Source organism: Solanum dulcamara, chromosome 7 (genome assembly GCF_947179165.1).
Source record: "Solanum dulcamara chromosome 7, daSolDulc1.2, whole genome shotgun sequence".
Lineage (NCBI taxonomy): Eukaryota > Viridiplantae > Streptophyta > Magnoliopsida > Solanales > Solanaceae > Solanum > Solanum dulcamara.
Genome location: NC_077243.1, coordinates 1678300 through 1797332, shown reverse-complemented (window position 1 = coordinate 1797332; position 119033 = coordinate 1678300). Strand labels below are relative to the sequence as shown.

Here is a 119033-nt window from a genome sequence, read left to right as displayed (position 1 = left end):
CTATTAAATAGTAAAAGTGTATATAAATCAAAATTAATAGTCAATAAAAATTTGTTTTAAAATATATGTTTGACCATAAAATTAAATTAAATTTAAAAATTTTGATTTTCAAATATTTTCAAATCTATTTTTAGAAGATATTTTACTGACAAATTCAAAAAAAAAATCAAATAAAAAGCATATTCAAACATAACTTCAAACTCTAAAATCATGTCTTTAAAATTTTAATTTTTTCAAATATATAACTAAACAGGAGCTTACATTCGAGAAAAGTATTTTCAGACTAACGACATAAATGTTATAAATTAACTTACTTGACAATTTTGTAAAGGAAGAAGAACAAGAGAGTAATATAGAAAGTATTAATAGAGAGAGTAGTAATATAGAGAGAGTAATATTAATTCTCTTCTTTTATATGTTTTGTGTATTTTTACATTGAAGTTTAAGGCTATATTTATAGCCATATTTACAAGTGGAGGAAAATATTAGTGGCAATTTACCCACTTAAAAAGTAAATGGACTATCCACCATTTTAAGTGGACAACCATTTTACTTGGTTGATAATACTCCCCCTTGGATGTCCACGAGAAATGTGCCTCGTTAAAACCTTATTAGGAAAAACCCAGTGGGAAAAAGCCTAATGAAGGAAAAAGAGTACACATATATGATAATACGCCTTGAGTGTTGCCTCATTAAAAACCTTATCAGGAAAACCCAGTGGGACAAAACCTTGACTAAGGGGAAAAGAGTATAGCGCGTATTTTGCTCCCCCTGATGAAAATATCACTTAATATCTCGAAGACGACGCATTCCAATTTTGTATCTCATTTTCTCAAAGGTTGAAGTTGGCAATGCTTTGGTGAACATATCCGCCAAATTGTCACTTGAACGAATTTGTTGGACATCTATTTCACCCTTCTTTTGAAGATCATGAGTGAAAAAGAATTTTGGTGAAATATGTTTTGTTCTGTCTCCTTTGATGTATCCTCCCTTCAGTTGAGCTATACATGCAGCATTGTCTTTATACAATATTGTTGGAGCGTCTTTTGTCAAAGAAAGACCACATGTTTCTTGAATGTGTTCAGTTATTGATCTTAACCAAACACATTCTCGACTTGCTTCATGAATGGCTATTATCTCTGCATGATTTGAGGAAGTGGCAACCATAGTTTGCTTTGTTGAACGCCATGATATAGCTGTACCACCACATGTAAATAAATAGCCTGTTTGCGATCGACCTTTATGGGGATCAGATAAATATCCCGCATCTGCATAACCGATCAATTGTGACATGGAATCATTTGAGTAAAACAATCCCATATCAATGGTACCTCGAAGGTATCTGAATATATGCTTAATTCCATTCCAGTGTCTGCGTGTTGGTGAAGAACTAAATCTTGCTAACAAGTTTACTGAGAAAGCTATATCTGGTCTAGAATTGTTGGCAAGATACATTAATGCACCAATTGCACTAAGGTATGGTATTTCAGCACCAATAAGTTCTTCATCATTTTCATAAGGTCGAAACGGATCTGTATTAATATCAAGAGATCTCACAACCATTGGAGTACTCAATGGGTGTGCTTTATCCATATAAAATCTCTTTAAAATATTTTCAGTATATGTTGACTGATGGACAAATATCCCATTTGTAAAATGTTCAATTTGTAGACCAAGACAAAATTTTGTCTTTCCAAGGTCTTTCATTTCAAACTCCTTTTTCAGGCATTTTACTGCCTTTGAAAGTTCTTCCGGAGTTCCAATAATATTCAAATCATCAACATATACTGCTATTATGACAAATTCAGATTTAGACCTTCTCATAAAGACACAAGGGCAAATTGGATCATTTTTATATCCTTCTTTTAGCAAATATTCGCTAAGACGATTGTACCACATTCGCCCTGATTGTTTCAACCCGTACAAGAATTTCTGAAGCTTTATTGAACAATTTTCTCGAGAATCCTTGTATGCTTCAGGCACTTTGAACCCTTCGGGAATTTTCATAAAAATGTCGTGGTCCAATGAGCCATATAAATAGGCAGTGACCACGTCCATTAAGTGCATTTCAAGCTTTTCATGAACTGCCAAATTCATTAGATACCTGAAAGTAATTGCATCCACCACAGGAGAATATGTTTCCATATAGTCAATGCCAGGTCTTTGCGAAAAACCTTGGGCTACAAGTCGTGCTTTATATCTTACGACTTCACCCTTTTCATTTCGTTTACGCACAAAAACCCATTTGTGCCCTACTGGCTTGACACCTTCAGGTGTTCGAACTATTGATCCGAAAACTTCACGTTTTTCAAGTGAAGTTAACTCTGCTTGAATTGCATCCTTCCATCTTGGCCAATCATTTCTCTGTCTGCATTCATCGACAGATTTTGGTTCAAGATCCTTATCTTGTTGCATTATTTCAATGGCAACATTATAAGCAAAAATATTATCGACCACAATATCATTTCGATTCCACCATTTTCCTGTCGAGACATAACTTATTGAGATTTCTTCATTCTCATTATTTTCAGGTACTTGGACCTCCTCGGCGGTATCACCATTTGTTGTGTCTCTGGGCTCTTCTTGAGCACTCGCCTCCAAATTATGATCATCTTGATCATTTATTTCTTTTTTTTTTCGAGGATTTTTATCTTTGGAATCAAATGGTCTTCCACGTTTTAAGCGTGGTCTAGACTCATTTGCCTGAATAAGTTGTCCTACCGGGACATCAACTCGAACTTGAGCATTAGCAGCTGGGATATGGGATTTAGTAACCCGTGGAAGGTTAGTAAATGCATCCGGCAGTTGATTTGCAATATTCTGCAAATAAATCATCTTTTGAACTTCTTGCTCACATTGATTTGTTCGAGAATCTAAATGAGATAGTGACAATGAATTCCAATCTATCTCATTTTTCAACTGTTTATGTTCTCCCCCTAATGTTGGGTATACTGATTCATCAAAATGACAATCAGCGAATCTTGCCGTAAATAAATCTCCAGTCATAAGTTCCAGATAGTTTATAATAGAAGGAGATTCATACCCAACATATATTCCCAACCTTCTTTGGGGACCCATTTTTGTGCGGTACGGTGGAGCAATTGGGACATATACCGCACACCCAAATATTCTAAGATGGGATATATTTGGCTCTCTTCCAAATGCCAACTGTAATGGGGAAAATTCATGATAATTTGTTGGCCTTACGCGCACAAGTGCTGCTGCATGCAAAATAGCATGCCCCCATACTGAAATAGGAAGTTTTATCCTCATTAGTAATGGTCTAGCTATCCATTGGAGGCGTTTAATCAATGATTCTGCTAGACCATTTTGAGTATGTACATGAGCGACCGGATGCTCAACTTTTATTCCAATCGACATACAATAATCATTAAATGATTGAGATGTGAATTCACCAGCATTATCAAGACGAATTGTCTTTATTGCATAATCTGGAAATTGTGCTCTTAACCTTATAATTTGAGCTAACAATCTCGCAAAAGCCATGTTGCGAGTTGATAATAAGCACACATGTGACCATCTTGTAGATGCATCTATCAATACCATATAATATTTAAATGGTCCACATGAAGGGTGAATTGGCCCACATATATCACCCTGTATACGTTCCAGAAACGCAGGGGATTCAATTCCAACCTTAGTTGCTGATGGTTTGATAATCAGTTTTCCTTGGGAACAAGCAACACAAGAGAATTCCTTAGATTGAAGAATTTTCTGATTCTTCAAAGTGTGTCCATGTGAATTCTCAATAATTCTGCGCATCATATTATAACCGGGATGGCCCAACCGGTCATGCCAAATGATAAAATCATTAGAATCAGTAAACCTTTTGTTTACAATGGCATGTGATTCAACAGTACCAATATTTGTATGGTACAACCCAGAAGAAAGTGCAGGTAATTTTTCGTGCACAATTTTCTTCTCCATATTTATTGTAGTAATATAAATGTATTCAACCTTTCCTTCATTTGCAGTCTCAATATGATAGCCATTTTGGCGAATAACCTTGAAACTTAACAAGTTTCTTTGAGACTTACTACAATATAATGCATTATCAATTACCAATATCGTTCCTCCAGATAGTAATAAGGCTGCTTTTCCACAGCCTTCAATTAATTTTGTACTACCAGATATTGTATTGACATAGGCCTTTTTCATAATCAAATGACAAAAATATTTCTTTTCTTTTAATATCGTATGAGTTGTGGCACTATCCAAAATGCACATATCTCCATTATTCATCTTGAATCCAATTGAAGACTGATAAATTTATTTATCTTCATAAAATAAAAATGCACTGTAAGAAATAAAATAAGTAACAATTTTGCTAGAAAAACATAAGTCCCTTTTTTAAAAAAAAGTTAAATTATGGTATTTTAGAATTTAAAAAAATTATATGATTCAATTATGATGAATGTTATAATAATTTAGTTTATGGAATTATATACTTATTAACCTTAAATAAATATTATACACAAGTATTAAAAACAAATATAAAATATTATAAAACATTAATATAATATTATTCATCATGTATAGATAATTTGTTTATTGACCAAATAATACAATCATTATATATTATTAATGTCTAAAACATTAACAAGAATAAACAATTAGTATAATGACATTAAATAAGGTGAATATTATTTTTAGTAACAATATGATATTAAGATTAAATAATAGCACACTAATAGTAATTAATTAAAACATTGTGAAATAGCACAATGTAATAAACAATATACAATTATCATAAAAATGTGACCTTGATTATTTTTTTTTTCTTCAAATACATAAACGTAAAAACACAATAATTCGAAGTACATGATAACATATTGAAAAACATGAAATTAAACATCAATTAAGATCCTTAAAAAAATCTTCAACCTCCAAATGAGTAATATCATTGAGGTCATTAAAATCATCATCCCTTAAGGCCAGATTTGTTTCAATATTATCATTATTCAAAGGCCTTGCCTCAACATTATTTTCGAACGTCAAGTGTGACTCTATCCGAGCATTAGAAGAAGAGGCACCACCTCTATTTGCCTTTCTTTTAAAAGAATTTTGATAAAGTCTTACAAAATGCTCAGGCGTCCGACATTCATTTTTCCAGTGGCCTTTCATGCCACAACGATGACAGTTACTTTTTGAAGGGCCATTTTGAGAACTGATATTGTTCTCCCTTTTATGTTGACCACCACCACGACGATTATTATATCGTCCTCTGCCATTGCCACGCCCACGCACATTATTGTGACCTTGATATTTATTATGTCTTCTTTCAGACTGGCCATGTGCTTTTACCATATTTGCCTCCGGTAACGGAGCAGTTCCAGTGGGACGGGCTTCATGATTTTTCATTAATAGGGCATTATGTTGTTCAGCCACCAGAAGGCATGATATCAATTCAGAGTATTTTTTAAAACCCTTTTCACGGTATTGCTGCTGTAATATTACATTAGAGGCATGAAAAGTAGTTAGTGTCTTTTCTAACATGTCCTCATCATTTATATTTTCCCCACATAATTTTAATTGGGAAGTTATTCTAAATACAGCAGAATTATACTCAATTACGTTTTTAAAATCTTGAAACCGTAAGTGCATCCACTCATAACGAGCCCTTGCCAATACCGTTGCCCTGAGGTGGTCATACCTCCCTTTTAAGTCTTTCCACAATTCAAGTGGATCTTTCACTGTCAAGTATTCCATTTTTAGGCTTTCATCTAGATGATGACGAAGGAAAATCATAGCCTTTGCTTTATCCTGACTTGATGCTGTATTTCCTTCAATTATAGCATCACCAAGACCCTTAGCGGTAAGGTGAATTTCAGCATCAAGTACCCATGACAAATAATTTTTACCAGAAATATCAAGTGCCACAAATTCCAATTTTGACAAGTTTGACATGATGAAAATTAATTTGAAAGTAACAAAGATAACTTAAAAATTAAATTTCTTTAGTAGATATACCTGATATAGAAGTTAGTTTTCTGAAAAATTAGAGCTTCGTGCTGATAACGTGTTATAAATTAACTTACTTGACAATTTTGTAAAGGAAGAAGAACAAGAGAGTAATATAGAAAGTATTAATAGAGAGAGTAATAGTAATTCTCTTCTTTTATATGTTTTGTGTATTTTTACATTGAAGTTTAAGGCTATATTTATAGCCATATTTACAAGTGGAGGAAAATATTAGTGGCAATTTACCCACTTAAAAAGTAAATGGACTATCCACCATTTTAAGTGGACAACCATTTTACTTGGTTGATAATAATAAACTCATTTATCCCTCTTTAATTAATAAAGTTACTAATTAATTGCAGATTTAAGATCTGCATGAGTGTCTCACTTTTTTTTCTAAACATAAAATCATTATAGTCACATAGAATAAGTGCAAAAACTATTTGAACACAACTATAAACAAAATTATTAGAAAACTATGTTTAACATTACCATCAAAAAAAAAAAATTGAGTCACAAATTATAATTGTACTCAATGATTTTTTTAAAAAAAATTAAAATGAATAATAATAACATCGTTTACACTTATGAATGTCTTATGCTTTACATAGCGGATTAAACAACTTTATAAATGTGCAAAAAACAATTGTTATGTAGTTTCATAAATGAAAAATTTTGTGATTCCATGGAGAGAAGATAGAGTATGTAGTTCAAAAAATTAAAGCATACCGCTATAAACTACAGTGTCGAAATATCATTTTTATGTATTTGACTGAATTTTTTTAATGTTAGAATATATATATGTGTGTGAGAGAGATCAAGAAAATCTTCACGATAAGATAATTTTGATAATGGTGATATTTTTAATGCATCATTTTTGTGTGATCGATCGAAAAGTTAATTTGCGTCTAACTCTAATTTGATAATTATATAGTGCAGTGATTATAATGTTTGTTAAATTTTAAGAAATAATAATTTTGAATTGTTAATACATTCAATTTTTATTTTGCAGATGTATTGTATAGTTTAGATTTGTTTCTTCTTTTTGATAGAAATATTTTTGAATTGCACTAGAAATATTATAAATTAAATATCATACATAGCGTAGTATCATATTAACAATTGTGCATAATTCTCTTATGTTTTATGTTATTATCATGTAATAATTTATTTTATTTATTCATAGTTATGATTTTAAGTAGTGGCATATGATGGGGACTTTGACATAATTTTAGGAAGTGGAACATGGTGATGGATCTACTTGTAAAGAAGACGTAGAAGAAATTTTTTTGAATCATAATTAGAAATTATTTTGGCTAGAGATTTTTTTACTTTTGGTTTGTAATAGTAATTTAGCTACACTTATTGACAATACTATTCATTTAGAGCTTGTTTGGATGAACTTATTTTAACTAACTTATAAGTTGAAAACTACTTATAAGTTTAAAACAAAACAGGTGCAGTCCAATTTATTTTTTTGACTTATAAGCTGCTTAAAATAAGTCCATCCAAACAAACCCAATTATTTATTAGGACTTATTTTAAGCATAAAATTACTTTAAGTTGGTCAACCAAACACTCAAAAAAACTGAAAACAACTTATAAATAACTCATAGACCAATCCAAACGGGCTCTAAGTCTTCTACGATCCTATTTTTATTATGAAACATAATTTATAGATTCGCATGGATTAATGCAAACTCACATTTTCATAATTTATAGTCTTCTACGATCCTATCAGTTCATAATTTATAGAAAACATGGATTAATGCAAACTCACATTTTCAATTTTTCACTCAAAAATGAAATAATGAACTGATTTTTAATTAGCTTTTATTTTGTTTAAACTCGCATAGATTCGCAATCAATTCCGTTCTTTCCTATCAATTTTTAAAAGAAGGGAAAATTATGCGAATAATTAAATATATGCTAGTTAATCAATTAATATATTTATAATTTAGCTAATTTACAATTTACCACTAATATTTAGTGTTAAATACAGTTCGAATTTGTATAATTTAAAATTTATATAATATAATTTTATGTTCAAGCCTTGGAAATAGCCTAGGCTGCGTATAATAGACCCTTGTGGTCAGACCCTTCCCCGGACCCCGCACATAGCGGGAGCTTTAGTGCATCGGACTGCCCTTTTATTATATAATTTGTATAACTATTTAAAGTTCAAATATTTGTATTTGTATACATTTGTTATTTCGAGTTTATATAAAAATAACTCAATTATTTATGAATTATACAAATTTTCAAATTATACAAACTTGCGAATTATACAAACGAAACAGCTTAAATTATATCTACAATCTGTAAATATATAAATTATAAATAAGTAGCCTAATTAAATTTATTATATTAATTATTTGCGAAATTTCTCCAATTATCTCAATCCGTCCTGTGGCCTCGCTCCGCATAACCGATCCACCCCTGCTCCGCCCTCTTGGCATCCCTATATGAATTTTTTGACTGTGAAAAGATTTCCAATCAACACAGTTCGTCTTCCCAAATTCCAAGTATCTGCAGCCACCACAGGTAATTTCCCATTTTTCTTTTGATTTTCTCTGAGATTATCTATACAAAAGCGGTACGATCAAATTGTTACTGGCATTTAGGGTTTCAGGCTTGTTAAGATGGTTATGATTAGGTTTCTTTGCGTTCTGTTTTTAATCTTGTTAAATATATAGGGTTAGGAGAAGGGAAAATTGGGGAGGGGATTAGAAGGTGTATAAACGAACTCTCGTCAATAAGTTGAACTGACAATCAACTGAGCGTCTACGATTCTCTGTTACTTGTCATTATATGACGTTTATGCATACATTATTTAGGGTTTTTGTTTTTAACAACCTGCTGATACAGGTTAAAATTGATTGATATCTTTCCTTATTTTTTCTTCTATTGGTTTCCGATTGTTTTGTTTCCCTTTTAGGTCTATTTGGGGTTTTTGTTTCGTCGTTATACCCTAAAACTGCAGATTTAGTCTTCTCATTGTCATTGACCTCAAGTGATGAGAAATGGAGGCTTTTACAAAATCGAGTTCTCTTTTCGAATGTGAACAAGAATTTCTGGTAACAGTGTGATGTCTAAAGCTCTACACTTATTGTTTGCCAAACCAAGAGTCTCTAGATTTTGCCAAACGGTACAATCAAGTTGTTACCCAATTTAGCATTTAGGGTTTCAGGCTGATTAAGATGGTTATGCTTAGGTTGCTTTGCATTCTACAATAGAATGTTATTTTGGCACAAATATCACTAAAATCATTTGGTTTTTTTGTTTTAATAACCTGGTGAAACAGGTTAAAAATTGATTGATACCTTCCTTATTTTTTTCCTTCTATTGATCTCGGATTGTCTTGTTTTCCTTTTGGATCTCTTTGGGGATTTAGCTTGCGCTGGAACTACAGATTTAGTCTTCTCATTGTGCTCAAGTGATGAGAAATGGAGTTTACTTACGTAGTTTTTAATAAAATGGACTTTTCTTTCTCGAATGATCTTTTGGCAACAGTATGATGTCTAAAATTCTACACTTATTGTTTGCCATACGAAGGGTCTCTAGATTTTGCAAAGACAGGACGCTAATGAAGAAAAGGAAACGAAAAGGCAAGACACAGAGAAAGGTAAATAGAAAAAAGGGAAAGATGACGGAGATCACCAACACAGACGAAAGAGCACTTAATGCGGACAGGATCTCTGAGTTGCCTGAACACATTTTACATCACATCCTTTGTCTTCTCCGCTGGCCAGCGGATTTAGCAAGAGCTAGCATTTTGTCTAAGAAGTGGAAAGTCATTTGGGAATCTTTCACATCCTTTTATTTTGATCAGAGGCACTTCCAATGTGTAAACGCTGCAGATAAATGGGATCATCTCCAACCTCTACCAGTGGAGAAACAGAGCTCAATTTTCAAACAGGTGTTTGAGGAATCCCTGGGGGGTGTAGAGCTTCCATTAATACAGAAGTTCATTCTGTTTGTCGAGAATACCTTAGCAACCAGACTTGACCAGTTGCCAAGTATACAAAAATTCAGGCTGCATGTCTTCTTTTCTGTTCATCTTTTGGTTCCATTTATGAATCACTGGATAAGTGTTGCCACTGACAAGAATGTTAATGAGCTTGATATCCATGCAAAAATGGATGGCAAATTTTACTCTCTGCCTGAGGTTGTCTTTACTTCCAGGACAATAACTTCATTGAAGCTCTACGGATGTGGAGTGGGTGATTCTACTGCCATAATTCTCCCAAACCTGCGGGAGTTATCCATGAAAGCAATGCGTATCAATGAGAATATTGTTCATAATTTTGTCCAGGGCTGCCCTTTGATCGAGGATATGCGACTGATCAATTGCTATGGTTTTAAATTCTTGCATGTTTCATCTCTGCCTAAACTAAATAAGTTTGAGGTACATGAGCGATCCAGCCTCAGGTCGGTCAAACTTGAGGCACCCAATCTTGAGACGTTTTTGTTCCATGGGAAGAAATCTTCAAGGTGCAAATTAATCTTAGCAGGGTGCGGAAATCTTAAGAATTTGACTTTGAAGCATGGACATATGGCAGATAAGTCCTTTCATGAACATATCTCCCACTTCCCATTACTTGAAAAATTGTTCCTGTTGGAATGCCATACATTGCACAGAATTACAATATTGAGTGACAAGCTGAAGAAACTCTCTCTGGTAAGGTGCCACAAACTAAAGGAAGCCAACATTGATGCACCAAATCTACTTTCATTTGAATATACTGGTGCTGAGTTGCCGTTTTCTTCCATGAATGCTTCACGGTTGCAAGAAGTGAAGCTTCACTTGAAATCCCAAAAACAGAAGTTAGTGCATAAATTCATTGAAGGGTTTGATGGCAAAGGTTTCAAGTTGTTTCTTGCCTCCAAACAGGTTTCAAACTCGTCAAACTGCTTATCAACACTGATTGTTTATGGATTTCTCATATTTTTTTATTATTTGCTTATTTATTCATGTGGCATTTATAGGATGTGAATATCTATGAGGAATTGAGAGGACTTCATCTTCCTCATTTCGGAGCATACAAGATACAATTGACTAAGTCAGCAAGTATGGTGGAAAATCTTCTCAACAGTCACTTGCGAGATTTTCACCCAAAAACTCTTACCTTAAAGACATCTCTCACAAGTGACCTCCTCGTGGTAAGATGACCCGTCTTAATTGGATCCTTGAGTCATACTTTCTGGTTCTTCAATGCTTCTTCCACTTCAGTGGATAGGACTCATTGTTATTTTTTTTTGTGGAATACAGTTCATACAGGAGAAGATATTGAACAAAGAGAAGACTCCTCCTAGCTGTTGTAAATATTACTCAAAGAAATGCTGGCAACATTATTTAGAAGGCGTTAAAATGTCTCTGTTTCCAAATGCTTCCTCTGCGGAGAATCCTAGTATGTTCTTGGAACTAAAATGGAGCGAGCCCTCACCTCTGCCGGAAGATGTAGAGATAACAGAGCTAACGGATATTGATGAGTAATTCATAGGATATATGCATTGCCTGTACTTATTAATTCATATTTGAACTAGTTTTCATTTTTTTTAGATTATGTTACTATCTGACAAGCTTATCGGATTTTTGGTTGATACTTTATATGGGAGTATCTAAATAATTCGTCAACTACATTTTGTGATGGTTGGTTTTTGCATGTTATTTGGACAATAGTTCTGTCTCGTAAATTTTATCAGCTCCCTTCCATATCAGAGGGGAACTATCTTGAGACTTTTCGTTGTACATATTTCAGCCTTCTTAGTGCTGGTTTCAAGTGAAGGAATCTTTCCTTTACTGATAAAAAGAAGGTGCATTAGTTATTATTGGAATAAACACTGCTACTCTCCGTCTATGTTGCCTTAGACATACGCATCTGATTCTTTCCCCAAAACCTCAACCATGATAAGATTTGCACAGTTTCCACTACTGCATTTAGGAAAGATGTAAAGCTAAGGTTCTGAAGAATGGTAAAAATCGGAATCAGATACGTCCTGCTACAACAGTGGCTTCTCCCACTATATAAACACAACAACAATGGGTTGGCTTCTGCCACTAGATAAAACCGGTCCTTTCTTGAAATCACATTGATCAGGTTTTGGAGTCTTGTCTTTGCATTTACGGGATGGACAGGGTAAGTTATCAAATTTAAAGTTTTGATCCGTCTATGAATGTGGCTAGTTTCATTTGTTTGGGCTATGCTATTGTAAGATTGATGGACTAATATTGCGCGGATAAAATGCGTGTAGAGGGTGGAGAAGGACGAAGGAAGAGAAATAAAGAAGAGGATCGTCATTGGATCATGGGGTGGTCATGGTGGAGCCCCTTTGGATGATGGTAGTTTCAATGGAGTGAGAGAAATTACCCTTGTCTATTCTCTTTGTATAGACTCCATCACTGTGATCTATGACCAAAATGGCCAGCCTTATTCATCAGAGAAGCATGGAGGAGTTGGAGGCAGTAAAACTGCGCAGGTAACACATTTTTAGTACATGAAAATTTGATACTAGTGTAGTTTCACTCATTATAGCATGTTAGTTACCATTTATCAGGTTACCAATTAATTTAACACATTTTTTTATATAAAAATCAAATGGACATTAGGCAGTTGATGAGAATGAGATAGCCCAAAACCATATCGGTGATAACAATCCACTCTCTTAACTATTACGAGTGGGTCAAGTTCTTTATTGGATAAACCAACAATAGGATTGCATTTGACTCTGATATCATGTTGAAGAAATGGGTCTTAGGTGTAACTTAACCATAAAAATTATTTCATAAATTGAATATGTTCTAAGAACTGGTAAGGAGACAACTACCCCTTGTCTAATGTAGGACACTTTACAATTTGCATATATAATTACCTTGAACTCCTCTCTTTTTTGGCCTTTTGCCGTCAAATCATGTTATCACTACGAATCTTAATGCCTATAAGGAATCTCAATTCTAGATTAAGCTGCAATTTCCAGAAGAATATCTGACGAGTGTTAGTGGCTATTATTCTCCGGTGGTGCATGGTGGCAGTCCTGTTATAAGATCCCTCACTTTTAGCAGCAACAAACGAAAATTTGGACCATTTGGTGTTGAAGGAGGAACACCATTTTCAATGCCAATGGAAGGTGGCCAGATTGTAGGGTTTAAGGGGAGAAGTGGATGGTATTTAGATGCTATTGGCTCCAATATAGCTAAAGTAAAGACAACTACAGTCTTACAGAAGGCTCAACAAAGTCTCCTGAAACTTGCATCTTCTGTGTCTATGAACTACAGATATGGAGATGAACCAAAAAAGTACTCTTATTTCTTCAAACCAAGTATTCCAAAAACTGAGACATAAGGAACTTCACCTCGAATCAGTCAACTTGGATCTGATTCGAGCAATCCAAAGAAGAGTGTTTACAAGGGAAAGATCTCCCTAAGAAGACTTGTGTTCATTCATAATCTGTAACTTATCTGTACTAAAAAGATAAAGTACTATGATTTAACAATCCATTTCCAGTTAAAGTTTATGCTTTAGCTTTATATACTGTTTTTTTTTACCTCGTCTTAATTGATTCGCTTACATCTGCAACCTCTCATCAACACAGATGCAAAATGCAAACCCCTCTGGTATAATTTCCACAATAGATTGTAAATCCCTCTTATATCATTTGAGGATCTCAAATAAGAGTGTATTGGATACCAAATCACTTGAAACAAAAAAACAAACAAACAATATTTCAATTGAAGGTGTGGAGACCCAAAAATGATTATGTGCAAGTACTTCGAAAATGCGTAGATATCGCAATTAACCAGCCTTAAGTGGTAGTGTTGAAACATGAAAAATTATATTTTGTTAATTCACACACAACAAAAACACCTGAACCACCTAGAGCATTCTAGGCTTCTAGCTTTCGTGGTAAGACAGGCGTAGTGTTGCTGCTTCCATTATTGGTCTGTATTAGTAAATCTTCTCCCTCAACTCTTCAACAGAGAAAGAGAGTTTTGAACATATCTAAAACCCAGAGGAGGCAGATGAGCAACTTTTAAATTGAAATACACAAGCATCATCAATTCTTTTATCGATAAAAAAGTGTATTTATCTCTTAGTAAACATATGGTCAGCACTCGTGCTGTCTGATCTAGGGCCAAAACTGGCACAGGTATAACCTGTAAATACCTCATTACAACAATTGAGGAATGAGCGAAATAATACTTCCGCATTCGGCATAAAACACAAGTTATCTTAACTGGCTTTTCTTCAAGGATGAGATGATGAATCTGTTTTCTCGGCCAAATAGTGCTCAAGCATATCTTCTTCTTCATCATCTGATCACACACACAAAAAAATTACAGAGAAAAATAATCACGTCATTTTGATCCACAAACAAATAAACAGAAGTAAAACACGAACAAGAACAAGAAAATTGACCTTCAAAATCATCATCATCAAAATCAATATCATCCACATCTTCATCAGATTCTTCAGCAATAGCTGCTGCAGCTTTCTGTTGACAGAAAGAAAAAATTTAGCAACAAGCACACATAGCCATATCATGAACCCACAACCTTGCCTAAGCAGCAACAGCACCTCACACCCAATCCAAATGAGCTACCACTACATACTACAAACACTTGTGACTTACAATCATTCACCAATACAGTTGAATGCAGTATACTATTTTAACCGTTCAAATTAATGTATGGCCAGGGAACATTACTAGCAGCTGGACTAATCAGAAGGAAAAGGAACAGGGCCCAGAGCAACACTTCTATCATATAGGTATTCTTTTCTCTGAGCCCCTTAACCCTTGTCTCACTAACATCAAAAGTTCTGACAACACAAAAGTAAAAGATAATAGGGAAAATACTGAGATAATATTTAAAGAGTTTCATAAAAATCAGGTCAGAAGGTTTTTATTGCTTGCATCTTACATTTTCAATCCAGCTGAATGCAGAAAAACATCAATACATTGTTATCATGTCTTAGGACTAATGTTAGTATATTTTAGCAAAGAGAATTGGACTTTTGTCTTAATATAACATTGCCTTCACATCTATTAAACACAAAAAATGGAGACAGACTTCCCATAATGGGATAGTCTTATGGAATTCTGGTCAGTATCTGCAAAGTTGAAACTATAGCTCGGTGTCCTCTTTAACACAAATCATTTTGATGGCCACTATAAAATTTCAATTCAGCAACGCAGGCATTGATGAGATTAATATAGTATGATTTCATAATTAACTTGGAAACAGCAACTACACAATATAATACATTACCCCACTGGCTCTTCCACTTTCAAACCATTGCCTCCCTGTCAGTTTCTTTTCCTTTGAAACAGAAAGTGCTGCATCTGGCATTAACCTGAACATTGATATATGGTTTGCACATCAGGAACAAAATAGCCAAATTTAGAGAAAAGGAAATGCAGAAAAGTAGTTGACCAGCCACAAGTTTCTAGGGAAAAAATGTTGAAAGCAAAGGATTTTAAGAGGTAACATAATATGGCAATACTCAACACATTCTGTCTATATATTCGTCGATTCAACAATTCCTAATATCTGACACACAAACCTGTTTAAAAGTCCCTGCACTCCACAAATAAGAAAAAGAATAAACAGTTCACCCTGGCAACAAAGTGCCCCTAAAGTTGCCCAAGATTTTAAGATCTTCACAGATTAAGAGTTGATGATTTGTTTTTACTGTATGCAGCTGCACTGGCATTTCAGTAAGTACAATGCTTCTAGTTTAGTGGATGAAGAACTACTTCAGTGCTACAACCTTGACCGAGAAGCGAATGCAAGAAACTTACTTGGCTCTTTCCAGAGCTAGTTCCGCTTCAAATCTTTCCCTCCATGCCAAGAATGTTTCAACAGTAACTGCTTCTCCATGTGGTACAATTACCTGAAGTAAAATGAACAATAACAATTAAGTGATCAAGATTCAAGGCCAATCAATCAAAACAATAAGTGACTTGATGATTGTCCAGTAGGTAGTTCAAAAGAGCACCACAGAATTGCTTATAAATATGTAGATGCAAGCTAGATCTGCAAGGTTTCCTGAAGAGGCTAACTAACAAAAGTGAAGAATTGAAGTGTTGGTCATCTCTGACTACCTTGACTGAGAGACAGATATAGCCGTCTTATCACTTTCATGCTCAAACTAGCAAACATCACTACACTCACACTGTTGACAACTTCGGGTAGATTTCAAGTACGTCCCAATATCTTGGCCTGGCTGCCCCTTCTTAAGCCAAAACACAAACTATATTTTTAGCTCAATTTATAAAGTGACATTAGAAAAATATATGTTGGAGCCTGATTCCAAGTACCACCAGAATAGAACATGGCTTTTCTTCCTTTTATATCCCCCCCCCCCCCTCCTTCTTCTCCCTTTCTTATTGAGTGGATAGTTATAAAAATCATATACTAAAGCAACCAGGTCTTGTCCAGTGTTATCAAAGGCGTGCTTAATCCCTGAAGCAAGGCACAAAACATGTTGAGCACTTTGCCTCACTTCATGGGCACTTCAATGTCTTCATCAAGGCTATAAGACATACTTTTCCTTGCCAATGAGCGTAATTGTAAAAAGGCAACACTAAATAATTGATATTTCACTTTAGCATAATTCTTTTCTTTGTTCATATATTTGTTATTTTTTTATTATAATTCTTAGTCTTGGACTACATATACATGTTTTTTTCTCCAATTTGCGCCTTCATTAAACCCACATTTTATTCGCGCTTTGTGCTTAAATCCCCAATTGACCTTAGAGCTTTTTTGCGCTTTTCGCCTTTGATAACACTGGTTTTGTCTACTCAATAGAAGTTGGGAATTCATGATTCATGTGTCAAAATCACTGGAATCCTCGATTTATGACTTCTCGAGTTTGCAGTTAATGTAAGCTCATTTCGCATGCAACAACTCAATAAGGACAACAAAAAACATACTTCCTCTTTTTTGGCTTCATCATCTTCAACACCTTCGTCTTTCTCTTGAGCAAATCTTTCAGATAGCCAGTCTTTAGCTGATGAGACCAATGTGTAGATCATGGCCATGCCAAGATTCTCTTTAGCCTGTGAATGCAAGCATTCATAGAAGAAGCTAAGACATAAAAAACAAGTGCATGAAATTACAAAAGAACAACACTCGTCAATCCTGTAAATTATTCCACATCAGTAGCTAAATATTAAAGATAGGAAAGATAGAGAGAATAAGGCTTCTTTTTGAGGCCTTCAGGGTGGGGTCAGTCACTGCCACAATAATCAGCCAAATTTTAACTAGCAGAAGAAACAATATTTACTCAGGAGCGTATTGCATATGATCAGAGCTTGAAACATACCTCTTGTTCAAGCTTCTCTTTCAGTATTTTAAGATCTCCAGAATGAATTCCTTTTAAACTAAAAAAAACAAGAGAGAGATCTTAGATGTATTAGTTGAACAAAATTGCTTGTATCACATCATAATAGTAAAGCAAAACTAAGATAGCTACTATGCACCTCCTGTTATGTCGACATAAAAATGAGTTCTACTAACATCTGCTGTTAAGAATATTAGCGAAGCTTGTAATCCGTTTTTAAGTACACAATAATGGATCACTCACTTATGGATTAAAGCATGCTGGACCACATTAAAATTTGAGTTTGTTATTTATTTAGTCTCCCCACAGCTTGTCATCTTTGCAAGAAACTACATAAGAGGACATGCCATTTACGATATGTTGAACTATGGGTAAAAGGTAAGAGTCCAATTCAAATTACAGGCAACAAAAGAATTTAAGGATGATTCTCTTTGTAATGTAGTATTGAAAGAACAATGTATGCAAATAAAGAAAATACTACAGGTTCCTGGGATGACACATCCTAGTGCAAAGTTAAATTACCTTGAGACATTCAAAAGTGGAGGTTCATCCGGATATTTTTCTGTGTGAGAGAATATTAAAGCCAGTCTAACTGCACCAACAATTTGGTACCAATCATTGTTAGCGGGAGTTCATTACTTGATGAAAAATAAGTAAAGAAGAGAGCTCCAGAGGAAATAACTGCGAGACAAATAGCAAAACCTGATAATTGTGTAATTTCTTCATCATCCTCCTGTACAAAAAGCAAAGTTGTAAGAAGTATGATAATAGTAATCAAAACAGCATAAATACCACCAGTGAAGGAACCAATAAGATGTAAAGTTCCTTTTCGCTAGCGCAACAATAGACAGGGCCAAACAGAAGCTCAACTACTAATAGAATAATTCCGTCCCTAGGCACTACTATGTTGGTCATATCATCAATCTTGAATAGCCAAGTAGTAAATAATACCTAAATTACTACGTACCTGAGGAGAAATAGTAATTTGGAAGCATCGATTTGAAGTGTTGAGCCCACTTTCACTGGAGTGAATTTCTAACAGAACCACCACAATAAAGTTATCAGATAAGATTTGACAACATAGAGCAAAAAGAAACTACAACTTATAAATGATGGTTGTGAACCTTTAAATTCATCCATAAGAATTGCTTCCAATGCTTCGATTTCCATCTCTTGTTCCTGCACATAGTCTAGTCCAAAGTTCTAATAAGAGGGATATAGTGGTTGCAATCAATGAATTCAATTGTATGCGCACCAATATATTCAAATTCTGTATAACATATGCCTAGCACATATTTTCAGGGTTTGTCACAAACTTAAATGTGTAGCTTAAGTATTAAAATTAATTTTTGTTACTTTATATATAAGAAAATGGTTCAGTTTTGTTACTTTATGATTTCGTCCAATTACATAAAAAAAAGTTGTAAAAATACTAAGCAAACAGCTCATATACTAAAAATCTTCCACCTATAAAGCAACAGCTCAAACATCGAACGAAAAATCAAGAAAAAGTATCAAATAAGCTCAATTTTGTGGGAAAAATCAAATCTTTAAGGGAAATTACCTGTCATTGTTGTTCTTTGGAGGAGTTTCTTCCTTGCTCTTGCTTCGCGATCATACAAATAGCAGACAGACTCGATAGAGAGCTGTAGAAAAAAAAAACCTAAAGAGAAGAGAACCAATGAAGAAGGCTACGACGTCGTATTTGAGTTTCACTTCCATGAATCTAGGGTAAAGAAAACACACTGAATTCACAGTGATAGTGAGAAATCAGAGCCGTTGATCTCAAACACACTTAAAAATCAATTCTTTGTAATGATCAAAAAGCGTCCTTGTGATTTCTTTTTGTGACATTTGAGTTCATAAGGTTTGCTATATTTATAGTATCTCACCAAAATTACATCAATTTCCTTTTACCTTAAATTATTTCCCAAATTTGTACGATTACTAAATAATGGTACAAACTCTATTTCTTCTTTCTTTCAAGAAAAATAAAAAGAAGGGAATGTTAATCATCCCCGTCTAAAAGTGTAATTTATTGATGGTTTGGAAATTAAATTGAGAGAATGTCTTTTTTCCCTTAAAATAGCTAACTAGTAATCAACGTTTATGAATATAATAAATAATGGTACAAACTCTATTTCTTCTTTCTTTCAAGAAAAAAAAAAAGAAGGGAATGTTAATCATCCCCGTCTAAAAGTGTAATTTATTGATGGTTTGGAAATTAAATTGAGAGAATGTCTTTTTTTTCTTAAAATAGCTAACTAGTAATCAACGTTTATGAATATAATAAATAATGGTACAAACTCTATTTCTTCTTTCTTTCAAGAAAAAAAAAAGAGAAGGGAATGTTAATCATCCCCGTCTAAAAGTGTAATTTATTGATGGTTTGGAAATTAAATTAAGAGAATGTCTTTTTTTTCTTAAAATAGCTAACTAGTAATCAACGTTTATGAATATAATAAAATAAATATATTCTTACAAAGTTAGAAGAATAAAATTCGTAAGAAAATATATTAATTTTTTAAAAAAAATTTTAGGCTTTTTTTTCAATTTTTGCTTTAAGCCTTTAATGTGCTTGAATGAAAAAAAATCATTTTATTGCTTATACGTTATGCTATCTCTGGTGAGAAGATTAATCCCTCAAAAATTAGCGTTCAACCACTTAATCAATGCTTTGGTTAAGGGTCAAAGCAACAATTTACTTATTTCACGTGAGAGAAGTTATTGCAATTATGACAAAATTGAGGGACACGTTTTCTTCGATCAAAAGTAAAGCCAGGCCCCACAATAGAGGTGTAGATATCTTATTGTACTACCTGTCGTGCTGAATCACAACACTTTTTTTTCCAAAAATAAAATTTATATTATTTTACAGAAGAAAACACATACACACCCTCTCTCCCTCTCTCCCTCAGTGTGAGCGTGCGAGCGAAGACGGTTCTCTCTCTCTCTCTCCTCTGTTTTGGAAGAGAAAAAAAAAATACTAAAAAGGGTACATTCGATCCATTTTTATTTGTTCGTACAGAGAAGACACTCTTTTCTACTTCATTTGTTCATCAAGTTTTCTCATTCTATGCGGCGGCCACTTCACTCTCTCTGTTTATTTCTTGTATATATATGTAGTGTTTTTCTCTGAAACTAAAATCTCAATGTCCTCCAAAGTGAAATAAGAAGAAAAAATGGAGGTGGGTTTTTTCTTTTTCATAAAAAATAAGGAACGAATCATATTCATAACCGAAGATTTTTTCCAGCTAGATCTATCTATCTATGGCAAAAGCCCTTCAATCGATTTCGTTCTGTTTTTTTTTTGGCCTGGTTTATTTGTTTTTTTGCGGTGGTGTTTAATGTTTTAGATACCTGGGTTTTTGTGTTGCATGTGAGGGTTCAATTCTTTCTGAAAAAATTCTGTTAATTCAAGTTTTTTTTGGTTATGTGGTTTAAAGGGTTATGTGCATTTTTTTGATGATAGATAAAGAGGTGATTTATGTGGGGCTTTGGGATGCGTAGGAATGCTGTGGATTGACTGAATTTGGGGATTTTTTCAATTGGTTTTTTTACCCTGCATTCTCGGGTGACTTTGAAAGAGATGGGAAGTTCTGGTGAGTCTGTTGTCAAAGCCATTGATACGTCGGTTGGGGGCCTGGTGTGGGTCCGCAGGCGAAATGGGTCGTGGTGGCCTGGTCGGATTTTGGGCTCAGATGAGTTACCTCAGAGTTGCTCTGTTTCACCAAGATTAGGAACTCCCGTTAAACTCCTTGGAAGAGAGGATGCAAGTGTGTAAGTTTTTGTTTTCTTTCATTGTTGTGGGTTTCCTTTTGTTTGTACTACTATCTCTTAGCTGACTTTGCCTTTTCTATTTATTTATTGTTTTTTATAAGGGCAGCCTTTGTTTAGCACTTCTTCTTGCTGTTTGTTTGAACTGGAGATGATTGGTGGTTTCTGGAGGTGTGGACATATTTATTCCTTCTAATGGTTTCTTTTCAAGGGTTAAACCATGGTCCTTTCTCCTCCAGTTTTTGTTTTCTCTTGCTTTAATCCAAATTATAGTTTCCACTCCTAAACTTGTCAAAGATGGATGAAAAAGAGAATAGATTCCTCTGTGCAACAAGTTGATGTTATGTATGCTTAGAATTTGGATAGGATTTGATAAATTAGCTTAGAAGTGGCAGCTAGACAAAATGAACATTGAATTCGTTTTGTAGACTGTAGAGTCCGGTGAAGGAAAGGAGTTGACCGAGTGTATCGTTCAATCTTTTGGCTGGCTAGGTTCTCCTGCACACAAGTCACTATATGGCTATAGGCTATAGTGTCTATTTGGAACAGAAATGTTAAGACATAGTGTGTGTCAATTCACTTTCCACCTATAATAGATTATAGAACTGAGAAAGGAATCTCATTGCCATGTTGTGAAACAAGAAGTTGTGGGAGCTACTTCTGACTATGAAAATATAAAAAACGTACAGAAATAACTTCTTGTCAAGTCTTAACTCTTCATCTATTATTATGGAGGGGGCATTCAGCATTTTGGAATATTAGGCAACTGGAGTTTTAGGACTGTATGATTTGTCTTGATGAATGGGTCCAGCAATCTATTCCATCTGCTTCTATTAGTCAAGGTTTTAGTATCTTAATTAAGCTTTCTTATAGTACTTTATTTGTCGTGAAAGGTCTATACTGCTTCTGCCATTTATGCAGTACGCTCAGCAGTTTCTGGCTTTGAAAAGTTTAATGTAGACAGTGAGATCACATTTTTAGGTGTTTATTGGCATTTGTTAAGTAACAATGCTGATTTTTGACTTTTTCTAGTGTTGTAAGCATTTCGTCATATCTGGATGTGACGTGCAGGATTTTATTTTGGCAACATGGGGTATCCTCCTTCTATTGGTAAAAGTTGATTTATCAAGCTAGCTAAGCTTACTATGTTCGATTCTTGCTCAGTGGTTTGGAACCCTTTTTCATCTATTCCCATTGTGGAATCCAGTTTTACATGTTCCTGGCAAATTAATGCCAGTTCAAGTGGCTTAAAGTTCTTGCAGGGACTAAAAGCATCTTAGTCTTTTATCTGTAGTTGCACTAGCTTATCCCAGTTTTGGAGATATTACATTTTTGCTTAACTTTTGGTCTGCAAAATAAAGAAAAAGGAGACATCAGTTACCTTGCTATCATTTAGCCTGCTAATGCTTCCACAATTCGACTTATGGTGTTCCTTTTTCACAATCCTATGTCTTCTACTTTGTCTAATCCAGTATTTGTCTTTTATCTTTTACATGGACTTGGTTTTTCCTTGCTCATCCCACTTTAAAGAGTACCAACTGTTGAAGTGAATATTTTCCTTTTCCTTTTAGCTCCACTCTTGATATAGTGTGTAATAGTTGCTGCTGTTTCAGTGATTGGTACAATCTTGAAAAATCTAAGCGGGTGAAAGCTTTTCGTTGTGGGGAATATGATGAATGTATTGAGAAAGCTAAGGCTGCTGCTGCTAACACCTCAAAAAAGGCTGTCAAATATGCTCGAAGAGAGGATGCCATTATTCATGCTCTAGAGATTGAAAGTGCTCGTCTTGGGAAAGACCATCCAGATTTTTTCTCAAGAATAGATAAAGAAGGTGGAGAACAACATACCATGGAAGAATCACATACTTCATCTAATCCTCTTGAAGATGGTAAAGAGTTAGATGAGGAGCTGACTAGTTCCGAGAATAATTCAAATTCTGCTCAAGAATTGTCTCAATCTGGTGTATCATTCGAGGCGCCAAATCTTACAATTGCATCTGAGGAGCAACCTGTTTGTGGGACACGGAGGAGAACCCCAAACGACTCAGAGGATGATGGAACTGAGGGAAGTAAACGTATGAAAGGACTTGATGACCTGGGGATGGGGGCTGTGTCATCTCTGAAAAGGAAGCGATCTCAGGTGGCACATGTTCATGATTTCTTAAAGAGGAAGAACCGTCGCCGTCCGTTGACAAAGGTTTTGGAGAGTACAACAATGGTGTCTGTTCCTATCATGTGTGAACAAGTTTCCAGTCCAACTGGCTCTACTCTTGCAGGGGCATCTGAAAGCAAAGTTTTTGCTATACAATCTAATGAGTCTGGGAAAAGTTTTCCTGCAGTACTAAATAATGACACAGATAGTATCTCAGTTACACATGGGAATGGAAAACCATTGGATGCATTTGGCCACACTCATGATTCTTCCCTTGTTAAACATGAACTGAAAGAGAATGGAATTTCCAGTATTTTGGGGTTGTCTGAGAATGGTTTTGCTGACAGGTTGTTTGATGTGCCCTTAGTTGCAGAAGAGAAGCAATCTGCAGGTATTATGTGCATTAGCAGAGATTTCTTTGCATTCACTGTTTGTAATCTTCATAGTAGTAGTAGTGTTATTAAAGGCTCGTTTGAGGTGTGTTTAAGCACTCAGCGAAAGCCAGGTTGTGCGTTTGATCTCACTTAGGTGGTCCTATAGTGTAGGCTCTAAGGATTTAAGGCCTGCACCTCAATACCGATGGGTCTATCTATAAGTGGACGGTACTAAACTATAAATATATTTGACAACTGATTACATCGACTGTTAAAAAACATTATGAATAAATTTTTAGTGATTAGGAATAAGGAATGAAGTGTTTAGTTTAAGAAAACTTTCTTAAGAAACGTAAAACTACATCTTTTCATCTATGTCAGATTATTTAAAATAAATTTTTAACTTGAACGTCATGTTTTTTACACCATATATTTTGCTAGTTATAATTGTTTCTGATCTTTTATCCAAATATTATTGTTATCTTTGTAGTTATTTTTCCTTGCATTATATATGCATATGTACACACACACACACATTCTTCACTAGTACCTTTCTCCATTTAAGCCCACACTTCAATTCCCTTTGGGCTAAAAGCCCCCATCAGACGATTGAACTTCTCTGCCCTTTTTGCTTACTATACTGCATTGTAAGAAGACTGGCTCATTCTTACAGAAAGGGATATTTAGGAATCATATGACAATTCATGAGACCCCAATGCTCTGGAGCGAACACAATACATGTTGTCCTTGTAGTTCTTGTTGCACATGTCCCACTAGTGCAGGCACTGAAAATGGTAGCAAAAGCGGGCCTTGGATGACTTTTTCGTTGATCTGTTAGTCGGAGATCCACATTGCTTTTCCTTGGAATCTTCTGGTGGATAACCTCTGCATAATATGGTGTAAAAGAGCATACATGCAACAGGATTTCCTTTCCCTTCAGTTATGGAGGACCTAAACTAATGTGTTCCATGTCTCATGGAAGCCTCACATATTGGTCTTAGGCATCAGACACAACTTAGTTAACTAAGTGAATTGGTAGTTTTGGGAATCTTTCCTCTTAAGTTTGCAGTTGGTTTTGCATTATAGAAGTATTGCTTAGAGTGGGTCATTCTTCATACTTCAATTTTTCTTCTCTACTCGATGTTGGGGTTTGTGGCTGAGTTTGGCAGATTAATTAGTAGAGGCACCCATTTTAATCTCATGTTCCACATGAGTGACGCTGTCATTTTTATACACAAACTTTAAACACCAGCCGTCTATTCATCTTGGACTTCTTAGCATTCACTCTAGAAAAACTTCTCAACCCTGATTGTTTCAATTAAGAACTTATTTTCTGTGGAACTGTAAAAAATATGTTCCTGTGGATTTGTGTTGAGACTACACTTTTCTGTGTGTGAACTTGTCATGGCACTTCCCTTTCTACATGGATTTGTCTTCAATTTCTTTTCTTATCAATGTTATGAGTTTCTATAGCTTTTTTGCCAATGATTTCTGAAGCAATTTTATTAAAAAAGCTTCTCTTCCCCTGTTTATTGTTCCTCTTCTGATTTTATATTTCTGAATTTCACATGGTTGCAGTTCTTCTGTCTGATTTATGTTGATGTCTTTTATTTCTCCAAACAGGCTCGTCTCCTATAGTATCTTGCACATCTCAGAAAGCTCAATGTGGTGTGGGGGCACAGTCTAGCCAGGGAAGCCAAGTTGAAGCTAAGTCGTTTGGGAGTGAGGAGCTTAATGACTCAGGCTCCACTAGTTCTGATAGTGATGATTTCCATTGTTTCAGCCAGAGGATGGCAAAAGGAACTTCAAAATGGCAGTTGAAAGGAAAGAGGAATTCGAGGCACACACGTAAGATTAAAAAGAAAGCTTCTGGAAATTACAGTGATTTGAAAGATGAATTAAATGTATATTTGGCTGTTATAGATCATGATTCATTCCCTCTTTCTCCAGGTCGGAAAGTAGACAACTATCGTTTGAAGTCAAGACCAGTTACGGAAATTCAAGTGGATGAGTTGCGAGGTTGGAGCAGGAATGTTTCTCTTAGAGAAGCTCATATGAAGGGGCCAACAGCAGACCAGCTTACTCCCCAGAGGTTGCTACCCTATCGTCAGTCTCGGTTTACAGTTAACCCCAAATATGAGTCATCAGATTTCTCTCTTAGGCACCACATTGCTGATTCTTCACTGTATGATGTTAATCTTGAGGTCAAAGCCAGCTATCATCCACAGCATGTTCCATATATCTCTCTAATGAGCAAATTGAATGGTCAGCCTATCATAGGTCACCCCCTCACAGTTGAAGTCTTGGATGATGGCTTTTGTGATAATCTGCTAGTCAGTGGATCTGAGTGCTATAGCAGCAGCTATGACTTGGATGAGGATCGCGGTGAGAACAGCTCAGCTTTGCAAGGTGTGGATATTGTTTATGAATCTAAGCTGAGTTCTGCGGGCAGGATTTCTACTAAGCATCACATGGTGAAACGTCGTAGTTCACCAACAAAGTCGCCCAAGACACGGAAAAATGGCCTCCTTTCAAAGAAGATTAGAAAGTTGTCTTCCTTAACTGGTTCTCACCAGCAAAATAGAGAGAAGAAACCTGTGGTAGAGAAGCTTAAAGGACCTGCGGTAGCTTGTGTCCCCTTGAAAATAGTGTTCAGTAGGATAAATGAAGCATTAAATAACTCAATACGACCTGCCCACCGTTCTCTTGTACCAAGCATTGGTTGAATAATGTTCCATTGATCAGAATGATCAGAGTTAGTGGACTATGAGAGAATTCGTTTAGGTATTCTGATTTGAAGCAGCCCAGTCTGGATTCCGGAGTTGAATCATTTCTGTATAATAACAGGGTGTGATCACTGTTGCGGATAATGTGGCGTTGAGGAACTCTGCTGATTGGCTGCTTTGTTGGTGTATATAATGTAACATTAGCAGAGGTGTAAAGTTGGTATCCTGATTTTAGGATTGGTTCAATTCTTCAACTTTGATTTTAGAGGGTTAATAACTTGCAAGTTTTTAAATATTTATGATATGGATTGCACGACTAGTCAGTGCATTTTACAATTTTCCCTTCCTTTTTTTCTGTATTTTGAGACGTTGAAGACTGAAAGACGAAATTTGAAAATGAAAAGGCGCGGAGCTTTCTGCATAATGAGTTTCACTCACCTCTATGAGGTGAAGATTGAAGATGGTCTTGTTATGTAAGTCTGATCAGAATTTTGAAGGGTTTCTGTCTATGTTACAGCAACTGGAACTAGTCAAAATTTATGAGTCCAGTAGATATAGTTATGTCACTACTCATTACTTGCATGTGATTATGATTCAAAAACACTTTTACTTCGTAAGTTTATCATTAAAGTACTTTTTGCATTAAAAAAGGGTACCTATAGCAAAATCATTGAGTATAGATCACCGTTTATCCCGCTAGCAAGTAAGAGCCCAAACGAAAATAAAAGTTCACCGAATGTTGTCAATTCGAAGAAAGTGTTCATGGAAAAGGCATAAAATTTGTTTGGTTGGGCGAAAAAAGAATGGTTATTTCTTGTGTATGAAGAAACAAAAGAAGGGGACCGAATATTTTAAATTTAAATATTTAAAAATTATATAAAATATTATAAATTATAATTTTTTGATATGTTAATATAATGAAAAAATACATTATAAAATATTAATCAAAATTTAGAATAACTTCAATCTCAGAAAAAAAACAACTAAATAAATTGGTGGGGAGTATACAAAAGAAATTGAACTTATTAAGTTTGGACTAAAATATTTTCTTTCTCAAGCATATATATACGAAAGAAAAAAAAAAAAAAAAGATGGGCAATTCGGTAAATTAATAGGCCCAATTCGCCACATTCCTTGCCTAGGGTTTTAGATACCAATATATATAAGAAATGTAGCACACTTTTGCGATCTTAAGCTCTCAGCGTCCTCCTCTTTCCGCCGTCGAAGAAAAACCCTAGGAATCCATTTGCAATGACAACAGTTCCAGGGCAACTAGTATGGGAGATCGTGAAGAAGAACAACTCCTTTTTGGTGAAGGAGTTCGGTAATGGTACCGCCGGCGTCGTCTTCAGCAAAGAACCTAACAATCTCTACAACCTTCACTCTTACAAGCACTCTGGTTAGTCTCTATGCAATGGACATTTTTTTTGCTCTTAGAACTCTTAGATCGAGATGCTGTTCCATTGATATCATCAGTTGAAGTTGTCATTTGCTTATCGTGATTAGATTGTATTTATGTTTAATTTTTATTGCGTAAATGTAATTGTCATTTTTCTTTACGTGATTAGATTTTTACTATTTGATTGTGAAGTTTAACGTGCAATTTTCATGTCGTTTGAGATTTTTTAAGTGTATACATACGATTTTGCTATTGAAGTTGAGTTTTGTTATGTTTGATGAGGTGATATATTGAATTGTAGAAGGTTTGCCCAACGTAGATTACTGGTTTGGGTTTTTTGTTTGAGAAACTTTAATTTGGCATTGATTAAATGACGGTGAATCCAATTCGTTTTATGCTTTTATGATTTTTAGGCCTAGCAAACAAGAAAACTGTGACTATCCAGCCCGAGGGCAAAGATAAATCTGTTTTGCTTGCTACTTCGAAGACCAAGAAGCAAAACAAGCCTTCAAGTTTGCTGAACAAATCTGTGATGAAGAAGGAATTCCGCAGAATGGCCAAGGCTGTAACAAACCAGGTTGAGTTTCAATTCACCTATGTTCGCAGCTTTACTAGATTATATTCTATGCAGTTGTTTGTCTCAACTAAATCATGCTGACTTGGCATCTTGGCAATGTTTGGCTTATGAAATCTTATGTGTGTAGCTTCTCTGTTATTGTGGCCTACTCAGGATTGTTTTATACTTCTACTAACAAATATTGCTCTATGCCTGGTGATAAAGCCATCAATAATAAAATTCTGCTGATAGAATTTTTCAAGATTGTTATAGATTGATTGAGTTTTGTAATATCAAGTTTAAAACATATTGTTTTCTTAGAATCTGCTGTTGCCCTTCCCCATTCATGCTAGGCTTTTTTAGTTAGACTTTTGTTGCAGTGGTGGTTGGTTTTTAGCTTGGAGAATTAGTTCTTTTTGTAGTCCTAAAATTTCTATTTTTGTTAATAATTGAATTGATTAGTTGAGTTGTCCAAGCCAACTTTAACGATCCATATGCGGAATAATGAGATATTACTTGATTCGTAAAATCACACAGGAATCAGTTTGACTTATTTGCTATTGTTCTTTACCATTTGCCTTTCTTTTTTTCTTTGGAGATGTTTTAAAAGTTTGATGTGTTTGTGCTTTTCTCAATATTAGATCTCTTGCTGATTGTCTTTTCGAATTTGCTAGTTGGTACTAAGCTTTTCTGGAGATTTACTTCTGAACACTTGTAATACTGTCTTGGCTAAATAGAAACTTCTATTTACTCAATTTGTAATACTGTCCTGGCCAAATTAATAACTTCTATTTACTCAACTTTGTATTGTCACATTTTTGTATGAATATATTTTAACTACTCTGTACAGGTCGGAGACAACTATTACAGGCCAGATCTGAAGAAGGCAGCTCTTGCAAGGTTGAGTGCTGTGAACAGGAGTCTCAAGGTCACCAAGTCAGGTGCCAAGAAGAGGAACAGACAAGCTTAAGAGTTCATGCTAGGAAATGTTACTATGTATGACTTGTACTGCATGGGTTTTTTCCAGTACCAGAGTTTTGCGTTTGATTTTATCTATGTTTCTTTCTTAAGTAGCTATTGGCAAGAGCAATCTCTCTAGTTTTGAGCTAAAATTGACATCCTTTATCAGAGTTTTAAAAGACTGTCTACATTAATTTATGATGTCTAGATTGGGGTTTTATTTGTTTCCATTTTAGATTTTTTACATGTGCTTAAAAATTGCTAAGTTGCAGGCCTATATTTCTATGTTTTAATAGTATGTGGAGAAAATTCCAATTGCGAATATGAGGTTGTTCATTGGGCTTGATTTGCGTTGAAGAGTGACTTCTGGTGCCCTTGATAAAGTGAGTTTACTTGGCTAACTGTCATGATCTTGTTTGGGGTAAAGGCCCAAATTGTTAAAACTAATTTTGGCTTAGCTTTCCATTTAAAATAACTTTTTGGTTAATGGATTTACAAGAGAAGTACTGTACTTTTGGATAGTAATAATTTGTGTCCGGTCAAATTGTTTGAGCCAAATCATTTCATGGTTGTTTCTCTCCCTATTGGTTTTCATTGCGGCCGAGGAAGGAGTATATAGTATTCAAAGAGAAAAGTACTGGTCCTATTAATAATTTCTTGGCTCCAAACTTCCTCTTGCAAGGAAACTGTAAGATTAGCCATTAGGACATCTGAACATATCGTATGTATTAACACAGTTTCTGTTGCATCCTCATTGGCTCAAGCTACATATTACTCTTCCAAAACAGCTCAGAGTTGGTGGGGTCTAGTTTTATATGGCTATTTTTCCTCACATGATTGGTGGATTATCGAAGAAAGTTTCCTAACAAATAATGTCCAAACGTGCAGAGAACTTGGTATTAGTTATAGAGTTTAATAAGTTCCGTGAATTCAAGGTTGGTAACAACTATTCCTCGTAGAAAGAAGAGAAAAAAACAATACAAGAAGCTTATAGTAATTTTTGGCCTTCCATTTGAGAATAAGGAACACCAATTTAACACGCTTTAATTGTAACTGGACGTTTGACTAGTAGCACAAACTCCCTGCAAGAGATTTTGAAAAGTCTATTGTAGAGAACTATTCCTTGCTACACACGCTTGGAAACCTCTGGTTTCATTTCCCTTGGGTATAAAAGTGGCTCTAAATCGCATAACCTTCAATAACAAACAAACGATTTGATTCTGGGGATCAGTTGATGGAAAAGGATTCCATTCCCATAGAAGCAGCTGCTTCATGCAGCAAAGGGACGCAAATTATGAAGAACGATGAAGCTGCAGCAAAGCGTGGACGCTTCAACAGCTGCTTCTCCTTCATGGAAATCTCAATTGATCCTGGAATGAAATCGTTGAAACATCTCGATTCTAAGAAGTTCAAGGAAGAAATCAAGAAATGGGCTAAAAGTGTCGTTTCTTATGCCCGTCAAGTCAGTGACCGTTTTGGGAGCTCTCGTCGTTGATTCAACAGTAAGATATCAACAAGACAGCATCTGATTTTAGCAAATCGGCAGAGTACTGTTTGAGACGACTAACAAAATAGAAGCGCACACAATTACAAGAGAAAACAGTTCTGCATATATGCAAAAAAGAGAAGAGCACTACTGATAAACAAAGAACGGACTGCTACATACAATCATGAACTCAATTCTATTTTCAGTTTTTGATAGTTGGGATCATCCATTTCGCTGTACATAATTTGCTCAATACAAACATGGACTCAATTCTGTAGCATTCTTTTTCGATTTCTGAAATGTCACAGGGATTATATCCTCTAGACGTGTTTGGGAGGTTGCTTCTGTTTCTATTTCTGTTTGTTCATTTTTATTTTATTTCTTTTTGCAATTTGGGAGCCTAACCAATCAGAATGATTATAAGAAAACATACATTCTGTTTAGCAGTGGACTGATTTTGTCTCCGCATGATTGAGTGTGAATTAGCATTACTTAAGCCGAGGGTCTTTTGTAAATAGTATCTCTACCTTCACGAGATAGGATAAAGTCTATACACTCTACCCTCACCAGTTTCTTGTGGGGATAATGAGTATGTTGTTATAGTATATCATTGAGCATGAATTATCCATGTACCCTTATAAATAAAATTCGTGCTTGGCATGGAAATGGTACCTAAATTAACTGCTCAATAAAAAAACAAAACTTATTTACTTTCAAGGAAGAAAATCGCACTTTACACTGGCTTGCTAAACAAGCACACTGGCACCTAAGGGTCCACTAAGATGAAATTCATTCGTTGCACAGTTACACAGCTCAAAATCTCATATATGCTCCGACATCTACCTTCAAATTTCGCTTGAAGAATGAAGGTTAAACTGTAGTGTGGATAGGAGGAACATGTCATAAGTCCTTCAACATAGCACTACTCACCTTTTTTTAATTCAGCATGCATCTTTTCACCAGAAATGCTCCTTAAAAGCTGTCTGGAGCACATATCATGTACATGAGTTGCGTTCTTCATCCTATTAGCTCTTATCCAGGCCGGCTCCTATTCAAGATGTGGGAAATGAGCAATGCTCGTTAGTCACAATGGTACATGTATTCTCTGAGATTGGTATAGCTACTAGAAATCGTACCTCGGGAACAATGCGCGAGAACACAAATTTTAAGAGCAGAAGTACATGTTCCATAATGAGAATTGCAGCAATTCCAGGTGATATTTTCCATTTCCCCTCATGATCATATAGGCATACGAGGAGAATGCAGTTCGTACATATTGACATGACAATCAGAAACTGAATTCCAAGAGATTAAGACATTGCAAGAACAAGTTGTTACCGAGCAAGAGTTGGTATAATTGGGTTCGCCAAAAGAAAAGGGAAGCACATACCTGAAATATGTTTAGCCAAGCTCCAATCGTTGCATCAGGACGTGGAATGGGCCTTCTTAACATAGCAAGCAATTTCAGTGCATCTGTTCGTATCTCTGTGATATTGTTCTGCAAAAGCAAAATTGAATACAGCTCCTTATTACTCATTAAAAACAAAATAGTAAACTATATCAAAAGAGGGAGGCCAGGGGTATTATGTACCAAAGTAGCAAAGGCAAAACCAAGTGGAAATGCACAAGCAAACATCATGATCATGCCAAATTGCAATGCCAATTCCAGAAAATCTGCAATTATTAAGAGATTCACTTAGCTATGGGTATGTTAAAATAGTTGCAGTTGTAATAATTCAAACAGGGACTGTTATTAAAGGTGTTCAATAAGATTATAATTCTCGTAGGATCTTTAACAAGAATAGGAAGCATGGATTACCATCGAAAAGTCCGTCTTCAAGCTCCTCTCCAATACTAGCAGAATAATCAGGTTTAAGGTACTCCTTTTCTACTCTAGACATGTATTGGGTCTTTTCAGAGGACGTTCCTTTCTCACGTTTTCTCTTGTTTCTTCATAAAAAGGGATATTTCAGAAGGACCAGAAAGTAGAAAACAAATAATAAACCAGAGTAAATTAGCTCTCCAGTTAAATCCTGTGCAGACCAGCCAAAATGAAGAAAGTGCCTTACCCCACTGCTCTATATTTCTTAAAGCTGTATTTTAAGTAAGGTAGAGAGTTCTCCAACATATTCTCCAGCACCTGGGAAACAGTAAAAACATACATTAGTAAAGACTAAGATGGCATATGTGAAAGAAATCAGAAACAATCCCATCTACCTCTGATATAATTAGACGTTGAATGAGAACTTGGCGAAGTGTCATAATATTGCGGTGTAATAAAGCATGATAGAAGATTCCAATGTAGGATTGCATGAAGTAAAGGCCAAAGACCTGCACAAGACAGCAAATTCTCAATGAGGGGCTTAAAGTATGGACAAATGAGAAAGAAACAAAGCTTCTCATAACCACCTTGTAAACCCAACTGTCAGCTCTCCGTTCTATGTTTTTGTTGTTCTCATATTTTACAAGCTTCACTGATATCTTTCCACCAATTTTGTTGAAGTACTGAATAATAAAGAGGTATACAGCTGTCAGACAAAACCTGAAAGAAGCAGAAAGCATATTATTTTTGTATGTGGCAGACTGCTAATTTAAGAGCAGAAAAGGCTATGTTGATATAAACTGTGAAGTCTGCAAAGATTTTGCACTGGATAAGCAAGAAAATTGGAACTATTTGTTACACAACTACTTTCTTGGGGTTAAGATAAACATTTTGAGAATGCAATCTGAATACCAGGATATCAAAACCCCGAGGGTGAACATAATAGAAAAGTAAAAACAAAATGTTGGCTGGTTATTTTATGAAATAAAACTGCATGTTAGCATCACAGAAGAATTTCAATGTCAAAGAAAGAGTACTTCTAGACATCCAAAGCCGGTAGAGTTCTCAGCACTAATAGAACATGAAGTGAAGTAGGACATCAAATAGATGAAATAAACAGTAACAATCAAAAGATATTTTAGCAATATTGGCATCATCTCTTCAGTAGTATCAAAAACTAGGTAATACATCAATTAACATGATGTGAATTTTTTTGCTGAACTGGGATATTTAAAAGCATGCATCCTGGCTTATTTACATTAAGTTGAACGCCAAACAGAGGATCTCAACATGGAATCTTAACTATCAACTTGAAGATGTTTCAGAAACCGGGATGATATTGGGACTTCAGACATAAGATGGTATGTTTTTCTTTTCTTATTTAATAAGTAAAAAATGACACAAGTTGGTAAATATAGATAAAACGTGTAGTTATGGACAAAGTACTCTAAAGTCATGGGTAGAAGAATATGAAGTTGCTTACTTTGATACGTCAGACCTCAAAACCTCATAGACATGAGCAAAAGCCAATTCAAAAGGCAACTGGAGGCATATGATGCTCAGTATAATCATGGCATCATTTCTGAATCTCATGAAATGACCGAGCCATTCCTCTCTTTGGAATGCTTCTTTTCCTCTTGGTTTATCTATTTTGTCAGCTCCCTGTTTCTTCATGAGCTCCACAGGGGACTGAAACTGATACCATTCACCTTCCAAGAATTTAGATCCATTGTCTACACCAGCCGGATAATTCATCTGCCACCTACACTCCAGACAGTGACATACAAACGAAAGACGCCAATCCAAATAGCATCAATAGCAGATAGAAAAGATGTGACAGAAACGAATGGAATAATCATGTTGAATGTGTCACCTGACAAGAAGCGCCGAGTTTTTACGTTTCCAGAATTGGATAAATAACACAGCCCAAGAAATTATGCTTATGAAGAAAGCAGAAAGGACAAACAACTGCAATGACCTGGGGAATATATAAGAGCTTGTTCAGAATCAAAATTAAAACTAAAACAAACTTTGACAGTAAAAAGGAACAGAAAGTGTGATTGACCTACCCAAAATCCACTAACTGCACTGTAAGTCCAAATGCAGCTGGGAAGAGCATCCATCTTGTGTACATCCCAAGAAACGCGAAATAGGAAGCTATCTATTGTTGACATTATGTATTGGGTGTTAAGCAAGTAGAAAATGTGCATCATAGAGAACATGGACACAGATAGCAGTGGATATAACAAGATTACAGAATGGCAAAAGACTCCTCCAAAAACTTCACCTTCGTTCCATAATAGTTACAAATATCATCTATAGGTTGCACAGTGAAGTCCCACCAGTTCAATGCCCAACTTCTTAGAAGCTGCTTCCTCTTTTTTTCATCTGCAAAGTAATTTTTTAATCATCTTTGGATGTTTCGAGACCACTGTTAACTTGAACATATCAGAGAAAACATACCATGCACAGGGAACACTTCTTTAACGATGCCCATAGACTCCAATGTTGACAAAAGAGGCTTTCCTGGCTCCCAGTGCACCTCATTTCCATCAGACTTTAATATAACTGTTGAGGTGCTTGTGTTCACCTGCAATTTTGGACTCAGCAAACATGAACTTGAAATATGGGGAGGAATATATTGAGAGATATTACATAACAAAAGAATTTTCATATACCAGTTTAGATTGCAATTAAGACACAGATGACTCTTTTTTTGGAATAAATTAAGACACATAAGATTTATTTGTGATGAAGGGAAAGAAAGTAATAGTTGCAAAGATGGGACAAGTAAAGAGCACTGGGAAAGACTGGATTTAGACTTGCCTAATCTTGATATACACAATCAAAGGCGTGAATAAACTTATACATCCATTAGGACAAGTAACCACAAGATTTAGAGCAGGCTAGGATTCCAGTTAACTCACAATCCCATATATTATGTGACGGTAGCAACAGTAGCGCTCAAACCAACTAAACAAAGAACCATCTGGCTGCCTTTCATATGCTTCAACCTCATCCCAGTGAAATTGCAAATCCACACCTGAAACCAAAATTGTGTGCTCAGAAATAAGCAAAAGCCTGCAATTTTTTGGATAGGTGAATCAGCCAGTAATTACGCAGATCATACATAAAATGAGAAACTAGAGAGAAATCTAATGAGGAAACTGAAGATAATTTAACGATTATCACCGATGTGAGTCCGTTTCTTCAACTGCAACTCTGCTGCAGCCTGGCCAAGAGTTTTTAATGGCGCTCCCAACTGGAAAGAAAGAGCTTAAGATCATATAATTTCATATGCAGAATTCAGAAAAAAACAGCAAGAAGGAGATACCATTTGAGTGACCAGACCTTTGTTACATGAACCAAATATATATTAAAGAAAATTATAATCATAACAAAAGGGAAGGCCCACATAGAATATGTGCATACATACATAAACATTGGCAACTTATTTGCTTCCACGTGTGACTCTCTTTTTTTTTGTTAATCGTGGTGTCAGTAATAGCATGCGCTCACATCAAATAATTCTACGGGACACCTATCTTGCCTCCTTCCACGAGATACAATAGGTACTAGATAACTCTGTCCACCAAGTTAGGACAAATGAGAAGAAATCACCTAGTGTTGTTTGTCCGTCTCCGCTGAAATTTGAAACTGAGACCTCATGGTTCTTACCCACTTTATTGACCATTAAGTCACTTTTTGGGGTGCCCATGTGTGACTCTTCAAGCATTGCATATCTTGCTATTTTTTTTTAAGGTAAAAGAACCTAATGTGTTATATGCTGTCGTTCAAACTCTTTAAAGTACACATATACTAATTCTTAGCTTGTAACAACTAAGAGTGCTTTTTTTCAGCCTCAAGGATCCAAAATTCAGTTCTAAAGTTTTAGGGTCCTTTATATCCCACAAAGAAAGACATAATGCCTACCACCCTAATTTATGTCATGAGTCAAAAGATCTAATACTATGGTCTTTGCTGTTCTTACAAGCTTGCTTATCACTTCTGTTCCGACTAAGAAGACGAGTACACTGCAAAATTCCTACAAAAATTGGAGTAGCAACTGCAATCTACTGCAGTTCTCGCCCATGAATCCTCCATCCATTCGGGGATATCCCATATAACTGTTTATTGTTACACACAACAACATGCCCAGTAATAATCCCACAAGTGCACCTTACCTCTGCCTTTATAGGGATAGGGAGGCTGTTTCCCTCAGACCCTTGGCTCAAAAGAAAGAAAAATGAAGCATGTTTGCAACATAATATAACAGTACCCTAGCAAGATACAAAGCAACTAAAACGGAAAACCAAGACAGACTAGAAAGGAAAAAATAAAAAATAATGGCAGCAAAGTGGCAAGATGGAAACAGCCAAAACAACATGTAACAATGGACGAAGTAGAAGATATACGCAAGTACACAACAGGAACACTGCCAGTAAGGAGAGAAAGGGAAGAGATTATTGTTACACACAATAGAAATATTAAATAATCCGTGATGAAGTAAGTCGAAAGATTCATTTGGGGTTTACACGTCAGGTTAGCCAGAATTATGAAACTAAAACAAATGTAAATTAAACAAAGGTGATTTCTCTAGCAGTACTATTCAAACAAAAACAAAAATTAAAGTAGTAATTTACTAATGGAGATCGATCTCCTGTAAAGGAGCAACCGCAACGTCAACCATAGTATATGACAGCTGAATTTAGAAGAAGAAAGTCGTAACGGACCCTGATGAATTCATTCTGAAGGCCAACAATTCTGTCAACAATTAATCCCGCTTTTCGAAATTCCTCAACGAGAACCTCAACACAATCAATAGTTTCATCTTCATCCTTGTTATTTCCTGAACTCTTCGGAACCACCACGCCTATTTCAAAGGGGGCAGTTTCTAATTCCTCCGCCCCATTATTCCCATTCATTTCCCCCAAAAACTCCAACGAGGGAAAACGTGAATCCCCGCTGAAGCTAATGGAACATGCAATGATGGAATAACGTTATCAAATTAGGGCGTAAAAATTGTGATGAAGATGGCTAGATAAGCGTTATGTAGCAGAGAGAAAATGGCGGAGAAATACATGAGAGCAGAAGCAGGGGCGATAGGTGACACATAAGCTGAAAGGGTGAAGAGTAGTGGCAGAACACGTGGATTGGGCGTTTTGTTGTTTTGTGTAACCGTTTTTAGGTCCCTTTCAGCATGAAACAAGTCGATTTTCAGGCACAATACCCAATGTTTCATCGATCACGGTGACCCTTTTTTCGTCTTTTTGTATTCCGGAACAAAGATGAGCATTTTAAACCCCTTTCCTTAATTAATGACTCAATTGATTTCGGGAAAAAATGACCTTTTGATTAATTAGTTTTTGGACCTAATTAAGTAGAGTATGTTGATTCCTTCTTTTTAAATCTTAGATTTAAAACTAGATTAATACTAACAGTAAAACTCACTTGTCTAACAAGACAAAGAAATACTATGCTCGGCCTCAAACAAAATGCTTGATTGTTGATTAGAAAGTGAATTATTGTACTTGTTCTTATTCTTTGTAGTGAACGGAGGAAGTATTAAACTAATATCATATACTAATTCTGTTTCATATTAGATGGACACTTCATATTTTACACAGTAATTAAGAAATCATTAATAGATTATTTAATTTTATTATTTTGCCCTTTGCTCATATTAATTAGCCTCTTAAAAAAGAAGTTTTTGAATCTTCAAAATTTGTTTAAACTTTCAAATCATATTAATTGTAGGGGTAAAATGAAAAAAAAAACAATTAATTCTATCTTAATTTAGTAAGTGATCAAGTAATATAGGATAAATATTTTTAATAAGATACCCATCTAATATGGGCGGAGTTAGTGTCTAATAGAGTATTGAATGAGATTTATCCAAAATAATATTCGCATACTAAAATTATTTCACATCTTTTTTTAAAAGTGTGCAAAAATTATTTTTTATTCATATATTAGAAGGTCTATTTTTGAGAGCAACACTCTTAATAAGATTTTTGTTGCACACTTAAAATTTGAATTCGAAACTTTTAATTAAGAATATAGAAATTTCAATTATTCTATCACAACTTATCTGATTATCATTTTTGTTTGACCGAAAGGATGTAATTATAATTCTTCTCTTTTTGAGATGGTAACAAAATTGGTGAAGTTGAAAGTATATAATGTATGTAAAATAATTAGAGTGATATAATAGCAACTGGTGACCTCCATGCTTTCTCTCTTATCTTGGCCAGCAGGCTTCAGAACAAGTTGCTTCTGGAGTAGTGATGCAGAGAAATTATTAGCATCGAATATTTTTACAGTTTGGCAGAAAGAATATATATGTCTTTGGGACTTGGATTTGGCAAAAGCTGTTGCGCCTAAAATTTCTTTACTTAAAAGGATAGCATATGCCATATAGTACTCGTATTAATTTCATTTGCAGAGGATTTTTCGAATTTAATGCAAATGGAGTTCATGCCAGTATATGAGTCTTACTTCTCCTCATTTATAGAAGAGTTTTTTCTTTTGGTATTGGAAGCTTTTGTCGTGTATAACCCATATTATATAGTCTATAGAACAATGGTTGATCAAACTCCTAATCATAATTTTTGATCATCAATAGTCACTATTTATATTTGTAATCATCAACACATGTTATTGCCCATCAGCCACTAGTCATATAACATAAATCACAGTTATTCATGGCCAAGGGAAAGATGTCTGAGTAACAGTAATTAATGTATTAGTTGTAGTCGAAATCGTATTGATAAGATATCAAAAGTTATTTCTATCACTAATTATTAGCGTGAGTCAATACTACAATTACTATCAACTATCATATAATTTATTCTTTAATATTTTTAGTGATATATTATTAGAATATTTAGTACTTTTTTTACAGTTTCATAATTATTTGTTTTAAAGTAACATAAACTTTATATATTCAAAGTGTTCAAAGAAATACACGGCTTCAGTTATTTTGCATTCAACTTTAATATTACATCTTAAGATTTAGGTATGTATTAAATTTTAATATTTCAATATTATTGTAATATCTTCATATTAAACATATATACAGGGTTAGAACCATGTGATGTCAGCAGAAATAAAGAAAGAGGAGCATACTCTTTATACTTGATTAACTAATCAAAAGTTGAATGACTAACTTCTTTTGAGCGGAATCAATTGAATCATCGATTATTCAAAATCTAATAGAGATAAATTTCAAATCACTCATTAAAAAGATTATTATTTAAAATAGAATAAAATAACTCAAATTTTAAGAGCCAATCTAAAATTACCACCTCAATTGATAAACATAACTTTTGTAATTGTTTTATCTACTTGAAGACTTATGATTCAAAATTGTTGGTATAAATTTTGTATAAAGAGAATATTGTGAGCCGTTTGGAGACAACTAAAGAAAAAACAATCATTTTAATGTCGTTTACAACATGAGGAAACAATGTTCTTTTTTTCGAAAGACTATTTCTTTTAGCTTTGTATTAATTTTAATATAAATAAAAAAACTTCTATTTACAAAAAATAGGAAGGAGGACGTAAATAAACGCGTCGAAGAAAATTTCTTCAAGAAATACAAACGTCACTTATATAAGAGTAAATAAAATAAAAATAAATATCAACATCAATTTAGGAAAAAATAAAAGTAAAATTTGTACAACGGTCGACTCATCTCATGGGCCCACCATTGCGTGTTTCTATGATCCAACGGCTATTATTGAAAGAGAAAACTATAATTGTTTCTGACCGTAGATGGTCATTACTCGTAAAGCTTGCATATACAAATTCGGGTATCAAAGTAAGTTCCAGGAAAATATCTGTTTTCATTCAAACCCTAATAAATTACCAAGTAGAGAAGAAAGTGATCACCAAATTGCATCGATAATTCACAAATTCGAAAGAGTTTATCGCCAGATCTAGATCAATGGGAAACACAGAGAAATTAATGAACCAGATCATGGAGCTCAAGTTCACATCGAAGAGTCTTCAACGCCAAGCCCGAAAATGTGAGAAAGACGAAAAATCCGAGAAGCTTAAGGTGAAAAAGGCGATCGAGAAAGGGAATATGGACGGCGCTAGAATTTACGCAGAGAACGCAATCCGCAAGCGTAGCGAGCAGATGAATTATCTCCGTTTATCTTCTCGTCTCGACGCCGTTGTGGCTCGGCTCGATACTCAGGCGAAAATGAGCACAATCAGCAAGTCTATGGGAAATATCGTCAAATCACTCGAGTCCTCTCTTAATACCGGTAATCTCCAGAAGATGTCCGAGACGATGGACCAGTTCGAGCGCCAGTTTGTTAATATGGAAGTTCAAGCTGAATTTATGGAGAGTTCTATGGCTGGAAGTACCTCGCTGTCGACTCCGGAGGACCAGGTTAACAGTCTCATGCACCAGGTGGCCGATGACTATGGCCTTGAAGTCTCTGTAGGGCTTCCACAAGCAGCGGGTCATGCGATTCCTACTAAGGACAGTGAGAAAGTCGACGAGGACGATCTAACCAGGCGCCTTGCCGAGCTGAAGGCGCGTGGGTAATTGAGAAACTAAAGATTTTCATGTTACTCATGAGGCTGCGCAATTGATATATTGTGACGTAGTATGTGGAATTCTCTCTATTTCATTCTGAAAACTGAACGTCTTTAATGTACATTTTAACTCTCTTGTGTTGGTGGAGTTCTTTTGCTTTTCTTAATGGTTTACAAAATTTGTGTGTTTATACTTTAATGTGGATGTTGGTAATGTATGCATTGTCTGGTTGTATTGTTCTGTGACTTGTTAATATATCTGTTCATAACCTTTGGGCTTTGACCTCATGGTGTTGGATTGCATGGTTGTTGCGACAAATCTGTACGGTTGGTATGGTTGATCTGTATAGAACAGAGGATTGAAATTAGTATAGATTCATGCTCAGTTAAAAGAAAGTAAATATGGAGACCCTTCTTATTGGAGGGGGGAGGGTACAGGTCTATAGGAGCTTAGAAGCCAGCTTTGTTCTATACAAGCTTGATATTTGTTGTGTCAAGCTAATCCTGAAACATTTGTAATTGGTTATAGCATCCTTTTAGTATTTCTTCGCGCATGAAGAGTCGGGGAGGTTTGGGTACCCATATGTCCTGTTCATAGACTTCAACTTTCTGCCATGCTCGTCTTTGTGATGGCAAGGAATAGACAAAACAATGAGTATTGTGGAACTGGATGTCTTAACTGATACTGAAGTTAAATGGATTGACTTCACTTTTTTTAGCCAGAGGAAAGCATCATTATTGGTAAGAATCTGCACGAGTGTTAATGATCAACTACGTTTTTGTTGTTTAAGTTTAGTTTTCGCAGCTAGGAAAACATCTATGAATTTTGCACGACTCACATGTCATAATTTTTGCAACTTGATATTGACAGCAGGTTTTAAAATGTTGATGATCTGAGTGGGGTGGGGGGTTGGATATTGTATTCACAATTTTGTACGCAGCTAAAATTCCCGGTTAAGTTCAACCACACACCAATTCGATTGAACTTTGCAGATCAGTTTTTGTTAATTTTACCATTAGATTGTGCATGCGGGAGAGGAGAAGAGCATCTGTAAGCTGTTCCCCATGTATGACTAGTGTCGTCTTGGAAAATAGCCTTTGAGTGATAATATAATTGCTGCAGGAGTTGCTGTCTTGGTGGGGAAAGCATCTTCCAAGCTACTGGTTTGCCATGCTCAGTGAGCTTTCAACAATTAAACTCAATATGTTTCAAGTGTTAAAAGGCAGAAAATTGTTCCATTCTGCATAGACTGCACCAGGTGAAACTTTTGGTGCAGTTAGTTCCACTGTAAGGTGAGCAAGGCTTAGTAATGACTTAATAGAAGTTCTACTTGTCAGTGTGCATTTTATGTGCTTGTGATAGGAGAAATGATTTTTATGTGTTTGTGTATTTGTGTAAAATAGAGGCTGATGATGTGAACTCCAATTCATGTTGTTATCCTCACTCTAGAAATCTTTATATAATTAGGACACTAGAGCCATATGAGCTACTTTAATTGATCAGGAAAAAAAAGACAAAACAAAAGGAAGACTAGAGTCATATGTACTGGGTGGAGTCTAGCCTTCTTTGGGTTGTTTTATCCTTGAACCACAAAATTAGAATGACTTCATCTTGAGCAACAAAAAACAGAAAACGACATCGTGCTAAGCTAATTTTGTTGATAGTTTTTACAATCTTGAGTTTTTCGTGTGAAGCTAATTTTTGAATAGGTTTTGATATGTATAGAATTGTGTTTTCGGCACTTGTATCTGTGTGAATAGTTAACAATTTCCTGTTAGATGACTTCAATCATCTGTATGCTTGTGGCTATGATGATAAAGGAATAAACAAAGCATAAGCATTATGAATGGTCAGTTTAAGTTTTCCTTGAGTAACTTACTGCAGACATAAATTTTCATTTGGGAAGTTCGTAGTGAGGAAAAAATTCTGGTTGACTTAATAATAACTTCATGTCCTCTTGACTTATATTGTATGGAGCTACCTGTATTTGATCATTCATAATTGGAGAATTGTACTTTTGCAATTCATATAGTTAGTTACTAGTTGAGTTGTATTATGCTGATGAGTGCTAATAACAACAGGTGGAGGTGTTGTCTAGGTGCGGAAAGCACCTTCACAAGCTCATGTTTCGCCCTGCTCAGTTAAGTTCAGTAATTAATCTCTATGTTTAAGGTAGAAAGTCGTTGACATGCTATTCTGTGAGCTAAGAGACAGAATGAAACACTGCAACTTTCATCCATGTGCACTTCATGGACACACAAGAAGAGAAATGAAGTTGTGTACTTTTGTTTTTTGTTGTTGTGATTTAATCTGTGGTAGTTTATAGCAGTTAAATGGTTATTTGTTGCACTCAAGGGTGTGGTGTGCAATGAAGTGGTTGAAAATCACAAGGTCTCAACTTCAAATTTCTATGGAGGCAAAATTATTAGTTGATTTCTTCTCATGTGTCCAAGCTTTGGTGGACAAAGTTACCGGTATATCTGTGCTGGTTGGAGTTAGCAGATACTTCATGAAATTAGTCGAGATGTGAACAGGTTGACCTAGACACCATGATAAACTTACATGGCTTTCTGCTATTCATAAAGCAGAGGTATCCAAAGCCAGATTCGAATATTTCTTTTAGTAGGGGTGGAGTGGAGCTTGAACACCTGGTAATGGAGTGAATTCGTAGCAGAACCTAAAAGAAAGTGAAGCCTCCATTTAAAATAGTTTTCGAGGGTACGTGCTATTGATTTTGACTCCATCTGAAATTTTAGGAATTTTTTTAGGTCAAGTTGCATCGGTTCATTAGCTTGTTATATTCAGGGTAGTTTGGAATTGCATTATTGGATGTCTGATATTCAAATTAACTGGCTAATCTTGGAGGCTATATATTAGGCTGAGATTATATCAAAAAAAAATCGCTATATCATTTTGAATTTCCCCCTCCATACCTGATTTAACATGTGTCACTTGAGCTGATTTTATCAGAAATAACCTCTCTACTTACCTTCGCATGGTAATATTGCTTACACTCCACCCTTTTCAGACTCCATCGTATAATTACACTACACTGGGTATGCTAGTAAATCTTTCTGGGTTTTACGCCTCCAGATGCAGGTTTTAGATCACAAACATTTCTCCTCCAACGTTCTCATCATACATACATCAATATCTAACACACTACGCCCATGATAAACAATCTGATCACCAAGAAACATGAAATCACGCTTCTTCATATGAAAATTTAGATAGCAGGCATTAAATATTTTTGATGTTTTAACCATGACGGCTGTTATGATCTCATAGATTTTGAGCACAGAAACATTTTGACTCAAAAGTCCCCAAACCAAAATATCATTGATAGCTCAGAAGTATAGCTAAAGACAAGCAAATAGAGAAATTTAATAGGAAATCTCATGTTTTTTATTCCCTATTGGCCATAGAAAGAACAATCTACTTTCATTTAGGGCCTTTGGAAAGGCAAGGCTGCTTTGTACGTTTGCTACTTCCTTCTCAGTGGGCAAATCACAATGTACAAAACAGATGACATGCCAACTTTGAATCGTGTCTGAAGTTGTTCAATAAAAGTAGCCAAGAACTTGTCCCCCCACATTTTGCCGCTGAGCTTCTTCATGATCCAAAACTCCATTTGGTGTTGTAATTACAACATATCCCCACTGCAAGAAAAGGAATAGGTCAATACCCTCTATAGGAAATAAAAAAATTAGTCATAGTTTCTTGGTCATAAGTAAGAAAAGGTGGTGAAAAGAACCTGACTTGAATAGTTGGATGTTAAAGCAAATGATTATTTAAGGTTTTAACGCAAAGGATAAAAGATAACAGGTACTAACAGGTATACATGTGTCTCACAAAATTCAAAGATCAATCAAACATGTAATTGTGGCAGCAATGGATGACTTCTCAAAGCGTATGCTTCATTATCTTCAAATAAAATTATGTTTTATCAGAAGGAAAATAAATCTAAATGGGACTTCGAAAAAAGAATTATGTTGACGGACAAGAAGAATGGAAGGAAGATAAAGAAGAAAGAACTGAAAATGTACCCCATGCCTATAACCTGCGAGAAAAGCAAAGAACTAAAAACATAATCTCTGCCAGTGCAACTTAAATTTGGCTCCACACTCAACTACAGCATGCAACTTAAAGATATGGCAAATGGTGCCTTTTTCTATTTTTTGGTGCATCTGGAATGAGAGAAATCATAGATGTTTTAATGGGATTCAACTCCAATTCATGTTCTCAAATCAAAATGCTAACTTACTATTTAGTTGGCTAGATCAGGCAACTGCAACTAGTTGTGATTATTTTTAGAATGAACATCTCCTTGGTGTTAGTTTAGAAAAGTTTTTGTCTTCTTGAGCAATCACATTTACTCACTCTTTGGTAACTTTTGATGCATTTGCTTGATGCCTTTTAATAAAATTGTCTTCATAAAAATAAAATGCAAATATGAACTTCTAGAAGCATCCTCAAAGATAATTAATAGTAAACTATTGTAACTTGAGGACTCCTTGTGGATATAATACTCTTGGACAATGGTGGTGTAAACCCATGTCTACATAACAGCTTTTTCTGGTCAAAGATGCTTCCTTCTGCTTCATTGTCCCAAGATAGAAAGATGGCTCAAAATGGTTCTTTTTGGACACAAAATGATATAAAGGTTGGTGTCTGAAAACAGAAAGATGGATGAAAATGATTATTTTGGATGGAAAAGATAGTAAAGAGGATCTGAAAGTGGAGACAAATGGAACTTTGGATATTCTTTCCACAGGGTCTTGGTAGAGCAGGAACTCAAGAGAAAGAGCAGCAGGCAGAGAAATAGTGGATGAGTGTGGGAAATGGATAGATACACAGTAGGAGCTGGTTTTGAAAGTACAGAGGACAGTATATTCAGAAACTGAGAAAGAACAAGTGAAAAATAAATGCCCCGGGAAGAGGAAGTTGTTGATCTGTTGGTTGCACAAATTTGGTCTACATTTTGTGCAGCAGATTGTATAAATTGGCCCAGTCCCGCCTCGATATACAATATGCAAAAGAGCTTCATGATAAAACAGGTTGTTCAACCTTAGTTCGACCACAACTATTTTTAGTACATCATTGACCCTTGACAGATCTAGGAAAGTAGGCAGGCAAGACTCTTCTACATATCTCACAAGTAAACTTTTATGGAGAACTATTTCATTCACAAGATATTTTATGTGTATTTCATTACTAAGTGAAACTGCAAAGTTGTGTTTCCTTCCGGTAATGAGAAATTGTTAAATACGTATTTAGTGTCCGCCTGCAACAGTGAAGTACCAAGCCTCCTTCAGGTGATGAGACCTTATTAATATGACAACCAATACCCAGCCCCTCCCATCAAGGCAGCTTTCATGGAAATATGGAAGCATTTCCATTTACAATAAGCAAACATTTCACGTAAAAAGTCAGAATCAGGGAGCAAGAATTGAGTATGGAGTAAGTACCTAAAGATGGTAAATAACACATTCGTACTCAATACAAATTAAAATTGAATATCTAAAGGAGTCAGCCTTCTCTATTTGCACTTAAAACTATGATCAAGATAAGAAATTATCATCTTTGATATATATCCACATATACATGACTTCCAAAACTAAAATAATTTAAAATACAAGGTAAGCTGTCAATGCCAGTACCTGCTAGTTAGGGATACTGCTATTGCAACTCAAGATGAATATCCTCTTGTCCAGGCCAAACAGCCATTATGGGAGGTGTACTCCAGAAGGAATGTTTAAAATAGGGAAATTGATGAAGAACAAGATTGTATCACCAACTTTAAAACTTTGCAACATGGAGAGGAAGATAAGATGATATGGAAAGGATCCCCCCTCAAGGATCTTTGAAGTCCCACACCAATTTTATGTTTAGTGGAGGTTGTGGATCATCTTTTACTACATTGTAGTTTAGTGTTGGGCTTGTTGGCTATGATCTTCTCCATTCTCAAAATACATACAGTACCTTAAAACACCTCTAGTGTAATAGCAAGAAGCATTCTCACCTAGAAGAGAATCCACTGTGCTAGGAAAAAGTTACCATTCTGCTCCTATTGTACATGTATTTTTCAAAAGTTTAAGAACATCAAAGCGCAATAGAAAAAATATGAAACAGGAGAAATTATAGACCAAAATGATTTTTCTGATAAAGTGGTTAGGGGAAAAGAAATGCAAGTCATGTTAAACATAAAGGAAATTAGGATATGTGCTAAAATACTTGGAGAAGGGGACTATGGTCCAAGACCTAACACGTTCAAACAGCTAAAAGCAGAGCTGAGCAGATTAGCCTTTAATGAGGAAAATTCAAACAGAGACATGAAACAGGAATTACATTATATGAGGCAAAGCCTAAAATTCAAAACTCAATGAACAATAATGCAGGTCATGCTTGATGGCTTTCTTATAACTGATGAGAGTTGGGCAGCATGGAGAGAAAAAAAGTCAAACCTGACGTGTAGGAAGCGCACGTGTTTTATAATTCTCAATGGTTGCAGCCTTGATATCCTGTCTATAGGTGAGAGCTCGACAATCATTGATCCTTCCAAGCAATTGAACAGATATCTTACCAACTCTATGAGGATCGTGTACTTGAAAGTCTTTAATATAACCTGAGAACGGAGTTACAACGTAAGCCACCCAATATACTCTATGATTTTAATTGGCTTATTTGATTAATAAACATGTTTTCTCTCATATTGGAGGAAGTATCTTAAATAGGAGATTTGCAGAGCAACACATGGCAGCTCGAAGAATGATCAATAACACAATAAAATACAGATTCAACCTCTTATTTACAGTAAATATTCAAAAGAAAATTAGTCTAAACATACGAATACCAGATTTGCCATTTGCCTTTCGATTTCAGCAGACATTTCAATTTAATGTTTTATACCCAAAAAAAAAAAAGAAAATCTACACCAAAACGAATTGAAGATTTTAGAGATCAAAAACTAGTAGAACCGTTAATAATTACCTCGATATTTCATGATTTGGAGGAAATTAGCAATAACATTGGAGACGGGTTGTAGCTCAGCAGAAGCAAATCCTCTCTTTTCTGCATTCACAATCGTCCTCAACGCGTCGTTCAATATTCTCCTCCCCATTTCTAATTTACTGTTTCTTCTCCGGCGACTGTAAAATCCCTTTTCAACTCCTAAAACCCTCGCATAAACTCTTCATTCGGCCATCTTCATCGATAAGACCCGAAACATTACTGATGAGAAATTGTTTGGGCTGTAATGGGAAATGGGCTATATATTAACCTACTGGATCGCTCATTCTCGAAATGGTCCATCTTGATTACTTCTTATAAAATATTTACAGCTTTTAAACATATTTTTTATTAATTACCTAGATATATCATATCTAAAAAATATTCATCATCTATAATCACGGTACTGTGTATTAAAAATGAATTATATATGTATTATACTTGTTTTGGTAAAAAATAATTGCATTATGTATTTAAAAACAAATTAGGCATGTAATATAGATGTATTATACTATATATAAAAGTAAACTTTGCAATATATATGTATTATAAGTATCTTTAAAATGTATTAAGCTTTTTTTGAAAAAAAATATGCACTATGTATTAAAAGTAAATTACATACAATATAGATGTATTAAAATTATATAGCTATAAATGTTAAATGTTTCCTAAATTCGATATATTTAGTTTCCCAATTTTTTTTGAATATTTTTGGCCTCTTATAAGTTAATAGTACTGGCTCGCTAACATGCAAAAAGATGAAACAAAATTTTGGGATGAGTCGTGACATTACATGAAAATATTGTGTTACTAATAATAACGATAATGAAATCCATAAACAAGTAATTATAATAAAGGATAATTATTTGAGTCACTAGACATGTAGCCTGTTGGGGCTATAATTATACAATATATTTTTTTGTATCGCTCAAAATTATAAGGCTAAATATAAAATAATATGTTAAGAAATACTTACAAATGACGTTATAATAAATATTTTAAATGTAAAATATTCTTAAAAAAGTATACGTACAAAGTCAATTGATTTGACTTTTTAAAGTTAAAATCAAATCAATTTATGATTTGGTACAATTTGTCGGCTTTCACTGAACACCTAGATTGGTTTTTGCCCTTGGCAAGATATATGTGCGTTTAGACCAAGGAAAAAACAAAGATATATGTATTTTTTTCTTGTTAAGTTCAATACGTATTCGTAATATAATATTCTATTGTTTTTCTTTTCTTGTTATATGAAAAGCAAGACAGAAGATTTTGGAAGTGTGTTAAAATTGTAAAGCATGTCCAATATGCTTGGTAAAACATGTACACAATTAGAATCATAAGATAAATATCTTGGTTTTTCATTGTAACAGCAAAAGCCGAACAAAAACTTTTAAGAAACCAAAACTTGCACTTGCGCTAATGCACAACAGTTTGTATCAAAATTTGGTAAAGGATCATGAAGAGTGTCCACTACGACGACAAAACTATGGAAAACTTGCCCTTAGGGCGATTTTACAATCAGAAGTCAACACTTCCAAAAAAAAAAAAAATACACAAGAATGTACTGGGAAACAAGCCCCTCTAAAGAATGGAAAAAAGGAAAGCAAAAATAGGCACTCTACAAGTTTATTTACATCCAGCAAACTGTGATTCCAAATCTTGTAGAAACCACCTTCACCCTGTTTGCGTTGCTCCCACTATAACTTAATGTCTTCTGTCAATTCTTGTGGTCACCATCGTTGATTTCATCTACAAATCGGACAGAGCACTTTCTGCTGGCTTCTCCAGCAAACAATTTCACATAATATAGAAAAGGCAATTCCTGAGTACTCTGGTTCCCCAACAGAGGAAAGATGAGTTGGAACTTAGAAGTCGATCTTTCTGGTTACCGGTCTCTGGCATATGAAACAGCAAAGTCTTTGATCATCTGCTTCAAATGCTGCACAACAAGTTGAAGCGTTCAGAAATTGTAAAGAAAACTAGGACAAGCAAGAAGAAGTTCGGGAAATGAAGCAATAAGGTTCAGAAGTGATGGTCCGATAAGTACCTTCAATTCCTCATGAAGCACAATAAATATTTTCTTCAATCTTTTATGTCTCTGCAGTTTTCAAATGAGTCAGAGATCCCAAAGAAAATACAATATAAATAGATCACCTAAGGCACATGGGGAAGTGGACAGATACATCTGACAAACCAGATCAAGGAATTAAATGAAAGAGTAAAGGGTTATCCAAGTAAACGGGACTATTAAAAAAAATGTGTCTCCAGAGTGCATTGAAACTATTTCGACCATGAAAGAGTAAAAGCTTATCCAAGTTAACAGTACTACCAAAAAAATGTGTCTCCAGAGTGCATTGAAACTATTCCGACCATTAGGCTATCTGTTATCCAGAAATAACTTGCAGAAAGGCACTCAACACTTGCATCCGAAAGCATTGAGAAAAATGCAGAAGAGGATTTTTGAACTAGTGAACTAGAGCTGGTATCACATTAAGAATCATAATAGACATCCACATAGGAAATTGTTGGAGTACAGTTTCCAACTGCTTATCCGTGATTACAAAACATATTGAAAGGAAACTTACTGGTCCACATTTGCGATAAGAATCTTTCAACTGTCCCAACATGTCATAGAATCTTTTTGTGTCTCTTCCTTTAGAAGCATCAAGCTCCTTCCCGAGTTTCATGAACTCATTCCTAAATAATTGATTACAATCTTTATTAGATTAACTAAAACTGAAAATAAACTGTTTGAAAAAGGCGTTGGTTAAACAAGTCCAGAAGAAATAATCTCCATGGAACTTTGAGAAATCAGCATATTTCTGTTCTTGCAACAAACCTGTAGGACTCCAATATTTTGTTTATCGAGCAATAACTATCATACTTTTCCCGATACTCCTGCACATACTCTTCATACCTGAAACAAGGAGAAACTGACATGAGTAACATCAAGAATAAAGGTTTTCAGCAAAAAAAAAAAGAGATGATAGGAAAGTACACAAAGCATTAATTACATCAACACAACATGATCTACTTTTTTTAAGTAATGGTTTAAAGAACAAAGGTCTCAAATAATGAAGATGATCTGAAGTATCCAATGTATTTACCACTCTTTTTTCATCAGTAAAAGGGTAACTTTGTATTAATAGTAATCAATGCATTTACTACTTGAACCCTACATGTGTGTACTCTCTCTTTTTTCAGTGAAGGTTCCAAAAACAAGTTTTCAACAATGAACACAACTTGAAGTATCCAATGCATTTGATACTTGAACACTACATTTGTGTACACTATTTTATGTATTAATTTAAATGCAAGGAGTATGCCTATATGTTTCAACAAGCCCCAAAATGTTTTCTCCACTAGAAAAGTAAATGTTGGAAAACTTACTGGGCAAAATTATCTATTGATCCCTTCAGTTCTGGTTCCTCCTTTTCATACTTGGAGTACGAATTCATCTCATCAGGAGAAGACTCTTGCATCCTTTGATGACGTTCACAGCTCCCCAGCAAAGAAGCATCCTTATGCCTATCATTGATCTCAGCGGCCAAACTGGACTTTTGCCCTTTGTTCTGCTTGACCGATGGAGGAAGTACACTATGTTTTAGATCATGTTGTTCTCGTGCACCAGCAGATGATTTTCTGCGATTGTCTGCATAGACCTCCTGACCAGTCCCTAAGCTCCCTTCTTCGTCAACTTGCCTACTACTATGCACGTCCACTGGTTGGTTATATTGGGACCCAATATCGTTCTGATTAATTCTAGGACGGTGCTGTTGAGGCTGAGGTTGTGCAACCTTTTGGTGAGATCTTGAAAAATCTTCAGCATGCCATTCAGGGGTCCTCCTCTTAGATAAGCCATCTGGAGTGCCAGAAGGCGCAGAGCTCAACTGAAGAGGAGATGATCTTCTAAAGTCTGCTACATTCTTATCAACAGTTCTTCCTTTACTTGACTCAAAATTCCAATAATCTGAACTTGATAGTCTATTCTCTCCTTTAAATGAACTTTTCCTCTCAACCTGCTTTTTCAAACCAGCTGTTTCCTGTATTGGAGGCTCCCGAAGTTCTCCTAACTCCAAGTCTGAGAGCTCTCTTTGAAGCATGTGCCCACGCCCATTAATGAAAGAAGATTTCCCCGTATTACCCATATTATCCTTTGGAGAGTTTCCTGGCAATGGGCTATCATACTTATTGAGGTTTGAATCAACTGATGTTCTTTGCTGGTCCCCAACACCATCTTTTTGATTTTTTCTTTCCCTTTTATCACTACCAATGCTGTATTCATCTTGTGAGTCTTTACTAACCTTGTCCTTCTGTAAGAGGAACCCTTCATTCATTTGAAGGTTTCTTTCAGTGTACTTAGCAGTATGCCCTGAGCTTTCACCTTGTTTAATTGGCCTCTCAGAACCAGTCGGAGTTTTGCCCCTTGCAGAGAAATCAACAGATCTCCGGTCTGGCTGCAAAAATTCAGAAGCAGACTTTCTAGACATGGCCTGATTGTAACTTTTTTGTGAACCAAAATCCCCAGCAGCATCTCTGGAAGATGTGTCTTCCATCTGCATATGAAGGGCCTTATAAGGCCCTTCTGAAGGCTTATCAGGAGATAAGTGTGAACTCTCCACAAAAGTAGAGTTCCTACCCCCAGAACTTTGTTGCTGAATAGCGTTCTGAGTTTTTACTCTCTTATGCTTTTCACCTTTATCAACTGAACGTTTTTCATCACGCACTCTTTTAGATTTACTTTTTTGAGATTTTTGGACGCTATTAGACAGCTCATGCTTGAAGCTATCCTTGTCAATGCTTTCAATTTCACTAGAATGGTTTTGGTAACTAACATTTTCTGCTTCACGAGGAAGCTTCCCCATTTGGACCTGGCTTTGTTTATGCTCATGCCAATCAGATGACAAAGGTCTGATCTCTTGAACAGGTTTTTCATCATCTCTCATAGGACCCGAGTCAGGAATAACATCCATTTCAGCTACTTGGCCACTGTCAGGCAAGTCCTTCTCAATATCCACAATATCAGCAACATTAAGATCTTCAATCTCACCCACCTCAAATTGACCTGGCTCAAAGTCCAAAGTTCCACATTGAAGCTGTTCAGAAGCTCGCAGTTTATGATTCGTCTCTTTGTCATCATCACTCATGATATCGACATCCTCATCAGATGCCTCCTTACTATTAGAAGAAGCATCACTTTCACTGTCACTACTACTCCCACTGGCCACGCTTTTACTTCGGCTTCTACTCTGACTTCCACTATCACTTCCACTATCGCTGCTCTCAGTATCACTATCGCTAGAGCTAGAGCTATTAGCCTGCCCTTCACTTTGATCAGGTGAAAGATGGAGGATATCAATGTTTTCAATGGCATCAGATGCTTCTTGAGGTTTAGAATCACTCACTGCCCCCTCTTCTAACTCACCACTATCAGTTTTTGGACGCAAGACTTGCTGCGGAGCAGATAGTTGATCAAATTTATCAGGGGCAGATGATGGCTGACAACGATCTTCAGGAGAACTGTTAGGAGAAACAAACATCAGCGCAAAGGAAATTTTCAGTTAACACAGAATCGAGCATTTCAATCAATGCGCAAATCTTTTCAGAAAATGATTCTCCTATAAAGGACATAGTAGAGCTAGTAGTCTGGTCCTCAGCAGCACCAACATAGAAGAGATACATTAGAATTATGTTAGCACAAGTTTAGTCTACCAACGGTTTACGCATGGAAAATTTAAAGAAATCCGAAAGTGGATTACTTTGGCTTATCTATTAATTATGTTTTCCTATTTCTTTGTAGCAGTTATTAGCAGTAATAAGGTTATTCCTTCACTTTCTCATTTCAAGAACAAATTTGGGGGGAAAATTGAGAATTCGATTTCTTAAAATTAAAATAAAACAAATTTATGACAATATTATAGTCCTTACCTTGTCTACTTTTTAGCTTTTCCTCGAGATATATATGTTTGTTGCTTCATGTTTCAGGCCAAAACAAAAGGATGAAATTCCGACCGGCCACATGTAATTTGGAAGGCCGAAAGATGTTGTCTTGGAAAAGAACCAGAGAGAAGCGAAAGAGGTTGTCTTGGGAGAAGAAAGAGACTAACAGATCCTAAATGGACTTTATTTATAAATTGTACCATGTACACTGCATGAACCCCTTTTTTTAGCCGAATTCCCGCACCCGTACACATACTCGGATTCATACCCTTGAATCTTAAAATTTGGATTGTGCCGGATCCGAGATACCCACACCCAAGTCCGAGCAACATAGCATATAGATATGATCTCTGTACGTTAGCATCATACCATTTAAATTTCAAATCAAAAGAAGGGTGGTGAATTCAGAAGTACATTTTAACCTTTGTAACGTCAAAGACATGTATTTGCTCCTTGATTGCTTTAGCACAAAACAACAACAACAACATACCCAGTGAAATCCCACAAGTGGGATTGCTTTAGCACAAAATAAAGAATGTCGAGGTCTTTTTGTTTAATAGTATCATTTCACTTTGTTTAATAGCATCATTTCACAAACGTCCTCTATGTTTTTCTCTGGTCGAAAGCTCCCTTGCTCCTACAGGTATACTTATGGAGACTTCAATTTGACTATGCATGCTAAATGCAGATCAGCTTTGTCTCTAACAGATACGATTTGGATTCAAATTGAAGAGACAAAAAAAAAAGCCTGAAGAAACTTGTACCTTCCACTTTCAGGGGCAGGTTTCGGGAAACTTTCTATATCCACTTCCGGTTTCAAGAAGTATCTTCCTGGAGCTTGGTACATAGCAATCTGCCACCACAAATTAACGCGTAAAACATTATAACTATTGTGTCACGGACATGCCTTCACTTCTCTTTGCCTTTTTCAGCAGAATTATAGTGTACCATTTACCTTTTTTAGAATGGGCTCAATTTGCTTGGCTGAGTTCGGAAGCATGTCTCCAACAGCTTTTTCCAGTGCCTAAGAACCCAGAAGATATTTTAAGGGCAAGAAATAAGAAGCTGATGCAGTATAGAGATATACTTAAGAATTTACCAAGTACTCCATGTCTAAAAAAGAGCAATAAGCCAAAGGGAAAAGGATATCTTTATTCTGAACTTACACTCCACCTCCTACAGCAGATTGCTAGCTAAATTAACAAAGGTCCAATACAGTTCACACGCTTACCTTAAGACTAATCCCCTTGGATTGGTTCTCCATAAGTAGAGAAATCAACATGCTACGCAGATCAGTGGATGTAGTGCCTGTATGACTTTTACGTCCTACTTTATCCTGTAAAGAATTTGCGATCGCCTTGCCAGGAATTTCTTTGTCTGAGCTAGTAGCTTTAATCATTGTTTGAGTGGGTATCATATTGTCCACAACAATTTGGTCCTTCAAGAGATTGACATTGCCAAATGGAGATGCTGGAGCGCCAGATGGTCCAGGTGGAGAAGATAAAGGAGAAGCAGAAGGCTTTCCCTTTGAATTTAATGTTGCAGACGAGCCAGATTTGTAAGCAGATCCGTAAGATCCCCCTGTAATTCATAAAGTTCAATGAAAAGACAGGAAACGTAATACCACCAAAACAATGAAATATATTCAAGAAGTACCCTCTTTCCAACACCTGGACATGAAATATACTGACTGGACTACAAGCAGAAAACATAAGAAACATCTACACTTCAGCTCCGAAATTACCTGGAGGTGGTTCTGCCTTGCGTTTTTTTAAAGGAGGCTCTTTCTTTTGCTTGAAACCCATCTTCCATGGATTAGCTGAAAGAGACGAAGAGTTAGCTTATTATTAAACTGAAATATCAGAAATTAAACAAATACAGCCATTATAGATCATCCATCTAGAGAACTAATGTTCTCCACAGTATCTGTTCAATAAACAAAAAGACACATTCATTTTGTCTGCATTTCTGGTGTAAATAATTTTATGTAGAAGAGTCTGAGTCATTATTAGAGTTTTTGGATCTTTTTGGGTAGATAATCTTTAGGATTCACTGAATCTTTTGTAAGTCTGGCTTCCAGCACAAACTGTGCTGATGAATATACTGTTACCATTATCAAGAAAAAGAAAAGAGACTCTCCAGAAGACAAGCATACACATCATCTGCTTAACTATAGTGTTATAAGTTGCTGTTTTCATATGGTACTAATATTGTTTCTTCTTATCAGCTATTGTCATTAAATATTCCGTTTAAGCTGCTGTTTCATAAGGTACTACAATTGATTCTACCACACAACAATGATATCAGTATCCATGCAAACCAAACGCAAACATCAAGGAGAAGTTTTATGTTATAGCCACAACGAGTAGTACCAGATAGCATGAGCACTTCTACAACACCAAGAATGACTGCCAATATGCCACTATTAGGACCTCATATTTCTTTCCTTTCTCACATTTAATTCATTGATTATAGCAAGTTGGTGTGAAAAATATGTATTAAGCAAACTCAACAACAGTTCTCAAACAAGTTATCCCAATCATCTAACCAAAGGTTCCAAAAGAATTCTTTCCCTACACCATAAAAATCATGAGAAAAGAAAACGATATCCTTATAATACTAATATCTCTTTCATAAACATGGAACAATCTCCTACTTCTTTCATTCCATGTAAGCTAAAGTATACATAATGATTATCAGACCCTTCATAATAGAACACCATTAAAACTATCTTCTCGTCCCCTCAATTTTCCTCTTCCGCTTGTAAATAAAAAGCTAAAATGGGATACCAGAAGCTTTCCTCTCTCCTATACTAATGCACACCCGTCAAATCTTCTGAGACTTTTGAGTTGTTGCTTTATCCTCAAATAGATACCAGAAGCATTTCTACATCAGGTTCATAGTCCATCTAATTTGTAGAAAAAATTATAAACTAAGAACAATCTACAAGGCCCTTTTTTTCTTTTGGGGAGGTAAAAATTTCATTCCATAATGTACAAGAAAATGATTGACTCCTGAGTAAAACTTAAGAGCAATCTACCAGACCTTAACCGGGGTAAATTAGAAAAGCGATTATCAAAGGCTTAATTTCAATGTTAATGACAATGCATACCTTCAGCTGCAGCCATTGCCTTCGCCTGAATCTTCATAGATGGATTGCCATGGTCCAAAACAATGGCTCTGTTTTAGAAATGCAACAATATCACTATACATGAAGAATGAGAATACAAATAACAGTAAGATGTAAGCAACACTAGAATCTTCCTTATTTAACTAATACTCCCTCTGTTTCAATTTGATTGGCCTATTTTGACTTGGCGTGGAGTTTAAAGAAAGTAAAGAAGACTTTTGAATATTGTGGTCTAAAATTAAAGATATGTCAAATGTACCAAAATGCGCTTTAATCTTGTGATCTTAAACATGCCATGTGGAAAGTTGAAATGCAAGTGTTGCTAAAAAAGGAAATGGTCATTCTTTTTTAAACGAACTGAAAAGGAAAGTAGACTAAACAAATTGAAACATAGGGAGTATGAAACTTTTCTAAAGGATCGGAAAAGCCTTAAACATTTTGACATAACATATCACAATCAAAAAGCAAAATTGTTAAAGGCTCGCTTGAGGCACACATAAGCCCTCAAGCTAGGTGTGAAACAGGTTAAGCACTCCGCCTCGCTTATGCCACGCTGTAGATCAGGTACCAAGGTGCTAAGACATATGTCTCATCGCCATCAACCATAGGCTTCTTCTTAAAGTGAGCAACACTAAACAATAATTATTTCCTTTATCCATATAATTTTTTTCTGTCTATAGTTTATCATTCTTGAATTTTAATGTCTATATTTTGCATTTCTGTCTTAAAGTTCCAGGAAATATCAGCACCTTTTCTTTCTACTTTTTGCCTTTGATAAAACTGGTCGGAAATCTGAGAGAGGGTTTATAACAACAATCTCAAGCTAATTCCTTTCAACAGCACAAAAATTTAACGGCGGGTTAGAGACAGGTATGTTGTTACTCCTAGTGTAGTGGTTTAATTTTCAGTAAACTACACATTAGCAAGCTATTTAACAAAATTTAAGACAGGATCTTCCTTCGTCAAGTAAATATAAATCTAACAGAAAAATGCTTACAATTCCATCCTCATTAAGCCCTTCTCTTCACCTCCCCTTCCCCTCCCAAAAAAAGTAAAAACGCTCAACTTTATATATCTGAACATCAACAAATTGTAGAGAAATTTAATATATCTAGCTATAATAATCAACTATTTGCATATGTCATCTAGAGTCAGACAGTAAATCCTTGTCCAAAAAAAGAGTTACGCAATAAACATACTTTCGTGATTTAAGCTTCTTCTCAGCTTCTTCTGACCGCATTTTAACATGGTTTGTAAAAGATTCATCCAGAACACGTTGTACATTCAATTTTCGCCAAGCACCACCTGACTCGACAAGCAAACCATTTCCATCTTCACCACTTTGACGTTCTTCATATATATCACATAGATCTCCCGGTTCACGCGACCATGTGAATCTGAAGTCTTTACTACCAACATTAATGACCTGATACAAGTTGGCCAAATCTTATCCAATTATACTTAACCACAATAACAGTGATGTCCAGCATGAGTTTAAAATCAAGTCAATGGATGTCAGAAGTTCTTAATGAGGCACTCATACATGAAGCTCGATAAGGAGCATAACTAAAGATGACAGAGTAAGTTTGATACTAAAGCTTATGTTAGAGAAGGAACAAACAGAAGAGACGCTCAGTGGCATTTCATATGCAAGTTACGGTATAAAATTATGGCGCTGTAGTATAAAATCTAGGAAAGATAATCACTAAAATATACTCCCAGTTGATTCATTTTTAACGAACAAATACATGATGGCAAATTAGAAGGATAGATCAGAAAACACTGAAAGCATAATGTTGTAAATACTTTGATATGGACCCCTTTAGAAGCACATTTCCTGTTTCAACAGCTTTTAAATCATATTGCCCAAACTTGGTATTCTGTTTCTTTATTTTCCTATTCTGTTACATAGGAAATTTAATAAAGAAAGCACACAAATGAGGTAAGGATGCATAGCTTTCAAACAAAAGGAAAACTACGAACTACCGCAGCGGAGCCAGGTTGATGTAAATTCAAGAAAATAATAGGATCTCATAGTTGGGATTTAAACTAGTAACTTAAAGCACCTTTTGAATCCCTTTTACTACTACACGAGAATTTTCCTTTTTGTCAAAGGGGATTCAATGTTTATATATAACCAAAAAATATATTTTATCCTTTAACACAGTATAATTTTCCGATGAAGGAGATCCAATTGAACACTCTGCCCCTGCTTTGAAGTCTTCTTGTCTGGATAAGTAGGTAACCTACAAGTCTTATCCTTGCAGAGACATAGATATCAACTTGCAGCAGTTGCTAGAGGTTTAAAATGCTAAAAGCTTTTTTGCTGCACACCTGCAGTATAATGTTTGTGTTCCATGTTCATGTTAGGGAGACCCAAGACGCAATAATTTTAACTTGGACATAGAAGCAATCTTCTTTCTCATTCGGAGGAAAAGGTGCGGAAGGAAAAGGAAACAACGGAGGGATCCGAAAAAGTCTTTTTCAAAACCTAGCATCAAGGAGTTACGAAGCAAGGACTTTCTTTTAGCTACCGGCCCAAACAAAAGAGATTAGCCTCTTGATCCTACATGTCCGGGGGAGGAGAAGAAGATAATGTTTTTGTTCCATGTTCATGTCAAGGAGACCTAAGAGGCAACAATTTAACTTGGATATAGAAGCCATCTTCTTTCTCATTTCGAGGAAAAGGTGTGGAAGGAAAAGGAAACAATGGAGGGATCCGAATCGGACCTAAATGGGAATGACATGAAAAGTCTTTTTCAAAACCTAGCATCAAGGGCGTTACAAAGCGAGTACTTTCTTTTAGCTAGCAGCCCAAACAAAAGAGATTAGCCTCTTGATCCTTCATGTCGGGAGGAGGAGGAGAAGAAGAAGATAATGTTTGTGTTCCATGTCAAGGAGACTTAAGAGGCAATAATTTGCCTTGGACATAGAAGCCATCTTCTTTCTCATTTCGAGGAAAAGGTGCGAGACGAAAAGGAAAACAACGGAGGCATCCGAATCAAGCCTAAATGGGAATGACATGAAAAGTCTTTTTCAAAACTTAGTATTAACGGCGTTATGAAGTGAGGACTTTCTTTTAGCTGCCGGCCCAAACAAAAGAGATTAGACTATTGATCCTTCATGTCGGGAGGAGGAGAAGAAGATAATGTTTGTGTTCCATGTTCATGTCAAGGAGACCTAAGAGGCAATAATTTAACTTGGACATAAAAGCCATCTTCTTTCTCATTTCGAGGAAAAGGTGCAAAACAAAAAGGAAATAACGGAGGGATCCAAATTGGAGCTAAATGGGAATGACATGAAAAGTCTTTTTCAAAACCTAGCATTAAGGGCATTGCCAGTGTTTTGGACCGTGAAAGGCGACAAAAGTCTACCTCGCCACAAGGCGAGACGAGCAGCGAGGCGCTAGCCTTATTAAAGTGCGACGCCAATTAATATCAAAAAATTAAATTATTTAATTGAATACATAAATAATCAAAATCTCAATAGCAATAACGTATTAGCAAATATTTCAATTCAAAAACTGAAAAAAATATATATATAGTAAATACTAAAAGTCTAGAATTTGAACGAGAAAAAATCAAAACAAAAGTCAACAGTAAGAAAAAAATAGATGTAGAAGTAACTCTGAACTCTGAAGTCTGGAGGAGGAGGAGGAGGAGGAGGAGGAAGAAACAGAGGAAGAAGAAAAAAAGAAATACGTATTGGTGGGACTTTGGAGTCACCGGTGAAGTCTAGTCGAGTCGACTGGTTAGAGTCGCAGTCTAAGAGTGCCACTATGCAAATTTGAAAAGAAAACCCAAAATTGCCTTTTAACTTTAAAACCCTAAATTGGTCGGCTTTTTTTTAAGAAAATACAAAAGGCGACACCTTTCTTGCCTTTGTCGCCTCTCGCAATTGTCGCCATGGCGTCGCCTTTTGAAGATCTCCTCGCCACAAAGCTACTAGGCGACGAAGGATCGCCTCACCTCGCCTCTCGCCATTGGCGACGAAGCGATCGCCTTAACACTGGGCGTTACGAAACGAGGACTTTCTTTTAGCTATCGGCCCAAACAAAAGAGATTAGCCTCTTGATCCTTCGGGATGAGGAGAAGAAGATAATTTTTGTGTTCCATGTTCATGTCAAGGAGACCCAAGAGGCAATAATTTACTTGGACATAAAAGCCATCTTCTTTCTCATTTCGAGGAAAAGGTGTGAAACAAAAAGGAAACAATGGAGGGATCCGAATTGGACCTAAATGGGAATGACATGAAAAGTCTTTTTCAAAACCTGCATATGAAGCGAGTTCTTTCTTTTAGCTAACAGCCCAAACAAAAGAGATTAGACTCTTGATCCTTCATGTGGGGAGGAGGAGGAGAGGAGGAGGAGAAGAAGATAAGGACAGCTTTCTTACTTCCATTCCCATGGCAAAGTTTAAGCCAAAACTCAACAAATGCTTTTTTTGCAATCTCCCTTGCACTAGAAGTATCCAGTTAAGCACAACATGTTCAAAGAATCCAACTTATAGGTAAAGCCAAAAAAAATGAGAAAGCCATCTAACAACAAATAAATATGTTGCACACAGATCTGTAAAACAAGTTATTCATTTCTATGCTTTGTTGTTACAGCCCTCTGAATCTAAAATCTCTCCGTGCAGTAGCAGACATGAGGTTGAAGTCCAATTCAAGCTCTTTACCTAGATAGCAGTCTAAAATGCCAAATTAAAGCAAACAAAAAACTCACATTTCCAGCGGAATTATTAGCAGTGGCATCAAACTTGATCCTGGCTGCACCTCCCTCAGTTTCCACTCGCTTGATCTCCTCCACTAGGTCTGGCGCCAGCCGAATTATCATGGCATAATTCAAAGGATTTCCAGTGACGAGGCTAAAAGTCTCCTCGGCTCCATTAGAGGGAGCAGAGGAGGTAGGACCCGAGGCCATATTGCGGTTGCGCGGTGCAGCAGCTCCACTGCCAACTGGAATCCGGCGGGCCGGCGAAGGGGATGACCTGTGGAGAGGCGGTGGTTGGAACGATGACTGGATGTTGCGCTTCCCGACGCCGCCACCACGGCCGGCGCCTACGCCTCCACGGCCGAGCTTCCCGGAGCCTCCGTACATTACGTTCAGGTCCTCAAATTGGGAGTTGGTATCCGAAGGGAGTCGTAAGTGGCGAATGGAATTGACGAAAGAGGGAATCGCACCTTTGAGATACAGAAAATACCCAGCGAAAGGGGAGCCGTCGACGAAATTCACTAATTTGGGTTTTTCGGTTTTGTCTTTTAACATGGGCCCACGGCTCTCTAAAATCGATAACTCGTTTCAAATTGAGAACCATATAAGGGAAAAAACTGATCATATGCCTACTTGAAAAGACACCTTATAGTTTATACATATACTAATATAATTCAGATATTTCAACATATTTGTTTTGGTACACTTCGGACACATATACATTATTGTAAGTGGCTATAATTTTATAATTATTAATATGATTTGCACTATTTTCTATTATTTTATTATAACGTATAATATGTGTGTGATCAGAAAGTAAAAAGATTGGTGATAATTATAAAAAACGGACGTGGATAATGAGGCAAACTTCGGGTTGTTTCTTTAAAGCAACGTTCTACTTTCAATAAGATTTTCAATTTTTGTTTGTTTTCTTTCTAATGATCCTCTCTCTATTTGTTTTTTTTTCTTCTATCGATCCACCTAATGTTACTACTTCATGTTATATTTGTATTGTTTAAAGGGATAATAAGTTTTCACTATTATTTTCTGCGCTTTTCTCATTTACGTTGTTTTCTTTTTGATTTTCAAACTCTGATTTTATTATTCTATCTGTGTGTTTTTCTTTTTTGCGAATCCAATAAGTTTTATTACAACAAAAATTTTAATATAAATCCATTTTCACTCTTTTCATTTTACATTTTTTTCTCAGATTCTACATTTTTAATCTGTGTTTTTTTTACGTATCCTAATAGTTTTACTTTTGTTTTCTATTTTATGCAAAATGTTTGATGAGTATTATAAAATTCTTTTTTTAATTGTTTATCATTCAATGAATATCTCTGACTTTCAATATCAAATCTATTTTGTGCCATTTTTTTTCTTACGCATTATACAGTTTTCAATATCAAATCTCTTTTATGTCTATTGTGGATTTCGATATGATTTTCATGCTCAAATTCTATGTTTCTATTTGTATTTTTATTTATATGCAGATCTAGTACGATTTTTACATGTTGCTCTATATTGCTTTTCAGGATAGGATTTGTATTCAAATATTGGTTAATCTTTTTTCTTTTTGAATTTTGAACTCAATTCTAATTTATATCTGTCTATTCTCACATGAACTGGTAAGCTCTGAGAAATTTACAAAAGACCAGTGTGCGTAACTGCGTATTTGAATGAGGCCATTGTGTTCAATAAGATAGTATTCAACCTTAAGTTAAAGAAAAAAAATCAAATAAATAATTCTATAATTTTTTTATTTTACTTTTTCTATTTATGTAAGGAAAAATTACCTATTTACGCTTCTTTATTTATCATATTTTTCATTACTCCCATCCATTTTTAAAAATTTTTAAAAATACCTTCTTTCCATTCAGATACATTAATTCAGTAATCTGGATACATTAATTCTGATTCATAAATTATCTTTATGTTCAATGTATCATGCTTTAAATGTTACCTGCTGATACATAAAACTCTAATTAATGTATCCAAATTACTGAATTAATGTATTTGAATTACCATGCCAATTTCTGTAAATTGAAAAAGAATAAGAAAAAACAGTAATTAGTCTTTTATACTGTGTGATTTATGTAAGTTGGCAATTTAAATGTGACCATTGGGCCATTTTATTATGATTAGATTAAAAACATAGTTTGAAAAGGTCAGCCCAAAAGTTGCTGGCCCAAGCGGAATCAACAATATTTTCATTTTTAACATGTTTAACTCATGCGAAATTGAGATGTTTGGTGACAAAATTCCTATTATAAGTATGTGAGGCTCCCGAATGAGTTGAATTGTGATGTGATATATTTGGTCGATATATTTATTTTTCTAAAAAAAATAATCGTGTTGAAATTGAATATGCTTTTTTGGTTGAAGAAATTCCAATTTGATACTTTTGTAATCTGTATGTGTTGTTATTTTGTGGTAATACTAATGAGTGATGCATTAGATGGACTTTGGGTAATATAATTGAAAGAACGATGGAAAAGGATATAGGAGAGAATGAATAGTAAGTCCATAAATACACTTGTCCGTTAAAGATAAAGACTCGTACATTTTTTTTGTTGGTAGAATTTCACACTGAATAAAAATTCTTGTAATAATAATATTTTAGATGTTTTCCCTATATATTACTTGGTTAGACTTACGAAATTAGATTTTTTTCGCAGTTGACAGTTTATAAGTAAGTTGACAATTTATATCATATTAAAAGCATGAAGGTCCCTAATAATGTTGATTGAACTTTTTATCCTTCATTAAAAGACGTTTTAGACAAAATCATTTTTTCACTATTTTTCTTCAATTACGATACCATTATTTTAATAATATTAAATATAGTAAATATAGTAAATATAATAAAAAATTAAATGAAGAAGCTTTTCTTATTATGGTTAAATTCCTAATCTTTTTTCAACTAAAATAGATTGATAAAAAATAGTCAAAAACCGTCTAAAAATAATAGTCAAAAAAGAATTTTAAAAACGTCCAAAAAAATAGACAAAAAATAGTCAATTAAATGTCCAAAAAAGTCAAAAAAAAAAGTCCATACAAAAATATGGCCAACAAAAGGCAAAAGTCGAAAAGGAAAATAGTCAAATTCATAGTTATAACTTATAACCAATAGTAGTAAAGGAAAATAACGGAGCAACAACGCTCTTATTTGAATTAGGAGTTCTTTAAGTCCTAATAATTAGGACTTTAAATAAGTAAAATTATTTTTCCATCTTTAGTTTGGATCAAAATTTACAAAAAAACATATCTTCTCCTACTTCTATTTTTTGTTCTTATTTTAATTTAGATTCAAGTGGTCTTCTTGCATTTATTATTATCATTCTTTTTGTCTTTTTTTATTTCTTTTAATTAGTAGCTTTAAGAATTATATATGAATTATACATAATCAACTGACAATAAATTCTCTCCTTTTAATAATTTCTCGTGGATCTTTTCAAGTCGAAAATTTTTTATCCAAAAATTGAACGAAACAAGCATGTTGCCGATGGATGAAGAATCAAAAGTTTATCACCTTCCTCTTTTATCTTGCTTTGTTTAATTGTGACTTAGTTTTATTATATATGTTATTTAACTATATTCTGATATATTATTCGCTAGTAGTATAGTGTGATCTCTAATTAAACTTATTTGTTGAATTAAAATATAATGTTGCAACTAAGTGCTCAATCTTGATACGCAGAGTTTTTATTTGATTGATGAATCTATAAATTTAGGTTTATAAGCGACTCTTTCAATTTGGATTACCTTTTTGAATATGATAAATTCAATATTTTGAAAAATGCATTGAGAAATAACTATAGTTAATAATAAGGATATATTAGAAACTAAGTGAAAAATTATTTTTAATTTTCTTAACTAAATAAATAAAAGTGGACATCGATTTTAATATAGTAAGTAAGTAAATATTGAAAGTACACAAGCGGCATTGAGGGCTTGACTAATATTTAGGAATTCAACTATATTAATTATATATTTACTTTGAAAAAACACAATATATTTTGAAAAAACTGTTAAAATTTAAATTATTAATGAAATTTGATGTCTACTAAAATTGTGTCCAACTATTTTTTAATAAATAATTGATGAATTAAACTTAATCCTAATCAAAGACAATTTTTACATTAAATATACAGAATGATATGACAATAATTTTACTGAAGAAGAATATTAGAGTCCATCATCATTATGTTGTTTCTATATACATCTATTATCAATTAACACAATATACATGTGCAAAACACGTGCAATATATTAGTAACATATAAATGTGTCTCTTTGCAGAAACCAACCAATTTACAAAGGAGAGTAAGGTAGATAGTTATATTTTTTTAAAAAAAATTAAATAGTATTGTCATTTACTTCTCACGAACAATTCTCAAGCTGAACTCATGGATAGCTTTATAAAGGCAAGAGAACTTGAATATGTCATGCTAGCTCATACTAAACTAATTATATATATATATATATATATATATATATATATATATATATATTATTTTTTTTTCTGTTTCAACACACCAAACTCTTGTTTTATGTCATGGAATCCACTAGTTTAAATATAACCGAAATTTTCAGTTTTTGCCTTACTTTTTTGAACCCTTTAGTTAATGAGGAATTTTCGCATATAGTCACTCAAAAATATTTTAAATATGCCCTATAGCTATAGTTTGCTAATTACAATTTGTAGCTATAGTTATATCAATGTTTGTATAATTCGCGCAACGTTTATATACGTTCGTATAGTTCGCTATACAATTCACAATTTTTATATATCATTTGTATATTTTACTATACAATTCATGCACAATGTTTGTATAATTCGCTACACAATTTTTAGTGTTTGTATATTTCGCTATACAATTCGATTCGCGCACAACGTTTGTATAATCACGCACAATGTTTGTATAAATCGCGCGAATTATACAAAACTCAAATTGTATTCGCGCACAACATTTATATAATTGCGTAAATTATACAAAACTCAAACGGTAATTACAGTTAGATTTTTGTCACGAGCCGTAATTAATTCAAACTATAGTTGTGTTAGCTAATTAACTAAGTATATGTTTGCTTATTTGCATAAATTTCCCTTAGTTAATTACACCTAGTTCCACTTAATGAAATAAGATTTAATAAAGGGAAAAGGGTCATACATGCCCCTAAACTAATCGAAAATGTTTAGATATACCCTACATTTAAAGTTTGGCCCACTCATGCCCTTGCCGTCCAAGTTTTCGCATATATATAACCATGTAACCGTTAGTTGCTTTGCTGGAAATAACCAACCCATTTCTTTTTTTTTTATTAAAATGACATTTGAAATTGCCACATAACTCCATTAATTGCCACATGACATTTTTATTAAATTCATCCTTTTAATATCTCTTAATTATCCGATCCGAATTATTCGATCCAAAACACCCGTCCCTTTTAACCCAAAATCAAAGCCCTAACTGTGGGGAGGATTGTTGTGTTGAAGTGGCAATTCATATAAGACCATTCATTGGAGATGAGAAGCTTCAGGTTGTAAAGATTATGTTTCGGTGGTCCATGGGAAGTCACAGGTACTGTAGTGTGATTTTGGGATTCACCATTTTCGGATTCTTTAGTGTGTTGGGTCTTATTCCGCAACCTTTGTTTTTTAGCTTTTTATTTTTGAATTGGCAATTTTTTTTGGGGAGATTTGTATCCGGCATGTCCAATAAACTAACACAAATTTCACTAGTTTATAGCTAACTATCTCTTTTTTCGTGAGTTTACAATATTACGAATCCTACCATAATTCGCACCTCAAATACATATATTTGGCGCGTCCAGAACATGTATCCGGCATGTCCATACACATGATTCTCGAATATATCTTAGCCATATACATATAATTAAGTGCATCTAAACAAGAAATGTAACTGAAACACATCAATAAAGGAGAAAATTACGTGTGTCACAACTTTGAAGTATCTACTGAATCAGAACTCCTAAAAAAAATTCAAAAAAATCCAAATTCTTCCAAAAAAATTTAGAGATTCAACGTACTCTATATTTCTTCTTCCCAAAAATTCTTCTCCAATATTTTTTAATACGTCTCGTAAATTTCTATTATATCTTCTTTAATAACAGTTAAGTAATAGTTTTAAATTGTTAATCCAATGTTTTTACGTTAGACGTACCATTCCTTGACATTTTTACTGTTATATCATACCATTCCTTGACATTTTTACTGTTATATCATACCATTCCTTGTATCATGGGAATTTAGCAATACATAGTTTTCTATGCTAAAATTTTTATACCGCATACGCAAAGAACATCTACGTGCATACTATAACTAGAACTCATGGTCGATGGACAACAAAAGTCATTTTTCAAAAAGAAATTGTTAAGTGCGGACAAAAATTCAAGAGTATCCCTTATGATGTGCTATTTCTGCAAAAAAGAATTCGAACAAAAACTATATCAAAAGAACGAATACATAACATTATTATCCAGATATTTGACCACATTTATATAACCGTGTATTCTAAAATTATTTCTATTCGATTAAGGTAAACTCATAAGGTTTGATATTACCATTTGAGTAAGGAAAATGTTCATCAACACACGTCCAATAATGTCATGATTCTGTTTGGTAAAACCTCAGGAATATTATCATCAAGTTAATTGATGTATGATATGTGTTGAAATATATACACGTATCACATAAATTGTAAAGCTTAATATATATTTTACTTCATTAAACCACTTAATTACCATAAGCTGCATTGATTGAGTGTAAACACACCATATTGGAAAGATTACACAAATTCCTTAGTGTTAAAAACTAATTACATTTTATTCCTATTCTTTTTCAAATTACAAAAATCTCTTAAATTTAGTGAAATCTGAATACATCCCAAAACGTCCTGATACATCACGTAAAATGATGTATCCCACCAATATATTATGTAAAGTGATGTATCTGACGTCCTGATACATCACGAAAAATGATATATCCGACTGATACATCGCATAAAGTGATGTATTCAACCGATACATTGCGTAAAGTGATATATCCGACGTCCTGATACATCACGAAAAGTGATGTATCCTATCGATACATCACGTAAAGTGATGTATACAAGAATAGAAGAGAGTAAGGATTTTGTAATTTTTTTAAATGGTAGAAAATTTTAAAGAATATGATAAAATAAATTGTGTATTTAGGTAACTTTTTCACCCTTCTATTTCATACAATTTGATTCAGACATGGATGTGGGCCCAAATTCATGCTCTCTTTAGAGAAAGATGCTTAATTTAAGCTCAAGAGGCCCACTCATGTGGATTGGTTCAACATGGGAAATCATAAATCCATAGAGTTGTCCTGGTCCATCTCAATTGCACATCATGGGGTGCGGGCCTATGGGATACATCTCAAAAATTCCCAATCCAATTGCTTAGTTTGGTAGTATTAGTATTAGTTGTTAATCACTACACCAATTTTGACAAGTAGATTGATTGATTTATCCCCAACCATTCCTTCCGGGTATTAAACCAATGGGGTGTGCTATATTTAGACGGTTTAAATGGGTCGAACTAATAAATGCGTTTATAGTCTGTTTAAAATTTTCTTGAATTACGATTAGTGGGTCAAATAAATCTAAGCAGTAAATCATAATCTAACCTGCTCAACTCTAAATTGATTATTATTTAATTACTTTTTGTATTGGTCAATCGGGCTATATATGCACCCTAATTAGTCTTAAATTTTATAGATAGGTTAACTTGACCGTATATATACTATGAATTAGGCAAGTGGAACAAGCCGAGCTAAATGTGAAACCTTAACAAGAAGCCTTCTTATTTATAGAGATTGATACAAAAATTTAAAGTTTATGAGTTGCCATGATTTTTCGTTTGGCAATGAACTGCTGACCCTACTGGTTTCTGATGATTGTTCACTGTATTGAGGGCATCACAAATACTTCTCTATCAACTCATTTAGATGCGTTCATTGTGTAAAATTGACGAATCTATTCTTCTAAAACCTCTCAATATTGTGCAACTCTCTCTTATATACCGACTTGTTACTTGTACACCAGTCAAATTGATGAATACTAGGAGATGGTTCTTTTGATGGACATGTTTGTAGCTGTGAAGTAACATATTGATCTTGAGTTGTTGAGCATCACCATTCACCAGCCACAAATGACCTAGATGCTACTAAACCAGATAACTTTGATAAGTGGAGTGTATCGGAACCAACAAAACCAACACACTAGAGATTGGGATGTTATTCATTCATATTAAGTTTACATGATGACCCATATTAGACCTGGTACTAATGATTGTGTAATAAAAAAGTCAATATATTGTATATGCTAACAGATCACAATCGAATCTCTTGTTTATTGGCTTTAAGAATTGCTGAATCGAAGTGTTTCCTATCTCAGAAAGAATTCCTCATACAGATTTTACGGCAAGATATTGTATAGCAAATGAAAAGTCTAACTTCAAAAATTAACTAAGATTATTTATGCTACCGCTGGTTTCACAACCTAATATATGTACACATTATATATTTGATAAATTTTGAGTTTTATTTATAGAACCATATAATTCAATGTAGTATTTGAAACATCGACCATGGTACTCGGCGACATGTACAGTCACTTCAAGATGGGTAAGAAAGAGATGTTTATGTAATAAATTGATTAACCGCTACAAACAAAACACATTCTAAACAATAGGTTTATTAAATTCGATATCTATGATGATGAAAAGTAACATTTATTTATAATAATTCTAAATAACAACTCTTTTATTTTGAAACGGTCACAGCAACATCCTTTGCTGCTCCTTCCAAGATCGCTCCTTACTTATCTTATTCTGTCTCTCTCGAGTTCGCTCCGCACGTATTTTCTTTCTCACCCGACATTGCTCCGAATGAGTCTTCTCTCCCTCCAACTCTTTCTTTTGCTTGACTAAGGTCACTACATTGGATTTCTTTTGCGCAACCTTTTCATCCCCAAAATCACCCAGCAGATCTATTGGTGGTGCCATGATTGTGAGAATGTTGTTATGATTGTGAGAATGTTGTGAGAATTGTGAGAATGTTGTTAGTATGATATATTTATAGTAAAAAAAAAAAGGTGCAAGAAACCTAATCCTAAAAAGACAAGGATTGTAATTAAGAAATATTTTTTAAAAAAGAAAGGTAATCTGAATCCTAAAGTAATTAGGACGCAGGTAATTGGTGGTTGAATCCAAGTCGAATATGGAAAGGTTTAGCCGCGTCATTGTTTGTGTAAATTTAAGTTATTCCAACATGACCATCAAACCATTCATTCCTCTGTACTATTCTTTTAGTCGATTTGTTTAGCACCCATCAATTTGTGCTTTCGTTATTCTCTTAATCATGGATATAACAACGACAACAACCCGAGAGACTAATCATGGATATAACAACGACAACAACCCGAGAGACTAAGGAAGCCCTTGAGAAGATTATAAATGTGCTAAGAAATCATGTTCCCTCACATTCTCAAAAGTGTATTAAGTACGAGCCAAATAATTCCCAAGAGAGAATTATTAAGATGTTGAACATGCCGGTGGACCCTATCGATCCACCCAAGTTCAAGCACAAGAAGGACCCTAGGGCCTCTGGTTCCCCACCTATGCCCCTTATGCATTCTCCTCCTCGTCCCGTCACTGTGAAGGACCAACAGGATTGGAAGATTCCCCGTTGTACGTCAAACTGGAAGAACCCCAAAGGTTACACAATCCCACTTGATAGGACAATATTGCCTTTGATGGCAGAGAACTTCAGGAGGTCCACGTCAATGATAATTTAGCAAAATTTTCGGAGGCTCTATATGTTGCAGAAGAGAAAGCCAGAGAAGCAGTTGCAATGCGGTTAAAAATTCAGAAAGAGATTATGTTGAAACACAAAGAAAATAAAGATATGGAACTTCAGGAGGTGGCCTCCAAGGCAAGATCTGATCAGAAAAATGCTGCATGCCCCATGAATGATATGAATTATGAGCGTGAGAAAGAAGATATATGAGGAACGACGCAGTGAGAGGAGATTGGAGGCAACAATGGGTGGTAAGAAGAAGAGAAAGATCATCAGAGATAGAGACCGCGATATCAATGAAAAGTTGGCTCTTGGGATGGCTTCTACATCAAGAGGAGGCGAGGTCATGATGTATGACCATAGATTGTTCAACCAGGAGAAAGAGGTGGCTTCTGGATTTGCCCCTACTGATGATGCCTACAACATCTATGATAAAGGCCTATTTACTGCTCCTCATCAGCCTGCGCTTTCTATTTTATACAGACCAAAGAAAGATGGGATTCTGATATGTATGGAGGAGGTGCTGATGAGAAGACAGATCGTAGCTTTAAGCCTGACAAAACATTTGTTGGAACATCTGAGATACATGGTCCAAGAGATACACCTGTGAAATTTGAAGCTGATCCATTTGGTTTGAACCAGAATGTGAGGAAGCTGGTTGGGACCAACATGATGGTTCAACATACAGCAAATAAAAACACCTTGAGAATTTGTTTAGTATGATTGATGAGCATGTGTTGTAATGCCACACATGTGTATTAACAATGCTCAGTGCAAAATTTGCATACTGTATCCTGGTGCAGCATAATTGTCCTTCAGAAGCAAATGTAGCTCTGGACTTGCTGTTAATTCTCTCAAAATGTGTACAAATGGCCAAGCAATCCTATCACATCACATGATGTTTCCTTTATTTCCTTTGCGGAATCTATATTATTATTGACTGCTAACTTTAATTTTGCAATCTTTATGTGTAATTTCTGTTTTCTTGATTGCAAAAACTATTCTGCTTTCTTATCTCTCTCTTTACTCAACCAATTAACTTGTCTTAGTATCATCTTCTATTACCACTGAATACCATTGTCCGGTTTTTGCCCCATTTGTTGAATCTTCAATCGACTCTTGTTTAATACATGGAGGCATCCAAATGAACTGGAAGGAGACTCTTTCGCAATGAGAGTTTATAAGTAAGTTGAAATAAAAAGAGGGTGAAAGTAATGTATCGCATAACACAAGGAATTATCTGAAAAACTAATAATGGATGAACCAAATATCATATAAGCTTAATCCTATGTTGTGGAAAAGGAAAATAATACCAAAATACTGATGACCATGCTTGGTTATATGTTCAGATTATTTCTTTCTTGAAAAAGTTTACACTCAGACACTTCATTACCTCGTTACGGAATGATTCAGTAGTGCAATAAAAATTGAGCAAAAGGACAGATCTGAATCTCCACATATGTTGATAATAAGACAAAAATAGGGGGAGTGCATTCATTCCAGAATTCCATATACAACTCAAAACGCAAGTAATACTATGAATGAGACGATCTGAGAAAGTAGGTTAAGCCCATTTAAAATTAAAAGTGGTAATCCGTTCAATTAGAGACTTTGATTTCAGCCAAGTGCACAAATGAGACGTGCCGCCTTCCTCAGCTGCGCCTTTGTGATCAGTGACTTCTTTTAGCCTTCTGTTTTGCTTCTTTGTGTATGCTGCTGTCATCTCATGGAAAACCTGTATTCCAAACGGATGAAAATGTCAGATATAAATACTGTGCAGAAAGCACCTAAGAGTATATATGGCCTAGTGACCACTGAAGTGGGATGAGAATCATAAAGTCCTAGATTCAAACCCGATACAAAAACTATTTACGTCTTTCATCTCATCTATCGAGGGTCATAAAAATAAGAATACCAAGTCGTTTGAAAGAGCACTTGGACACTGTTGTTATGGAATATAATGTATGTTTATACCTGGAGAATTTTGCTATCAACGCCATGCACTATGGACATTATCTTGGGCTGAGCAAACATCATATCATCGACCAATGACTCAAGAGGCATCATGTGATTCTCAATGTATAGATCCAGCTTTCGAGTAGGTGGAAGCAGAATTGCTCTTGGAGCTTCATAAATAAGAATACTCTGCATATTTTTGCATAACGGAAACCATGTTAACTAGACAAGTTGCACAATTCAAGTAATTAAAGCTATTGAAGTCACTAAAGGGAGAAAACAATTCCACAGTATGAATCCTAATTCCTAGGAAAAGCAGAACTAGCTAGCTAGTGAAAGAGAAAAGTAATATAAAAAAAAATTACCTCCTCGCAATGAAATATTAATGTCAGGCCGTTAGAATAGTTGAACTTTTGAACGAAGCTTAGAACATTCTTGAACCATCTTGTGTCTACATCTCCGAAGTTGTAAGAATCAAATGGCTGCAGATAAAAATCGAGTCTGCCTTGTTTCCAGGTTAGAAAGATTCATACTTGTGTTGTGATTGAGAAGGGCATTTTGGGACCCTCAAAATAGAATGCCATCAGATTTGGAGCCAGCGTGTTCACTTTCTCCAAATTCCGCCAATGCCACAATCTGAATTTCTTAAGTTTTTCACCCACAACTTTTATATGTTTCATTACATGGTATCCTTCGAGTTCCTTCAAGGGCTGGAAACATGGATAACTGATACTCAAACTGCGGTCGGTCATGGTGGTAGCTTCCAAGTGGAGATAGTCTAAAGTTTTATGACCATCTAAAATATCAATTGTGCATGGCAACAATTCTGGTTCACGTGTGGTGGGGTATTCTTCCAAAGGCACACCAACATATGTGAATTTCTTAAGATTTGGAGCCGAAATTTCTATCTTCTCGAGTTTTTTACACCTCGATAGCTCCAATTTCTCCAGATTTACTAGCCTCGAAATATGCAAATTCTTGAAACCCATGCAACGACTTAATTTTTAAGTCGTTGTTGGTGGTGGTGCTATTATCAATTCCAAAGTTGCACCCGCTTAGGTATAATCTAGTCAGCGTCTTTGCAGCATAAATAGAATCAGGTATGCTGTAGTAGTTTGAACCGAACCAAGCTGCATCAATTTCTAGAAATTTGACGTTGAGTTTAATTGCCAATTCCAACCAACGATCCACATGACTGTGACAAGGCAATCCCCGAGGATGAAGCTGTTGGAGGCAGAGCGTTTCAATTCTCAGCTTTTGCTCGACATAGGGCCGCAAGGAATCATCAACGAGTTTAACAAAATCCTCCAAATTTCTGAAGAAACTATAGTGGCAGAATTTAAGGATCGTATCAGGTCGGCTTCTCCAAATTAAATTCCATGTCTTAGACAAGACACAAGTTCGAGCTTCTTCTTTGAGCCCGTCTGAACGAACCTAACCTAAGATGTCATGAATTAAGTGTACAAGCAACTCTGATATTCTATCTTCTCCAACAACTATTTCTGCCATAATTTAAAGAACAACTTGAACTCGGATAACTGGCCGCTTTACGTTACCATCTTACAGGAACCAAAAGGTTTGTATAGTCAACCAGTTCCCTACAACTACAACACCCCATTCCTTGTTGGAGTTGGTCACATCACATCTAGGGTTACGGATTAAATGCAGAAGAAGAGGGACAGCCATACCACAACAAAGTGATACGGGTCTGCTTTTAGGCCCAATACAAAATTACATTCAGCCGAGACTTTTTTTTTTTTTTTTTGCACGGGCTATTTGTCTTTAATTTTTGCTCTCAAATGTGATTTGACATTTAAATAGTTTTCCTATTACTTATTTAATGAAAATTTGTATGTCAAAAGTATGTTTATCTATTACCTAATTTTTCTTAACATAAGTTTAGAGATCATTTTCCTTGACGACATAAATTCCGTAGAAATTAAGTTATTTGACATAAGTTGTGACGTGTCTATTTTGCTTGGCATAAGTTTAAAAAAATTTGCATTTGCTCGACATAAAATTTGTAGGAAATAAGTTAAAAAGAACTTCTGAGTTCTAAACTTAATCTTTTGTTTATCCCAACATAAATTTTATAGGAATTAAGTTCTAACTTTTATGATATAACTCGTGGATATGGAATTGAGCTTTTACCTCGATCGGCATAAGTTCTCTAGAAGTGACATAATTTGTTATACCTTTGAAGACATAATTTGTGCTATATTATGATACAAAAATATACTATCAAGCTAACTTTTTTTTGTGGCAGGGATATTTCAGTAAATAATAATAATAATTAAAAAATACAAATTTAAGAAACAAAAGTTAGATTGTCGGAAAAGAGACAGGGCCCAAGACACTTGTTGACGCGCAGGCTGGCCATAAATGACTTGAACTGACAAATGACTAAAATGTCATTTATTTTATATGATTATCAATTAAATAAAAAAATTATTTTATGGATCACTCCTTATGTCTTCGACAATTGGTGGAGTGACAACTAATTTTGATACGTTGGAAAATATTATTTCATGAACTCGATTTTCATTTCATCCGAAAAAGTCATTTTTTTCTCAATAACGTCTCTATCATTTACTCTAATAGTGTTTCATTAGATAGAAACTGATTTGATAAAATACCGATAGCTCTCTGATAGAATTTTAAAATGGAATGATCCATTAGATAATGAATTATTGGTTCTTCGCCATTATTGACAATTGATCAACAATTTGAAGTGTTTTTCTCGCGTATTCTTGATAAAACAACATATATAGAGAGAGAGAGATATGCAGGAAGATCCATTTGAAAAGTAAAAAGCCCCTTTGATATCTCTTCATTTGCAAATAATTCTCAATGTAAAAACATAGAGCCAAGAAATGATCTTTAAATAGAAAAAAAGAGTGATTCTGTAGGATCCCAAATTAATTGGCTTATTAAAAAAAATCTTATTCTTTGAAAAATCTATCTCGTGTATGATTTTTCATAGTTCTATTTAACAAAAATTCCTAATCATTCTCTTGAAATTCATCCTCTTCAAAAAAAATGATCTGCTTGCCCTAAAATATCCCAAACGGGGACATATAGACTACCCTCTTACAAGTTCATAAGCCCAATTTCCATAGAGGCCTTATTTATATATCTGATTTGTCTTCATATTTTTCCGTTAGAATATTTTTTGCACAAAATAAGGTAGACAACTTTGTTGCTTTACTTGTTAGCAAAGTTAGTTAAATTGGGGTTTAAAAGTAGGAGTGGTTATTAAAATCAGTTCGAATATATTCATGGGTAATAAAAACTGTATTAATATAAATGACAAATATAAATTATTATATTTTCAGTTAGCTTCAATACTTTCTATAATACCATATCCATATAGTAACAAATTAACATTTATTTATACCATGCTACCACTCATCCTTAGAACCAATCTTCATCGAATCTATATATAATAATAAAGTTGAATATGAAAATGACGACGTGGTGCTCTCTGAGGGCTTCAATCCTATTTATTTTTTTGTGAATTTTTTGGCCATTTTTTTAAATTTTAAAATATAAAAAAATTCATAAAATATTTAAGATAGTCATATTTAATATATATATATATCTTAATTTCTTCTTTTACTATTTTTCCCTAAATTTCATCATTAATGATATTCATATCATTTCCTTATATCACTTCTTTTCCTTCCTTTCTTTGTTTTTTTGTTTAATTTACTCAGTTCAAGAAATTTATATCTCTATATAATATAAAGGTGTTTTTTAAAACTCTTTTGTTAATTTTCTTTCCTAAATCACATCACTAATGATATTTATAACATTTCCTTAAATCATTTTCTTTGGTCTTTTTTACTTCTTTTTTTATTTATTCAATTCAAGAAATTTATATCTCTATCTAATATAAAGGTAATTCTTTTATCTTCTTTATTTATTTTTAAAGTTTCACCTCCATAACTTATATCTATTAAAATTCTATCTTAATAATATAATTAATTTCATGACTTTTAAGTTTTCATACTCATAACTCCCAACTATTTAATTAAAAAAATTATGATGCTTTATGATATTTCTCTATTTTTATCAATATAAATTTACAAGTTTTTTGTTTCATGAAATTCCAATTCAAGATTATTTTTTTATATTTCATTGTTCTTTGTAGTATTATTCTATTATCAAATTCATGTTTTAACTTGATACAATGAAGAGGACTCTTGAATGTTGATTAATTTGTCAAAGAGTGTGTCAGAGCTCCAAAAAATGGGCACTTATTTTGTAGTCTTAGTTTAATCTATTTTCTCATGATAAAGTCTCAAGGAAGATATGTGTGTTTGTATTTTCTCCATGTAACTTCTTTAATTTGAATTTTTATTAGTGAAGCCTGTATTTTTGTTTAGACGCAAATTAGTTATTATAACTTTGTGTGTAATAATAATAACTACTAACCAAGGTTCAATAATACTATTGTACAAAATACTATTTATGTTTTCTTTAAAGATTTCTCTATTTTGTCCCTATAAATTCATAATTTTTTAATTTTATGAAATCCCTACTCAAAATTATCCTTTTTGTTTCATATTTGAACTCGTGTTTTCCTTATATTATTATTGTAGTAAAGCATGATTCAACGAAAAGGGCTCTTATATGTTGATCAGTTAGTCAGAGAGTGTGTTGACAAGATCTCAAAAATTATGCATTAATTCATCATTATTATTTTCATCTATTTTCTTATGATTGAGATCCTAATGCAGGTATGTGTGTTGTGTTCTTTCAATGTAATTTCTTAAGTTTGGATGGTATGTGCATTTTGTTTGTACCTTCATTAGACAAAAAATAATTATTTTAGTGTCAGTAATATGCTAATTACTACCAAGGTTCAAACAATACTATTGATAGATTAAAAAAATGAATATATATTAAATATTGAAATACGAACTTTTTATGATATTTATTGCGGTATGAAGAACCATTTATGTTTTATTTAAAGATTTGTTCTTTTTTTATATTTATTTAAAAAATAGTAAAAGAATTAATAATAATAGGTATATATTGTACACCGATTTTATATTTCTTTTTTCATCTATTTTCTTTTGATTAAGATTCTAAGGAAACAGCCATCCTATCTTGGTAGAAGCGAGGTCTGTGTACAATTTACCCTCCCCAGACCCCACGTTGTGGAATTTCACAGGATTGTTGTTGTTGTTGTAAGATTCCAAGGAAAATACATTTTTCTTACTATCAAAAATTACTGGCAAGTAGAATAGAGGAAGGAAAATAGGGAAAGAAGAAAAAAATAATTGATAAAATATAGAGAAACTTACATAAATAGTTATAGTCGTGGAGTTATTGAATTTGAATAGCTATAAGTATCTAATTTACCATAAATGGCTATAGTTTATATCAGATTTTCACTATATTATAATATAATTTTATTTTATTTTAATTTATACAGTAATACATTCTTAAATGTACTACAGTAAATAAGTTTAAAATTTGGTACAATAATTGACATTCGTTTATTCACTCCCCAAAAACTCTCAAGTTCCCATTATTAAATTAATAACTATTAATTACCTATTTTAAGAGGCATGTACGAATGGATTGTTAACACATGTGTTGTTATATTTTGTCTACATTGTTCTTCTCCGACAGTGGTAATGATATGCAGTGAATTTTCTTTTCGTTGTATTTGATTTACGTATTATAATTTTGAATTAAAGTATTTATTTGGTACGTATTATAATACAAATATATTTGAATATTTTTTCTTGGATATCACATGTGATACATTATATCTTGTTTATGAGGATTGTCCAATGTGTAAGATTTTGTGATTAATAACAGGGGTATTATGTACGAAGAAATATGTCATACTTTTATCTTGTTTTGATATATTAATACATTAAGGGTTACATGTATACTTTGATATAACAAAACATCAACTAGTTCAAATGCTTGTATTCATTTGAAATATAAGTATTCTTAATGATAATGGATTTGAATATCAAGAGCATACACATATACTTTGTATTGTTGTATTCTTAAGAGCAATGTATTTTTAATTGTGCATCATGATTTAGATGGAAATCTGAATAATAATAAATAAAAAAAAACTAGGAATAATGAAAGAGAATACTTCTAAGATTGTAAAAAAATTTAGGAACCGTGCACATGACTTGGGTAATGTCTAGTAATTGATTAGGAGTGTGGTGATTGATTAGTAGTGCATTTATTGCTTTGGGTATTAACTATTTGTTTAATTATGTATAAAATTTAAAAAATTATTTAAGTATAATTAACTTTGTTATTTAACATTTAACTATATTCATTAATATAATAAACGTAAAATATAACTATTTATATTAACTAAGTATTGATGTTTGCTATATTCTGTAGATTATCCTAACAAGTACTACAATAAAGGATAGAGACAAAATTAAAAATATGAATATTTATTTAGATAATAATAATAAATAAAGATAAAACAACAAAAATGAGTGGATAAAATCGATATCTTTCTTTGGCTAATAATCCTATTTATCTAAAAAACATTTTACTATAATTCTATTTAATTATTTTTTATTTATTTTTAATTATTATTATTATATAAAAAAATGTGTTAATTACTATCCCTGCATTCATTTATATTCTTTATTGTAAAAATTTAAATGTCTCAAAATGTACTATTTTACTTATTCCTATTTTTTGGGCAAAATTTAAAAGACTAAATATTTACTAATTTGACCTTTCATTTCCTCCATGAAGAATAAAAATATCTTAAAATAATTGATAGTCATGATATTATTTAGGTATTCATATTGTAGTCCTACAAATAAAAACATTGAAAGACCATGTAGAAATGATCACATTAGAGTTATTATTGACACCCAATTTTGACTATTCACAACGCAAATTAGCTATCGAGTTTCTTTAAATTTAGAACATTTTTGAAATATTTAGTTTTTATAAAAATTAAATATTTTCATCTTTTCCTAACTATTTTTGTCTTTTAATATAATTTTAGGATAATATACATATTTGTATATAATTATATCCTTAATTACTACTTATGTGATTATTCAAAAATCATCTCAAAAAAGATTTTATTTTTAACTAAATGTTATGTTAATTAGGTTAGTTTAATTATAGTTTGTATTTTTAAATTAATTGGTTTATGACAAAAAAAATGCACTTCTCCCACATCGAAAATCCATGAAAGAGTTACAAATTTTTCTTATTTGGCTAGGATTTTTGACTCTTGTCCCCAGCCTAAAAATTGTGAAAATTTCTAGCTTTCAATATATATTTTTTCTTTGAGGAAAATAGGAGATTGAAGTCGAAATTTAGGCTAAGAATATAGTTCTTATAACGTCGAACCCACAAAACTTCGAGTCTAAATTTTCAATTTTATTTTTTATGGATTGGTGTTCCGTCAAGCTCTTGGGTGGTGGTTAAGTCGTCTTCCGCTTGTCATCTTCAGTCTCGCTGCCCAAAAAGAGGTAAAATCTCTTCTCAGCTTTATTTTATTTAATTATTTCATGTTTTATATTTAGTTGATTCGTAATTTTGTTTTTTTAGTTAGTATGTATTAAGAATAATTAGATTAATGATAGAAATTTGTTATAGTTAGCATTAGTTAGGATTAATTAGCTAGCATATTTTAGGATTATTTTATGAAAGTTCTTAGTTTTGTTCATTATTTTTTCAAGTAGTTTTCTTTGACAATATAGATTTTTATGTTTTCAATTTCTTTTTTTAACATGATTTAGATAACAAAAATATACTTAAGTTATTATTTAGTTAGAACTTTCATGACCTAATTGATTTAATTCTTTCTTCAAAATTTGAGTTAATATAGCATATATATTAATTCTGTGTCCTTTAGTTACTAGTCACCTCTAGGATGCCCATCAATTTGATACCTTAAAATATCATGATATATTCCTTGATTTAGCTTAAAATAAGTAGATGCTTATGTAATTTTATTTTGGTGCATGTGATATCAATTCAAGTCCATCTTTGGACTCCACCATTGCATATCGTTGAGTTTTGAGTCTCTCATCATGTTATTCGAATTACTAGAAAGTTGATACATGGAAAGGAAGCTAACATACATGGTTTGAATATTGATATTGGGCTGTATACATAGAAAACAGGTGAAAAATAGTGTTGTATATACTGATATACAATATATATACAGTTCGATATATAAAAAAATAATATTGTATATACTGATTTATAGTTTGATATATAGTGATATACAGAAGATATAGGGAACAAACAAGTGATATACAACGTGTATACAGTTCGATATACAGAAATAATATTGTATACATTGTATATAATATATATACAGTCTAATATACAGTGTATATACAGTTGTGATAAACAACATAATTGTGCCAAAAACCAAAGCGCAGGTGGCCCAACAGCTTAGTCCATACATACATACACTAAGTGTCGCACCATATTTTCATGTGTTATTTATTGTTTATTTATATTGATTCGGGTTGTAATAATTTATTTACTTATTTTATTTATGCTTGCTTAGATATTAATTTTAATTTTGTTTTAACTTAATTAGATTCTCCTAAAGACAAACCAATTCATGTTAATTTACTCTTTAAATGATTTTCTACCTTATTTAGTCATTTGATAAACTTTTACATATTTTATACATGCGTATTATTTTCAATATTTAAGTTTGATCATTTTAAAAAAAATATTTTTAGAGTCTTCATTTCCTTTTAAATTAATATTTTCAAAAGTTAGTCAAATAATTTTTTAAATCGTCGGATAACTGCGCGTTAGCTGCCACTTTGAATGCTAGCACTTTCTCCAAGTGGAAATAAGAACCTCATACCCATTTTTTCTAATTTTAAGACTTAAATCTGTCAGGTCTTTAAAATTAAGGTTTCTTGATTTTCCTTAAAAATTAAGTGACGACTTTCTTTCTGTAAAATTGATTTTTTTCTCTAAAAGTTTAAATTAATTTTAAACCGTCTTTTTCCGACATAACAAAAATGAAGACTATAGTGGGGATTTAATTAGATTCTAATCATTAGATGTGATTGTTTATTTTACTAATTATTTGGGTTTGTAATTTTTTTCTTTTTTCTTAATTGTGCAATTATGTGTTTAATTTATATATTAAACCATCATTTGCATTTACTGACATCTTCCGATTGTATATATAGTATCTTAAAGAACAGTTTTGTGGAACCGCAGCCGTACTTTTTTATTCTTAACCTTTTTTTAAAATAATCGGTAATTTATTGATATGCCATGCATACAATGGTTGTCGTAAGTTAAAGCCTAAGTGGTCCACTTGGATTACCAGTCTTTCAAAGCCACTCTTAGTCAACCTAGCCTAGAGCAAATTCAAAACCCTGAATTTAGAGCATTGACCTAAGTTGCCTCAATACCCAAGGCGTGTTGGTCCATTAAAAAGACCACCTTGAGTCCAAAATGTCTCCCGGCCTAAATGGACGATCATACTTATGTGTTTAAATTTGAAAGGTTGTATACGTTGTTTGACAAACCATTGTCCTTGGGGTTGAGGGTTTAAGCACAAAATGACTTTAAGTTGGCCGGTCAAACACTCAAAAAAGCTGAAAACAACTTATAAACAACTTATAAGCCAATCCAAACGGGCTATAATTTTTTTTGAAATAAGTGTAGAAAACACATTTGAACTATCTCTTTTTTATAGTTTCATACATGAACTATTGAGAGTGTGAGTTTCATACCTAAACTATCACTTATTACTTTGAGAAACACATTTCTCTCTTTTATTGCACTATCATCATTTTGTGTGTACTACACTCACTCTTTTATTCAAAAAAAATTATCACATCATACTCAACATGGACAAAACATTCCACCTTGATAAAAATTAAGTAAATTATTAGTATTAAAGTTAAATATTAAAATATTATTATCTTAAAAAATATTATAAAATAAAATATAACATTTTTTTCTTATTCCACTGCATCACTTTCTCTCACCGTACCCCCACACCCTCCCCCACCCCTAAATTTTCAGTTTATTTTTTAATTTTCTTTGTAAAAAATTTAAAAAGAAATTCTTACTTCATATGCACCCCCCACCCACCCACCTCTCTCCTCCCCTTCATATAATAATTTAGATATTGTTTAATTTTTTTAAAAGAAATAATTCAAGGACATGAAAGGAAAAAAATTATAGAAATATTTTATAATATAATAGTGAGAAATAATCAATAACTTAACAAATATTTTACAATTATCTATCAATAAGACATTTGATCTAATACAAACATTCTATCTAAATAATATAATGAGGCGTCTTCTTCGTATTCTTTTTGTACCAGTTTAAATGCGATTGCAAACCCAACTTTTTTAGCCTTTTTCTGCTCTCCTTAGCCTTCGGCTTGGGCGTGGTGAAGCAAGGGGTCAGTGAGATTGACCCGATGCAGTTAGATAGTTAGAGTTAGTAGTTTTATTCAACAATTCTAAAAAGGTCCAACTCGGGCCCCCTTTAGAGATAGGAGAAAGATTTCTTTTACTAGTACTCAATTTCTTTTATTTGAATTTGATGAAGTGAAGCCACTTATCGAGCCTCCATTTATAGAATTGATAGAGTGGTAGAGTCATATTCAGTTTCTTCTTACTCCTTTCTCCTTTTGTTCTCATTCCCAGCCAACCATGCCATGAAGAGTCGAGCAAGAGCAATCGCAGCTTTTTCGCAAACATGTACTGTCCAAGATCCATCAAAACCCTTTACTTCGTAACCTTCAACCAAGGTCATGTGGAATGAATAATATTCGAAGCAATCTCTGGAGTTTTCCCTTATCCGAATGGCCCACAGCCAAAGGTTAGGGCGAATGTTTTCATACAAAACACACTAAAAAAAGATAAAGATCATTATCGAGTTAAAGACAAAAGTGGTTAGTCCTTCTGGACATTGCAATAATTCTAAACAATAATTTTATTAAATTCAATATTTATGATGAAAAATAGCATTTATTTGCAACAATTCTAAATAACACTCTTTAATTTAGGTTGGGTTGGTTCTTGGCCTATTTATTGTTTTCACGATCTATTCAAAATTGATTCAATCCGTCCAATTATCCCCTTAGCATTATTGTCAAAGTTATATTTAAAAATATTATTTTTTAATATAATGCATAAATTAAAGAATATTTATTTAACTAAACCTCTTTAGTGGAAATAAATAAGTTTCAAATATTAGAATAGCTAGGTAAAAATCTCTAAATCCCATGGATGCTACAAAACTTTCAAAAAAAAATCAATAATATTTATTTATTTTGGAAGTGACGAACAATTTGATGAGTTCCCCAACATTTGAAATAGACAACATTGGCATCAAAAAACTAAGTCAGAAATCTGCAAATTGGGTTGGCAAACAAAGACCAACAAGGAGGAGTTGAAATCAAGGCTTCTCAGCTCATTACAGACCATTAGGTAATACATTTGATTTCTGTATATATCAACAATCATCATATAAAGGCAATAAATGTTATCTATATCTATATGACTATATCAACATCAACACTTAAAATTTTACGAATATTATACAATTTGAGTTCGAAATAGAGGATACTGAAATATGGATGTTTCAAATTTTACGAATATTGTATAATTTGAGTTCGAAATAGAGGATACTGAAATATGGGTGTTTCACATTGTAAAAATGACCTTTCTTACCCATCGAACATATGTTATGGCATAAATTATTATTGTCTATGAGCCGTAGTTTTGAACATTTTAATTTGTCAAAGACAGTGAATTCGTTCAATTAACAAGTTTTGTTTCATTGGCAAAAGTTATACATGTTGCTCAATTAAACACAAGTCAATACAATTACAATTCGAATATGCAACAAATTATACTATCTTATACCGCATGCGTAAAATTGATCTATGTGCATAGTATAACTAGAACTCATGGTTGACGTGTAACAAAAATCATTTTTTAAAAAAAATAAAAAATGTTCAATGCAGATAAAATTTTAGGACCACCCGTTATGGTGTTCTATTTCTACAATCTTTTATCGACAAAAACTTTGTATCAAAATAATGTATTTATGACATATACTATTATCTAATTATTTGACCACATTTAATGACGGTATATTGTTTTATTGTTTTTATTTGATCAAGGTAAACTCATAAGGTTTGATAAAATCATCCGAGGTAAGGAAAATATTCATTAACACACGTCCAATAATGTCAAGCTTCTATTTGATAAATATATTAGGCCAATAAATATATAATACGTGTCAATACACACACATATCACTTAAACCGTGATTACTTAATATATATATTTTACTTCATTAAATTGCTTAATTACCATAAGTTACATTGATTGAGTGTAAACATATTTATCCTTCTATTTCACCCCATCTGATTCTATCTGTGGCCCCAAATTCATGTTCTGTTTAGAGAAAGTTGCTAAATTTTAGCTCAAGTGACTCAAGAGGCCAACTCATGTGTGTTGGTTCAACATGGCAAATCACAAAGGACCATTTCAACTAATATACAATAAATTAATTAGTTTATAATAAATATAGTTATATTTTATTTACAAAAAAATAGCTAAAATTATAGAAAATATACAGTGACTATACAATATACCTTGCCAAAAGTCATAGAAAATATATATTGACTATATAATATAGATTACTTATATATGAGTTATACACTGAATATACATTATGATACACTCAAAAACTGAATATAACTTGACTATACATAAAATATATACTGACTATACAGTAAATATCTATTTTTTTGATAATTATTTTTGCCAAATGACCATGTGGCATAATTATCACAATCATAAATCCATAGAGTGGTCCTGGTCCATCGGGGCCTTTGGGATACATCTCAAAAATTCTAATCAAATTGCTTAGTTTGGTAATATAAGTAGAGTAGTTGTTAATCATTACACCAATTCTGACAAGTAGATTGATTGATTTATCCCCAACCACGCCTTCGGGGGATGTTAAAAATCAATGGGGTGTGCTATACTTAGACGGATTAAATGGGTCGAGTCAACAAATTTATTTATAATTTGTCTAATATTTTCTTGAACTGTGATTAGTGGGACACTTAAAACTAAGCATTAAATTATAGTAAATTTTATAGTGATTCTTTTCAATTACATTTTATCCCTACTTTTTTAAAAATTACTCAAAATCCTCTTTTTTGGTGGAATCCGAATACATCACATATGTCCTGATACAGCACATAAAGTAATGTATCCAACCGATTCATAACGTAAAATGATGTATCCGATGTCCTGATTTACGTGATATATCTGACTTCCTCATAGTGATGTATCCGACTGATACATTGTATACAGTGATGTATCAGAAAATAGCAAATAATAGGAATTTTTAGAATATAATAAAATAAATTGTGTATTTAAGAATTTTTTTCTAAATTATAAGCTTATTTGCTCAGCTCAAACTCGATTATTATTTAATTATTTTTTGTATTGGTCAACTGTGCTATATATGCAGCCTAATTAGTCTTAAATTATTAGATAGGTTAACTTTATTGTATATATACTCCGAATTAGGCAAGTGGAACAAGCTATATATTATCATGAGATAAATTTGATAACTTAACAAGAAGCCTTCTTATTTTAAAAGACTCATTAAAATTTATGAGTTTTGATGATTCTTGGTTTGGGATCGAACCTCTGACCCATTTACGTTGTTGGTTTTTCACTTATTATATGTAGCCAATACTCATTTAATAAATTTCTCAACATATGTACGATTTTCAGGCTAAAATTATTGAGTGTCATTTGGACTCGCACAATCAACTGTATTTGCTTCTTTTTTTTTTTTTTTTTTTTTTTTGTTGTTGTTGGTTGTATAAAAACATACAATTCTATGAAGCATGTGAAACATTGACCATGGTACCCACAGATGTACAACCACTTCAAGACGAGGAAGAAGGAGATAAAGAACTCAACCACTTCAAGACAGGGAAAGAGAAGGAGATAAAGAACTCTTCCATTAGTATTAAACTTGGTATCTATAATAACTTTCACCATGCCCCATCACATCAATTAGTCTCCTTTAATATTTGTGTTTGGCAGTATCTCGTGGAATAATATATGTACCTCGTAAAATTAATCGTAATGCGATAAACTGATTCGAACTAGGCTCGACAAGTCATTCAATATTTAGTTTTTAGTAACATATTGATCTTGAGCTGTTGAGCATCACCAGCCACAAATCACCTAGATGCTACTAAACGAGATAACTTTGATAAGCAGAGTTATCTAAACCAACAAAACCAACACACTAGCGATTGGCATGTTATTCATTCATATTAAGTTTACATGATGACCCATGATAATAGATCCCAATCGAACCTCCTGTTTATTGGCTTTAAGAATTGTTGAATTGAAGTGTTTTCTATCTCAGAAAAAATTCCATACAGATTTTACGGTAAGAAATCGTATAGCATATGAAAAGTAACTTCAAAAATTGACTAAGATGTCACTTCAAGATGGGTAAGAAAGAAATCTTTATGTAATAAATTGATTAATTGCTACAAACACAACACACTAAAAAGGGGACGAAGCAAAAAAAGAAAATAGAAAGATTATCGAGTTAAACTCAAAAGTCGCTAAGTCTTTATTTTCCTCTTTTTCTTTATTCTCCCTCTTCAATTTTTGACAGAACCTCTTTATGTGCCCTTTCATGCAACAATGATAGCACTTAATATCTCTAAGTCTGCCTCTGAATTTACTTCTGCTATGTTCTCTATTTTGAGAACCACAATTTTTCTTTCTCCCCCTAAAGCTAGTTACCAGGACATCCGATGATGAAGAAGAAGAACCTTGAGATTTTCTTCTCATTTCTTTGTTCAAGATACTACTCTTGGCAGAATCCATAGAGATCACACCATTCCGAGCAGAATTTGACAATGAAGTTCTAAATATTTTAAGAGTCTGATAGGGAGCCAAGTAGAAGCAAACCTTGAATTTCTTCATCAAATTTAATGCTCATAGCATATAATTGATTCATGATTCCCTAAAAATTATTCAGGTGATCTGTCATCAGAGAACAATTATGATATTTTAAAGTTAACATTTATTTTATTAAGAATAATTTATTGTTCTGAATCTTCCGAGCATACAAGCTTTCAAGATGCTCCCTTAGGGTGCGAACATGTGTCTCCCCATAAATATGGTTTCAACACATTATCGTCAACCCATTGCCTAATAAATCCACACACCTATCTATGCAACAGATTCCACTCTTCATCTGTTTTATTTTCAGGTTTTACTATGGTAAAAATTGATTGATAAAAATTGTTGACATAAAATAGATCTTCCATTTCCCCCTTCCAAATGGCATAATTAACATCAATCAAAGTAACAATTCTACTAGTGTTAGCTTTCATCGTTTTCCCCCCAAAAAATATAACTATAGCAAATCAAAGTAAATCTTTTCTGATGTGGAAGTTAAGACTATGCTGTAACCACAGAGCATACTCAGATAAAATCTTGCTCTAATACTAGTTTGTTGGGAAAAATGGGCTAACACAAAAATATATATAGTCAAAAATAGTAGAAATAAAATGAAAAAATAATGACACCAAGAATTTTACGTGGAAACCCAAATAAGGAAAAAAACCACGGGCCAAGAGGAACAACTGATATCACTATAGTAAGAAATTTTACACTGGGTTGTACCGAGTACAATACTCAAAAATGGCTACTACACAATCGAAATGAATAACACTCTTTTGATCTCCTATCTTACTAAAAATATCGCTCACACTCTATTTTTCTTCACAGACTATTTTCTTATAGTCTATGAAATACCTCACACCTCTCTAAATATTTTTCTCTCTTTCTGTGAATTTTGATGTATCAAATGAGGAGCTATTTCGACCTACCATAGGCCACTTTGTTTTACAAATCAAGAGAAGAAGCTGCAATTTGCAAATTGCAGTAATATTTAATTAAAACAAAAAATGACCCGCAGCCTCTTTTGAAAAAAAAGTGGAAACTGGACCCCACATATATGACATAACATTGTATCAAAATAATGAATATATGACATATAATATTATCTAATTATTTGACCACATTTAATGACCATATATTCTTAAATTATTTTAATTTGATCAAGGTAAACTCATAAGGTTTGATATAATCATCCAAGGTAAGGAAAACATTCATCAACACACGTCCAATAATATCAAACTTCTATTTGGTGAAGCCTTATCCGTACCGAGTGTTAATATTAAGTCAATAAATATATAATAAGTGTTGAAATACACACATATCACTTAAACCATGATTACTTAATATATATTTTACTTCATTAAATTGCTTAATTACCGTAAGTTACATTGATTGAGTGTAAACATCCGATATCAGTAAATATTTATCCTTCTATTTCACACCATCTGACTCTAACATGGCTGTGGCCCCAAATTCATGTTCTGTTTAGAGAAAGTTGCAAAATTTTAGCTCAAGAGGCCCCCTCATGTGGGTTGGTTCAAGATGGAAAATCATAAATCCATAGAGTGGTCCTGGTCCATCGGACCTTTGGGATACATCTCAAATTTTTTAATCAAATTGCTTAGTTTGGTAATATAAGTAGTAGTTGTTAATATTACACCAATTCTGACAAGTAGATTGATTGATTTATCGCCAACCACTCCTTCGGGTTGTTAAATCAATGGGATGTGCTATATTTAGATACGTTAAATGAGTCGAATCAATAAATGTATTTATAATTGATTTAATATTTTTTTGAATTGTGATTAGTGGGTCAATTAAAACTAAGCAGCAAATTATGATCTTATTTGCTCAGCTCAAAATCGATTATTAGTTAATTAATTTTTGTATTGGTCAATTGTGTTGTATATGCAGCCTAATTAGTCTTAAATTATTAGATAGGTTAACTTGATTGTACATATACTCCGAATTAGGCAAGTGGAACAAGCTATATTATCATTGAGCTAAATTTGATAAATTAACAACAAGCCTTCTTATTTTAAAAGACATTAAAGTTTATGAGTTTTGATGATTCTTGTTTGGGATTGAACCCCGACTCATTTACCTTGTTGATTTTTCACTTATTATATATACCCAATACTTATTTAATAAATTTTTCAACATATGTACGAATTTCAGGCTAAAATTATTGAGTATTATTTGGACCCGCACAATAAACTGTGTATTTGCTTCTTCTTCTTCTTCCTTTTTTTTTTTTTTGTTGTTGTTGGTTGTATAGAAGCATATAATTATATGCAGCATGTGAAACATTGACCATGTTACCCAGAGACATGTACAACCACTTCAAGATGGAGGAAGAAGGAGATCTAATAAATTAATTGTTACAAACAAAAAACACTAAAAAGGGGGGGCAAAAAAGATAAGACAGAGTATCGAGTTAAGGCAAAAGTTGAGATCTTGTCTAGTCCTTCTAAGACTTTGTAACAAGTCAAGAACTCTTCAATAAGTATTAAACTGGTATCTACAATGACTTTCACCATGCCCCAACACATCATCCAGCAAATCAATTTTATCTATAATCCAAAAGAGAATGAAAAATAGTCTCCATTAATATTTGTGTTAGGCAGAAGATAATAGGTATTTCGTGGAATAATATACGTATCTCATAAAATTAATTGAAATGCGACAAACTGATTCGATCTAGGCTCGGCGAGTCATTCAATATTTAGCTTTTACATCATGAGCAAGATAAATTATACCAATTCTTTTATCCTTTCTCTCTATTTGTTTTGAAGAGGATATAGATTTCAACACAAGAATTTTCAATCCATTGAATTATACCTACTTCACAAAAGTCTTGTTATGTTTCCTTACGCTAATCATTTGCTCAGACAATTGGTCGCATTTCACTAAAAGTCCAATTCCTATACTATAGAGGAGTTTACTAGCATATATTAGAGTTGTTTTACCCAAAAAAATAATATATATGTTACTAATTGTCGCTAAATTGCTGGTAGCTAACAGAATGTTATAATAATCCGTTGCTTGATAAAATTAGCAATGAAACAAAATTTGTCCATTGCTACCTTCCTGTTTTTGTAATGTGTGTGTATGAACGTCCAAAAGAAAACAAATGCTTGTAGTGCCCAACAAGCCAACACAAATTATAGGCAATCACCGGCCGACTGAGAGCTTAAATACTCGATTTGATTTATTATATTGAACCCAGTGTGTTTCGATATCGAGTATAGAAAAATATGTAAAAAAAATTAAAAAAAAATTGGTAAGTGATAAACCTGAATTGATGATTTCAAAAATATAATGGGTTCAGTTGTAAGAACCTGAAGTATCAAAAGATGGAAAACGAAAACGAAAATGAAATTTCCCATGATTTACCATTTTCCCATGGATATACCACACAAAGTATCAAACAATACACATTTTGAACATGCTTTATATTGCATTACCTTTATAAAATGAGTATTGTGACCATGTGCATAGATGACATTACTCATACACAACACTTCACATTTTTTAATACTTTATACTGCCTATTCAGACCTCACACGTGAAATTATACTAGATAGTTATATATGTTGTTGTCGTTGAATTGCTACCAGAGTGCAATCAGCACCAACACTCTCAAAAGAATGTAAAGAAAATAAAACAAAAGGTTTAAAAGTTAAATATACTAAGTAAAATAGTTAAATACCTTCTCTTAAATACTACTTAGTACTAATAATACACTACCTCTAATATTCTTTATTGGAAATTGGAACCTGGTGTGAAAATTGCAAGATCAGGCCAAGCATTGTTACCACCATTCCAACAATTATTAGATTCTCCACCATTTTGAACACCCAAATATGCATTATTCCCATTTTGATGATTAGAGCCCGAACCCGAGCCCGAACTGGAAATTGGGTTACCCAACTGCAAACTGGACCCATTATTATTCGGATTCAAAGCTTCGAGAAAATTCCCAAATTGCGGCTCGGTTGACGCCAACAGTGAGCTGAATGGCCCAGTAGTTACATCAAAAGATGGAATTGCAGGTACACCAAAAGGCTCTGGTTTTGGATTTGTGGGTGAAGAACATGAAACAGAGGAAGTTAATGGAGGAGTTGCAAAGGATGAAGTCGTCGTTGAGGAGCTTTTCTTACTGGACGATGAAGATCGTTTCGTGCTCTTACGAGAGCCTCCACCAACTGGGATGTTGCGAAGAGTACCGCCTTTAGTCCAATACCTTCGACAGCTTTTGCAATAGTGGCGTGGCTGAGAAAGGTTGTAATTGTTGTAGTAGCAGAACTTTGTGTTTGGTGAATCACATCTGGGGCATTTCAGGTGTTCTTGCTCTGGGAATTGAGGCTTAATTTGTGAATAAATTGATGGGTCTTGCATATTGATCCAAAGATGAAAAAGGGTATGTGAGGAATATAGTGTTCCAAGTGAATTTTGAGCTTAAAAATGATAAGGAAATAGAAGAATTGAAACCAAATGGATTTGTCTGCTGGTCCTTTTGGTTTTTTTTTTTTGAGAAGTGGCGAAACAGCAAAGAGGGAAACTAAAAAGAGGACAAAAAGGAATAAATATTTTCAAACGAAAACAACAGCAAGAACTTTAAAGGCCAGAAAGAGGGCTATTAAAATTTCCTGAACATATGAAAAACAGATTTCTGAAGATCTATACCTCCAATTTTCCACCAAATCAGTGAGTCAGTACCCAAATTCTCAGTTGAAATCTTTCAGAAAATCATGAAAGAAAGAGGACACAGAATAAATAGGTTTGAAATTTGAATGAATGATGTGAATTGATCTGCAGAATTCCGCGTGAGAGTCGTCACCAAATATACTACATGCAGAGAGAAGAAGAGTTGAGAAGAGACAACCAGAGTTTCCTCTCTCTTTCTTATGCTCTTTTTAAGCTTATGGAAATGGAATTTTACTCGATGCAGCCATAAGTAATTCTTTATTCTTAAAAAAAAATGGAATTCAAGTTAATAAATAATAATAATAATAATAATAATAAATAATTATTTAATATAAAGTGTGTTAAATCAGAATTTTTGTTAGATAAAAAAATTATTTTTAATAAATTTTTTACTAAACAATGTTATCAAAGCCAAAAATAAATAAATATAACAATCAATTGTAAAATATAAAGTAAAATACAGCAGATAATAATACATATAAATAAATTAGGAATTATGAAACTACTGAATAATACCACCAAATACTAATAGTGAAAAGAGAGGAGGAGGAGTCATAAAATTAACTTATATTAGATAACACTTTATTCCCCATGCGAAATTTCCTTAACATAAATTCACATACAATTGAATTATAATATACGATTTTTAATATAAACTTAAACGTAATCGAATGTCAACATAAATATTCGACACCACATGAATAGACAACTTTAAAAAATGGAATTTTTCGTGGTCCAGTCTGAAGGAGTGTTTAGTGAAGTATCAATCAAGCTGATTTTAGAGATTGGCTAAATGCTAAAGAGGAGTCTAGTAAAATGACCCACTGCCGTTCATTTTTTATTTTTTTCTTAAAGAATTTTCAAGTTGGTGGGCAGAAAAATAAAGAATAGTCGAAATGATTAAAAATAGTGAGTACTTCCTTTGAGTCTTGGGTGCTCCAAAAGCTAATACTATTACATTGTTAAATCGTCAACGTAATTGGTGTTATTAAATTCAAACAAGGAGACTAAAACGTCAATTCTCGTCTTTATAATGTTCACTAACCTTACAAACTACTACATCAAATTAAACATTTAATAACTCTTGTTTATTCAATTTGATTGGGAGTGTTTTTCATTTATAAATTACAATAGGTAAGATGTGGTTTCAAATATTCACCACTTTCTTTTTTCTTAATAAAGTTAAAGGAATCAAACGTCATCAGCACCAAAAAAGTTTCTCAAGACAATGTGTGATTGTGGAGGTTCTCAATTTAGACACCAGTTATTTATCAAAATTTCTTTATATGCATAACTATTTTAAGCTATAATTTTTTTGCATAGTTTTTCAATTTATGAATTTAACTTCAAAAACCCCAAATATTCTATATCTAAAATTACAATCAAAATTTCAACTGTGTCAAGTAAAGTAAAATATAAGAAATGTTATTAATTCATTTTGTTAAAAGTTTGACAAAACCAAATTGTTCTTTTGTAGGGAATAATTTTTTTTTTTTTTTTGGGGGGGAGGGGGGTATGTTGTTTCAACTTCAATGGCATGTTTGGCAAAAGACTTTTAGCATTATTTTGTCGTGTTAGACAACTATTAAGGAATGTCTTAGTCAAAAAAAATACTATGAACTTGACTACCCATCCCTAAAATAATCCGCGTGATGACTTTTTCCTTTCCTGTCCCAGTCTAAACTTATTAGCACCGGAGGTAAAAAAAATCAAATCGATCAATAAATTAAAATAAAAATTTTTTATTAGGTCAATATTATTGGGTTATTGAGTTAATAAATTTTTAATAGTTTTATTAAAAAAAATTATCGGGTTATTGATTTGATATTGATTTTTAATATTGAGTTATAGGGTAAATCGATAACTCATTTAGACAATAATAATTTACTACATTATCCCTAAATAAATATTAAAGATTAATATCAATATTTACCTTTGCCCTTTAGCCTTCAATTCATATTATTATCCTAGTTCTTTTATTTGTGTTGCATTTGTAGAGGTTTTTTCATGTTAGTCACTATTGTTTCTATTTTATGAGCATTCCGTAAAGTTATATTATTGTCCTGTCGCACCAAATTGTTGGAGAAGTCATATAATTATTTTATGATCATTTTTTTATTGGGTAAACCAAAAACCGAACCTTTAAGGACAAAAACCGATAAACCAAAAATCGATAAAAAATATCTTATTGATTTATTATTGGTTTAACATATTTCAAAATCAAAAACCGATAAATCAAACAGATGATATATAAAATCGAACTGAACCGACCGATCCCTAATTATTACTCTTTGAGTTTGAGTGTTGGGAATGAACTTTCTCATTAGAAAACACTCTTCTTCTAATTTATCTAACTTACTTATTTTTAAGCGAAGTTATTTTTTTATAATTAGTAATTTTTGAACTTCAATATTCTATAGTATATTTTAGATTACGAGATTTAAGAATATTTGAAATTTAACACATTTAATTGGCCTCGACATTTTTTTAATATTTTTCAGTAAATTTTATTTAGACACTTGAATTATATATGTTTCGATTGAGCATCCGAGCATATAAAGTTCCTATTAGATTCTTCTGGCTCAAAATATTGAAAAAACTATTATACATGTTCTCAAAGTACCCATTACATAGATTTGTTGAACACTTAAAATAAGTCATGTCCTTTAGTTATCCATATTTACCTCAATAAAAGCATAAAACCTCATGCATGACTAAATAGATGCTAATGTGAACAATTAAAAGAGGAGACATGTTTGATGTTTTTAACTGATCTACATTATGAACGTTTGTGAACATGCACACAAAACTTTTTCCAAGTTATATACGAGCTAAAAGTGTCTAATAAGAATATTTATCATATTTTTAGATGTTCAATTATAACAAACTGTAGTTCAAAATGTTATCTTTCTTACTATTTTTTTAAAACCTCGTATCTAATCATATTAAGATTTAATTAAGATACATAAATTACAATCAAGACGAGTGTATTGAGTACTATTCCCTCCGATTTATGCGGTACCATGCAGATTTTCAAAGTCAAATAGTGTGTCTTAGCATGAATTTGGGTATGAAATCGCAAGAGTTTTGAAATAAAAATCATATATATAAAAAATTTGTATAAAATACTATAAGTTAAAATAATTGATAATTTAAAATATTTAAAAAATATATATAAAAAATTATGATAAAATAGATTTTTATAATCTCAAAAACCACAGAAACTGTCATGGAAGGAAAATATAGTTACCAAAATAAAAGGACAACTAAATTTCAGAAATCCAAACATGATTAGGCTTTTCGGCTCGGCTCCAATTAAAGATGAAGCTAAGTCTTTATCAAGAAGCCGAGGGCAAAGTCGGCAACAGAAGCAGCACCCAAAGCCAAAATAGCTAAAAGCTAGCGTGCAAACGAAGCAGAAATAAGACACGAGAGCATCATGAGATTGATCGTGGCCGTTGGATTGTTGTTGGTGGAAATCAGGAGCGTACATTTGTTAACCAGATAGGCGGAATCGTAGCGTTGGGTGGCCGAAAAGCCACGGCCAATCTCGCCGGAGACACGTGGCGGAGCCCCCCCATGATGGTGTTGGAGCACTAATGTTTTTTTATGGTGAGAGATGTGAATAATTGCGACAACACTTCTAATGCGGACTATGCCACGATCGACATGAAAAGTGCAGACAACAAATTATTATTAAAATTTAAAATGTAAAAAAATAAAAAAACAATTTGATGTACTAAAACTTTTATTATGTGCAGAATATGAGAAACAATCAATTTTGTTCATATTTGTGCAAGAAACTATTTTCAAAATTTAAATTTATATAATTCTATTTGTCACTCCAAAGCTCTCCCTCCCTCAAAAGGTAAATACATCTGTAGAAATTTTATGTCGTCAGATCAATTTTATGGAATTAGGGAGTAACTTGGCTACTTTTGTTAAAAGGGTAAGGGGTCAAAAATTACGCGAATAAACAAATATATATTAGTTAATTAGTTAATATAATTATAGTTTAATAAAATTACGATTCTCTACTAACTTACAATCATAATTATGTGGCCCACGTCCAGAATTTGTATAATTCGGCTCCCATTGTATAAATTCAAAATTCGTATAATTCGATTCCTAATTGTATAAATCTAGAATTTTCCTAATTAAATAAATTTAGAATTTGTATATGCTGACCCTACCTTGTATATAATTATCATGTTAATACATTTGATTTATATAAGTTCTGAAAAATTCTTAAATGTATAGATACATAATTTGTATATACTTACATTGTTTGTATTGACAACGAATTATACAAACGAAAATATCCATAGAAAACGAAACTATAGTTATGGAGCGTAACTAGGCAGATTGTAGTTAAGAAGCATAATTAAGATACTTATAGTAGCTATTTGTGAAATTTCTCATTATATTATAGGATTAAAAATTGGAATAATTACGCCACATGGCCATCCGGCAAAAATAATTATCAAAAACATGATCATTCTCTTTATAGGCATGTATAGTCAGTGTATATTTCATGTATAGTCAAGTTATATTCAGTTTTTGAGTGTATCATAATGTATATTCAGTGTATAGCTCATCTATAAGTAATGTAAATAAACATGACTATATTTATTGTAAACTAATTAGTTTATTTTATATATTTGAAATTATCCGTTAAAAATACTCTTTGTCGTTAACAAAATATGGATGTGATCCCCAAAGGCCTTAATTTCATATTTATTTTTGAATTTGTTAAACCTAATTGTTTTAATCGATTGATTTTTTTTGTAAAATTTCTAGGTAAATTTTTGATCATTTATTGCAATTCATTCGTTAAGAATTAATTTTTCATTATTAATTTGTTCAGTTTTGTTACGCATCATTTAGTTAAGAAATCGATTTATTTGACACACTTTTTTTTAGTTAAGAAAATTGTTTATATGACACATTTTTCTTTTTAATATGTTCCAAAAATAAATGTCTATCTTTTCATATTATAAGATAATTTAATTTTAAAAAAAAAATTTGTTAAATTTGTGTCACGTAAATTGAGGAGGGAGAAAGTATATCATTTCATGTGTATAGAAGGTAGTGAGAAAATGGGGCAAATTTGATTTATGTCCGCGCCAGGGTCAGCGTCACTGTTGTCAAAACCCGCGTAAAACACGGCTGATCAGTTAGCGTGGCCTCTCAAAGCTCCCCTTCCCTTCGGCATTAAGAGCCCGTTTGGATTGATTTTAAGTTGGTTTGATCAATTTAAAGTTCATTTTTAGCTTTTGGACGTGTTTGTCTAATGCTGATTTTAAGCCATAAAGTTCTTAAAGTCCGTCAAAAATGAAAAGTTAGAATTCCTAACTTTTTTTTTCAAAGTGTTTAAAGTCATTTTCTTTGATCATGAAAAATACTTTTATATCCCTTATATTTTAACTAAATTCCCAAACTACCTTTTTTTATTCTTTTAACCCTAAAATTCACATCAGCACTTTTATCCAAACACTCAACTGCTTATTTATAAAAATAACTTTCAGCACTTCATACATAAAAGTTACTTTTTTTTAAGTCCATCCAAACGGGCTCTATCTCATACCCATATACAGGCCATAGACATACGTCATAACCATATCAGATTTCCTATTATCCCCTTCGATTTAATTAATGATTTTGCTTACAATGATTTGACTCCTCCATAACACAGTAGGTACGACGTGGAATATTTATTTGTCAGTAAAATCATATCTAGATATGCACTCTCAATTGATCCAAATTTAAGTGTCAACCAAAAAAATTATTCATGGTCAAGTGACAATTTGTCACAAAAGACTAAAGCGAGGTAGAAATAGGCCTTAAAAACAATGAGTTGTGTCATGTGAAACTCTGATTCTTTTTCAATTTTCCCAGAGTGTGAATTCGGTCGGTCTTTGTCCCAAAAAAAAAAGGCGATAGCTAAGTGGTTAACACTAACATCCACCATTAAGCAATGGCAAAAAACAGCCAAGTCAATGACCAAAAAAAAGTGGCTAAACAGACAAAAGGACACGACTTGCAGTTTTAATGCATTTTGGTAAAACTGGACCCATTTGATTACCATATTCAATTCCACTTTTGTCACTATTAGTTGGGAAAATGGAAAATGGATTTGTTCCACATGAGGACAGTGTAAGAAAGGGGAAATGTAAGAATACTTGGATCTAATTCACACGAGTAAATATCAATAGACAATGATGGACACTTACGTTAGATTCATTCATTGAATTTTTTTTGAAAAATCTTTTACTTATTCCCAATTTAAAATTTATGAACCTTTATATGTTCTAAAGTTAATACTACATAATAATAATAACTGAACTTAAAATTAAATATTTAATAATTTTATGAAGACAAAAAAATTACTCCTTCCGTTCCATCCCAAAACAAATGTCACTTACGAGTTCTCATAACTATCAGGGTAGAACGGAACCTCACCTAATTCCAACTACAGATTAGGGAACAGTTGCGTATTTTTATTCTCTCTATATATATATTTCAGGTTTATGAGTCTCAATTAATAAATTAAGTTTAAAAAGTTACACTATATATAATCACATAAAAGATTACAACAACTAATTATTCCTACCAAGTCCATGCAAATGTAGAACTAATAATCTGAAAAGTAACATTGAATAACATTGCCAGCGTAAATAACGTAACGTATATATAAGTTAATTAAATTCATGAATTATATGGGCACATTAGATAGGAGCGTATGTCATGGTCAATTAAGACTTGAGAGTATGTAAAACTGTTTATGATTGTAAATAACTAATGTTAAATTGGAACACCCAAATCAATATATCTAATAGCAGAAATAAATAGTTGAAAAGAACTAGTATACTCACATCATCAGTACATCAAATTATACAGTTTCTAACATTTTAATTACTATATAAGAGATCACAATATGCTGCTATCACTTTTTTTTAGGTCGACACTACAAAGGTAGACTTCATCCACGGACCACACCCTAGCTAAGTTTCTTTTTAGTGACATGCATTCCAAGTACACACAACAGTACGCGTAAAACACAAATATGAAAAGACAAACACCACACTATAATATGAAGGATCATCATATATATTAGTACTTAGTTGGTCCACCAATGAAGAAAATCTTTTCTGCGATGAATTTTCTTCTGAAGCTGCAAAATGCCATAGAGCAATGCTTCTGCTGTGGGAGGACAACCAGGTACATAAATATCAACCGGAACAATCCTATCGCAACCCCTTACTACTGAGTAAGAGTAGTGGTAATAACCACCTCCATTAGCACAATTTCCCATCGATATCACCCACCTTGGTTCAGGCATCTGATCGTATACCCTACCAAATATCATTCAAACAAATTGAACACAAATTAATTTCTAGCTTCTTCTACTCTTGTAATAGACATTTTATTATACATTACATTCTAGGCTGATCACAATTATACATGAATGCTATGTTCGGATCATTAATACATTGATTCTTGTCCTTATTCCAGCTTCTATCGCGTAAAAAGAGCATTTGGTTTTCAAGCATAAGTGTCCCTTCAGGAATGTTTAAAAAATCCGCTTAAGCTAGTTATGGTTTCCAAACCTCTGCATAATCTCTTTGTTTTTTGTCACTCTTTATTTTCAATTTTCTACTGACATTGCTCATATATTTTAGTTTAGTTCGTACATTCCATAAGGTTAAAATATATTTTGGTACATTTCAAATAGACAACAAAATTCAAATCAAAATCAATAATTAAAACTTCTCTCAAGTCAAAACCCGATCATCAAAGTAAACTAAAGGCAAGTATTATACGAAGCTTTAAACCATACGACCAGTGACCGAGTAAAAAGTCACCTTCGCAAGGCGGGAGCCATTTTATTGGTAAGCGTACCCGCAACAATCATGCAATCAGACTGTCTCGGGCTGGGCCGGAAAATAACACCAAATCGGTCCAAATCATACCTAGCCGCCCCAGTATGCATCATCTCAACAGCACAACAGGCCAGGACGAAAGTCATGGGCCAGATGGATCCACGCCGGGCCCAATTCATCAAGTCGTCTACCTTAGAAATCACATATTCCGCCGCTTTAGGCAGCGCCGGCGACTTCGACGTTCTCGTCGCCGGAGGCGGCTGTGAACTTCCGAGTTCCGCCGGCGTTGAGGATGCAGCGGTGTGAATAGGTGCTGTTCTCAGGGAAGAGATTAAAGCAGGACGAGAAGTTGCTGTGGATACCCTCTGTAAAAGAGACATCGTTGGGAGAAGATAGAAATTTGAAACTGAAAAATTCAATTACTACTATCTGAGTAAATGGGAGAAATAGAAGCTCCGAGACCGACTTAAACATGAAGGGACTAATTATGTCACTCAGCTAGCTAAGTGGTGCATGCCTCTTTATTCAAAGTGCCATATTTTTATGACATTCAAAAGTTACCCCTATTTAATTTGTATTGCGATCAAGGCTTGGACTTTATTTCAATATTATTTTTTCCTTCTTTAATGAAACTTCTCATTTATCGCAAACCTTTTAATGGTTCAAACCGAAAAGAAATACACTTAACAAAAAAGATAACTTATATCTTGATTCTCTAAACTATACTAGTAAGAATATTAATACATCGAACAAGTAAAATTGAATAAATGAAAATACCAAACATAAAAATGTATCACTTTTTGGGGGCTGACGAAAAAAAAAAAGGAGTGAGCATTATTCAGACCGACGGTGACAAAATTTACACGTGAAATATGCGACACGGCAATTTGATGATATGAATTTCAGTTCATTTCAAATAAGGTTAAGATGAGCACGCACAACATAGTCAAATCGAAAGCAATGTGTAGCGGCAAAAAACAGCATATGATGAGATCAAGCTAAACAAATTATCCCATTATGTCAAAACATGTTTGCCACATCATTATTCAGTTCCATCACAAGTACAAAACTACCAACTGCAAATCTAATAAGAGTAGTAGAATTTTAAAAAAACTGAAATTCTGTAAGGAGTGACAAGCTTAACAGTGCCAACTTTACTTCCCAAAAGCAAAAAATACAAGTAAACAAATGTCAGTGCCCTTCAACTCGTTTTACAGAAAAAATTTACTTTAGTTAATAATCTATAACAAAAGGCACACTGATTTATCCTACAAAAAATAATGCTATCCAAGAAAATAAGCTACTCACCCTGCAAGTTAGCAGCAGCTCCTTTCCACCAACATTTCCAGTAAAAACTACATTTACCTTAAAAACTAGTGGCAATTTGTTGCACATCCATTAGTTTTTGCTTGTAGGAAAACTAAGACATTCTTTCCCTACTTCGACCCAATATAATAATAACAAATTCCAAAGAGTGAAGCAGAAAACGAGAAGAGGAGGACAAGGACGCGAGGTCATCAGTATGCTGCCAAAGACAAAGTTGGTTCATTTGGAGTCTTTCATCCACTTCTGGACCTTGCATGTTACAGGTTGGCGAGGCACCTGGAAGTGAAATGGTAAAACCTCAAGCTGCTTCTGAAGAAAACGTTTCTCAAAAAGCAACCTGAAAAAATGCTATCCAAGAAAACTACATTCCTCCTGTTAACACTTATGCATAATACATATACAAGCTGTTTGCAGCGGCACAGGCAATTGAATTTTCAGTTGGATGCCAGGCTAGATGGAGCAACTTTGTTGTGAAATCAAATGAATTTCCATTTGCATCAACCCCTGGACTTTCTGAACCTGTAATGCAAATAAATGTACTCCAGTATATTTCGTCATGGTGAAATATATTTCTGGTAATAAGAAAAGTATAAACATGACTTATTGTCGAGTGCATATATGAATATGTATGCATACCTCTCCTGACAACACGTGTTATGCTACTGCTCAGGGACCTGGAAGGCCTTGAAGGAGTCTGTACTTGTCTTCTGGTGGAGCACAATTAATGTCTCAGAGACCAAGACAAACAGCATTTATATCCAAATCCATTCACATGAAGAAGATAAGATATATGTACCTCATGGGGTTTTTGCTTGCTTCCAGTGTAGTTGCTTCAGTAGTCCCCGCAGCACAACCAAAGACACGGAAAAGATTGCTGAAATCATAGTAATATTTTTTAAGAAACAAATCAGAGGCGAACTAATAAAAGGAAAAACAAAATAGATGAAAGTCTACACACCTATAAGAACCAGTAGCTACTCGCAGCCCATCACCACTAAGGCAACACTCGAACTTGTCAAAGATGGAGTCATTCTCATATAAATCACATAGCTGCGTATCAGTAAAAAATCTATGATCAGCTAAGAGACATGCCAAAAATAGACAACAGCTTGATACAGATGATAACTCACCTTTGGTCTCAAATATTCATGAACCTGGAAGGTTGACACTGGACCAGAATCCATATTTATGTCCCATAGCTGAAAAAAACAAGGCGATCTCAGTGACAACCGAACACTCTTGTCCATATAAAGATGGAAAACATGCAAACATGGAAGAGCGGTGGTTCTCCTAACAAAAGCCGAACCAGAGAAGACACAGCTTGAAAACAAGCAACAACTATACTTTAGTAATAAAAATTCCTGGTCTTGATCTACTTTAATTAAATGTAGTTTAGTGAAAACATGTAAGCATCAAACATAATTATTATTATGCTAGCATTATCGTATTCTTCATTTTTATTTTTACTATTATTACTTCTACTCTGGTTAATTTTACTATTTTTCTTTCTTTAATATTTTCTGCATGACTTCTTATTTTCTATCGGAAACAGCTTCTCTACCCCCACAAAGGAAGGGGTAAGGCCTGTGTACACATAATTGTGGGATCACACTGGGTATGTTGTTGTACGTTAGCATCAAACACTGGAGGACAGTGTTTTATATAGAACTAGACAAAGATAATAAAGCAAAGCTGAGCAGCATCCTAACAAACTTGCTTAAGATAAAGGTGGAGTGGTTCCTATTACAGAACTGAAACTAAAAATTAAACTCCTCTAATTAGATTTTTCCCGTCAATTGATCATCTCTGGGATCCAGAATCACCCTGCAGGCTATAAAAGTATTCAATCTTCAAACTACTACTAAAATGTCGTTTAAAAGAGAAAGTGGTTTAAACTAAATCATCTGTGAGATGGACTTCGCCGATCATTCCCTTCCTTTTTCGCCAGCTAGATCATCAAGAAAACCTCAGACAGCAGATATCAAACTCAGTATATTTAACTGCAGCTTGTAATATGTCTCTGCTCATTTAAAAATGAAAATGTTGCACCTTCGATTCAATCTACCCACAGCCACAAGCTACCTGATATAGAAACTAATTCTCACACGGATTCTTTAGCTAAAAATGTAAAATGACACAATATTGAAAGCATTAATATGCATATATCAATCAAAGATATTACATACCTCAATTCCAAATTCGAGTGTGTGTGTGTGTGTGGGGGGGGGGGGGGGGGGGGCTAAATGAACCATTTTCAATACTAAAAAATTTGTCTTCAAAGGCAAAAGAGCGAATATACAACGAAAAAAAGTACTCAATGTTCAACTGCCTAAATTTAAATAGTAGAGGTCAAGGAACTTTGAATATTTCTAATTAGGATAGAAACTACTTTCCGACCCACCACAATGAACTGAGAGAGATTGAATAGAGGATAATAAGATATTTCTAGCAAGATTTGTTCAGAAAAATCTAGCAGCTTTTATTCATTAGTCATAAAATTATGCTCTCAGGAAACCACAACTAGTGCACAAAAAAAATTCTGAATCCAAAAGTTTGCCAAAAGGGAAAAGTAAGGATCGAAGGTGAAATACCACCCATCAACTAATACAAATAACAGTAAAAACTTGGGAAGCACCACGAACATGAACCACATTGAATGCATCTAGAAGCTCATAAAAATGTTATTTTCTAGAGTAATCCTACGAGGACTTTAAGTGCACTTGAGAGTATTCCATATCATATAACCAAGTTCAATACAATATCAACTTAGTGGGGTTCTCCATCGGATCATAGGGGTTAAAATTTATTACAAATGAAAAACAAAACAAAGAGCTGGTAATGTGCACAATAAAGACCATGGAGCAGGCCATGAGCTATGCTAATGCCCCCTCATCGGAGCTATGCTTTTTATACAAAGCTTTTACAGATCAAACTGTGTCTTCTAAAAAGTAAAGACACATAAATGTGAAGCACACTGCAATTGGTGCAACTCACAAGCACTCCACCAAAGATTTTGTGAAACTTGAGTAAAAGGAACCAACCTTTAGGGTCATATAATCACGGCTGAGTATATATCTTCCGTCCTTAGAAAATTTAATATCTGAAATTGAAGCAATTATCTCTGTGAAAAAAGATCTTGAACCGGGTGTTTCTTGCTCCTCAAACCTGCATAACAAGGAACCAATATTTTTAATTAATAAAGATATCCGGAAGTAATTTGAAATACATATCTATACATAGCAAAGGTAGCTCTATTCCAGAACTTTTCATATTTTTCTATTGGACAATTAACACATTTAAAGAAGAAGAAAATCTACATGCATTGAAAGTTAGAAATAAGGGGAAGAGTGGCACTTACAATTTAGAATGTGAATCGCACAAAGCTGACTGCCGCAGATCTATGAGACGAATTGACCCTTTTGAACTACTATAAGCTAACGTGTTACAATGAGTAGGATGAAATTCTGCTGAAGTTATCACCTCTGCAATAAATAAAATATGGTTAAAGTCTAAGCATCTACTGATATAACACAACAAGGTACTTTCAAAAAATAAATTCTATGACCTAGTTAAAGTTCCGCACAACAAGGAAACTGAGGAAAAACTTACCAGTTAGATCTTCCATATTTGTCGGCTTGACATCAACAATATTGAAACTCTGATTGCTTATTTCCAAGTTCCAAAGGTTGATCCGGAGATCATCAGCTGATATAAATGTTTCACCATCACTAAATGGAAAAGAAAAAGGCCAGACAAATTACCATGAGCTCTCGTAAACCAGATAAAACAACATGGCAAAGCAGAACTGCAAGAGCAATATCTTCACCTGTTATTTGAAATAGAGTTGATGTGATAGTCATGTGCATGAGCATACACTCGTCTGCACCTAGCAACAAGGCTGGTCTCATTACTTGTAACCTATATAAACATTGCAAAGCTTTTAGATTCATGGAGTAACAATGAGGACATCATGTCAAGTTTAAAAAGGTAACAAGTGTCTTGGGGAGAGGAGATGCAGTGGAGCACCTAAATTCTTCCACCAATCAAGAGAAAAAATCTAAGGCACAGAAAATGCTCAAGTTCCAATGATCCAAGGCTGAGGATTTGAAGATAAGACAACAAGTCTGTGTATCCATGTCATGAGAAACCAAAGCCATTTACAAAAGCACATAACACATGAACATAGGATGTCCCTAGCTTGTATATGTTAAGATTTGCACAATTAACTATGTTACAAGTACCTTTTTGAGACTACAGACAACAACTAGAACTAGCAGAGACTAGAAAGAACAGTCTTCTCAGTAATTAGGAGTCCAGAAACACCATGTACATTGCTCAACTCAAGCGGCGACTTCATAAGATCTGCTACTTTATTTCTATTTTATGTGTAAGGAATAAGAAAAGAACTTTATAATATCTAACATGTGTCTTTATGAAATTGTTCATGGCATTCCTTTCCCATGTAACCTTAAAGTACGATCACAAACACTAATTAACATGCTTGGTTGATAAACAAAAAAGTAATGCACAGAGACATATTCGACATGCCATAAACAACTGAACATACAGGGCATATATAGCTTAAGTACAACTACCACAGGTAAATGTAATGAGGAAAAAACCCCAGGTGGAAATGACAAATCATTGCTCAAGCAATTGAAAGATCTATCTGCATAACCCCCATTTGCAAGACACTGCTTTGGACTGGAAGAAACACTAGAACTGGCCACACTGCCATTTCCAACAGCTCGAGAAGGATCAATATTCATTTCAGATATCTTCTTAACTTTCTTCTCTTGGACCTGAATCAGCAAAAGAAGTAGCGAACACCTCAGCACATTGATAAGGAACCCACAAAAATAATAGCCACCAGACAAGTGGCTTCAAAGGTAGACAATAGATACAACATAGATCAACTGTCAACTAGTATACATCTCAACAACAATCAGAATAGCTCACCACCACATTTGAAATTAACAATCAATATTTCTCTCATCCATGCAACAGAGAAAATGTATCTTGAGCCATGGATTTACAGAAGAGTACTACTCATTTTTATTTTACCAAAATAAACTAAGCAAGTTACATTGAATTTAAGGAACCATAGAAAAGCAAGTTGGATGAACAAAATTACCTTCCAATACTTTATGGTTTTGTCATTGGTGGATAAAAGAAAGAGGGCACCATTAGACGATTGACACCAACGGATCTTGTTGATTTTCTCCTCAATCTCCAAACTCTTCAGATAATCAAACTGAACACAGAAAGATGCAATGGATAAAGTTAAAATACCATTTGAAGCAAGAAAAGAAGGAAAGCAAAGCAAATGAAGAAGGAGAAATAGCAGCAGGAGGCAATTCACCCCTTCATAGTTGCATCTGGACAGGAAAGTGGTACATAAGAATCAGATAAATAATATTCTCCTCGCTCTTTTATCCCACCAAAAAGGAAGAATAAAGAAGGGCGAACAACAAAGAACTGGCAAATACCTCAGGTTCATGACTTTGAAACTCTGTCTTATAGCGGAATTCTGGATGCCGACTCGCTGAATAGTCCATTCTCTCTAGCTCTCTCCGACTTCCGATATTCTAAAGTAAAACAATGCAAAAGGAGAGACATGATCAGCGGAAACAACCTCCAATTTTTAATAAATCTTCTGGAACTGCACTGTGAAGAAACCCACCTCTTTTGTATCAGTCCTTTCAAATAATACAACCCTACCACCACGATCTCCAGTAGCAAGATGGTCACCAGTTTTATCGAACTCGATCGCGGAGATGATATCAACTACAACAATAATGATAAGAAAATATATCATGATACTCAAAAAATTGAGTGTCCTGAACATCGAACAGAAAGCAAAGCACATGCGGTCATAGTTGCAAACTACCAATGCAACTGGAAATGGTATAGCTGTATTATCCAGGCACAAGCATTTTCTGAGCCTTAGATAATATGAACTGCCACTGTTACTAGTCAAACCATGTCATACAACATGGAGCACCAGATGAGTATCATGGAGATGAATTCATGTACAGGTTTTACAAGCATTATTTTCTGTTCCTTTTATCTTAGTGCAACATATTGCTGGCTTGAAGGAAATATGAAGAAGCAATTGAATGTGTTGCTAGCACCGACAGTGCGCAAAATAAAAATCTGAAGGCCTGCTTGAACCAAAATAAACAAGAAACTGTACATATAGGAAAAGTGCAGCTAGTGAATCTGAACTAGGGAATGGATGTGAATAAGAATAATGAAATTGATGCAGCCATGGCTTTGGCAGTTCAGAGAGCTTCGAAACATGACCAAAAGGATCTTAGTGCTGACAAAACTAAATGCATCCACATCGTATATACACGTTCCTTTAGAGACATTGAGAAGAAAAACACAATTCAGGGGAAAAAAATTCCATGTTCTTGGACTTCGGACACCACATGTGTTGGTATTGGGCAAACAGGTACTTTGACTTCTGAAACTACATGAGTAGGTATTAGGAAAAACGTTCCAAGGATCAAAAGATTACTAGTGGATGGTATATGAAAGTGTCGTTAGAGGCAATAAAAGACAAACAGGTATCTTACTTCTCAACTAAAAGTGCTGGCATTAAGAAAGGAGAACTCCAATGAACAAAAGACTAATACTCAGCGCATCCTTCATTCTCATATTTCAGACAAATAAAAAATGAGGTCGAAGTAAAAGAAGGAGATGCAAGAGCAGAAGGCACGAGGAAAAAGGAGCTTGACTGCGGTATAAACTTCAGAAAAAATGGACTTTGATGCACACCATGAATCATGATTTAGGAAAATAAGCCGCATGGCTCAGGATGCTGAATCAAAGAGAAATCCCGATTCAGTTTCATTCTGAACACTAAAATCCTAAGCAGATTAGGTAAAATGACATCAAGCTAATCCAACTCCCCATTATCTTCCGGTGCATATACTCTTCATGCTAATAGAATACTTGAGTAGCTAGATACAAGCCATAACAAACTTCTAACCCTTATATTGAAGGTCATGAAACTTACTACTCTCAGATCAGAAACAATCTTACTGGGGAAGCTAAAGCAAAAAGTGTAGCATCTACAAAGTGTTACAAGAATTCAACCTAGACCTACTTCGGTTGGATGTTCACTTCAACCTAGTTTACAAAAGGACAATCATATCTATACCAATCTACATTTAGTTGCTGACGCAAACATCAAGAGTGAATGACTGACTCCCCTAGGCTGCAAATACTGCAGCTTAAAACCAAGAGAGCATACTGGAACTATCTAATGGGAGACGTAAAAGATATATAGACATTTCATACGACAAATTGAAGTACTTCATAAGAAAGTAACAACCTTTTACTATGCAGCAGCAAAATAGACATCAACAAAATCTTATTTTGGGATAGTCTATTATATATGCAAGTTATGGTTAAACACGGCTGAATTAAAGCTCACACCCCCATGAGAAATATCAAGTCTTCTGACAATTTAGGCGAAGGGAGGCATCTATTCTTGAGCAGTTTTACCTGACATATCTCTACCTATACATACTGTCATACTGATTAAAAATGAGGCTGTTGTCCAACATCATACCTTAAAGATCAAAAGCTTAGTGCATGGAGCTAAAACAGTGTCTGCTGACTGCCTCGTACTGACCATTGCAGAGTAATAATACATGATTGCATGTGCACTTACACCACACCATCGTGGTTTACATTTGTGCATACATGAAGTTCCAACACTCGAAAGCACCAAAGAAACAAGTGAAGACAGCAGGTACTGCCTTTTGACAGGACGCTTGCATCAAAGTCAAAAACCTACACTTTAAAGTCCCCTACTAAATTGAGAACAATGACAATCTACAGTCGGAAAACAATCATCTAGATCTAGACAGTAACAACAAACTTGTTAGAGTTCAGTAGATACTGTTCTCAATTGGCTAAAATCTCCATAACTCAATCAAGCCCGTGATCGAAATCTAACAGATTTAATAAGCTTTCAGTATGGCACTACCTCATAACCGATCAAACACGAATAGCAAAACCCTAATCTCAACACTGACACCAAGCCAACAATGGATCCATATGTAAAAGAGGGTTAAGTGTAACAACAATTGGGGAAAAAAATAATAAATTACCTTCCTGAACTTCTTCTCCGGCCGTACGTTCACCAAATACCTGAGAAAATTTCCACTCAAGAGGCGGTGGTGGACCCGCCGGAGCTTCCGCGACATCTCCACCATCACCACCGTTCATCTTTCTTCTATTTTATTAATTAATATGTTTTCCCTTCAACAGCCGAAAATAATCGAAAACGAATCGAATCGATACAATAAGAACAATCAGATGAAGACAAAGAACAAAATCAAATCACTTCATGAAAAGCGATCGGATTCAGATTCAACCATTACAACTTCATAGAAAAATGTTGGATTCAGATTCAAACATTACAACTTCCCAAACATTATCAAAAGAGCACTCTTTCAATTCCAGATTGATTCTCGATTTTCTATTTTTTTCCTTTGATTGGATTGGGGAAGGAGAAAATAGGGAATTTGCCGTTCTTTTGTCTTCGAAGAACACAACACTGTTCTCTCTCTAAGCTCTATCAATAATACATTCTCTCTCTCTCTATCCACCTTTCTATTTATTTTATTTTACTTTAAGCCTTAGCTATACTAATTTTACCCACTTTGTGATGCCATTGGGTCACAGACAAAGGAATTTAATTAAATTTCTCTTGTGAAATTGAAGAACTTCATATATATTTTTTTGGTTAAATTTTTCTAAGTTAAAAAAACACTTTGTTTTGACTCTAAACAAATCTCCAATTTGAGATTGAATTTAAGTTGTTTGTCAAAAATATAAGGAACATTTTGATTTTTTGGGGAATAAATTAGACACGTGAAATTAATTTAGTTATCGATGATAAAATGAGCGTGTTTTAATTTTTTGTGATTAAATATTTTTAAAAAAGTTATTGCCATTGAAGCTATATTAATAACGAAAATAAACATGAGGTGAAATTACCAACAAAAAGGATAAGACTATATAAAACATGTAATAAAGGTAAAATTGACTAATTTGAATGCAAAAAGAATTGACCAAAAAATTAGACTTTTTCACAAAAAAATAACATAACTGATAATTGTATTTAATGATAGATTTAAAGACATGAAGGACAAACAAAAGCTATTATTTAGATTTGTTGAAAGTGATTACTTTTTGTTTTCCTTAAATCTTGGATTTGGCAAAAATTGTAAAAAGAAAAAGAAAAACATATTTGAAAATATAATTTTTGGCGTTGCTTTTTGAAGTGCAACTTCTATTATATTTATTTATTTTCTTTGTATTTGATTTATATTTTTTATATTTGATTTTGATGAAACTTTTCTCGGTCATTTTAGTTAAAAAAAATTCAATTTTTATTTTAATTCACTAAAATATTTTATGAAATTTAAATTGCTCACTTTTGATAATTTTAAAAAAAATATTTAAAATTATATGTAAATGACTTTCATAAACCATCAACATACAGTAAACTACTAAAGAAATACTTGATTAAAATTATTTTTAAAGAACTAGTTGTGTCGAAGTTTTCTATTTTCATAAAACTTCAAACTTTTTTCGTGTTTTCGCATATTTACGAATACTTTTTGTAGTCATTTTACATAATTTATACTTGAAACTTATCCTCAAATTTAAAATATCATTTTTTTATTTTCTCACTTTTTCACCATGTGAAAGAAAAAAAAGAAAAGAAGAGCTCGTGTGTTATTGGTGAGTCACGTGATTGAGCGTGACAGTACGTGAGGTTAGTGAAAAAATATTAGTACTACAAAATATGTTTATTGAACTTCTGTACTCCACTTGGCGTTGTTGGAAGAAGACACAAAGGTAACGTTGTCTGAAATGACATTAATGTCCTTGTCTTTTTATATTTTACGGCCTTTTCAAGTTTAGATAGAAAATGCTACCTCTTCATTTATTTATAAACTCCATAAAGAAAAGGCTAAATTCATTGGGACTTAATGTTGTCATCAAGTTTTATTTGGACATTTTAATTGAGTGATATTTATTTTAGATTAGTATTTTATTATGTCATTTTGATATTTTTTTAACAATCAGCTAAAATTACACAATATGTAATACACTCGCGAATGACCTGAACTACGACTAATAAAAAAAAACCATAGTATTTGAGTACAAAATAATATTTAAAAAATATATTATAGAAAAAAAACTAAATTTCAGCCATAAATAATAATAATAAAAATACATATTTCTAAATATCACCAAAACTATCCCACCCCTCCCTCCCCTAACTTTTTCAGTGCCTCCCTACCCCCCCCCCCCCACACACACACACACACACAATTTCTCTCTGCTTTTTTTTCATTTTAGAATTTTCACTATATTTAGATTTTTATTTTTTTTATAATTATAATTATTGGATTAAAAGAAAAGAAAGGAGAAGAAGATGATAGTGGGTGTGATTTTCAATTCTGAAAAAAAATAGTTTTTTTTACGATAATGATAAAATTAATGGCGATGGTGAGAAGGAAAGGAATCAGAAGAAGGAATAAAGAGAGAAGAAATATAAAATATGGGTGTTGGTATCCATTTTTCCGGCAAAAAAAATGGAGAGAGGTGATTGTAGATTTAGAAAAGCAATACAATAAAAAAAATGGCTTAAAATGAATTTGAATAAAAAAATTGACCTTAATTGAAGGAGTTTAAGCTTGAAAAAAAAGTGGGAGATGGTGGCTTGAGAAATGGAGAAAAAGATAATAAAATAAAATAAAAAATGGCTAAATAAAGTCTTTCACGCGCTATTGTTGAGTGTATCACACTCACTTTGCCATGTCAGTAAAAAGTGTCAAAATGATACAATGAGACCTTACATGAGGTGTCTAAAGTGAACATCGCATAGTTAAGATGTCTAAGTGAAATTTAGTGTCAACTTTAAAGGGACACCGATAGATTTGGCCTAAAGATAATGACATATTTTATGTTGTTAATTTACTTACTTAATTGTCATTTTATGTATATATATAGAGAGAAAAAAAATTAATAAAAATATTTTATTATGTGTCTAATCAAAATAAATCGTGATATGAATATCTAACAATTTTTGCACATTTTCAAGATAGTCTATTTCAAAAAAAAATCATTTTTTTATAATTAAAAATAACTTAACTGTTCATATCCATTTATTAAATTTCACAAAAATATTATTGTTTTAGATCATAAATTTTAAAAAACTTCATTTATTTCTTAATTTTTTGATCAAATCGAATAATGATATATAAATATTGTCAAAAATCTCCATAAAGTTATGATTGTGTATATATTAACCTCTTTAAACTATGCTGCCTCTTCATTTGTTTATTAACGCATATAGTAGTAGTTGTTGTGTGACGTAGAAATGATGTGACGTTTTTGGTGGATTGAATAAATTAATTACTTGATCATTTGTGGATAGAATAAATTAACCATTTGATCATTTATCATGTCTTTTTTTCTCTTTGGAGAGGCATATTATTTTTCAAATGCAGTAATTGAATTTCTAATTCTATTCATTCTAGAAATTAAAATGTCAAATACTTGGTTGAATTTTTTCAACACATGCATTTTTATAAAATAAAATAAAACTTTATAGTTTTTACTTTCTATTCTATTCATTCTAGAGATTAGAATGTCAAAACACGTGGTTGATTTTTTATATTGTTGTAATATACAAGTAAATCATAGAATCTTTTATTGCTCGATAAGACAATTAGGAAGATTAAATTAATTGATGAAGTCGTTACCATTTCATAAAAATAAACTGAATTTACTGATGAGTGGAATCTCACGTCGGAGAAGGATGAATTCCTTGACTTTACCTTTATATGACTTAGGTAATCCTCACTTTTTGAGCTATTTTTTTTAAGTTGAGTTAGATTCAAAGTTTATTTAGCATGATATCAGAGTCAGACCTTTGATATACGTCTTTAGATGGATTGTTCACGCATTCAGTACAGTATCAGACAATGTCTGGACACAGTTGGGAAGCCACCTTGAGTTCAGGGGGTTCAGCCTAACCCTTTTCGACGGAAAATTATACTATCTATACATAGTTAAAAATGTTTTTTTTTTATATATATAGTAGATGTAAAAAACCCTTCGACTAGTTTGTATATCTGTTCTTCGGATTTTGAATCTCTTTTATGAAAATTTTGGTTCCGACACTATCTGGACGTGTAGAGGAGTGATGCATGAAATCTTACACTTATGATTTGAGTACTCATATTTTAAGCTAACTTTCAAAGTTAAGTTAGACCCAATATCCATCTAACAATAACAATATATGTGTCTCCCCCCCCCCCCCCCCACAGACATAATATTTATTAAGTTATATACAAATTTTTTGATGTATTGGACACACAGAAAAAAATTTAACTTATTTTCCTAAAAAATATTGTTCAAGCGAATACATCCTCAACTTTCTCAATTTAAGATTAGATTAGTTTATATAGATCCAAATTGTTAATGGGCTGAATGTTAGCCAAATCAAAGTTTGGAAAAACTATATAAAATGGACCTTTTAAATAAAGGAAAAAATATCAAATTGCATACCTTATATTCTTATATTTTTAATTATTCTCTACTATTTGTAAAAATTCAAAAATCTCTCTTCTGATACATAGGAATGATGCTGATACATTGCGATTTGATACATAAGTCATTTTTATGATACATCGCTAATCGATACAAACCAAACACAAAATGTATCAGTAAAACATAAGTTTTACTGCTATTTTGGTTGTGTTCATGACATGTTAAGTGTTATAAGCTGATTCATAAGTTTTATTTATATTATAATGTTTGGTTTGTATCAACTAGAGATTTATCATGAAAAAAATTTATGTATCAAATCGCGATATATAAGTCTCATTCGTATGTATCAGAAATCTGGAAAAAAGAAAAAATCTGGGTAATTACCAAAAAAATCAGGATAAATTGTAATTGAGTTTTTTCACTGTGAGATTTAAGTAAAATACCCTTAAATAAATTATTTACCACTTTATATCATTTTTCTAAATAATTTCTTAATATACCCCTTCGGCCAAACTAATTACCCCTGTACCCCCTTTAATTATTTTTAAATTTGTGCGCTGTCGTCAGCATCCACCCTACATGATATCGATAAGGTATCATATATCGATGGAGTATTACAGAGGATTAAGCTAAGTTTTATATGATACAAATATAATATCAATATACCGACGGAGTATTACAAAGAATATATTTACTAATTAGTTTAATAAATAAGATTGTGATTTTAATAATTTTCTCTTAATAATTTAATTTTATTTCTTAAAAAAATAGATCAATCATATATGATACTGATAAAGTATCAATATATTGTTATGGTATCATTGAGGATTTTAAAAGTGTCTCATTAAAAATTTTCAATATCATTATAATATACGAATATACTGTGATAGTATCATTCAGTAATATCGAATGACTTAGAAAAAACTTTATAATACCATCACAGTATATATATTACTATGGTATCATTTAACATTTGTATGAAACGATCCTTAATGATACCCTGCCAGTATATGATGATTTTCATGGAGATGTAGCTGAAGGATTGAAGTAGACATCAATAATACAATGACATTATATAGATATACTGTGGTGGTATCATTAAGGATTGAAACAACCTCAATGATACCATGTCAATATATTGATACTGCAACGGTATCTTGCTCGCGAATCTCATGTCTTGGGGTATAAATTGTTAAAGGGTATTTGTTTGTAATTATTTTGCTCGAGGCATGAGTTAAGTTTTCCTTTCAAAGTTTGAGTGATATAAGTAGCACATACATTTGGTCTTAGAAGGGGCTTAGATTAGAAGTGTAATAAGTGTTTTAGCCTGTTAAATTAGAAGTGTAATAGAACCTGCGCCTTATATTGTTACATTTTTAATTTATAGCTAACATATTTCTTACAGGCTGGTTTAGGCCATTATTTAAATTTTATTCCCTTTTTTTTTAGAAACCATGCAAATATAGCCCTTGAGGCTAATAAAACAATAGATTATAGTCTAATGTTACAAATTTTAGATCACAGTATAAAATTAACATTTTATCATAAAATTTTCCAGTTTGCTTTAAATGAATCTTAGACCGTGATCTATAAGTTGCAAGGGAAAATTTATGATATTTGCAACAATATTTATACATCCTTATATGTAATTATATAATTTGTATATATCTGTATAAGTAATGTATAATCATTTATAGCAAATTGTAACGATTTCAGCGGAGTTCACATAAATCCATATTTCTTAAATTGTAATGGATTTTCTTTAAGCGATTGACTAAAAATGTAAAAATTCCTCTTAATTCTATACTACAAACGATCAGTAAGCTGATAGACCAAAACAAATACTTAGCTCTTGTTTCGTACCACTAATCACCATAATCCTTTCTAATTAATTTTTCCGTTTTAATTTGATGATCCTATTTTGATTTGATAAGCGGCCTAAAAAGAATAAAATAGACAAATTAAAACGGAAAGTGTAGGTAATTAATGTTGTGATATGAAGGTATAGATGGAAGTTAGTTAAAGTTGTTAAAAAGTAGTTAAGGATAGAAGAGTCTTTTAACACAAGTTAGTTGTAACAAACTAACAAGAAGTTAGCTGAAAGTTGAGTAGTCACTGACTAAGTGTGTTAGCTATAAATAATACCTTCACATATTGTAATCACACACTTTTTGATCAATAATGAGAGTCCTCTCAAGTTAGCTCTAATCTTCATTGTTTCTTTTCTTAATTTTTTCTTCAAATACTTTCATGGTATCAGAGACTTCACAGGCAGTACTGTGAGAGGCAATTCGATTATAGAATCAAAAAATCAAGTTTCTGATTCATAGATTCATCAAGGTTCTGTGTTGATCAACAATGAAATCTGTTTTTTAACATCAGAGAATCAAGGAGATTGTTCAAGTTTGCTTCCACGAAATAAGTTTGTGTTGACGATTCAACAATTGCAATAGATAATGTAGCAGGGGAGATGCCGAGCCATGGTCAAAATGCTGGTACTAATGTTGTTCAAGATAGTTCTATGGCAGTTCAAGGTAGTTCTATGGCAGGTCAAGGTATTGACTACAATCACCCTCTTTTCCTAAGTCCTAATGATATAAGTGGAATAAATATCATCTCGTTTCAGTTGCTTGGAGTTGAGAATTATACTTTATGGAATCAATCGATTAGACTAGCTTTGTTGGGAAGAAACAAGCTAGGGCTAGTTAATGGTTCATGTAGAAAAGAATTGTATGATAAAGAACTATGGGAACAGTGGAAGAGAGTAAATGCTATTGTGCTGTCAAGGTTAATGAACTCAATATCTAACAATTTACTTAGTGGTAGTATTGCCTTTGTTTCTATTGCTTTAGATGTGTGGAATGATTTGAAAGAGAGGTTTGAGAGAGTTGATGGCTCTAGAACCTATAGCTTGCACAATGAAATTGCTAACTTGTAGCAAGGTACAACTTCTGTATCTGCATACTATACTCTCAAGACATTGCTTTTTATTACTCTATATATGGATTGTCGTGTTTCCGTACGTCAAAATCAGTTAAAGAACTTTCCATACAAAAATTAATTAAGTTAATTATTACCACTGCTTGCTTTATGAGATATTGCAATGCACATAACAGCCATAATTGGACTAGAAAAAAATTCCATAATTGTTGCAATGTCTTGACCATAAACTTTTGTACTCTGTCATCATCATCCATTGAAAATAGAGGAGACAGGTCGTTTGATTTGAATACAAGTTATGTTGGGATTAGTTTGATAAGATAATTTATGCTTAAATTAGTTATGATGTGATAAGTTATACTGAAATTATTTCTTATTGATTGTTTGGTTTGTTATATTCAAAATAATATATATTGCATAAATTTTAAGAACAAGTTATTTATTTACAAAAATAATTTTCACTTTATTTAGTTTTTTATATTTTTTTGCAAGCTTTAGTTTTCATTCTTAAAAATAAAACTTTCATCTTATTTAGCTTAAATAATTTTGTATGTGCATTTCCATGATGGTACCGTATGTATTTAAAAATAAAATTTTCATCTTATTTAGCTTAAAATAGAATATTGATCATAAATTTATTAGAGTAAAAGAGGATTTATTATTTGTATCACTTCATTTAAATGGTACCGTGTGTATTTAAAAATAAAACTTTCATCTTATTTAGCTTAAAAATAGAACTTTTATCTTACATTTATTAGAGTGAAAGAAAATTTATTATTTATATCACTTCATTTAAGAACATATCACTCTTAAATTGTAAAATATCAAAGTTTTCATTTTAATGATGTATAAAATACAAG

General features: G+C 33.4%; 12 protein-coding genes, 1 long non-coding RNA gene and 1 pseudogene across 20 annotated transcripts; 6 read left to right on the top strand and 8 right to left on the bottom strand.

Moving 5' to 3' along the window:
- The first annotated feature begins 8371 nt into the window (after nucleotides 1-8371).
- On the top strand, nucleotides 8372-11620 carry LOC129896872 (putative FBD-associated F-box protein At5g56700). The gene is made up of 4 exons (XM_055972853.1): nucleotides 8372-8526; nucleotides 9538-10876; nucleotides 10972-11145; nucleotides 11255-11620. Exons 2-4 carry the CDS (start codon nucleotides 9569-9571, stop codon nucleotides 11477-11479), a joined length of 1707 nt encoding a protein of 568 aa, XP_055828828.1. The 5' UTR covers nucleotides 8372-8526; nucleotides 9538-9568; the 3' UTR covers nucleotides 11480-11620.
- Nucleotides 11621-11746: 126 nt separating this feature from the next.
- On the top strand, nucleotides 11747-13510 carry LOC129896874 (jacalin-related lectin 19). Its single transcript, XM_055972855.1, has 3 exons — nucleotides 11747-12122; nucleotides 12238-12462; nucleotides 12942-13510. Exons 1-3 carry the CDS (start codon nucleotides 12114-12116, stop codon nucleotides 13323-13325), a joined length of 618 nt encoding a protein of 205 aa, XP_055828830.1. The 5' UTR covers nucleotides 11747-12113; the 3' UTR covers nucleotides 13326-13510.
- Nucleotides 13511-14011: 501 nt separating this feature from the next.
- LOC129896873 (uncharacterized) lies at nucleotides 14012-19063 on the bottom strand. The gene is made up of 11 exons (XM_055972854.1): nucleotides 18895-19063; nucleotides 18455-18520; nucleotides 18298-18365; nucleotides 18033-18063; nucleotides 17853-17922; nucleotides 17313-17370; nucleotides 16921-17046; nucleotides 15784-15875; nucleotides 15251-15335; nucleotides 14400-14475; nucleotides 14012-14296 (listed from the first exon to the last, which is right to left on the bottom strand). Exons 1-11 carry the CDS (start codon nucleotides 18899-18901, stop codon nucleotides 14229-14231), a joined length of 747 nt encoding a protein of 248 aa, XP_055828829.1. The 5' UTR covers nucleotides 18902-19063; the 3' UTR covers nucleotides 14012-14228.
- A 1159-nt stretch (nucleotides 19064-20222) lies between these two features.
- LOC129894080 (uncharacterized protein At1g51745) lies at nucleotides 20223-26782 on the top strand. Of its 4 annotated transcripts, none has more exons than XM_055969593.1 (5): nucleotides 20223-20518; nucleotides 20841-21110; nucleotides 22706-23649; nucleotides 25256-25480; nucleotides 25583-26782. In XM_055969593.1, exons 2-5 carry the CDS (start codon nucleotides 20920-20922, stop codon nucleotides 26356-26358), a joined length of 2136 nt encoding a protein of 711 aa, XP_055825568.1. In that variant the 5' UTR covers nucleotides 20223-20518; nucleotides 20841-20919; the 3' UTR covers nucleotides 26359-26782. The 4 variants fall into 4 exon arrangements, with proteins under 4 accessions (XP_055825568.1, XP_055825566.1, XP_055825569.1 ...); XM_055969591.1 differs by having other exon boundaries at nucleotides 20803-21110; XM_055969594.1 differs by having other exon boundaries at nucleotides 20224-20518; nucleotides 20803-21110; nucleotides 22721-23649.
- A 739-nt stretch (nucleotides 26783-27521) lies between these two features.
- On the top strand, nucleotides 27522-29480 carry LOC129895803 (60S ribosomal protein L28-1-like). Its single transcript, XM_055971573.1, has 3 exons — nucleotides 27522-27757; nucleotides 28171-28334; nucleotides 29164-29480. The coding sequence occupies exons 1-3, from the start codon at nucleotides 27610-27612 to the stop codon at nucleotides 29281-29283; spliced, it is 432 nt and encodes a 143-aa protein (XP_055827548.1). The 5' UTR covers nucleotides 27522-27609; the 3' UTR covers nucleotides 29284-29480.
- Nucleotides 29481-31369: 1889 nt separating this feature from the next.
- On the bottom strand, nucleotides 31370-37929 carry LOC129896535 (anoctamin-like protein At1g73020). The gene is made up of 16 exons (XM_055972461.1): nucleotides 37315-37929; nucleotides 35774-35843; nucleotides 35509-35624; nucleotides 35045-35171; nucleotides 34869-34969; nucleotides 34651-34742; nucleotides 34455-34559; nucleotides 34065-34343; nucleotides 33169-33301; nucleotides 32977-33090; nucleotides 32829-32899; nucleotides 32579-32709; nucleotides 32351-32433; nucleotides 32150-32257; nucleotides 31896-32054; nucleotides 31370-31807 (listed from the first exon to the last, which is right to left on the bottom strand). The coding sequence occupies exons 1-16, from the start codon at nucleotides 37504-37506 to the stop codon at nucleotides 31682-31684; spliced, it is 2007 nt and encodes a 668-aa protein (XP_055828436.1). The 5' UTR covers nucleotides 37507-37929; the 3' UTR covers nucleotides 31370-31681.
- Nucleotides 37930-40404: 2475 nt separating this feature from the next.
- On the top strand, nucleotides 40405-41414 carry LOC129894056 (ESCRT-related protein CHMP1A). Its single transcript, XM_055969554.1, has one exon. It carries the CDS (start codon nucleotides 40530-40532, stop codon nucleotides 41139-41141), a length of 612 nt encoding a protein of 203 aa, XP_055825529.1. The 5' UTR covers nucleotides 40405-40529; the 3' UTR covers nucleotides 41142-41414.
- Nucleotides 41415-44438: 3024 nt separating this feature from the next.
- On the bottom strand, nucleotides 44439-48386 carry LOC129894057 (40S ribosomal protein S15a-5-like). The gene is made up of 3 exons (XM_055969555.1): nucleotides 48123-48386; nucleotides 47597-47757; nucleotides 44439-44791 (listed from the first exon to the last, which is right to left on the bottom strand). The coding sequence occupies exons 1-3, from the start codon at nucleotides 48250-48252 to the stop codon at nucleotides 44693-44695; spliced, it is 390 nt and encodes a 129-aa protein (XP_055825530.1). The 5' UTR covers nucleotides 48253-48386; the 3' UTR covers nucleotides 44439-44692.
- A 1214-nt stretch (nucleotides 48387-49600) lies between these two features.
- Nucleotides 49601-62527, bottom strand: LOC129894144 (uncharacterized). Its single transcript, XM_055969684.1, has 12 exons — nucleotides 61937-62527; nucleotides 58413-58639; nucleotides 57196-57263; nucleotides 55828-55902; nucleotides 55315-55664; nucleotides 55039-55107; nucleotides 54848-54936; nucleotides 51534-53663; nucleotides 50983-51060; nucleotides 50729-50840; nucleotides 50191-50241; nucleotides 49601-50082 (listed from the first exon to the last, which is right to left on the bottom strand). The coding sequence occupies exons 1-12, from the start codon at nucleotides 62477-62479 to the stop codon at nucleotides 50029-50031; spliced, it is 3846 nt and encodes a 1281-aa protein (XP_055825659.1). The 5' UTR covers nucleotides 62480-62527; the 3' UTR covers nucleotides 49601-50028.
- Nucleotides 62528-71373: 8846 nt separating this feature from the next.
- LOC129896449 (SNW/SKI-interacting protein-like) lies at nucleotides 71374-72738 on the top strand (annotated as a pseudogene).
- A 405-nt stretch (nucleotides 72739-73143) lies between these two features.
- On the bottom strand, nucleotides 73144-75467 carry LOC129895576 (uncharacterized). Its single transcript, XR_008767805.1, has 3 exons — nucleotides 74096-75467; nucleotides 73749-73919; nucleotides 73144-73509 (listed from the first exon to the last, which is right to left on the bottom strand). It is a non-coding gene; the product is annotated as an uncharacterized LOC129895576 (long non-coding RNA).
- Nucleotides 75468-91072: 15605 nt separating this feature from the next.
- On the bottom strand, nucleotides 91073-93632 carry LOC129896462 (dof zinc finger protein DOF3.1-like). Its single transcript, XM_055972377.1, has 2 exons — nucleotides 92474-93632; nucleotides 91073-91296 (listed from the first exon to the last, which is right to left on the bottom strand). The coding sequence occupies exon 1, from the start codon at nucleotides 93122-93124 to the stop codon at nucleotides 92486-92488; it is 639 nt and encodes a 212-aa protein (XP_055828352.1). The 5' UTR covers nucleotides 93125-93632; the 3' UTR covers nucleotides 91073-91296; nucleotides 92474-92485.
- Nucleotides 93633-100262: 6630 nt separating this feature from the next.
- Nucleotides 100263-101819, bottom strand: LOC129895146 (uncharacterized). 2 transcript variants are annotated; one of them, XM_055970805.1, is made up of 2 exons: nucleotides 101299-101819; nucleotides 100263-100788 (listed from the first exon to the last, which is right to left on the bottom strand). In XM_055970805.1, exons 1-2 carry the CDS (start codon nucleotides 101694-101696, stop codon nucleotides 100554-100556), a joined length of 633 nt encoding a protein of 210 aa, XP_055826780.1. In that variant the 5' UTR covers nucleotides 101697-101819; the 3' UTR covers nucleotides 100263-100553. The 2 variants fall into 2 exon arrangements, with proteins under 2 accessions (XP_055826780.1, XP_055826781.1); XM_055970806.1 differs by having other exon boundaries at nucleotides 101407-101819.
- A 582-nt stretch (nucleotides 101820-102401) lies between these two features.
- LOC129893979 (serine/threonine protein phosphatase 2A 55 kDa regulatory subunit B beta isoform-like) lies at nucleotides 102402-111256 on the bottom strand. Of its 4 annotated transcripts, none has more exons than XM_055969447.1 (14): nucleotides 110769-111256; nucleotides 108326-108429; nucleotides 108132-108230; nucleotides 107777-107896; nucleotides 107235-107444; nucleotides 106469-106560; nucleotides 106252-106370; nucleotides 106001-106124; nucleotides 105684-105807; nucleotides 103773-103841; nucleotides 103601-103692; nucleotides 103439-103516; nucleotides 103279-103349; nucleotides 102402-103161 (listed from the first exon to the last, which is right to left on the bottom strand). In XM_055969447.1, the coding sequence occupies exons 1-14, from the start codon at nucleotides 110884-110886 to the stop codon at nucleotides 103025-103027; spliced, it is 1557 nt and encodes a 518-aa protein (XP_055825422.1). In that variant the 5' UTR covers nucleotides 110887-111256; the 3' UTR covers nucleotides 102402-103024. The 4 variants fall into 4 exon arrangements, with proteins under 4 accessions (XP_055825422.1, XP_055825424.1, XP_055825423.1 ...); XM_055969449.1 differs by having other exon boundaries at nucleotides 103279-103346; XM_055969448.1 differs by having other exon boundaries at nucleotides 107238-107444.
- Between the last annotated feature and the right edge of the window lie 7777 nt (nucleotides 111257-119033).

Excerpts from the sequence above, each read along its gene's own strand:
- LOC129896874 (XM_055972855.1), top strand. Across the intron at positions 12,463-12,941 it reads GAGGCAGTAAAACTGCGCAG|ATTAAGCTGCAATTTCCAGA; the intron begins GTAACACATTTT and ends TCTCAATTCTAG.
- LOC129895146 (XM_055970805.1), bottom strand. The coding sequence starts at position 101,696 with ATGTCTCTTTTACAGAGGGTATCCACAGCAACTTCTCGTCCTGCTTTA. Across the intron at positions 100,789-101,298 it reads ATGGCTCCCGCCTTGCGAAG|GGTATACGATCAGATGCCTG; the intron begins GTGACTTTTTAC and ends GATATTTGGTAG.
- LOC129896872 (XM_055972853.1), top strand. The coding sequence starts at position 9,569 with ATGAAGAAAAGGAAACGAAAAGGCAAGACACAGAGAAAGGTAAATAGA. Across the intron at positions 10,877-10,971 it reads TGTTTCTTGCCTCCAAACAG|GATGTGAATATCTATGAGGA; the intron begins GTTTCAAACTCG and ends TGGCATTTATAG. Across the intron at positions 11,146-11,254 it reads TCACAAGTGACCTCCTCGTG|TTCATACAGGAGAAGATATT; the intron begins GTAAGATGACCC and ends TGTGGAATACAG.
- LOC129894144 (XM_055969684.1), bottom strand. The coding sequence starts at position 62,479 with ATGTTAAAAGACAAAACCGAAAAACCCAAATTAGTGAATTTCGTCGAC. Across the intron at positions 58,640-61,936 it reads CTAATAATTCCGCTGGAAAT|GTCATTAATGTTGGTAGTAA; the intron begins GTGAGTTTTTTG and ends AACTTGTATCAG. Across the intron at positions 53,664-54,847 it reads CCTGCCCCTGAAAGTGGAAG|TTCTCCTGAAGATCGTTGTC; the intron begins GTACAAGTTTCT and ends TTCTCCTAACAG.
- LOC129894056 (XM_055969554.1), top strand. The coding sequence starts at position 40,530 with ATGGGAAACACAGAGAAATTAATGAACCAGATCATGGAGCTCAAGTTC.
- LOC129896873 (XM_055972854.1), bottom strand. Across the intron at positions 17,047-17,312 it reads AAGAGAAGCTTGAACAAGAG|GCTAAAGAGAATCTTGGCAT; the intron begins GTATGTTTCAAG and ends TTGCATTCACAG. Across the intron at positions 14,297-14,399 it reads TGATGATGATGATTTTGAAG|ATGATGAAGAAGAAGATATG; the intron begins GTCAATTTTCTT and ends GTGTGTGATCAG.
- LOC129896462 (XM_055972377.1), bottom strand. The coding sequence starts at position 93,124 with ATGCAAGACCCATCAATTTATTCACAAATTAAGCCTCAATTCCCAGAG.
- LOC129893979 (XM_055969447.1), bottom strand. The coding sequence starts at position 110,886 with ATGAACGGTGGTGATGGTGGAGATGTCGCGGAAGCTCCGGCGGGTCCA. Across the intron at positions 108,231-108,325 it reads AAAGGACTGATACAAAAGAG|AATATCGGAAGTCGGAGAGA; the intron begins GTGGGTTTCTTC and ends GTTTTACTTTAG. Across the intron at positions 103,517-103,600 it reads GTAGCTACTGGTTCTTATAG|CAATCTTTTCCGTGTCTTTG; the intron begins GTGTGTAGACTT and ends CTATGATTTCAG.
- LOC129895803 (XM_055971573.1), top strand. The coding sequence starts at position 27,610 with ATGACAACAGTTCCAGGGCAACTAGTATGGGAGATCGTGAAGAAGAAC. Across the intron at positions 27,758-28,170 it reads TCACTCTTACAAGCACTCTG|GCCTAGCAAACAAGAAAACT; the intron begins GTTAGTCTCTAT and ends TATGATTTTTAG. Across the intron at positions 28,335-29,163 it reads CCAAGGCTGTAACAAACCAG|GTCGGAGACAACTATTACAG; the intron begins GTTGAGTTTCAA and ends TACTCTGTACAG.
- LOC129896535 (XM_055972461.1), bottom strand. The coding sequence starts at position 37,506 with ATGAATGGGAATAATGGGGCGGAGGAATTAGAAACTGCCCCCTTTGAA. Across the intron at positions 34,743-34,868 it reads GTAACTATTATGGAACGAAG|ATAGCTTCCTATTTCGCGTT; the intron begins GTGAAGTTTTTG and ends TGTCAACAATAG. Across the intron at positions 32,055-32,149 it reads CTTGGCTAAACATATTTCAG|TTTCTGATTGTCATGTCAAT; the intron begins GTATGTGCTTCC and ends CTTGGAATTCAG.
- LOC129894057 (XM_055969555.1), bottom strand. The coding sequence starts at position 48,252 with ATGGGGAGGAGAATATTGAACGACGCGTTGAGGACGATTGTGAATGCA. Across the intron at positions 47,758-48,122 it reads CCAAATCATGAAATATCGAG|GTTATATTAAAGACTTTCAA; the intron begins GTAATTATTAAC and ends CTCCGTTCTCAG. Across the intron at positions 44,792-47,596 it reads GTGCGCTTCCTACACGTCAG|TGGGGATATGTTGTAATTAC; the intron begins GTTTGACTTTTT and ends CTTTTCTTGCAG.
- LOC129894080 (XM_055969593.1), top strand. The coding sequence starts at position 20,920 with ATGGGAAGTTCTGGTGAGTCTGTTGTCAAAGCCATTGATACGTCGGTT. Across the intron at positions 21,111-22,705 it reads GGAAGAGAGGATGCAAGTGT|TTGCTGCTGTTTCAGTGATT; the intron begins GTAAGTTTTTGT and ends AGTGTGTAATAG. Across the intron at positions 23,650-25,255 it reads AGAAGAGAAGCAATCTGCAG|GCTCGTCTCCTATAGTATCT; the intron begins GTATTATGTGCA and ends TTCTCCAAACAG.